Source organism: Medicago sativa, chromosome 8, assembly GCF_051527215.1.
Source record: "Medicago sativa cultivar Bolivia chromosome 8, Bolivia_mono, whole genome shotgun sequence".
Taxonomy (NCBI): domain Eukaryota; kingdom Viridiplantae; phylum Streptophyta; class Magnoliopsida; order Fabales; family Fabaceae; genus Medicago; species Medicago sativa.
Window position 1 is genome coordinate 86,599,893 of NC_140756.1, and position 121,896 is coordinate 86,721,788.

At 33.2% G+C, this 121,896-nt stretch overlaps 18 protein-coding genes and 7 pseudogenes across 22 annotated transcripts; 11 read left to right on the plus strand and 14 right to left on the minus strand.

Moving 5' to 3' along the window:
- Positions 1 to 6,958: 6,958 nt before the first annotated feature.
- Positions 6,959 to 8,138, plus strand: LOC146902724 (uncharacterized). Its single transcript, XM_085737161.1, has 2 exons — positions 6,959 to 7,775; positions 7,885 to 8,138. Exons 1-2 carry the CDS (start codon positions 6,959 to 6,961, stop codon positions 8,136 to 8,138), a joined length of 1,071 nt encoding a protein of 356 aa, XP_085593287.1.
- A 98-nt stretch (positions 8,139 to 8,236) lies between these two features.
- LOC146902725 (uncharacterized) lies at positions 8,237 to 11,596 on the plus strand. The gene is made up of 2 exons (XM_085737162.1): positions 8,237 to 10,052; positions 10,116 to 11,596. Exons 1-2 carry the CDS (start codon positions 8,237 to 8,239, stop codon positions 11,594 to 11,596), a joined length of 3,297 nt encoding a protein of 1,098 aa, XP_085593288.1.
- Positions 11,597 to 14,158: 2,562 nt separating this feature from the next.
- On the plus strand, positions 14,159 to 14,987 carry LOC146902726 (cell wall / vacuolar inhibitor of fructosidase 1-like; annotated as a pseudogene).
- A 3,381-nt stretch (positions 14,988 to 18,368) lies between these two features.
- On the plus strand, positions 18,369 to 24,917 carry GALK (Mevalonate/galactokinase family protein). The gene is made up of 13 exons (XM_085732302.1): positions 18,369 to 18,742; positions 18,844 to 19,022; positions 19,520 to 19,566; positions 19,753 to 19,847; positions 19,999 to 20,081; positions 20,711 to 20,779; positions 21,633 to 21,818; positions 22,316 to 22,450; positions 22,626 to 22,760; positions 22,931 to 23,001; positions 24,129 to 24,206; positions 24,414 to 24,555; positions 24,646 to 24,917. The coding sequence occupies exons 1-13, from the start codon at positions 18,580 to 18,582 to the stop codon at positions 24,754 to 24,756; spliced, it is 1,494 nt and encodes a 497-aa protein (XP_085588428.1). The 5' UTR covers positions 18,369 to 18,579; the 3' UTR covers positions 24,757 to 24,917.
- Positions 24,918 to 35,036: 10,119 nt separating this feature from the next.
- On the plus strand, positions 35,037 to 37,455 carry LOC146902728 (uncharacterized). Its single transcript, XM_085732303.1, has 4 exons — positions 35,037 to 35,192; positions 35,674 to 36,360; positions 36,885 to 37,038; positions 37,172 to 37,455. The coding sequence occupies exons 2-4, from the start codon at positions 35,829 to 35,831 to the stop codon at positions 37,209 to 37,211; spliced, it is 726 nt and encodes a 241-aa protein (XP_085588429.1). The 5' UTR covers positions 35,037 to 35,192; positions 35,674 to 35,828; the 3' UTR covers positions 37,212 to 37,455.
- Positions 37,456 to 40,153: 2,698 nt separating this feature from the next.
- LOC146902729 (uncharacterized) lies at positions 40,154 to 44,224 on the plus strand. 5 transcript variants are annotated; one of them, XM_085732307.1, is made up of 7 exons: positions 40,159 to 40,864; positions 41,000 to 41,135; positions 41,249 to 41,276; positions 41,381 to 41,463; positions 42,491 to 42,576; positions 43,035 to 43,201; positions 43,766 to 43,938. In XM_085732307.1, the coding sequence occupies exons 2-6, from the start codon at positions 41,086 to 41,088 to the stop codon at positions 43,088 to 43,090; spliced, it is 303 nt and encodes a 100-aa protein (XP_085588433.1). In that variant the 5' UTR covers positions 40,159 to 40,864; positions 41,000 to 41,085; the 3' UTR covers positions 43,091 to 43,201; positions 43,766 to 43,938. The 5 variants fall into 5 exon arrangements, 2 of the variants coding, with proteins under 2 accessions (XP_085588433.1, XP_085588432.1); XR_015021378.1 differs by lacking the exon at positions 43,035 to 43,201 and having other exon boundaries at positions 40,154 to 40,864; positions 41,381 to 41,452; positions 43,766 to 44,224; XM_085732306.1 differs by lacking the exon at positions 43,035 to 43,201 and having other exon boundaries at positions 43,766 to 44,224.
- Positions 44,225 to 47,253: 3,029 nt separating this feature from the next.
- LOC146902730 (uncharacterized) lies at positions 47,254 to 48,090 on the plus strand (annotated as a pseudogene).
- Positions 48,091 to 48,622: 532 nt separating this feature from the next.
- On the minus strand, positions 48,623 to 50,118 carry LOC146902731 (uncharacterized). Its single transcript, XM_085737164.1, has 2 exons — positions 49,768 to 50,118; positions 48,623 to 49,090 (listed from the first exon to the last, which is right to left on the minus strand). The coding sequence occupies exons 1-2, from the start codon at positions 50,116 to 50,118 to the stop codon at positions 48,623 to 48,625; spliced, it is 819 nt and encodes a 272-aa protein (XP_085593290.1).
- A 4,511-nt stretch (positions 50,119 to 54,629) lies between these two features.
- LOC146902732 (cell wall / vacuolar inhibitor of fructosidase 1-like) lies at positions 54,630 to 55,193 on the minus strand. The gene has a single exon (XM_085732304.1). It carries the CDS (start codon positions 55,191 to 55,193, stop codon positions 54,630 to 54,632), a length of 564 nt encoding a protein of 187 aa, XP_085588430.1.
- Positions 55,194 to 59,752: 4,559 nt separating this feature from the next.
- LOC146902733 (cell wall / vacuolar inhibitor of fructosidase 1-like) lies at positions 59,753 to 60,464 on the minus strand. The gene has a single exon (XM_085732308.1). It carries the CDS (start codon positions 60,378 to 60,380, stop codon positions 59,817 to 59,819), a length of 564 nt encoding a protein of 187 aa, XP_085588434.1. The 5' UTR covers positions 60,381 to 60,464; the 3' UTR covers positions 59,753 to 59,816.
- Positions 60,465 to 63,483: 3,019 nt separating this feature from the next.
- On the minus strand, positions 63,484 to 64,159 carry LOC146902734 (cell wall / vacuolar inhibitor of fructosidase 1-like). The gene has a single exon (XM_085732309.1). The coding sequence runs from the start codon at positions 64,085 to 64,087 to the stop codon at positions 63,533 to 63,535; it is 555 nt and encodes a 184-aa protein (XP_085588435.1). The 5' UTR covers positions 64,088 to 64,159; the 3' UTR covers positions 63,484 to 63,532.
- Positions 64,160 to 66,528: 2,369 nt separating this feature from the next.
- LOC146902735 (cell wall / vacuolar inhibitor of fructosidase 1-like) lies at positions 66,529 to 67,283 on the minus strand. Its single transcript, XM_085732310.1, has one exon. The coding sequence runs from the start codon at positions 67,185 to 67,187 to the stop codon at positions 66,654 to 66,656; it is 534 nt and encodes a 177-aa protein (XP_085588436.1). The 5' UTR covers positions 67,188 to 67,283; the 3' UTR covers positions 66,529 to 66,653.
- A 2,504-nt stretch (positions 67,284 to 69,787) lies between these two features.
- Positions 69,788 to 70,584, minus strand: LOC146902736 (cell wall / vacuolar inhibitor of fructosidase 1-like). The gene has a single exon (XM_085732311.1). It carries the CDS (start codon positions 70,524 to 70,526, stop codon positions 69,999 to 70,001), a length of 528 nt encoding a protein of 175 aa, XP_085588437.1. The 5' UTR covers positions 70,527 to 70,584; the 3' UTR covers positions 69,788 to 69,998.
- Positions 70,585 to 72,373: 1,789 nt separating this feature from the next.
- Positions 72,374 to 72,715, minus strand: LOC146902737 (uncharacterized). The gene has a single exon (XM_085737165.1). The coding sequence runs from the start codon at positions 72,713 to 72,715 to the stop codon at positions 72,374 to 72,376; it is 342 nt and encodes a 113-aa protein (XP_085593291.1).
- Positions 72,716 to 73,607: 892 nt separating this feature from the next.
- Positions 73,608 to 74,403, minus strand: LOC146902738 (protein FAR1-RELATED SEQUENCE 3-like; annotated as a pseudogene).
- A 541-nt stretch (positions 74,404 to 74,944) lies between these two features.
- LOC146902739 (protein FAR1-RELATED SEQUENCE 11 pseudogene) lies at positions 74,945 to 75,544 on the minus strand (annotated as a pseudogene).
- Positions 75,545 to 78,187: 2,643 nt separating this feature from the next.
- LOC146902740 (uncharacterized) lies at positions 78,188 to 78,838 on the plus strand. Its single transcript, XM_085737166.1, has 2 exons — positions 78,188 to 78,334; positions 78,416 to 78,838. The coding sequence occupies exons 1-2, from the start codon at positions 78,188 to 78,190 to the stop codon at positions 78,836 to 78,838; spliced, it is 570 nt and encodes a 189-aa protein (XP_085593292.1).
- Positions 78,839 to 79,332: 494 nt separating this feature from the next.
- Positions 79,333 to 82,989, minus strand: LOC146902741 (uncharacterized; annotated as a pseudogene).
- A 2,335-nt stretch (positions 82,990 to 85,324) lies between these two features.
- On the minus strand, positions 85,325 to 86,376 carry LOC146902742 (L-type lectin-domain containing receptor kinase S.4-like; annotated as a pseudogene).
- Positions 86,377 to 90,379: 4,003 nt separating this feature from the next.
- LOC146902743 (cell wall / vacuolar inhibitor of fructosidase 1 pseudogene) lies at positions 90,380 to 91,300 on the minus strand (annotated as a pseudogene).
- A 923-nt stretch (positions 91,301 to 92,223) lies between these two features.
- Positions 92,224 to 93,667, plus strand: LOC146902744 (uncharacterized). Its single transcript, XM_085733212.1, has 4 exons — positions 92,224 to 92,700; positions 92,755 to 92,830; positions 92,936 to 93,149; positions 93,230 to 93,667. Exons 2-4 carry the CDS (start codon positions 92,814 to 92,816, stop codon positions 93,497 to 93,499), a joined length of 501 nt encoding a protein of 166 aa, XP_085589338.1. The 5' UTR covers positions 92,224 to 92,700; positions 92,755 to 92,813; the 3' UTR covers positions 93,500 to 93,667.
- Positions 93,668 to 95,724: 2,057 nt separating this feature from the next.
- Positions 95,725 to 100,432, minus strand: LOC146902745 (uncharacterized). The gene is made up of 6 exons (XM_085732312.1): positions 100,020 to 100,432; positions 98,994 to 99,910; positions 97,683 to 98,906; positions 97,356 to 97,574; positions 96,395 to 97,243; positions 95,725 to 96,302 (listed from the first exon to the last, which is right to left on the minus strand). Exons 1-6 carry the CDS (start codon positions 100,406 to 100,408, stop codon positions 95,725 to 95,727), a joined length of 4,176 nt encoding a protein of 1,391 aa, XP_085588438.1. The 5' UTR covers positions 100,409 to 100,432.
- Positions 100,433 to 103,895: 3,463 nt separating this feature from the next.
- Positions 103,896 to 107,367, minus strand: LOC146902746 (uncharacterized). The gene is made up of 12 exons (XM_085732313.1): positions 106,949 to 107,367; positions 106,679 to 106,842; positions 106,322 to 106,589; positions 106,133 to 106,226; positions 105,927 to 106,051; positions 105,740 to 105,830; positions 105,508 to 105,649; positions 105,258 to 105,415; positions 105,043 to 105,163; positions 104,782 to 104,952; positions 104,569 to 104,667; positions 103,896 to 104,461 (listed from the first exon to the last, which is right to left on the minus strand). Exons 2-12 carry the CDS (start codon positions 106,832 to 106,834, stop codon positions 104,168 to 104,170), a joined length of 1,719 nt encoding a protein of 572 aa, XP_085588439.1. The 5' UTR covers positions 106,835 to 106,842; positions 106,949 to 107,367; the 3' UTR covers positions 103,896 to 104,167.
- Positions 107,368 to 111,613: 4,246 nt separating this feature from the next.
- On the plus strand, positions 111,614 to 112,060 carry LOC146902747 (uncharacterized). Its single transcript, XM_085737167.1, has one exon. It carries the CDS (start codon positions 111,614 to 111,616, stop codon positions 112,058 to 112,060), a length of 447 nt encoding a protein of 148 aa, XP_085593293.1.
- Positions 112,061 to 113,521: 1,461 nt separating this feature from the next.
- LOC146902748 (uncharacterized) lies at positions 113,522 to 115,613 on the plus strand. Its single transcript, XM_085732315.1, has 2 exons — positions 113,522 to 113,964; positions 115,060 to 115,613. The coding sequence occupies exons 1-2, from the start codon at positions 113,608 to 113,610 to the stop codon at positions 115,312 to 115,314; spliced, it is 612 nt and encodes a 203-aa protein (XP_085588441.1). The 5' UTR covers positions 113,522 to 113,607; the 3' UTR covers positions 115,315 to 115,613.
- Positions 115,614 to 121,896: the final 6,283 nt, after the last annotated feature.

Here is a 121,896-nt window from a genome sequence, read left to right on the forward strand (position 1 = left end):
AACTAGAAGTGTTGCTGCATGAATGCTATAATGATGTTTTATGATATTTATATTGATGTAATTAATTCTTTATGTGAATGTTAACACATTCAAGCGTTGTTAATTGTTGTATGTTGCTGCTGTTTTCTGTTGTTGACTGTTAGTGTCTTGAGGTTGCATGAGTCGGTCTATGTTGTTGGAATTTAAGAAGTCGTCCGTGATTATGAGTCGTATGAGTTGTACACGTCGTTGTCTAAGTTGTTGGAAGTTGAGTTCATTGCATACTCATTAAAGTTGGGGGCTTTAGGCCCGGCAGCCTTTGTGCTCATTAAAGTTGGGGGCTTTAGGCCCGGCAGCCTTTGTGCTCATTAAAGTTGGGGGCTTTAGGCCCGGCAGCCTTTGTGCTCATTAAAGTTGGGGGCTTTAGGCCCGGCAGCCTTTGTGCTCATTAAAGTTGGGGGCTTTAGGCCCGGCAGCCTTTGTGCTCACACGTTGAAGAGCTTATTATGCTCATTTTGTTGTTGAATGGTACCACATGCATTTGCATATCAAGAAGTTTCATGTTGTTTAAGTTGTCAAGTTGATAAAGTTGCATGGTCTAGATGAGTTGTGTTGTCAAGTTGTTGTCAAGTTGATAAAGTTGCATGGTCAAAGATGAGTTGTGTCGTCAAGTTGAGTGTTAAGTTGATTATGATTTGTGATGAAAATTAGTAATGATATTTGATGATTGTATTTGTTATGACATGAAAAATATACTGATTGTTAATTGTTGACATGTTATTAATGTTTAAGTTGTTAAATGCATTTTATTGGATTATATGCTTAATGTATTGATTATGAAATCTCACCCCTTCTGCGTATATGTTGCCTCGACCGTGGGTAATGTGCAGGTAATAAAGATTAGAGGCGTTCATGAGTGGACTCTCAGTTGGTGTCTAGGTGCTCTGATACGTAACGGGATGGGGGCTTGCATTTACTTCTATTCCTTACGTGTCTCTTTCATGAACTAATTTATGAGATTTTTCAATAAGGCCTGCGTGCCAAGACTTTTAAACGTTGAACTAATTTCCGCTGCAATAGTTTAAGATTTTTCATGATGTTGAATTTGAAGGATTATTACTATTATCCATTTTATGATTTAAATGAAGTATGTGACATTCCGTTGTGATCAAAATACTCTGATTTTAAATGAAATTTTTATGTTGGGAAAACGGGGTGTTACAATTGGTATCAGAGCAGGTCGGTCCGTCCGGCCAAGTAGTTGAGTCGCGTAGTGTCATTTTACAGTTTTGTACTGTATTTAAGTTGTCCTGTTTGTTGTTTGTTGTTTAACCCTTAGTATGAACTGGTTGGAGTACAACCATGTTCGTATTAATTGTTTTAGTAAGTCGGTGTACTCTTCTTCAGCCGAAGAAGAAAGTGGAGCAGAGTTTTTGTCTACTAAGCAGCTGAAGCAGTTAGCACGTGATGGAATTTTGATGTTTTCGTTGATGGCGTCACTATCTATTGAGAATTAAGCAGTGAGTGATAAGTTGCAAATTGTGTGAGGATTTCCCGAAGTTTTCCTGAAGAGATTGTTGGTTGATCTTACCGGCACATTAGGAAGTGTCTGCCGCCGGAGAGAGGTCGAATTTTCTATTGATCTTGTTCCGGGAACAAAGCCTGTGTCAATGACACCTTATCGTATGTCAGCTTCTGAGTTGGCTGAGTTGAAGAAACAGTTGGAAGATTTGATGGATAAAAAGTTTATTAGACCAAGTGTTTCACCTTGGGGAGCGCCAGTGTTGATAGTAAGGAAGAAAGATGATAGTATGAGGTTGTGCAATGATTTCCGACAGTTGAACAAAGTAACTATAAAGAATAGGTATCCACTTCCTAGAATTGATGACTTGATGGATCAGTTAGTGGATGCACGTGTATTCAGCAAGATTGACTTGAGGTCGGGTTATCACCAGATTAAGTAAAAGATGAAGATAAGCAGAAGACGGCTTCTAGGACACGATATGGACATTATGAATATAAGGTGATGCCTTTTGGTGTTAGTAATGTGCCTAGTGTGTTTATGAATCACATTTTTCATGCATTTTTGGATAGCTTCGTGGTTGTGTTCATCGATGATATGTTGATTTACTTTAAGACAGAAGAAGAACATGCGGAACGTTTGAAGATCGTCTTGCTAGTGCTGAAAGAGAAGAAGTTGTATGCTAAATTGTCTAAGTGTGAATTCTGGTTGAATGAAGTAAGTTTTCTTGGCCATGTTATTTCTGGTAGTGGTATTGCGGTCGATCAGTCTAAAGTTGAAGCAGTGTCACAATGGGAGACTCCTAAGTCAGTTACAGAGATTAGAAGTTTTTTGGGTTTAGCAGGTTACTACCGAAGATTTATAGAAGGATTTTCTAAGTTGGCACTTCCGTTAACGCAGTTGACGTGTAAAGGTAAAACCTTTGTGTGGGATGTTCATTGTGAGAACAATTTTAATGAATTGAAGAAGCGTTTGACGACGACTCCAGTTTTGATTTTGCCGAGACCTGATGAACCTTTTGTGGTGTATTGTGATGCGTCCAAGTTGGGCTTAGGCGGTGTGCTTATGCAAGATGGTAAAGGGATTGCTTATGCATCAAGACAGTTGATAATTCATGAACGAAACTATCCTACTCATGATCTTGAATTAGCTGCAGTTGTATTTGTGCTTAAGATTTGGAGACATTACTTGTATGGTTCGAGATTTGAGGTGTTTAGTGATCACAAGAGCTTGAAGTATTTGTTTGATCAGAAGGAATTGAATATGAGACAGCGAAGGTGGCTCGAATTGTTGAAATATTATGACTTTAGTTTGAATTATCATCCGGGTAAAGCTAATGTTGTTGCAGATGCCTTAAGTAGGAAGACTTTACATATGTCCGCTATGATGGTTAAAGAGTTTGAATTGCTGGAACAGTTTAGAGATTTGAGCTTAGTTTGTGAAATGTCATCTCGGAGTGTTAAGCTAGGAATGCTGAAAATTGATAATGATTTCCTGAAGAGTATTACGGAGGCGCAGAAGGTTGATGTTAAGTTTGTAGACTGTTGGTTGCTAGTAATCAAACTGAAGATAGTGACTTTAAGGTCGATGATCAAAGTGTGTTGAGTTTCGAGGTAGGATTTGTATTCCAGACAATGATGAGATAAAGAAGATGATTCTTGAAGAGAGTCATAGGAGTAGCTTAAGTATTCATCCGGGAGCTACAAAGATGTATCATGACTTGAAGAAGTTGTTTTGGTGGTCTGGATTGAAACGTGATGTAGCACAATATGTGTACTCTTGTTTGATTTGTCAGAAGTCGAAGGTAGAACATCAGAAACCTGCTGGATTGATGACACCGTTAGATGTACCAGAATGGAAATGGGATAGTATATCCATGGATTTTGTGACAAGTTTGCCGAATACTCCTAAGGGAAATGACGCTATTTGGGTGATTGTTGACAGATTGACGAAGTCGGCACATTTCCTTCCGATTAATATTAGTTTTCCTGTGGCTCAGTTGGCAGAGATTTATATTCGAGACGTAGTGAAATTGCATGGTGTTCCTTCAAGCATCGTGTCAGATAGAGATCCAAGATTTACTTCTAGATTTTGGAAGAGTTTGCAAGAGGCTTTAGGCTCTAAGTTGAGATTGAGTTCGGCTTATCATCCTCAAACAGATGGTCAGTCGGAAAGAACGATTCAGTCACTCGAAGACTTGTTGAGAGTTTGTGTACTTGAGCAAGGTGGGACTTGGGATAGTAATCTCCCGTTAATAGAGTTCACATATAATAACAGCTATCATTCAAGTATTGGGATGGCACCTTTCGAGGCTTTGTATGGTCGGAAGTGTAGGACTCCGTTGTGTTGGTTTGAAACAGGTGAAAGTGTAGTTTTAGGACCAGAAATTGTTCAGCAGACTACTGAGAAAGTGAAAATGATTCAAGAAAAGATGAAAGTGTCGCAGAGTCGACAAAAGAGTTACCATGATAAGCGTAGGAAAGACATTGAGTTTCAAGAAGGGGACCACGTGTTCTTGAGAGTTACTCCGATGACCGGTGTTGGTCGTGCATTGAAGTCTAAGAAGTTGACTTCGAAGTTTATTGGTCCTTATCAGATATCCGAGAGAATTGGCACGGTGGCTTATAGAGTTGGCTTACCACCTCATTTATCGAATTTGCATGATGTGTTCCATGTGTCGCAATTGAGGAAGTATGTTCCAGACCCGTCCCATGTGATTCAGAGTGATGATGTGCAAGTTAGAGACAACCTTACGGTAGAGACCTTACCCTTGAGGATTGATGATCGCAAGATGAAGACGTTGAGAGGCAAGGAGGTTCCTCTAGTGAGAGTTGTTTGGAGTGGAACGACTGGTGAAAGCCTGACATGGGAGCTAGAGAGTAAGATGATGGAGTCTTATCCAGAGTTGTTTTCTTGAGGTAAATTTTCGAGGACGAAAATTCTATAAGTTGGGGAGAGTTGTAACGCCCGTCTTAACTATTTAATTAATTCAATGAAGTTTAGAATATATTTATAAATATATGCTTATATGATTTATAATTTGAGTAATTTATGTGATTTATGATTTGAGTAAGTTATACGATTTATGAAGAAATTATGTGGAGTATATGATGTTGCGAAGTTGTTATGTTGGTGTGACTTATTTTATTATTAAATAAAATAAGATATTAGAAATAAAATAAAATATATTAGAAGTTGGGCTGTGAGGTGGGAAGAGTAAGTTTATAGGTGAGATGAGTAATAAGAGTAAATAAATAATACAGACATAAGTGGGAAACGTTTTTACGTGAAACGCTTTTGGAGAAAAGGGAGAAAAGTCAGAAGAGGAGAACCAGAGGGAGAGGCTATCGATTCTGCAATTACAAGGTAAGGGTGAGACTAATTTTCATTACTATTAAGGGTATGATTCTATAGGATGAATTTGGCATGATTAGGTTAAGTTTTGGTGAGAATTGGGAATTAGGTTTAAGACCGAATTTGATGATTGAATCATGAAAAGATGTTAGGTTGATGCTAAATTAGTGTACAGAACTTAGTTATACCATAAGATGATAATTAGATGTTAAATTGAGGTTAGAATTAGGAGATTAAGTGAAAAGTTGGAATTTTTAGGTTTCTGGCCGTACTGACATTCATCGCTCGCACCTGCGAGCAAGAACACTCGCCTCTGCGAGCTAGAACCCAGAACTCGCAACTGCGAGCAATGCAACTCGCAACTGCGAGTGACCTGTGAGCCCGCAACTGCGAGCAGAATAACTCGCCACTGCGAGTAAATACGTAGGAACCCAGAATGCACACTTTGCTCGCCATTGCGAGTGAAGTTACTCGCCACTGCGAGTTAGGCTGTTAGTTGCCCAAAATTGTCCCGATGCGATCCTTTCGCACGTGTAGTCTTGAGATGACCTTAGAAGTAAGTTAGAGCGCTGTTTAGGATGCTTTCATAAGCTCCAGAAGTCTGTTATGGTGACTGAAACTAGAAGTGTTGCTGCATGAATGCTATAATGATGTTTTATGATATTTATATTGATGTAATTAATTCTTTATGTGAATGTTAACACATTCAAGCGTTGTTAATTGTTGTATGTTGCTGCTGTTTTCTGTTGTTGACTGTTAGTGTCTTGAGGTTGCATGAGTCGGTCTATGTTGTTGGAATTTAAGAAGTCGTCCGTGATTATGAGTCGTATGAGTTGTACACGTCGTTGTCTAAGTTGTTGGAAGTTGAGTTCATTGCATACTCATTAAAGTTGGGGGCTTTAGGCCCGGCAGCCTTTGTGCTCATTAAAGTTGGGGGCTTTAGGCCCGGCAGCCTTTGTGCTCATTAAAGTTGGGGGCTTTAGGCCCGGCAGCCTTTGTGCTCATTAAAGTTGGGGGCTTTAGGCCCGGCAGCCTTTGTGCTCATTAAAGTTGGGGGCTTTAGGCCCGGCAGCCTTTGTGCTCACACGTTGAAGAGCTTATTATGCTCATTTTGTTGTTGAATGGTACCACATGCATTTGCATATCAAGAAGTTTCATGTTGTTTAAGTTGTCAAGTTGATAAAGTTGCATGGTCTAGATGAGTTGTGTTGTCAAGTTGTTGTCAAGTTGATAAAGTTGCATGGTCAAAGATGAGTTGTGTCGTCAAGTTGAGTGTTAAGTTGATTATGATTTGTGATGAAAATTAGTAATGATATTTGATGATTGTATTTGTTATGACATGAAAAATATACTGATTGTTAATTGTTGACATGTTATTAATGTTTAAGTTGTTAAATGCATTTTATTGGATTATATGCTTAATGTATTGATTATGAAATCTCACCCCTTCTGCGTATATGTTGCCTCGACCGTGGGTAATGTGCAGGTAATAAAGATTAGAGGCGTTCATGAGTGGACTCTCAGTTGGTGTCTAGGTGCTCTGATACGTAACGGGATGGGGGCTTGCATTTACTTCTATTCCTTACGTGTCTCTTTCATGAACTAATTTATGAGATTTTTCAATAAGGCCTGCGTGCCAAGACTTTTAAACGTTGAACTAATTTCCGCTGCAATAGTTTAAGATTTTTCATGATGTTGAATTTGAAGGATTATTACTATTATCCATTTTATGATTTAAATGAAGTATGTGACATTCCGTTGTGATCAAAATACTCTGATTTTAAATGAAATTTTTATGTTGGGAAAACGGGGTGTTACACTTTTCACTATAGACAAAGTGTTGTTTCACCTTGTTTCTATCTATTGAAGTTGTTCATAAACATAAAAAACTTTTTCCCCCAACCTGAGCTCTGCTAGGGTTACGTGGTGGCTGCCCCCAGGTCCTCCTGGATCTCTCCCCAGTTTTAGATCTGGTCCTCCCCATCACGTTTTGGCTCTTCCCCTAGTGGACCTACTAGTTTCCCCCAGATCTCTGCTGGTTTTCTTTCATTCTCTCTTGTTCTAATAACTTCTTACAGATCGTGAACACTATCCCACCGAGCCATGGAGAGACAAAAATCGAAGCAACCTATTGATGAAGAAGATGAAACAATTACGGTGGAAGCTGATGAGATGTGCAATGATGATGAAAGCTTCTCTCGCACCCTTGTGGGGAAGCTCTGGACAGAGGGACCTTTCAACATAAGAGCCTTCAAACAAACCATGATTCAAGCATGGAGAGTAAGGAACCCGATAGAAATACAGGATTTAAACAAGAACATGTTCCTGTTCAAGTTTACATCGAAGAGGGAGGCAGAACAGGTATGGAAAAATGGCCCATGGAGTTTTGACAGGAACTTACTCATTCTCAATCGAATCTCTGGGAATGAACAACCATCTGAGTTAGCAATGGACAGAGCCTCCTGCTGGGTTCGTGTCTATGATCTCCCGTTGAAGCTCCGATCTGAGGGCATAGCGAAGAAACTGGGTAACAGTATTGGTATGTTTGAGGAGATGGACTTGAAGGAAATTAACAGGATGGGAAAATTTCTACGACTCAGAGCCTCTATAAACCTCACTAAGCCTTTAAAGAGGGGTTCAAAGCTTCACTTTCAAGGGAAGGACATATGGGTTGACTACAAGTATGAAAGATTGCCAAATTTTTGTTTTGCTTGTGGGAGGATAGGACACCAGATGCGTGATTGTGAAGAGGGTGAAAACCCTGATACTGATGGCTTCAGCGAACTCGAGGAAAAAGACCAAGCTTATGGCCCCTGGCTTAGGGCGTCACCTCTCCCAAAAGTTACATATGAGGCGAGTAAGGAATCAAGTTCTAGTGCCTGCAGCAAAAACCTCTTTCCCTCACACAGCAATAGCAAAGGTCAGAATTCTGGAACTGCAATGAAAAGGGAGGAAGAATGAAGTTGAAGGTGTTGCAGAGTCTTTAGGAGCAGTGTCCATATCTTCTCTCTCAAAAAAAGCTGATGCAGGAAAGAAAGGCAAGGAAGGCAATGGTAAGAAGTGGGTGAGACAGAAATCTACAAAGCCTCAGAACCGTAAAGCTGCAAAAACTGTTGTTAAGGAGTTGGGTAAGCGCTCACTTGTGGAGGTAGTGGTGACTGAAGGGAAGTTTGAGGTTGGTTGGGGAATGGACAAAAGAAACAGAAGGGATGTGACAATGGAGGACCCAATTGAATCATCAGGAACGGTGGTGTTGGATGACCAACACCGCCAAGAACAATGAAAATCCTAAGTTGGAACTGTCGGGGGTTAGGGAGTCCCCAGGCAGTTTGAGCCTTGTTAAGGCTCACCCGTATTGAAAACCCCCAAATAGTCTTCTTAATGGAGACAAGATTAAAAGCTACTGAAGTTGAAAGTGTTAGAATAAAGATGGGTTTCAAAAATTGTTTGTCTGTTGACTGTAGAGGCACAGGGCGTGAAAGAGCAGGGGGCTTATCTCTAATGTGGATGGAGCACATTCATATTGCTGTCAACTCTTACTCTTTAAACCATATCCATGGTATGTGTGATGATGAGGAAACTGGTGTGCCTTGGGGGCTGTCCTGTATTTATGGTTTTCCGGAGGAACAACACAAAAGGAAAACGTGGCTCTTAATTGACTCTTTGGCAAGACAAGTTGCGGGGAAGTGGCTGTGTTGTGGGGATCTTAATGATATACTAGATTCTCATGAGAAAAAAGGGGGTAATGTTAGAAGTCAAACTCAACTAGCTTTGGGAAGACAAGTAGTGGCAGATTGGAACCTATTTGATCTTGGTTTTGAAGGCTACCAATTCACATGGTCAAATGGGCGTGAAGAAGAGGACAATATTCAGTGCCGACTCGACAGGGCTCTTGGGAACGAGGAATTTGTGAACCGGTTTTCTCCTGTCAAAGTGTGCCATCTGCCTAGGTTTGGGTCGGATCATGCAGCCATTCTCATCTGTCTAGAGCACGCTCCTCAACAAAACAATGGAAGAAAGAGAGTATTCCGCTTTGAAGAGAGTTGGACCAAAGAGACTAAGTGTGAAGATCTGGTGAGACAGAATTGGGGGCGCACTCCTACTCATTGCATTCAGAAACTTGACAACATTAAATACTTGGGGAGTGCTTTTGGTGACCACAACCTGGGGGAGATAAAGAAAGACATTATCAGGATAGAGGAGAGATTAAAGGATCAAGCTCTGTGGTCTGAATCTGTTGAAGACCAGAGGAGGTACAAAGCACTGCAAAAGGATTACGAGGAACTACTCAAGAAACAAGAAACTATGTGGAGACAAAGGAGTAGGGCCGTGTGGTTGAAAGATGGAGACCGTAACACAAAATTCTTCCACAACAAAGCAAACCAAAGGGCTAAGGTGAACAACATTAAGAAGATTAAGCATGAGAATGGAGTCTGGTGGAAGGGAGAAGAACAAGTTGAAAGAGTGCTCATTAATTACTTTGATGAACTTTTCTCCTCTTCAAACCCATCAAACATCGAAGAAACATGTGAGGTGGTAAAAGGAAAGCTCTCTGATGCCCACAGACACTGGTGCGAAAGGGACTTTACCCGGGAGGAGATTACCGAAGCCATTAACCAGATGCATCCCTTGAAGGCTCCTGGCCCTGATGGGCTACCTGCTCTTTTCTTCCAAAAGTACTGGCATATTGTGGGGAGGGAGGTCCAGGATTTAGCTCTCAGCATTCTGAATAACGGTGAACAGCCCCATGACATAAACAAGACTTTCTTGGTTCTGATTCCGAAGGGTAAAAATCCGTCAACTCCAAAAGACTTCAGACCAATAAGTCTCTGTAATGTGGTGATGAAGATTGTGACGAAAGCTATTGCAAATAGGCTGAAACACACTTTAGGAGATGTCATTGATATAGAGCAAAGTGCATTTGTTCAAGGAAGGTTGATAACTGATAATGCTCTTATAGCTATGGAGTGTTTTCACTGGTTGAAGAAGAAGCGGAAGGGGAAAAAGGGTGTTATGGCTCTCAAGCTCGATATGTCAAAGGCTTATGATCGGGTAGAATGGCAATTCGTGTACCAAGCTCTCATCTCTATGGGGTACCATGTGAAGATTGTGGATCTTATTTGGAGATGCATTTCATCTGTTTCTTACCAGATATTGATTAATGGTCAGCCTAGCAAATCTTTTACGCCTGAAAGGGGTTTGTGACAAGGCGACCCACTCTCACCTTATTTATTTATTGTGTGTGCTGATGTGCTTTCAGGTTTAATTCACAAAGCAGCTTCCACAAAGGAGATTCATGGGATTAAGGTGGCGAGATCAGCCCCCCAGCTGTCCCATTTGTTCTTTGCAGATGACAACCTCCTTTTCTCTAGAGCAAATTCCCATGAAGCATCCAAAATTCTGAACATCCTTGCAACTTATCAACAAGCATCGGGACAGGTTGTTAACCTTGACAAGTCTGAAGCCTCCTTTAGCCGAAACGTGCATTCAGAAGATAAAAATATGATCTGCAATATGATGGGAGCAAAGGCAGTAGAGGCTCAGTCGAGATACCTTGGTTTTCCTATTCCTTTTGGAAGATCAAAGAAGGTAATCTTTTCCGCTGTCATGGACCGAGTTTGGAAGAAGGTTAAGGGATGGAAGGAGAGGTTCTTATCTAGAGCTAGCAAGGAAACTCTCATTAAGGCAGTAGCACAAGCAATCCCAAATTACATCCTCAGTTGTTATCGGCTGCCTGTCGGATGCTGTAAGGATATTGACTCTATGCTTGCAAAATTCTGGTGGGGATCAAACGTGGAGCAGAGAAAGATTCATTGGATGAGTTGGGAGCGGCTCTCCAAAGCCAAGGTGGATGGTGGCATGGGATTCAGAGGCATGGGTGAGTTCAATAAAGCTCTGTTAGGGAAACATTGCTGGAGACTAGTTTCTGGTGAAACATCCTTGCTGGAAAAAATCTTTAAGAGCAGATACTATCCAAACGGCGATTTTATGACAGCAAAGGAAGGATATCAACCGAGTTTTGCATGGAGAAGTATTCTGAGTGCCCGTGAGTTGGTTGATAAAGGGGGCCTTTGGAAGATTGGAAACGGCAGGAAAGTGAGGATTTGGAGGGACAAGTGGATTCCGGACCAACACCGTCTTGAATTTGACAACCCACACACTCCACTAAATGCAAATGCCCTTGTGTCAGATTTAATTGATGAGGATACAAAGCAATGGAACATGGATCTAATATTCTCTTGTTTTGAAAGGGATGTAGCTCAACAGATTGTAAGTATTCCCCTGTCCTTGAGACTCCCTTCAGATTCTCTGGTTTGGAAGTGTGAGAAAGATGAAATGTACTCGGTCCGTTCGGCATACCATATCCTTTGTGATGAAAAGTCCAGAATGCTACCAGGGCCTTCTTATCCACAAAGAAATCAGCTTTGGAAAGAGATTTGGCGTGCACCTATCCCCAACAAAATCAAAAACTTCATGTGGCGCCTTGCAAAAGACATCCTGCCAACCAGAACAAATCTCCAAAAGAAAGGTATCACTCTTGATCTTCAATGCCCACTGTGCCACAGAGAAGCTGAATCTGTGAAGCATTTGTTCCTTAACTGTGATCTCTTTCAACTGTCTTTGTTTGCATCCCATCTTGGTTCCCATATTCCGGGGCAGATTGAGTTACATGACTGGCTGTTGAAATGGTTCACATGCAAAGACCCTTTAGGTGTTCAGTTTTTCTGCACTCTTTTGTGAAAATTCTGGACTGCAAGAAATTCATCAGTTTTCAAAGGGCTTCCTCTGAATCCTTCTCGGCTGGCTGCTGAGGCCATGAGCTATGTCCATGAATACAATGAGGCCAATCCTAGAAGATGTGCTACAAGAGCAGAGGTTAACCCCTCCAATCCAACAAATTCAACTTTGTTCTCTATCTTTGTGGACGCTGGTTGCGGTAATGGGGGAACAACGGGATGGGGCCTGATTGTAAAAAATCAGGTGGGTGAAACTGTGCTGAGCATGTGTAAAAGAGATAACATATCTGTGGATCCTCTTACGGCTGAAGCGTTGGGGGTGAGATGGGCCATTCAAGTCGCTAGCGCACAAGGCATTACCTCTGCTACCTTTTTCTCTGATGCAAGCAACGTTGTCAATGCTGTCAATGGAAGATCAACGTTTGCAGCCATTAACTTCATAGTCCAGGATTGTAGGGACCTTATGTCTACTATGTTAGATGTTTCTGTTATGTTTGTTAGTAGGAATCACAACTGTGATGCCCATAATTTGGCTTCTTTGGCTAAGATTGTGGGTGATAGAACTTGGCATGGGGTAGCTCTTAATAACCTTTTGTCCTCTGTTAATTTGGCTGTTAATGTCGTGCCTTGTAATCATGATGGTTGTGTTCCAGCTTTTGTTTAATGAAAGTTGTTTTCACTTCAAAAAAAAAAAAGTTGTATATAAGTGGTTTAATATTGTGTACTACAACAATAGTTACACATTAAGTTGTATAAACCCCCCCTAATTTTCCAAAAATACTAAGTGGTTTAATATTGTGTACTACAACAATAGTTACACAGTCCAATTTGTATATAATTTTATATAAACAAATTAATTTACGACACCCATATTTAATGTCAACAACATTTTTTTTAAAGAACAAAATTAATTTTATGTCACATAGAATAGTACACGTGATTTAATTTTATGCCACACATTATATATATTTTTAATCAAATTTAGAAAATTTATCACTACCTTTCATTCTCTAATTCAATTTAATGTGGCAGCATTCTAATACCATATGGGGTCTATATTTAGTCGCGAAATTTTGAGTTATAAACAATATGTTCAAACCAAATTGCTAATGCCCATTAATTTTTTTTTTTAAAAAAAGAAAAAACAAGACAACAAACAAATGCTATAATATATTAATATTATTTAATTAATTAGTGGGGCCGGATTTTTTCTTACACAATGTCCAACAACAAGTTGCAACAATTTACAAGTCTTTCATCTCAACCATCCAAATAAAATAATATTAAATCAATGGCTGTTGTGCAACTTTCCCATCATGGGAAAAAACTCCACTTTCCCATACTAAATCCCACCGATATACACATATAAATATAAACTTGTGACCTTGGTGGCATTTAGGGTGGGTAGGGGAAAGATTTTCCCACCATGAGAAAGTTGATTCTAACCATTAGATGTAATTAAGAACACAGTCTTACCTTGGTCTCTCAGTATCATATCTTGCTCATTTTCTCTCTCACTTCCTCCTCTCTGTACCCTCAAGAACAGTACCACTATGACTACCGCTAATCCGTTGTTCCTCAAGAAACCCAAGTCATATTGATTCACCACCACTAGTATGAATTTATTTCTTCTTCCATTTCATTTATTTTCACGAAACGAAAATCACGGATTATAACAGTCATACCTAGATTCACAAAACAATTCTTCCAAATCTGAAAAATCAACACTGTTTTTTTCTTACTGGCTTCAAGGTTCCTCAACAATAGTTTATGGTTTTAAATGCAATTCAAGTCAACTTGTAATGGCTTCAAGGTTCCTCAACAACAATCGAGATATCCATTTTCATAATTCATCATACAAATTTTAATTGGGTTTTTTTATTTTATTTTACCATGCTTCATTGGATCTTTCAGGTTTTCTTCTTTCCGAGTTCTACTTTTTTGTCGTATTGAAAAAATGAAAGAAAATTAGTTTATGGGTTCTAATATTGATAAATGAAAAATCTTGAAAATTTGGGATTTTTGTAAGAAACCCAATTGAAAATTCTTAAGATGAATGATTCATTGAAAGAAAACTAGAAAATTAGTAATTCCAGCCTACTAGTACTAGTGAAGATGAACACAATATACCTAAATGATTCTAAAGATTAAAAATTGAACCCAATTATTACGTTAATTGATGTAAATATCTTCTTGTTGGTTCTTCATTGAAATTGGTTTGTTTGAAGGAGGTTGATGCTAGTGGTGGAGTGGGTGAGACTGAGAGACACGAAGGTGAGAGAATGGTTGGGGAAGAAAATAATGTAATATGGTTAGACCATGATAAAAACAATGCACCTCTTTAATCTAATGACTAAAATCAACTTTCCTGTAGTGGGAAAATCTTTCCCTTACCCACCCTAAATGCCACCTGTGACCTTTTTTACCTCAAAGATTTCACCTCATTAGCGACTACAAGGGAAAGCGTCATGATATTTTTTCTAAAAATGGTACAAAAATCATTGGTGTCATTCCACCATATAAAACCCATTGCATCCAACTTTGTGTAATTATTGAATCAATTTAATTACCCTTCCAGATTCTTAAAAGAAACATATGAAGAAAATGAAGCACACGATTTTTTCAACAACAATTTTTCTTCAGATGGTCACATTCATCGTACAGATCCCATCGGTTCAATCTACTCTATCACACACTAGCTTGTTAGAGCAAATATGTCGCCAATCACATCATTACCACCTTTGCACAATGACTTTACGATCATCAATTAACCATAGATCTAAAGAAGATATTGCTGGATTTGCTCGTCTTACCCTTGAGATTGTCAAGGCTAATGCCTCTTTAACATTGGAGCATGCACAAAAGGGTTATATACAAACAAATGGACTAGAACAAAAAAGGGCCATGAAGGATTGTATTGCTTTATACAACATGATAGTGAATGTACATCTGCGAGAGGCTTTAAATGCTTTGGAAAAATGTGATTATAAGATTGTTAAACAAAGGGTTTATGCTGCTAGCATACAAGCTCATACATGTGAAAATAAATTCAAAAATTCGTCTACGAAGCCCTTAAAGGATACAAACCGATACGTACAAACCTATGTATTATTGCTACATCCATTGTTAACAAATTGATTTTACAAAACCACCTACCCTCTGCTTATTAAAATTACTAATTCAAAGGTTTTGTATTATATGCATATTTAGATTGTATAATCATAAGCCATAGACCTCCAAATGAATGTGTTTTTATGTTTTTTTTCTCCCCCCTACAATGGTGATCAAGCCTTTTAGACAATGATGTATATATTTTGTGTTTGTTGTAACAATGATGTACATAGTATTATTAAATGATTTTTTTTTTGGAGCTATTGTTCAAATTGTTGCATAAATTGAAAAATTGCAAACATCTTGTCAAGTTATTTTCTATTTGACACAATTCCCTTTTTGATCCCTTAAGCATCGTGATTTGATGATTACGATTTTCACTTTAAATGTTTGGCAATGTATTACTCTTACATCAATCTCATTTTCCCGTCTTCAAAGTTAATAAGAACCTCTCAGTGAGAAGGGTGTGATGGTGCACATTACTCTTATGTCCAACTTTTTTTTTTTTTTTTGAGCAAACTCTTATGTCCAACTTGATGCATCTTATTTGTTCATTTTTAGATGAATGAAGGATAAAAGTGAATTTTAAATATAACCAGGTTCTTGTGTTTATAAGGAGGAAGAAATGATAATTGGGAAGAATAAGGGGTTTATGCAATTAAAATAAGAGAAATGATATTTTGACAACCATTTTTTGACAACTTTTGGACAACTTTCTCTCTCATACTCACATGATATTGTTTCCTCTCTCTTCCTTTTTCTCCAGGGGCGTAGCCCTTCATATGGGAGGGGTAGCCTTGGCTACCCCAAAAAAAATATTATTCTTGAATTAGTCGGTATGTATTTATATCCGGCTACCCCAAATAATAAATATTGAGCTACCCCAAACAAAATTAGTTGCAAAAGTTAGCATAAATAATAAAGTAAAAAAACTACTACCAAATTGATAGATTTATTTGTATTCGTTTGATACTTTCGGTCTCAATAACAACAATAGAGAAACCTTTTTCAACAATAAAAACTATCAATGACAATAGTCATAGACAAATTAAATGGACAATGAGTTTCTTGCAAATAACTTATTTATTTATATTTGAAAAGACATTATTAATCTATTATTAAGCAGACAGTTGATGAAATTGGGTTCTTCAAATGCATTTTGCCCAACATTTTAAAATAGCGATTTTTATGTTAAGTTTCTAAGATTTGTTAATTTTAGTCCTTAGTTTTTTGTTAGAGATTAAATTCAAGACTAAAAACACTTTTTTTGTAAAATTTTAAAAAACTGAGAAAAAATTGAATAATTTTTTTAAGGACTAAACCTAAAAAATTATAATTTATGGGACTAAAAATATGTTTTATCCTTAAATTTAATACGTCTGTTTTCAAAAAAATCCTTCTTTATAGTTGGCCCCTGCATAAATTTTTTGCGAGCTTCGCCGCTGTTTTTCTCTCTCCATTGTTTTTGACCAATAAAAAGTGAGAAAAACAAGGTTGTCAACAAAGTTGTCATCAAATGAATGTCAAAATATCATTACTCTTAAAATAAGGGGTTTATTGTATCTTAGTTTAATTATTGTCATTTGATCGGTTACTTATTTTTTGATCGATTTATGCACGATGAGCCGTATGAGACGAAAATCTAATGTGCAGTTCGTAATAGAGATTTTTTTTTTGAGAGAGTTCGTAATAGAGATGGAATTGATAAACAACCACCACAAAGAACCAGACCCAATAAACAACATCAAGGAAAAATCAAAAGAAAAGCCTTTCAAGATAGTAAAACTAGCTTAAAAAATGAATTATAAGTCGCTAGTTGTGACATTAAGTACGAGACATGACTGAGTTTTTTTTTAGAGCAATGATATTCTAACAACCAAAAATCAACAACTTTTGTGACAACCACCAATTTTCAAAAGAAAAGTAGATAGTGACACGGAAACCAAAACAATAGAGAGAGAAAGTAAAAAGATAATGTGAGTATGAGAGATAAAGTTGTCACATAAGTTGTCACAAAATAGTTGTTAGAATATCATTTCTCTTTTTTTTATGGTTTAAGGGTACTTTTTCCCCTTAACTTTTAAAAAGTTGTGATTTTGACCTCCTAATAAAAAATAACATTTTAGTCTCCTAACTTTACAAAATGGTGCAAGACTGCGAGAAGACGACACATATCTTAAAATAGGAGACCAAAATTGCTATTTTTTTAAAGATAACGGGTCAAAAGTGCTTTCTTTTTAAAAGATAGAGAGTCAAAATTGTTATTTTTTTTTGCGCTTCGCAACGTGTTGTGAAGTTAGGGGGTTAAATTGATATTTTTTTATTAGGGAGACAAAAATACACTTAAACCTTTTTAATTTATTATGTTATGATGTCTTGTTGCATTTTTCTCAAAACTATAACATTAGACTTTTTTTTGTCAAATATTCTAGTGACTAAAATTTATCATTTAAGTTGCTCAAAAAAAAAAAAATTTATCATTTAAGGCAAATAAGTTACGTGTATCCAAACTCCAGCCCGGACATATTATAATGCACTGTTTCTGCCAACATAGTTATACTCACAAAGACAACTATAACATTAGTTTTATAACCAAACAAGTAAATCATGTTGGAGCAATTATTGTGTGGTTGTCACAACCACAAATATAATTGGTTTAGACACACATGCAAATGAAAATAAGTAAAAAGAAAAAAAATCAATTCATTGTTATTATTGTTGAAAACATTGGTTAATGTGTATTATTGTGTTTATGACTATCTAAGAATTATTCATCTTGTTGATGATACGCTTGCGAAACGTCATGATTTTAGAATCGGATTTGACGCAGTAGCTACATCACACGATTACTCATCGTAGTTGTCTGATCTAAAATTGTGTGTTATTTCTACACTCCCATAATTTTATAATAAGTTGATTTCTTTGATTTGAGTCTAACCTATTTTACTCGGTTTTTTCTACATTACCCTTTAATGATTTGGAGATAATTTACCTCTATCAAAGAAAATTCCCTTTTTTCGTCTTTTTTCTTACAATTAAATACCATTTTCATATCCATAACATCAAACTTCTTCATCTGCTTCATTTAACATATGATCTCCATCTCTTTCGTTCCATAATCGATTCCCACATGTTTTTTTTTAGGAAATCGATTCCTGCATGTTATTAAAGGGTAAACTACCCTCAATTCATCAAGAGGTAACGTAAACTTCCGCATTTTGATTTTTTTTTTTTACAATCAATTACCATTTTCATCTCAAGAATATTAAACTTACTCATCTCCTTCATTCTACATGTAATCTTCATTTTCTTCAATCCAAAATCAAATCATACTTATCTTGAGGAGTAAATTACCTCCAATTTATGAAGGGATAACATAGACTTCACCATTTTACTCACATCATTATTGTCAATAAAATGGATTGTTTTTGTAAAAAAAAAAAAAAATGGGTCAAATAAGAAACAAAACTAAAATAAAATAGTGCAAAATTGATTAATCTAAATCCTTAAATTTATTTACTACTAGTATTTATTTTTGTCATAAAAATAAAAAATTGGAGGTGAAAAAAAAGGAGCAGTCACAATCACAATGATTAATGAACTGAATTCACGTGAGCAATGTCACTGCCACGTACCTAAAATCATCTTCACACTCTTCACCGTTTACATTGATTTCGATTCCAAACCATCACCGATACATACAATTATTCCATCACTATCCTAAATCCTATAATTATCCATTCACAGTCCTACAATTTTTCCGATTTCCAAAATTATTCAACGCTATAAATTAAATTAAATATATCTGTTTCACTAGCACACACACAGAGAAAGAGAAAGCGATTTATAAAGTGAAAACCGAGAAACCCGACGATAATGGCGACGCACGACGAGCTTCCGATCCCGATTTACGATAATCTAGAGCCTGTCTACGGCGGAGGTTCATCTCTCGAAGAAGCTCAGCTTCGTTTCGATATTCTCAAATCCAAATTCGTTGAAAATTTCGGTCACTCTCCTCAATTATTCGCTCGTTCACCTGGTTCGAAATCATCTTCGATCATTCAAATTCATTATGCAATTGATTTGTGGATTTTTTTTTTTTTTATAGTAATTGATTAATTGTTGTTTTATGATGTGTAGGAAGAGTGAATTTGATTGGGGAACATATTGATTATGAAGGATATTCGGTTTTACCTATGGCTATTCGTCAAGATACGATTATCGCTATTAGGAAAAATGAATCTCAAAAAGTTCTTAGAATCGCTAATGTTAATGATCAGAAATATTCCATTTGTACTTATCCTGCTGATCCTCTTCAGGTTCATATTCTCTTTCTCTCTTTATCTTCACTTTTATCGTATAATAATCATAGTAACTAATCATTATTTCTTCAAAAAATCGTAGTAACTAGCTAATAACATAGTAGTAGTAGTAATAATAATAATAATAACCACAATAGCAATAATAATAATGATGATGATGGTAATAATAATAATAAGTGTGTGTTTGCTTCCACCTTTGAAAGAGCCAGAAGTGATAAGTAGAATTGATTTTGACATGTTTCGACTATAATTTTTTAAGCTTTTGACTTTACTGTTTATATTTAGCCTTGCTTTTATTGTTCAACCCAATTTTACGTGATTGTATCAAAATATAAATCATTTTATATTCAACTCACTTTTATAGAAACAATACATTTGGAATAAATTTTTGTCAACCTAGAACCAAACACACGCTAAACGTTCTAAGGATGTATTTTGCTGTTCTTTATGATGCAACTTGTTAAATAATCGTGTTTTTGTATGTGTGTGTGTAGGAATTGGACTTGAAGAATCACAAATGGGGCCATTATTTTATTTGTGGGTGAGTTTATCTTATATTTTTATGTGATGTGATATATTTACTATTTATAGAGTGAAATGCCAAATGATATGTGGTGTATATGGATGGGATGAAGCAGAAGAACAATCAACTTAGTCAGTGAATGAGAAAAAAACGGAGCATTTTTTTTTTTTGATTCAGTATTAATTGATGATAGGATTTCTATAGGTACAAAGGTTTTTATGACTATGCGAAATTGAAGGGAGTGGATGTTGGCGAACCTGTTGGACTTGACGTTCTTGTTGATGGGACCGTGCCGACAGGTGAGTTGATTTGTTTTAAATTAATTTTTCTACCAAGTGTATTGAAATTTACTTGGTGAGTATTGGCCTTTATATTTGTTTAGTTAAAGGGACTCATGTCTTTGGTTTGTTGGCCGGGTTATATTAAGAGGACAATATTTATGTTTTACAGGTTCGGGACTATCAAGCTCTGCGGCATTTGTTTGCTCTTCCACAATTGCTATTATGGCTGCTTTTGATGTGAACTTCCCAAAGGTCTGCTTTCTGGGCTGTATATGATATTTTCTGCTTTTAAGAGCAAATTTAGACAGCTCTTGCTGAAGCATGGATACATTATTTTATTTTTTTGCCAAATGCATGGATACATTATTATATATATATATATATATATATATATATATATATATATATATCTTGTTATATTTTAATTTTTTTTCTTATAATTTATTGAGAATTCCAATAACCAACATTACTGTAGTTTTTGTATAGTTCTGGTAACAGAAGAATACAATATTGAAATTGTTTTAGATGTAAGATAATTTAGCAGTATATGAAAATTTTGATATCATTTCACAACTGACATGATAGTGTACAACTGGAATTTCATGTGTTCGCCCTTTGAAGATCTAACCTGGTCCCTATTTCAAACTATTTGTAACAGTTGAAATGGATATTTTGTAAATCTTTATGCCTCCATGATTTATTTATTATCATGATTTTTAGTTCTATCCTATTTACTTGAACAAGCTAAAGTTCTATAGTGTGGTAGGATAACTGTTGTTTTTAAAAATCAGATATCACTAAGAAGTTTTTATTGAAAGCTTGTCTTTGAAACTATCTCTTTTATTTTGTTTCTAACACAGATTATCGTACATTGTTGACAGAAAGAACTCGCACAAGTTACATGTGATTGTGAACGACATATTGGGACACAATCTGGTGGGATGGATCAGGTTGTGCACATCTTTCAGTACAGAGATTTTATATTAATTTTAATGTGAATGTCTCCGAAATTCCAAGTTGTGTAGTTTTTTCTTCTAAACCACCGTTCCTTAGAAGCTTTACAGCTTCCTGATAATTGGCTCTGATTGGTTAATGATGGTTGTAACTAAAACTCAAATCATAGCATCTTATGTGACCTATGCGGCTATGTGTATACGGGCTTCTTGTATTTCATCATTTAGTATGAAACTATGTTAAAAATATTCTACTATCTCTTACTTGGTTTCATTTACATTTCTATAAAATATGAATTTTGAAAAACAAGCTCTGAAGTTTAAAATGATAGTTTACTAATTTACAGAGTTTCTATCTATGTCGGTGGCCTCAAGTTTAAAATGATAGTCAGTTCACTGCAGAAGTCTTTTGATTTAGGGAGTGATTTGAAAAAATATATTTTAGCATATCTCTTATGACAAACACTTTGTAAGTGTTGGGAGAAGTCTATGAAAATATCATTTGATATGCCCTACGGTGATTTTCACCTTATTTTCATAAGTTGCTCGGTATACCTCATAAAAACAGCTTATACAGAACTTATTTAAAGTTTCCCATCACTCCCTCTTTGTTGCTACTGAATAAGTGCTTAATTGAACTATATACCCTACCGCCCCCTTATACCATCAGTGCATTGTGCATTACACTACTTCCAACCAGGTCGTATCGTAAGTATTTTATGAATACTCTTGTTACATGGTATAAAGAACTTTATTCAGTATGCATAAATGCTATCTTTTGCTGTTCTTCTTGGGACCTTCTGACATTTTACCTGGTCTTACATTTTGTCCTTCTTATTTTACTCGACAGGCAATCTCTGTTATGGCCAAGAATGGGTTTGCAGAACTGATTGATTTCAACCCAATTCGTGCGACGGATGTGCAACTGCCTGCTGGTGGGACTTTTGTGATAGCCAATTCTTTGGCAGAGTCTCAGAAGGCTGTTACTGCTGCCACAAATTATAATAACAGGGTTGTTGAATGTCGTTTAGCTGCTGTAAGTGCATTTTAAGCTGATTATGATTATAATTAGTTGTTGCACATACTCCCTAAATACTATTCTGGAACAGAGCATTTATATCAACCTAGTTTTTAGCCTGTTAGTACAATATTATTTTCCTTCCTTGTGTTTTGGCACAATGCAATCACAGTGACTTAAACCCATGACCTGTTAATTACCAAAACCACTCACCACTAGTCCACATTAAGTAACTTTGACCGATCAATTCAATTTAACTCATTCAAAATTGTTCATATCGTCAGATGACTAAAACCTAATAAGACATTTCTTTACCTATTTCTGTATTGAACAAAGCAAAAACTTGTTCATTTCAGATACTCGTAGTCATTTCATGTTGTAGTTAATCGTTGTTCACATATGTATGCCTGCAAACATTGAAAGCTAGTTTGCTTAGATGGACCGGAAACTTGCTAATCCTTTCATTACTATTTTATATATATATTAACACACAAGTGCTATTGTGAAATTTCCAGATTGTGCTCGCTATAAAGCTAGGAATGGCACCAACTGAGGCAATTTCAAAAGTGACAACACTATCCGATGTTGAAGGGTTATGTGTATCATTTGCTGGTACTCGAAACTCATCTGATCCTGTACTCGCTGTGAAGGTAATTTAACCTGGTGTGATGCCACTCTTAAAATTAACTCTGTGAAACTTCCTTCTTTTACTATTTAAATTTTATATGGAGAATATTTCTGTTACAACTGATGTGGACATATGTTTTTTACCTTCATAAAAATTTCAAATCTTTTTCTGTTTATAAAAACGTTCCTTCGCTATAGGAATATTTGAAAGAAGAACCATATACAGCTGAAGAAATCGAAGAAGTTACCGGGGAAAAGCTGACTACATTTTTGAATATTAATGCATCTTACTTGGAAGTCATAAAAGCTGCAAAGAAATACAAGTTGCATCAGGTTTGTTTTTTTTAATCCCATTAGTGAAGATTTCATGTATGGCGTACCACAGTTAGGAAATGGCTAAAAATTTATTGTGGTTTTTGAGTTTTACCATTGCCAACGTACCATTACCATTGGTTTTAGCAGCTAATGTATTGTTTCACTTTATGCTTTATTCGTGTTTGTAGAGAGCTGCTCACGTGTATTCAGAAGCCAAGAGGGTATATGCTTTCAAGGACGTTGTATCATCAAATCTAAGGTATGTCTGTTGGATCTATCATAGTATCATCATGTGTGCTCTGTTCAGTGTGATTTTTCTAAGCATTTCTGTATTGCTCAAAAGCTTGAAGTTTATAGCTTCTAGAACAATTGGTTTTGATAATTCGCATGTAAAAGGATAAGAAGCAATTATTGAGAAGTAGTTGTAACCCTAGAAAATTCTGGTTACAGATGGTTTAAATTTGAAACAGGCGGATTGAACATTGTTTTGACCCTAACAAAATTAGCTTGTAAGGAGATGACTCCAAACCTTAATAAGGAAGGACCACATTGGCCATATCTCTTCTAGTCAATGCGGGATTCCTAGTCAAACCGGCTTGATAGAAATTTCTGGCTTTTACTACTATGTGCCTTGAGATATATAGATAGGGTTAGATTTGTTTTGGATCTCTAGCTACAATGAAGGAATATCACTCCTAACCTTATAAAGGATGGACCACATTGGCCATATCTCTAGTCAATGTGGGATCCCTAGTCAAACCAATTTTTGGCTTTACTACTATGCGTCTTGTAATATATAGAAAGGATTATAATTGTTTTGCATCTCTATAAAATTGGCTACAATAAACAAGGAGCAAAATTTAGGTGAATTATTTTAGAAGAAACTAAAACCAAAAGTGGCCAATTTTGTTTGAAACGAGAAACATATTTATAGCTCATATATGTGCTTGGTTTTTCTACTTTTCATTAATAGGTGGATGATAAGACATCCAGGCAAACCTTTTGAAATGCTTCACATCTGCTACTACTCTACGTGCCTGATCTAGCTTGTGGTTATTACTGATGTGTGCGTTTTTACCCAATATTCATTTAGTCTGTCTGGTATATAAATGGGATGAGGACTAATGTGAATTACTTCTAAATGATTCTTGGCTTATGATGGGGATGAAAGAACTAGTGGATATATTCTCTCCAATATTCATTTAGTCTGTCTGGTATATAAATTGGATGAGGACTAGTGTGAATTTCTTCTAAATGAGTCTTAGCTTATATTGGGAATGAAAGAACTAGTGGATATATTTTCTCTAATCACATTAGTTTGCATAATTTGTTTTGATTTTGTAATTGGATCATGTTTCTTGCATTTTGACAACCCAAAATTTTCAGCGACGAGGAGACGCTAAAGAAACTTGGTGACCTTATGAACGAGAGTCATTATAGCTGCAGTAATTTATACGAATGCAGGTATTGACATACAATATTTTAATTGTTTTTGGAAAGTTGTGTGCACTGTCAATTAGTGGATTTTCCCCAGAAGGATTCTCTTTACAATACATGGTTTGTGATGTGAAATTTACAATAAAAAATATGAAGAATAATCATTTAGAATTTAGTTTCTTTTTTCAGCACATAAAATTGATATTTTTTTCTCTCTCATAATTATGAAATCAGCTGTCCAGAGTTGGAAGAACTTACAAAGATTTCTCGTGACAATGGTGCTTTTGGAGCAAGGCTTACTGGAGCTGGATGGGGTGGTTGTGCTGTTGCTTTGGTGAAAGAGAGCATAGTCCCACAATTCATCCTTAATTTGAAGGTTTGTGATCAAATAATAGTACTTAGCAACCTTAAACACTAAAATTTTGTATCTAACAAGTTGTCATTGATTGATTCTACATCATTGCAGGAACATTACTACCAATCTAGGATAGACAAGCGTGTCATTAAGAAGAACGATCTTGGTCTTTATGTATTTGCTTCCAAGCCATCGAGTGGTTCTGCCATCTTCAAGTTTTAGAATATTTCCTTCACCCACTTCTCTGTTGATATTTATGTTTTTTTAATGATCTTAATGTAGTACCAAACACAATTTCTGGTGGATTAATAAGAAAAGGTACCCCCCATTTTAAAAAATAGGCTTAAATGTTATTCGTCCCTGCAAATAGGGGTCGCTTAAAATTTCGTCCCTGCAATCGCTAATCTTTTTTTTTTTGCCCCTGCAAAGTTTAATCAGTTAAAATTTCGTCCCTTGACCCAGTTAATTACTGCCATGTCATGTGATTAACTTCTGATAACGCAAAATGACAAAACTACCCTCAATCCTATGCAAAAATTCCACCTTCCTATGCGACCTCTTCACTCTATTCCTTTCTTCTTCTCAAAATTACCATTGCAGCAACCCACCAGAGCTTAATGTTCAAAATTTCAATCCCCAAACTATTCCTTTCTTCATTCTATTCCTTTCTTCTTGCACAGGTGTTCTCGGCATCAAACACCATTCCGGCAATAATCTCCGGCGACGTTGCAACAATCATAAGCACCAACATATCAGTCTCTTCATTCGTCTTACGAGAAACCAGCATATCAGTTTCTCTTTCACTCTCTTCATTCGTCTTTGCTCTCTCTCTCTGGCTACCAATTTGAACCCTACAAATCGATTCTCTTCTAGTTCCCGTTCTCTATCCTCCTTGGTCCTTCTTCTCCAGCCTCCATCACTGGCTGTGATTTCTGCATCGGTTGTGGCCATGGCGCTAACTTCCCTTCTCTCTGCGAAGATTGTTGAAATGGTGAAGAATTGTTTGGATTCATGTTTTTTTTTGTCACGGCAATTGATTGGATTCATGTTTTTTTTGAAAAATTGAAGAAGATGAACAGTGCATTGTTCACCCAACCACCACCTTTAACCTCTCTTCGTCCTCTGTCATTCATCTCAAACGCGGTGTTTGCTCCATCGTTTTCACCGTTTCTGTTGTACCATGAACCGTTTAATTCGGAAGCTTTTGATTGTGAATTCGGAGAGTTGAATCGATTTTGTTCATTCAGATTTGAGATTTTGGATTTGTGATTTTGGGTTGTGATCCATTTTGTTAATTCGAATGGGGGAAGAATTGAATGGTTTGAACCTGTTTGTGTTTGATGTGTTTGCAGCAAGAAGAAGAGGGAATGAGAAGGAAGAAGATGAAGACAGGGGTAAAATTGTCATTTTACGTGTGGGTTTGTCAATTAACAGAGCCACGTCAGCAAATCAGTGACGTGGCAGTAATTAACTGGGTCAAGGGACGAAATTTTAACTGATTAAACTTTGCAGGGGCAAAAAAAAAGGATTAGCGATTGCAGGGACGAAATTTTAAGCGACCCCTATTTGCAGGGACGAATAACATATTTAAGCCTAAAAAATAAACAAGAAAAGGTACCGTGTTTTTATTGTGAAGTTGTTTTTCATGTTGGTCAATACAACCAAAAACGAAAAATAGCATTGCAGTTATATTTCGCAACGGGAAAACATAGTATTTTTTAATGTTTTGAACTATGTAGATTTACCCGTTTGGATTTAGCTTATTTTAGAGCTTATATAAAACAGCTTATGTAAATAAATAAGTTTTTATGTATTATTTATAATTTTTTAAGATAGTTTATGAAAAAACAGTTTATGAACTCTTAACGTCATGCATTATTTGAACTCTTCATTATTAAGTTGCTCTGATTTTTTTCTTTTTCGTTACTGGATTAGTTGCTCTGGTTGGATAATACTTAAGAACAAGTTGCTCTGGTTGGATAATACTTCAGAACAATTTAGTATTGCAATATGGATCAGATCAGATGATATAAAGTTTTGCATAAATAAATTATTGAAATTAGAAAAATAAAATGCAACGACGTCGACGTGCCAATTGTATAGAGTTTAAAAGAAAATTAAACTCTTTAAATCGAAGAGTAAATTTAGCATTGCATAACCTGGTTGGATTCATGGTAAATTTGGGATGAACGATTTCAACTATTACGATACAAGTTACCAAAGAGATACTAAGCCTCCTGTTAAACGTACTTTGTATTTTTTTTTTCTTCTATGAAATGTACTTTGTATTGTACCATATAAATCTAATTTAGTAACAAAACAAAAAAATATAAATCTAATTTTGATTCATCGTAAATTTGGGATGAACGATTTCAACTATAACGAAATTTTCACAGTTTGTGATGTGTTTTGCTGTACTAGTTACCAAAGAGATATCAAGCCTCCTGTTAATCGTACTTTGTATTTTTTTCTTCTTCTATGAAATGTACTTTTTTTTTTTTGAAATGTTCTATGAAATGTACTTTGTATTGTATTGTACCATATAAATCTAATTTTGATTCATGGTAAATTTGGGATGAACGATTTCAACTATAACGAAATTTTCACAGTTTGTGATGTGTTTTGCTGTACCAAAGAGATATCAAGCCTCCTGTTAAAAGTACTTTGTGTTTTTTTTCTATGAAATGTACTTTGTATTGCACCATATAAATCAATTTTTTATGAGCTATATGTTTGATCTCTTAAATTTATTTTGATTTCAAGTTTTTTTTTTTTTGAAGAATTTGATTTCAAGTTGGTATGTTAATTTTTTTTAAGTTGATAAATTATGTTACTTTTTAGTCAAATTTTCGTCTAAACATCCACGACTAGACTAATAGAGACACACGTGAAAGTTAGGGACCAATTGATTCTATTATTAATTATACGTGAATAACTTGAAACCTAAAAAATAAATTTAAGGAACAAAACATACAATTAAATCAAAATTTTAAAAATTATATTTTACCAATACCTTTATAAGTGGAAAAAAGGTTTTTTTTTTTTTTTTTGAAGTAGTAGACTGAAAAGAAGTTAACGTTGATATTTGAAACATCAAATTTTTAATAAACAGTTCTACAATTTAAAATGGTTTTCTTTTGACAAAATTAAAAATGGATTTGAAATCTTATATTGCGTACGAAGAAAATGTAAGATTTCATATATTAGATAAAGAGCAATGATATATCTCTAGAAAAATAACATTAAGAATTCTTCAAAAATAAAGAGCAGCCAATCACAATCAGTGGCGGAGGCAGGTCCGTCCCTATGAAATAGGAGGCTCGGCTCTCTATTTAAAATCAGAATAAGAACGGATTCTAAACATGAAACGAAATACAAAAAAATTAAGCGAAAGAGAGGTAGAATTTACTAACGGCGTCGTTTGGATTTTTCACTTATCCGTTGTGGGAAAGGGAAAAACGAATGGTTTATGTGAAAATGAAATGATTGTTTTGATTCTTTCAGTGAAATAGGTTTTCAAATTGTCTGCTTAAGTGATTATACAAATTGGGGGTGGTTTGATAGTACCAGATTTATGTCCAGATAGGAGAACTAAAGTCTAGAAAAAAATAAACTTTGCAAAGAAGTAACACATATATTTTTTATTTAAGTGGAGGTGGGTATTAGAGTTAATTTTTTTGAGGCCCATAGCTTTTGGAGGCCCGGCTTGATTGAGCACCTTGCACTCCCTCAAGGTCGGGACTGGGCGGAGGCATGTAGAAGGGTACGGGGCACCAGCCTTCACAAATTTTTTAGAATTTTTATTTTCAATTGTACTCATACATGTTGATACAATGACTAAGCCACTTCCTCCAATCACCCAATAGAAATTCAACAAACTAAGAAGATAGAAAGATTATTTCCTATAAGTTGTCATAATGGATGTTGTTCTTCCAATGGGTTCCCTATTTCATCGTTTTCCCCTTATCGGTGTAATGTAAAACTAAGGAAAAAAAAGTTGTTTTTTGTCAATGTAATAGTACATGTGAGTATTTTTTTTTTCCTTCTAAATTTATAGCCAAGTTGGGAATTAGGTTTATTGCATATGATATGAGTTATATAGTGTATGAATATGATTTGAACATAGTTTTAATTGTAGTTTAATTTATTTCTAGCAATAAACAATGGAAACATTTTTTTTTTAAAGAGAGTCAAGTTTAAATCAATCATCAGTTTTTAATCCTCAAGCAATTGATGAATGTGGAAGTATAAAATTGGGTTCATCTACAAAAAAGGCAAAATTGAAATTTGATTTGATGCCCCAACGGTTGAAAATTCCTGGCTACGCCATCGATCACATTGCACTATTTGTCACAATTCAAGGAGGTGTGGCTGGAAAATAGGAAGTGAACAAATAAATCATGCAATTAAAATTCGTCAGCTGTGTCTTGAAAAATTCTTGATGCTATTTTTCTAGAGAAATAACATTTTCCTTAGATAAAATACTCCATCCGTCCCTATATCTAAACACGTTTTGCATTTTTCAAAATTTTTAAGCAAAGTTGTTAGTGCAATTAACATGTCTATGTTGTTTGTTGATATTACCAAATTGTCCTTTGTTTGTATGTGTATTAAATTTGACTTTTCATATTTGAAAAATAGGAAGTGAACAAATAAATCATGCAATTAAAACTTGTCAGTTGTGTCTTGAAAAATAAAAATTCTTGATGCTATTTTTCTAGAGAAATAACATTTTCCTTAGATAAAATACTCCATCTGTCCCTATATCCAAACACCTTTTGCATTTTTCACATTTTTTAAGCAAAGTTGTTAATGCAATTAATGTGTCTATGTTGTGTGTTGATATTACCAAATTGTCCTTTGTTTGTATGTGTATTAAATTTTACTTTTCATATTTCAAGACAAGTTAATAATATTAATTAGGGATATGTTTAGGGAAAAAATAAATAAATACATCTAGTAATTTGAAAAGGGGTTTACATTTAGGGACAAAAATAAAGTCAAATGGGTGGTTAGATATAGGGACGGAGGGAGTACTTCATGATGAAGAGTTCAAATAATAGATTTTTTTGAGGGGTTGAGTTAGTTTAAATAATATAATTGTAAGATAAAATGGATTTGATAAAATACTTCCTAAAATTTATTCATTTAAAAAAATTCTCTAAATCTATCATCAAAAGAAAAATCTGAATTACCTATTTATTACGTTAAAATTTTAAAAATTCATTTTTTTTTTTTACGAATAGAAAAATCATTCATTCTTAAACTTTCATAAAATACTATTTAGTCTAAATTGTTTGTATGCAAAAATTAGATCAGACCCGACTAGTTTGACTTTGACTGTTGAGAGTCAAAAAGCAGAGAAGATAAAGTTTTTACCAATTGAAAATTGGTAATGTTAAAAATATGTTACATGCGGTGACTCTATTCGCCATAACCGACAAATCTTCGTTAATGATTTTTTTGGGCAAAGACTTCGTTAATGTTATAGTGAGGGGGACCTGGCAAATATTGTAATATCTGAAACCACGTGCTCTTGTATCGTAGTAGGTCCTTGAAAATACTAGTATCTAACCAATATTTTTTAATTTCGATTAAAATGGTTTCTATTATTTGTCACTCATGTATCGTCTAGGTGCAGGGACACATATGCAGCAATGTTAATGAAATGATCAAATTGTTTGACATGAGGTCCCTGCTATAAATCTGTCATAATTGAGCCTTTAAAAAATGCATGGTTGCTTTATAAGTATTTAAAGCCTAATACAATTGTTTATTTGAAACAAACCAACTATAATTTACAGCTACGACATCATTCAATCCTAAAACTTATAAAAATAATAATATGAACGTACAAAAATTCATAGGTAAGACCTAGCTAAAGTAACGTGATTTCTCATAGTGAACAAAATATGAAAAATGAAATAAATATCACGTGTGTGTGTGCATATTTTGTTGGTTTCTTATAGGTTCTCTTTGTTATAGATAATCTTATAATTTATGATGTGTCGAACATTAACTAAACTACGAGATAATCGATATATAAACATTAATTTGCTATGTTGTGAGAGTTTAATCCCTTCCGTTAGATTCAATCTATAATGTTAGTTAACTTGTTTAAATTTTATTAAGAATTAAAATTAAAATGAAAGCGGGTCTAAAATTAATGAGTTTATGTAGATAAATAAATCTGAATGGGATGAATTGGGGGAGCTTAATAAATGGGTTGTGTAACCTTTCCTAAGTTGGGATTGTTCTGCATATTTTACATACTTTTGTGATGGTGAAAGTCATAAAGAATAAAGAATATGTGTATACTCTCACATAAATTAATGCTTAGATACATAGCAAAACAAATATTCATATTTAATGTCCGATACATTCAAATAAAACAAATTTAAATGTATAAACCTATGAGAGAAGGAAAAAAAACCATATTCTCAGTCTCATTTTGCTTCCCATGCTTGATGTCGTTTCCTTCTCATACATGCCAGATAGAAATTAGCCCTTAGAAGAGCTCTTGACATGGATTAACACTGGTCACTAATATTTTGAGGAGAGGAATCATCTTTGAGATACTCAGCATATCTCTCACTTGGTTTGGAGGACTAGGCCTACCCACCTCTACTTTTTTTTTTTCCATGTGGGTTCGGTTCATGAATTTTCTAAAGCAATTTTCGTAACAAAACAATTTTAAAGTATTTGAAAAAGTAGTTAATTAAAAACTTTTTTTTATATACACGTATTAATTGATTACATTAAACTTTTTGAATAAGTGGGGTGTGCATAAAACAACTTATATTATACCCGATTGTCCAACCAAAAAGAGTAGAGACACACTGTTGGTCTGTTATGCCATTTCTTGCGGTTGCCGGAAACAACTATAAATATAGTTCTAAAAAAAATTATAAAAATGGATTATCCATATAAAATGCTTTAAGAATTTAATTTAAATTTTTGTTTTGGATCAAGTAGTCAGGCTAAAATTTCACCTCTTAAGTTGAAAAAAATGAAAAATTTGGAGTTCAGAATTCAACACTGTATATATGATACAATTAAACACATTAATTAGTCCTCGTAAGCTCAGTTGGTATGGACAATGTATAAAATATGCAAGGTCCGGGGTTCGAATCCCGGCCACCACAATCCGGAGCTCGAATCCCGGCCACCACAAAAAAAAATGCAAGGTCCAGGGTTCGAATCCCGGCCACCACAATCCGGGGTTCGAATCCCGGCCACCACAAAAAAAAAAAACATTAATTAAGAATTTAATTTCTACACACTAAAAAAAACACATTAATTTCTACACACTAAAAATGTAATTTTTTTTTTGTACTTAGCATCCAATCAAATCAATGTCATTCGTTACGGCCGTGAAGCGCCGACGAACAAAAAAAAAACAGAAATTTTGTAGGGAATCTCATTTTAAAATTGAAAATTAGAAGAAAAAGATAAAATTGACACTTAATCTAGGTCGATATCTCCTTTAAGGTAAATTAAAATTGACACATAATCTCTTAATTTGGGTCGTAAAGATTAGATGAGATTTTAGAAAAAAATTGGGACTTTGCACACTAAAAATGTAATTTTTTTTTTTACTTAGCATCCAATCAAATCAATGTCATTCATTACGGCCGTGAAGCGCCGACGAACAAAAAAAACAGAAATTTTGTAGGGAATCTCATTTTAAAATTGAAAATTAGAAGAAAAAGATAAAATTGACACTTAATCTAGGTCGATATCTCCTTTAAGGTAAATTAAAATTGACACATAATCTCTTAATTTGGGTCGTAAAGATTAGATGAGATTTTAGAAAAAAAATTGGGACTTTGATTGTATCGTGACTGTTGGTGATGAAAAATAAAAACAGAGAATAATGACAGAGACGTAGAGCTAGAAATATCGCAAAAATCTTTCAGAGAGCCATGTATACTCTTCAAATATTTTGTATATTTTTAAGTCAACTCGTGTCAAATTTTTGAATTAGTTTTGCATATATGTTCATAATATTAAAAGAATCCCTCACATAAAATTTTAGATTTTTTTATAAAATGAATTAAATATAATTTTTTAAGCACCGAAAACTTAAATATTCATATCTAATTCATATATATGTTGCAATTTTTTTTATACGAGTCAATTGTATACAAGTCCCGTGAGCATAGCTCAGTTGGTAGGACAATGCATTATTATATGCAGTGTCCGGGGTTCGAACCCCGGACACCCCACTTATTCACCTTATAAGGTGAATTCTAGCCACTAGGTTACCTGACAAAAAAAAAAAATATGACTATACAAAATTTAAATTTTGAAGAGTTTGCATGAGTTGACTTTAAAACAAGGAAAAAAAAAATACTGATGGAAATTATTTTATGGGTCTTTGTTGAATTTTTTTAGAGAGAATAGAATAATTTTTTTTATATAATTATAAAGATTAAAAACTTATTTAACTCTTTAATATTTAACAGTTTATTTCACCAATAAAATAAAACAACATTTCATCGAATATATAATTGTATTTAAATGTACAACAAATAAATAAATATAATTTTTATAATAATGCATATACAAATTTTTAATTATCTTAAATATGATATGTATCGGTAGTAAAATAATTTAACTAATAAAATTAATTTATAAAACCTTCAAAAAGAAATTAATTTATAGAAGTGAATAGAATTTCTTTAAAAAAAAGGTGACGAAAATATATTAAAGACTTTTTTTGGTATAAAATATACAATTGACTCGTAATGGTTTCAATCAAGCCAGTTCATTTTAAGGATCACATTATTCAATTCTGATCGTTAGGTGGTTTCTCTAAGAACATTTGTTATGCTTTTTATTTGATTTGACTTTCTTGTGTTTGGATTATTTGGCGTTACATAAACGCTAGGGTCTTCACCCAAAAGGGAGAATCTATCAATAAACTTATAGATGAAAGGCAAATCACCCTAATTTTGCTTTTAATTACCACATGTTGTGGATGAATCCTCTTTTATGTTTGGGAGTTCATTTTTAATTTCCAGTCTCTTTTTGTGCTTTTAGCGTGCCTCTTTGTGACAGTAACGTTTAGTTTCTTTTTGGTAACATCTTGTAACAAATACTCTTTTTAGCCCTTCCTTGACACCTTTTGTGATTAAGAGACTAAGTTTTTGGTTAGTATATTCCATTTTAGCTTCTTAAAAAAAATAAAAAACTTGAAAGTAAAATTTTATTTATATCACGTGTGTAAACTCATTTCTTTTGTTTTTCTTATGATTATTACAATATTGATATTGATAACTCTACAAAAGCGCACCTCAGAACATAAGTGTCGGTGAGGTATTCACAATTTTTTTTTACAAGAATTATTCTTAACTTAAAATCCAGTGGTGTCTAAAGTAGCACTAATATCTAAAAAAAAAAAAAAACAAGAAATGTATCACTATTATAGTTAAGGAAAAGTGTAAATAAATAAACTATTAAAAGAAATTATTCACTACAAATCTTGTTTATTTAATTTAATGAAAGTTTTTCTTGTAATAACATACGACATAATTTCACACATATATTTTCTATTATACTACTACTTCCCACATCTGCACAATTTTGACAAATTATTATTCTTGGTTAAACCAAACAATAAAGCTAAAGTGGAAAATGAGCTCCACCAAAAGATGAATCATATAAGAAAACTTGAGTTCAATTCATGGGTAACAATTATTGATAAGACTTTACATACATTTTAGCTGAACTTTGTATTATCAGATCACTTTTCCTATAAAAATTGAAGGATTAACATAAAAAATAATTTATTTCCTTAGTTAACAATTAAAAAGGAAAACTAGTTAAGAGACTCATAAATAAATTAATAAAAGAGAGATTAATAATCAATAAATTTGCATCAATGATGATTGATTCTAAAAAAAGATTATTTTCCTGGTTGACAATGAAAAAGGAAACCTAGTTAAGAAAGTCATAAATAAATTAATAAAAGAGAGAACATTAATTAATAAATGTGCATTAATGATGATTGATTCAATTAATAAGAACTTGACTAATAGTATTTTGTAAAAGTCTAATTTAAGGTGGAAAATCTTTAAATATCATGTCAATGGTTTTTTATAATTGAATAATTAATGTATCTGGTATGTAATATGAACCAAAAACATTAATTATTCAATAAATTAAAAAATGAAATGAATTATTTGATAAAACAAAGAATAAAGAGGTAAAATTATGAGCATTGGATTACTTTAATAAAAAAGTAAAACTAAAAAATAAAGATAAAGATGCATAATTGAAAAGAAAAGGGCAATGTATTAACGATGGAAACACAAACACATGAGAAAATATGAAAAAGATAGAAAAAAGAAAATGATTAATAAAGAATGAAAACAACAATAGAAAATGACAGAAAGTGTGTGAAGTGCAGCAGTGTTGCCAACTGTCGGTGGTTCTCTTCTCTCCTTCCTAGCATCTTCTCTCTCCAGCTATATAAATCCCATTTTTTGAAGAATCACAGATAGAGAGAGAGAGAGAGAGAGAGAGAGAGAGAGATTTGAATGCAACAGGTGAAATTGTAGTGAGTGTAGCAGCAGTTTCCTGTGAGTGAGTGTCCGTCTCTTATGCTCTTTGTCCCCTCATCGGATCTTGGGTTTCTTCTCTTTTCGTCAAAGGTACCTTCTTTCATTTACAATAAAACCCCTCTTTCTTTCATTCATTTCATATCACCCTTCAATGTCATTCATTTTTTCTATCATGTGATTCAAGTGAGCTATTTTTTTACTTCACTTTTAATTCATTCATATTGCTATGTTTAATTCATTGGTTTAGCTCGCCAATTTGCTGTGGTCGGACATTTACACCCCTGAAATTTGCGAATAGACGCCAATTTTAAATGATATCAGACAACTCGGTCCTTCTGTTAACTTGGGCAGGGCAACTGTCAAACCAGTAACCAGTTCTTACAAGTTAACAGAAGGACTGAGTTGCCCAACGTCATTCATAATTGGAGTATTTTTTTTCTACAATTTCAGGGGGAATTGGCGATTTACTAATTAACTTATGTTCCCTAGTTACCCCCTCAATTTGTAGAAAACCATTTTTTTGTCATTTGCAATTGATTGAATTTGAATTCTGTCTTTTGTTTTGATGCAGGGTGATTTCATTCCTAACCTAATTTTGTAGTTTAGGTTAACAATCAGGGTGAGGAAAAAAATTGCCTCTTTGTGAGAGGAACATTTAAAAAAATTACTTACATTAGTGTATGTAAGTTTACTCCAAAGTTTAATTATTAGTTTTGTGAGTTTGGGATGGATGATAAAAATATGAAAGGGGAGGATGGTGAAGTTGATATTGAAAGTGGGTTGGCAGTAACTAAAGATGATTCGGGTAATACTAAACAAGAAAGGACATTATTTGCTAAGATTTATTGTGGTATTGTTGGAGATTCTATAAAAGTTGAAGAAAGAAATAGTATATTATACTTGAAAGATTCAAATTTGAGTGGAGATTCTGTGAATGTGGCGAAAGAGTCTAACAAGTTGTTGACGGGGCAGGACTTGGTGAAAAGTGTAGAGAATAGTCCGGTTAAGGAGAAACGGAAAAAATCTGGTAACAAAAAGGCTGCTAAACCTCCTAGAGCTCCACGAGGGCCGTCGTTGGATGCTGCTGATCAAAAGCTAATTAGGGAGATTACTCAACTTGCCATGTTGAAGCGTGCGAGGGTGGAGCGTATGAAAGCTTTGAAAAAGATGAAAGCTGCTAAAGCATCTTCGTCTCCAAGCAGCAGCATGTTTGCCATGGTTTGCACTGTTGTCTTCTGTATTGTGATCTTATTTCAAGGTAAAATATGTAATTAAAGTAGTATCTGTCATGGATATGTACTTTTTGAGCAGTATTCTGTATTGTCACATGATATAGGTTTAGGTTTGAGCTAACAATTGACAAATGATATAATGGTAACATAATGATATTACTGTTGCAAGTTGTTGAGTTGGGTATTGTTTTGTTACCTATTGGTCCATTTCCACCTATTCCTATTGGTTCTGTTTTCAAAGTTTGGCCATTCCAAATTTCAGGATTGTTACTTCTGTCCTTTGTTTGGTGGTTCCATCAAAATTTATTATTATTTTGGTAGAACTCACTCACATGTCATGGTGTTGAATTTCTGTTCATAAGCCGAATTTCATATTGATTGAGTATTTTCAGAAGGTTGAATTTCTGTTCATAAACTTAGAGATAGTTATGGTCTACACTATCCATCAATCATACAATTTTTGCCCAGTAAAAGTACGCAAAATTGGAATCAAATTCATGAGAATAATGCACTCCTAGTGGTATTCATTTATAAGGTGTTAAATTTGCAGGCATGTCATCATCTGGAAAGAGTTCAGTGACAAGTTTCCAGGGGTCTCCTGTATCTGCAGGAGGAGCTGAAAGTGATCTGATTGCAGTTCAACTTCAACACCAATTGAATAAAATTTCAAGTCAACAACATGCACCTTCTTCAGAGTCTCACAAGTAAGTAGAGATGCAAGGACTCCTTTCATTGCAAGCATATTTTCATTTTTTATCTACCTCAATTTCATAAAGAACAATCTCGATGTGATAACCGGTAGTAATATTCTTATTGTTACTTGATTCTACCTTACAGAATTGTACGTGGTTCATATTTGTCGAGAAAACTGAGATGAGATGAAGGTTAGTGCAGATTTACTGACAATAAAGATGGTTTTACGGCCTTGTGCATCTCACACAAGCCCCTTTTTTTGTCTTCCAATGTATTTCTTTACATTGTGATTTAAGGTGTTGGGTAATTTATCCCCTGATGAGGGTGAAGTTTAGACTTGTAGGAAATTTTGCTTTTGAAGTTTCATGTGACCATCTGTAATCACCTAATTATTTTATATCAATGTCTTTCTATCTGTTATCACCTAATTATTTTATATCAATGTCTCTCAATAGAATCACAACATGACTTGTTTATCAATGTCTCTTTTATATGAAACTTTCAAGTTTCTAGTTTTTGAAACTCAGTTAGTTAAATAGATATAGTTTTTGGGACAAAAGATTATCAATCTAGACATGGACACACGATGGTTCTTAAAACCAAACCTCACTCACATTTCAATGGTTCAACGTTTTCACCAATTCAATTACTAGTCCGGTTTTAAAAGTGAACCAAATAAAGAGACAAGAAAGGAAGGTTAATTTGCACGAATTACCGCTGCTAGAGCAGTAACTTGTATCCCATACAAAATGAATTATTGATTTAATTTATTGAATAAGAATAAGAGTAAATAAACAAATGAAATGAGCCAATTTACAATTGTTTAACTATGGCTACAGCAATATCTATGAACCTCTGTAGTTTTTTATTTAAAATACCTAAAGTTATTGAACCACGTCCAGTTGAGTTTGATAATTGCTTGTTGCAACGGCCAATTTCCCTTTTAATAACTATCAATTTATTACCGACCAACTCATATCTTTTTTGGTTTGTAAAATCAATTACTAATTTAATATAGTAATCCACTATAGAACCGTAAGTCTTAGCACAACTATTGTATTTTCGCTGCAATTCAATATCTTTGGTTTCAATGGCAAAACGTTGAGCATAAATCAATCTTTTAGTGGCTCTTGCTAGAATGTCATTGACCATTTTGACAAATATATCATATTTGGTGGCTTGAGGATTGGAAAGTACGATTGCACGGCATTCACCCAAATTGGGAGACTTTTTGCATATGTCATCCACCAAATCATTAGTCGAGGTTCTCTTCATTTGTGTGAGTGGTGCCGTTTATGATGGGAAAGCCATTTAATTTTCCCATGATGGGAAAACCCCCTATCCCACCATTGATAAACTATTTTTATGTTGAATGGTTTAGATTCATGAGGGCTACTATTACTTTACTGAAACCAAACAGGAGGGGTAGTACTTTGACTACTTGTACAGTGGCAAACTGACACCAACTTCTATGTTCATTTATAAATTCTTCAGATTCCCAGCATAAAAAACCTGATAATACAACAACAAAATAAAAAAAAACTATTACATCTTTTCTATCACTTTAACAATCACCTAAACTCCTTTGGCTATCTTTGATAAAAATAGCGGATAGCTAATAAACTAGCTTTTAGCTGATAGCTGATGACTGATAGCTTATAGCTGATGACCGATAACTAATAAGCTAATTAAAGTGTTTGGTAAAATTAGCGGTTCAACTAACTAATAACGGTAAAATGACTTCAAAGGACAATTGATAATTTAATTGTTTTAATTTAGTACATATTTTATATATTATTAAATTAGCGTTTTTTAAGCTTTATTTTAAATTTATTCTTTTTCAGTTTTTATAATTTATAAAAAATTATTTTTAAAATAAAATAAAAAACAATCGTATATTTCTTATCAAAAAGAAAAAAATTACAATCTTATATATACGTAGCACATTCAATTGTATTTTATTTTTAGCAAAATCTAACACGATTGTATAAAAATCCTGTAGTCATGACAAAAGATTAAAAAACACAAATGTTACATTCTATGATGCAATTTTTTTTTAACCAAAGGTTACATTCGTTTAAATGTACAGTATAAATTATAAATTAAAGATAAATGGAATGCAAAGGCAATGGTTAAGGTTAACGAGACTTTTTTTTTTTTTTAAGGCATGGTATTTATTACAATAATTAATGTGTTATTTTTAATTATAAGAGTGATAAATTATAATGGGTAAAATTGGTTTTTAGATAAAATAATAAGGGTATGAATGGAAGAAAAGATGATAAGTTATAAGCTATAAGCTCAAAAGCTGCTCGGAATAGCGTCTGAAAAATAGCTTATAGCTTATTTCACGAGCTTATTTTTCAGATTGTGAATAGCGTCTTGGGAGCAGAGTGTTCCTATTAAGCTCGTGAGCTTATAGCTTATAGCTTATAGCTCGTGAAATAAGCTATAAGCTATAAGCTCACGAGCTTAATGCGAACACTCTGCTCCCAAGACATTATTCCAAGCTATTTTTCAGGCGTTATTCCAAGTAGCGTTTGAGCTTATAGCTTATAGCTTATCAGCTATCCGCTATTTTTACCAAAGATAGCCAAATGAGTTTAGGTGATTGTTAAAGTGATAGAAAAGATGTAATAGTTTTTTTTATTTTGTTGTTGTATTATCAGGTTTTTTATGCTGGGAATCCGAAGAATTTATAAATGAACATAGAAGTTGGTTGGTGTCAGTTTGCCACTGTACAAGTAGTCAAAGTACTACCCCTCCTGTTCGGTTTCAGTAAAGTAATAGTAGCCCTCATGAATCTAAACCATTCAACATAAAAATAGTTTATCAATGGTGGGATAGGGGGTTTTCCCATCATGGGAAAATTAAATGGCTTTCCCATTATAAACGGCACCTGTGTGAGTTGGAGAAAAGAACAACAAGAAAGAAGGAGAAAGGACACAAAAATTGAGGTTCTCTTCATTTTCTCTTTGAACTAGGGAATCAAGAGTGTGTTGTTTTTGTGGAATGAATGAATGACAGATTATAAAGATTACAAAAATATTGTAATTTCACGTGTTTTGTTTACACGTAAGGCAATATATATGTACATGGTATAATGCAATTATCAATCCTTAAATTAATCTGATCATGCTCATAAAATAAAGAAACGGATACTATCCTTAATATATAAATGGAAAATAGTTCTGCACATAAACCCTAGCCAAAACCTAATGAAGCTCCTTCCATTTTGTACTGAATTAATGCCTGGCGGTAAAATCCTAGGGTTTTTGACTGTGGTAATGACTGTTTAACCCTTGGTGTGTGTTTGGTCAGCAATGTGAATTGGTTTGAAAACTGCAAAATACAATTAGCCAATAGACGGTTTCAGAACAGAGGAAACTTGAACCAAATACTGTACACATTTAAAAGGCAGTCATGGTGGAGATTTGAAATGAGAGCCCTGGTTTTACACGTTAACATCAAGAGTCATGATTACAACCCCATGTGATTCACTTTCTTCAATAAGTTGGCAGAGGAAAGATGAACCAATTTGACTTTCAAACAAGTGACTTGGGTCTCCTATTTCAAATCACAATTCCACATGCCAAACCTCCTCCTCCATTCCTTCACCATCTGGTTCTTTATCTTCTTTCTCAGTCTCCTCTCAAACCATCCACCCTCTCCTCCACCGCCACCAGCCCACCGTCCTTCCATCACCACCATCACCATCACCATCGTCCTCTTCCTCACCACCCTTCATCAACAAAGCTTCTTCCCTCGCTGAATTTCAAACATCAACTCTGCTCAATTATGCTTTTCCATCGCAAGTCATCGCGTCGGCAATTACAGGTCAGCTCTTCTTCTTCTTCTTCTTCTTCTTCTTCTTCACTAATCTTACTCTGAATCAATTCTGAAACTAAAATCAATTCCAATCCCGGTTTCAATTGTGATGCCTTTTTCGTTTTCCATTTTATGATTGAGAAGCCGACGTGGAAGATCCACGAGAGAAGACGAAGCAGTGGGAGGCAACAATTTATCTCAACAACCAATCTCCGTTGATTGGCTATGGAATGATACAAAAAATTTCTACCATCAATTTGGGAAATAGAGTTTTGATTGGGTATTTTTTATCATTGTTCTTTCGCTTCAGCTATGCTATTGTTGTTCACTGTTTGAGGATTGAATTTTATTGAGTTTTTCATTTTAATTTTTTGATGATTTTGGTTCAACAAGGTCAGATCCACATATCTTTCCTTTTGAGGTATTCTAAACCAACCTTTTATATATTACTCTCCAACTTTAACGCAACTTTGCTTTATGTTATTAACATTGTAAGGTTTTTTTTTTGTTGTGTTTGTTTTGTAGGTTTCTCTTGGTTGCTGCTTGGTGCTGAGTGTAAAAGAGAAGAAATTATTACTCTATGTTATTTGCTTCAAAGTAATGATTTGGTACTTAATTTTGTGTTTAAGATATTGTTATTAAATCAACTAGAATGATTTACATCAAATTTTCATGTTCCTTATGTTGGTGAATTATCTTTTGTTTTCTTGAAATTTCATTGAGTTTCTTATCCTTTGTGCTTACTTTCATTTATTTATTTAGAAAGTCCTGAAAAATGATGTGTTTTGAATTGTTTGTATTGGCTTCTTGAGAGTCTTGATGAATGTGTATGAAAGAGTATGCTTTCTCTTTCGCTCTCTCGAAGACAGAAAAAATATTGGATGATACACAAAACATTTTACATGCTTTGATACATCAGTGTTGGAAGATACACAAAATAACCATTGTTCTGTTCTTAATCTATCAATATTAAATACAGTTGGTCTGCAAAATTAACAAAATGTTTCATCTGTTTTTTTGTTTTTGTTTTATGGAATAACCTTCTAACATACATGTTTATATCACACTGTAAATCTCTTTATGTTTATAATAAGTTGTTTTGTGTCTGTTTATGCACTCATGGCTGCCTTTTTATAACTCTGTTATACTATTTGTGGGACACATATCCATTATTCTATAAAATCTTATTATGAACTCTTTGTGGGACACATAACGAAGTTTGCATTTCATGTTTGTATTTTGTTGATGCTTTCAAATGTTTATGATTTTATCAGGTATCGATAGTTTGTAAAAGAGTGAATATCCATGTTTGTTCTGTACTAAATCATGATTAGGATGCTTGATTACATTGCAAAATCATTTTGAATGCCTCAAGGTTATCTTAACAATAGAGACTAGCATGCCGAGCGTATTTTGAGTGGCTCAAGGTTATCCCATGAAACAAAAATATCTTATTTATAGCGCATGAATGCCACCTTTATCATCTTTAAAAACTTCTGCTAAAGAATCTCATTATTTACTGTTAAAAAAATCTACAAACTAAGAACCTATGCCGCCTATTTCAGAATATTCTATATTACATCTTTGGGTTCAATTTACAGATTTTATATCAACAAACTAATTTTGTATGTGTAGGCCATTATCAAGCAATGAGTGCATTAGTTTACATGAAGATACTGCTGAAGGAAGTAACAGAACGCCACTTTGTGATATTACCAACTGTAAGCAATGTTTGCTTCTTAGTTTTATCAGTTTTATTTTTAAAATTTGAATCAGCCTTATGTCTAAGATCACATCATTGGTGTCTAAGTCCGTCGCCTTTTCGTTTTGTTCTGATTTTTAATCGTTATGTTGAACTTTTGAGTTGCGTTTTGTATTTAGCTTTATGGTGTTTTCCTGTATGGCATTATGAACTATCGTCTTTTGTTTGTGTTAATCACTGTGTTGAACATAGCTTTCGAGCACGGAAAGTTCTGAATCAATTTAATTAGCATTTAACTGTTTTAAGATTACTATACTTGAGTGTTTTGTTTTAATTTCTAATGCTCAATTGCAAGTTTCTTTCCATAGTGTCAACACAGTAGAGAGACTTCAACACCTTATGCGCAATCTGTTATCATTCGGTTTGTGGTTTTTTTTTTTGGCAATGAGTATGTATGCTTATGTTGCCGCAATTTAGGTGAAATCACCATTTTGAGTGAAACAACAGTTCAGACTTCATGTATCGCTGTCTAAATTACGGCTGGCCAATGTGAATGGATGGATAGAAAAGCACATATAGCAGTATCATAATTGCTTATATTTTGATCAATGTGAATATCTACTACAATTTATGCACTAAATATGGTATGTTTGGTTTTTTGTTTTACATTTTTCCTGTTCAAAAATATGATTCAATCCCTCACCAAACTACTATGAAGCATTGTTTTACCTTTAATTTCTTAACTTGCTTATAAATTTAAAACTTATTTATTTAGACAGGTTGTAAAAGTCGTCTTTGGTATTGATTTTGATTTATAGAACAAAGTCTAAATCTATGCTTATGTTTATGATTTTGGAAGTAATTTATTTAGATTTCTTTAGTTTGATTTAGAGATAGATATGAAACTCTATAATATCTCATTTTGTATTTGCAATACACCAAGTTGTGTGACTGTAGAATATCCATCAGTAACAATTCTCTGCACATGATTTCTTCACTTCCTCCAAGAAAAATCACTACATCGATCCTCTCATTCCAGCAATTTCTAGATGTTGGTTGTATATGTATTCTTTCACATGAAAGTGTCACAACTTTAACTTGGTGAATTTGGTTACTATAAGTGACACCACTAATTTTCTTTCGCTTGCAATTTTTGTTTTATGATTTTGGCATGTATTTCTTTTTCTAATTTTTTGCATTCATTCAAGGTATTCTGGTGGCCATGAAATTGTTAGTCCTTGAAAAATTTAAGGTCAACCATTCAAGGTATATTAGTGATATCTTCGATTTGAGCTGCTACAATGTTATGGAGTGCACATTCACATTTTTAGGAGTAAAGTTTGGAATGCCCATGGAAACTTCAATGAAAGATTTAATCACCAATGTCTATTTTCTTTTTTAAACCTCTAGCTGTAATCAAACCGAATTCATAACAGTTTATGTTTAACCCAAATGGTTCATTGACATTTAAGTGAAAATTAAGAGCCGGACATGAGTCTGAGTAATTACATATTTTGTTATTAAATGTCTGGTATAGTTCATGAGCATATTCTAAAGCCACTTATAGTACAGTTAGCCGTAGAAATACATTTTAATAATTAGTATTACACCGATTAGTAATCACATGCTATTGTAGAAATTGAAACGGTTAAAGTTTCAAATTCTTTATGCTCTTATGTTGTAATGAAATTGATATATATTTAATGCTGTTTTTATTGAATGTACTCCCTCCGGTCACTATTATAAGCAAAAGTTGACTTTTTAGATTCATTCAGTAAATGATGTATGTAGTCTATATCCTGATCCTCGGCAGCAGCTGTCTCTACAGCTGCCTCTCCTGCAATTTCTCGGACACTTGGATTGATCATGCGGCTTCAAATATAAGAGAAAAGTTAACAGAAAAAGTAGATGAAAAAAATCCAGCCATATTCTTTTCTTTAACCAACCACTATTTATTCAGGATAGTCATCTTTCTTTTTCTTTCTTTTATTTTAATTTTGTTAAACACACAATGAATTTTCAACACATGCAACCATTTGTTTGCAAATCCCGTTTGTGTTTTGTTTTCATCCTCTCCTCATTCTGCAGATTAAAATAAATAGGGGGCAATAGATCAAAACATCTTGACAAATTTGGTAATTTTTTTTAGGCTTAATTGCACTTTTGGCCTCCTATCTTTCCAAAACTTGCGGTTACAGCCCCCTAACTAATTTAAATACAAAACAGCCCCCTAAGTATTGAATCTTTGGCAGTTTTGGCCCCCAACGCTGACGTGACACCCTAAATGAGGTGCCACGTGTCATTTTTTTTTTTAATTTTTTTTGGCCTTGGGGGGCCAAAACTGCCAAAGATTCAATACCTAGGGGCTGTTTTGTATTTAAATTAGTTAGGGGGCTGTAACCGCAAGTTTTGGAAAGATAGGGGGCCAAAAGTACAATTAAGCCTTTTTTTTTTAAGCATAATCAACAAAGATATTAAAACCAAGATTTATAATCATACACAACAACGATATGAAACATGAAATTTTGAGCACAATAAAGTCACTACTTTCGCCGCTGCTGTTGTATAGGGGCCTTCTTCGTAGCCTCTTCCCCTCCCTCTCTCTCTCAGTCGTTCATGTTGTGCTTGTCTACAGGTTGCAGAAAGAAAAGGGATGTTTGTTTTTTAACAAAAAAGAAAAATGGGGAGGTTGATATTCTGTTTTTAAGTGTTTTAATTATGTTAATATTTGAAGCCGCACGATCAATCAAATGGCCAACAATAATGCAGGAGAGGCAGCGGTAGAGGCACTTGCTGCCGAGGATCCGTTTCCGTTGGTATACCACATATGTTCATACCTACAACATTGAGGGCAATGATAGAGGCAGCAGAGTGCAAAAGAGAGCCATGACAACCCCACTTAAAAATTAAATAAATTTATACACCGGAGATTACCATATCCATATCCTTTAGTTAATAAATTTATACACAGGAGATTACCATATCCATATCCTTTAGTTAATAAATTTATACACAGGAGATTACCATATCCATATCCTTTAGTTACTATGCAATCCCTTTTCATTTCCTTTTCTTTTCTCCTTTTTGACTGCGCGATCCATTTTTTTCCCGGAGAACACCTTTTCTTTTCTCCTTTTTGACTGCGCGATCCATTTTTTCCCCGGAGAACAAATGTTGTAGTCCTCCACCATCCATCCACCACCACCACCGCGAAACCACCGCGAACACTCCTCCTCCTCCTCCATCCATCACGGCCGCATCCTCCATCATTCTTAGAAATGGTGGTTGGGTCTAACACAACCCCACAAAACCGGCTTGTGAGGTGAAGATTGCCCCCACTTATAAACAAATTGTTTGGCCAACTCCTAACCGACGTGGGACTCTTAACACACCCCCTCACGCTCAGGATTAGACATCTGAAGTGTGAATCTTAGAAATGGTGGTTGGGTCTAACACAACCCCACAAAACCGGCTTGTGAGGTGAAGATTGCCCCCACTTATAAACAAATTGTTAGGCCAACTCCTAACCGACGTGGGACTCTTAACACACCCCCTCACGCTCAGGATTAGACATCTGAAAGTGTGAATCTTAGAAATGGTGGTTGGGTCTAACACAACCCCACAAAACCGGCTTGTGAGGTGAAGATTGCCCCCACTTATAAACAAATTGTTAGGCCAACTCCTAACCGACGTGGGACTCTTAACACACCCCCTCACGCTCAGGATTAGACATCTGAAGTGTGAACATAAATGACGGGTAGCCCGATAACGGAAACCTGACAACAAGTGGCCTAGAATCGTGAAGAGGTTCTGATACCATCTTAGAAATGGTGATTGGGCCTAACACAACCCCACAAAACCGGCTTGTGAGGGCCCCCACTTATAAACAAATTGTTGGGCCAACTCCTAACCGATGTGGGACTCTTAACAATCATCTTTCACTAGTTGGTAGCCACAGTCAGAGATATCTTCATCTCTCTCCACAAACCCTAACTGTTGTAATTGTAAGGTACTGATTCATTCAATTTCCTTTTGTGTTGGTACTGATTCTGATTTGATTTCCTTCTATTTGTTCATGAATTTAGTTTTTAATTTGCTTTCACCTTCAATTTTTACCTAACCCTAATCAAAACAAAAGGGAAATAGAAAGTGAAATTAGTGTGAAAATTGAAATTAAATGTAATTTCCTTCTATTCTGATTTGATTTCCATTCTATACTGTGTTTATGATAAAAACTTTAAGTTGTTAGTCTCTGAGATATGTTCATATTTTTTTAATGTGTTCATGATAAAAACCTTAAGTTGCTATTCTGTCATTGTTAAGTATTGATGTTTATGATAAAAACCTTAAGTTGTTAGTCTCTGAGATATGTTCATATTTTTTTAATGTGTTCATGATAAAAACCTTAAGTTGCTATTCTGTCATTGTTAAGTATTGATGTTGATTAAATAAGTTTACGTGATATTATTTGTGTGACCGTACAATTTACAAATATTCTACAAGTATTACAAATGTTCTATCCATGCTATTATTTTGATTATTTCTTTCATGAATTTTTAAAATATGAAATATAGGGAAAGCAAGATGGTTGAACCATTGTCTTAACATCCAGATTTCACATTTACACATTGTTAAATTGAAATCGAAACTTGTTGAAATTGATAAATTTGTTTCTTTGCAACATAGAAAAGTTAAGATGAAGAGTCGAAAAATTGATTCGCTTTTCAAGAGGAAGGCCGATGATATTGAAAGAGATGAAGAAGTTATAATTTCTTCATCCGAACCTGAACAAGTTCATGAGAGTCCAAGAATTGAAGAAAATGAGCCTCATCCTTCAAAGGTTAATAGAGTTAATTCAGATGGAATTGAGATTTCTTTAGAAAGGGATCCTGGAAAACATATTCCAATTTGGCAATATCCACCAAATCAAAAGGATACAATACGAAGAGCGTATCTAACATGTGATCCTTATAAAATGAAATCAGAAAACTATCCCTTGTCCTATATCGGGGATCATCCAAGGCGGTTTCAAAACACTTGGTTTAACATGTTTTCTTCATGGCTAGAATATTCACCGTCAGAAGATGCTGCATATTGCCTACAATGTTATCTCTTTAACAAAAAACCAAGTGGACGTCCCAGATCACAAGTATTCTTTTCTACGAGCTTTAGAAGTTGGAGGAAAGTTAGGAATTGAAAACTTTGTTCCTTTCTTAGACATATAGGGAAGGATCCTTGATCACCACACAACAATGCAATGAAAGCTTGTCAAGACTTCTTGAATCATGATGGGAATCTTAGGAATATTATTGAATTGCAAAGTTCAAGTCAAATTTTAAATAATCGACCATCTCTCAAGGCTTTAATTGACACTGTTCGTTGGTTAACAATTCAAGCTTGTGCTTTTAGGGGTCACCGTAAAGGAAGCAAATCGAGAAATCAAGATAATTTTCTTAAATTGTTAAAACTTTTAGCTCATGTTTGGCTGCTACTAGACAAACCAAAAAATTTTGGTCATGTTTATCAACTTTGAAGAATTTATAAATCATATTGCACACAACATATTTAAGTTGTAATAAACCAAAAATCGATCGTCCTCGTGAGCTTAGCTGAGCTGAGTTGGTATGAACAATGCATAATATATGCAAGGTCAGGGGTTCAAACCCCGACCACCACAAAAAAAAACTAAAAATCGACCTTTGAAAATTTAAACTACATAATACATAAAGTCGATCATTAAATACTTAAACCATGTCCCATCTTGTTTCTCAACTTAGACTTGATAATTTTCATTGCTGAAAAAGATCTTTCAGTTGTGGCTGTAGAAACTGGAAGAGTCATAATAAGGCGCAACAACTTATCAATCAAAAAGTATTTTTTCGTTTGTTTAGTGGCAGCCAAACATGAGCAGAATTCTTGAATAGTTGATAAATTCTTCAAAGTTGATAAACATGAGCTCTTTTTTTTTTTGATTTGTCTAGTGGCAGCCAAACATGAGCACAATTCTTGAATAGTTGATAAATTCTTCAAAGTTGATAAACATGAGCACAATTTTTTCGGTTTGTCTAGTGGCAGCCAACCATGAGCCAAAGTTTTAACAATTCAAAAAAATTACCTTGATTTCTCAATTTGTTTCCTTCACGGTGACCCCTAAAAGAACAAGCTTGAATTGTTAACCAACGAACAATGTCAATTGAAGCCTTGAGACATGGTGGATTATTCATAATTTTACTAGACTTTTGCACTTCAATAACATTCCTATGATACCCATCTTGATTCAAGAAGTCTTGACAAGCTTTCATTGCATTGTTGTGTGGTGAGCAAGGATCCTTCCCTATATGTTTAAGAAATGAATAAATTTTTCCATTACTAACTTTCCTCCAACTTCTAAAGACTGTATGAATGAATACTTGTGATCCGGGATGTCCACTTGGTTTTGTGCTAGAGAGATAACATTGTATGTGATATGTATAATCTTCTGACGGTGAATATTCTAGCCATGAAGAAAACATGCTAAACCAAGTGTGATGAAACTAGGGGTGTTCGTGGGTGAGTTTGGGTTGGATTTGACCAAACCCAAACCCAAACCAAATAGGATATTCCGGTTTGGGTGAGGTAAAATAACCACCCGTTATACTATTGGGTGGGTTTGGGCAAACCCATTAATTTTTGGGTTGGGTTGGATTGGGTAATGGGTTACCCAACTTATTTTTCTATTTTTTTAATATTAAATGACAAGTCATCATAATTTTGTTTTTAAATAGTACTCCACTTTTTAATTTTCTTAAAAAAAAATGTTTAACTTATTTTATGCATCATAGAATATCAAATAATAAACTCCATCATAAAATACTTACAACAAACCAAAGTTGCATGACATAAAATTGCATTAGTATCAAAATAACAAAAAAAATGCAACATATTAATTTGTAATTCTAATATGTTTTGATTTTCAATATATATGGTACAATGTGTATGTTTTGAAAATATAACTTTCTTCTACCCTATGAAAATAAAGATAAAAGATATTAACATTATTTGATAAGTGGGTTTTTTGGGTTTGGGTCTGATTTTACCCGAAACCCATTTATTTTTATGGGTTTTACATTTTTAGAAACCATATCCACTCAATTACCCAACCCAACCCATTTTTTTGGGGTTTTTGGGTGGGTTTGACCGCGTTTTCTGGGTTGACCCAACCCATGAACACCCCTAGTTGACACCGAATTGGATGATCCTCGATACAGGACAAGGGATAGTTTTCTAATTTTGTTTGATAAGGACCCCATTTTAGATACGTTCTTCGTATTACATCCTTTTGATTTGGTGGATATTGCCAAATTTGAATACATTTTTCAGGATGAAGATATCTCTGACTGAGGCAGTGAATTGGTGGAAGATGCAGGAGGATGCGACCGTGATGGATGGAAGAGGAGGAGGAGTGGTCGCGGTGGTGGATGGATGGTGGAAGACAGCAACATTTGTTCTCTAAAAAAAAGGATTGCGCAGTCAAAATGAAGAAGAAGAGAAGAGGAAATGAAAAGGGTATGATAATTTTCATAGTAACTAAAGGTCATTATGGTAATTTCCAATGTATAATTCTTTTTTTTTTAAGTGTGGTTGCCATAGCTCCCCCTACACCCTGCTGCCACCGCGTGTTAGTGGCATTTTGTAGAATGTCATTGACCATTATGACGGCTATATCCTTTGATCATTTGTGATGGCTTGAGGATTGGAAACGTAGGACTGAACTGCATAGGTCAAAGTTTGGTGTCTTTTTGCATGTGTCATCCACCAAAATACCAAATCATCAACTTCAGCGTTCATTTGAGTAAAGGATTGAGTGAGTTGGAGAAAAAAACAAGAGAAGGAGAAAGGACACAAAAGTTGAGGTTTTCTTCATATTCTCATTGGACTAGGAATCAAGAGTGTGTTGTTTTTGGGACTGCACTTGAGTGACATAATGTCACCGTGACATTAAATCTGGGCCACACAACACACATTGCCATTTGCATCTGGGCTACACAACACATCCATGAGTACATTTGTGTGGCCCAGATTTAATGTCACGGTGACATTATGTCACCCAAGTATTTTCCATTGTTTTTGAGGAATGAATGACAATGTTCTTACTTGGGGTGCAATTTAATGTTAGTTTGGTCGGTGGATAGTTCAAAATTTGCGATTTCTTTGGTAAAAGTATTTAAAATTTGTGAATTTTTCCTAATGTCTTCAAAATTTCAAAAAGGAAAATATATTCCACCCTTTATATTACTTGTTCTTTTCCAATCCATTTTCTTAATTTAAAATTTTGTAGCCATTTCTTAGGAAAACAAATTTTATAGCCTTTTTCATTTTACTTTAGTTTTTTCATATTATTATAATTGTCCCATGTAAGTTGTTTATTTGCATTTTGTAACGATGAGTTTTGTATCTGGATATTGATTTTATGGTTAAAACCTGACAAACGGTTAAATCTTGTTTTTGCATGTTATATTACCTCTAAAATATTTTTTTGACTTTTAGTTTATTAAAGTTTTTTCATCACTATTTTTGGTCTCTGTTTTTAAGTGTATCATTCGAAATCTTGATTTTTTATGACAAAACATAAATTAAAAATGAATGTTTATATTAACGCTTAAAAATTTATATTTAATCATGTTTTATTAAAACATTCTATTTCTTTTGTAGAGATTCTTATAATATTCCAAACATTTTTACAAAACTCATTCAAAAATATGATGGACAACATGAACTAACTTAAAAACAGAGACCAAAAGTGTGGACGAAAAACTTTTCAGGGACTAAAATTCGATGAAAAAATTTAGGGTGACAAAAACAAAAAGTTGAATTATAAAAAAAATGTAAATGATTTTTTAATTATTTATGATTTGTGGGATAATTTATATATTTTGATAAAAGTTTATGAACATTTTTTTAGGTCAAATTTATGAGCATGACACTTTATTACAGTGATTTAATATATTTTGACTTTACAATCAATAGTATATATATAAAGTAAGGTTTTTTATGCCACGTGTCTCTTCCACGTTTATCCTCAATATTTTTATATTTTTTATATTTTATTTGACATCTTATTTGACAAAAATCTCAGCAAACTTTTGATCTTATCCACTAAATATTTTATTTAGTTTTATATTTAATTCCTAATATTTTGTGTAGCCAAAATATCTCAACAAACTGTATATAATACTTTCAATACTATCCATTAAATCTTCCTTTATTTTTTTCTTTCTTTTTTTTAGGAAAAGAAGTTTCAATTAGTTTTTTTCATTGAGGAAAAAAAGGCTTCGATTTGTTTTTTTTTTTAACTATAAATAAAGGAGAATTGTTTAATCACGTAAACACATATTTTGAGCAGAAACTGAAACTCAAACCTTCTTTTGATCTAAGCTTTTTCTTTCTTCAGGTTTGACAAACACATATACTATTGTTTCTTTTACTTTCTTCAGGTTTGACAAACACCTATACTATTGTTTCTTTTACTTATGCTTATATTTTTTTTTATATATAATATGAGAGGGAACTAACACCTACGAGTGAGTTTACCGATTGTTTTTTTTTCTTTCTTTCAGGTCCTTGAACTATTGTTGCTGGCATCCATTACAAACACCTACGAGTTTCAGGTCCTTGAACTAACACCTATACTATTGTTTCAGTTTCAGGTCCTTGAACTAACACCTATACTATTTTTTTTTCCTTTTCATTTCAACAGTAGCGTTTTAATATTATTAATCACCTATACTATTATCACCTATACTATTTTTTCAGGTCCTTTTCGTTTTAATATTATTAATCAGTAGAGTTTTGATTTTAATAATAATATTTTAGGACCTGAAATATTTTTATTTAATTTTATATTTAATTCCTAATATTTTATGTAGCCAAAATGTCTCAACAAACTATATACAATACTTTCAATACTATCCATTAAATATTTCTTTTTTTAGGAAAAGAAGTATCTCCTTAGTTACTATCTCTTTTAGCACCATATTATTCAATTAGTTTTTTTCATTGAGGAAAAAAAGGCTTCGGTTTGTTTTTTTTTAACTATAAATAAAGGAGAATTTTTTAATCACGTAATCACATATTTTGAGCAGAAACTGAAACTGAAACTTCTTTTGATCTAAGCTTTTTCTTTCTTCAGGTTTGTCAAACACCAATACTATTGTTTCTTTTACTTTTACTTATGCTTAAATTTTTATTTTTATATACAATATAAGAGGGAACTAACACCTACGATTGAGTTTACTGATTGTTTTTTTTCTTCAGGTCCTAGAACTATTGTTGTTGGCATCCATTACAAACACCTACGAGTTTCAGGTGCTTGAACTAACACCTATACTATTGTTTCTGTTTCGCGTCCTTGAACTAACACCTATGCTATTTTTTTTCTCTTTTCGATTCAACCATAGCGTTTTAATATTATTAATCACCTATACTATTATCACATATACTATTTTTTCAGTTTCTTTTCGTTTCAATATTATTAATAAGTAGCGTTTAGATTTTATTAATAATATTTCAGGTCCTAAAATATTATTATTTCACCAGTAGCGTTTTAATATTATTAATCACCTATACTATCATTTTATGATAACACCTATACTATTATTTCAGGTCCTTATTTCTAAATAATTATTATATACATATATCAACCACTTTTTAATCCTGCTTTTTAATATAACATGTTTTCATCTTTTTGTTATTTTTATTTTTTGATTTTTGTAGACGAATTTTTAAATAGCATTTTAAAAATTTCTAATCATGTTTACACACACTTGCAATACCTTCATTCAAATTTGATTCCTATTTAACCAATAAATTTCATCAGTTTGGTTTCTAATTATCTTTTTTCAGAAATTATGGCTGCAAAATTTGACCTCATTGATAGCATAACAATCAATAATAAGTACAGATTATGGAGATTCAAGATTAGGATCATTAGAATGTGGAGAATGCCAAACTTTAAAGATAGAGACCAGGTTGATTTAATCGATATGGTTTTCATGGATGAAAAAGTATGCATCGGTTCTTTTTCCTTATTAACTTTTACAAACTAACATGATTTTACATTATTTAAAGTTATTTTTTATATTAACATTAATCTTTACCGGTTTTATTTGTTTTTATTATTGTTTTATTATTCACAATTTTTGTTGACTTTTGTTCTTTCTAATATTTCAGGAGCAAGATTCAATGTACTGTGTGGAGTGACAAAGTTGCAAAATATCAATCTATGTTGGTTGAGGGAATGTTTTACGAGATAACAAATATCTCAGTTTCTAAGAACAACTATAAATTTAAACCAACTTGCCATGACTATAGACTATTTTTTAAGGATATGACCACCATCGAGCCGGTTGATGACTCAATTGTTCCTTTTTATGCATTCAAGTTCATATCATATGATGAAATTTTTGGGGCTAGGAATGAAGATTGACAACTAATTGGTATTTTTTAATGATTTAATTCTTATATTTATTGCCTATTAATTTGTTATAGTTTTGTTTTTTTATTGCGTTGGATATTAACTTCACCTTTCACATTTTTGTAAGATATTATTGGAGTATTAGCTGCAAAGGGGGAACTCACATAATACAAAAGTGGTGTTCAATCAACCAATTTTTTGCCTCTGGAGTTGGATGATCTTGAGTAAATATTATTTAATTTATTTGCAGAGGAGGGGAGAAACTCAGGTGCACTTATTCTATTTTATTTTTGCATATTACACTTATTAATTACTACTTTTGTATTCCAAGATTAGATAGCTTATTTTATGTTCGTAAATAATTTTTATTTCTAAATTTAAATCATTTCAATTTTTTCATGTATGTGTCCATGAACATAACCTTATTTAATATTTTCTATGACTATCCCGGGCAACGCCGGGTCACTACACTAGTTAAGTTAATATTTTGAATAAGGATATTTTGATATATTTTGACTTTATAGGGAATAAAACATATTTAACCCTATTAATAATTCTTAGCCAAAATCAACTACTAGTATTTATTTATTATTTAATAAGAATAAGGGTAAATAAACAAATCAGCCACTTGTTAATTGCTTAAGTATGGCTGCAGCAATATCAAGCAACTTATGTAGAAAGCTAGTCCTATCACCTAAAGGAGAACTAGTTGAGCCTGATAATTGCTTGTTGCATGAGTCAATTTCCTTTCCAATATAGACCATTGAGTAAGCAGCCAAACCATATTTTTTTTGGTTTATAGAATCAATTGCTTGTGGAAGTACGGTTTTCACTAATGGAATGTATGTCTCTGCACAAATAGAAAATTTTCTTTGCAATTGAATATCTTTGGTTTGGTTGACAAGAACTTGAATATAATTTAATGTGTTAGTGGCATTTTGTAGAATGTCACTAACCATTATGGTGGCTATACCCTTTGCATCAATTGTTTTGGCTTGAGGATTGGAATGTAGGATTGAACTGCATAGATCAGAATTTGGTGTCTTTTTGCATATATCATCCACCAAATCATCAACTTCAGCGTTTGGTATAGTAAAAGATTGAGTGTGTTGGAGAAAAAAACAAGAAAGAAGAAGAGTATAAAGAGGGAAAAAAGACATAAAATTAGTTGAGGCTCTCTTCATTTTTTCTCTCTTGTTACTAGAAATCAAGTACTATAAATGAAGGGATATAATAATATTTGTTTTTGATATATTACTGTGTGACAGATACATGTATATATACAAAAGGAAGAAAGTAACGTGTGATTGCATCATTGATGCAGTATCAACGCAATAATGAGGGAATAATTACATAACGGTAATAAAGCTATGACTAAGAACTATAATTAAGGGAGGCTAATTATTGTAAATTTCAAATTCAACTTTGCTAAGTGTTGACTTGTGTATCTCCAATACGCCCCCTCAAGATGTGAGATCATGAAAACGGCTGGTTGGAAGTGGCTTTGTGAGAATGTCGGCGAGTTGGTCTTTTGTTGAGACATATGATATCACCAGCTTGGACTTGTTCTCTTACAAAGTGATAGTCCATAGAGATATGCTTTATACGAGAGTGGAAAACTGGAATAGAACACACATATGTAGAACCCACATTGTCACAAAGAAGTTTAGGTTTGTGTTGAATGGGTATCTTGAGTTCTAAGAGAAGATTGGTGAGCCACATTAGTTCAGCTGTGTGCAGTAGCCACTGCACGATATTCTGCCTCGGTAGATGATCTTGCTACTGTACGTTGTTTCTTTGAAAGCCAAGATATTGGGTTGCCACCAAAAAATATTAAATATGCTGAGGTAGAAGTGCGGTCATCTAGATTGCCTCCCCAGTCTGCATCAGTGTATGCTAGTAATTGAAAAGAGGATGACTTCTTAAGCATGAGACCAAAATTAGTTGTGGATTTGATATTCTCTTCATTTTCTCTTTGAACTAGGGAATCAAGAGTGTGTTGTTTTTGTGGAATGAATGAATGACAAATTATAAAGACTTGTAATTTCACGTGTTTTGTTTACACAAGGCAATATATATATGTACATGGTATAATGCAATTATATCAACCCTTAAATTAAGCTGATCATGCTCATAAAATAAAGAAACGGATACTAATGTAACTATTAGACAATTATACCCGTAAAAAATAAAAAAAACTATTAGACAATTATGGCTATTTTAATATGCTCTCAGTTATGGTAATAGTAACAACTCCTAACATCAAAACCGATACACAATTATCGTGAGAGTGTAACCACTGTATAATTATGGCTAAAGTAATATGCGCCTAATTAATAGCTTCTAATATCAAAATGGATACACAATAAAAATGTGTGATGATAATTTTACCGATAACAGTGAGATAATTAGGAGGGGAGAGAATCATGCACTTGCAGGTTTAATACATGTTCATACCGATAGAACAAACACCTACAGCATTTAGGGAAAGATCATAGTGTCATGGAGATCAGAATGATCTACACACACTTACACCTTTGCAAACAATGAGTTTGGCCAACTGATTTTATTGAAGCACTCTTCATTTCTTTTTTTTTGAGGGACACTCTTCATTTCTCAACTTTGGCTCATTAGCTGTAGCGAAAAACATTTTGCTCCAATCCTTATTTTTGAAACTTTAGAATGCTCTCTTGGTGGTGATCATAGAACCTCTCTTTTTGGATTCTTTAATCTCCTTGGCGCAAACATCACAACCAATACCAAGTTTTCAAGTAAACAACAACGAAACTTGATAACACAAATTCATCGTTTAACACCGCGGCACCATCACAATACTTCATAAAACTGAAAAAGATGAAAATAAATATGAACAAAAATAACTACTAGAAACTTGTTCTTCATGATCAGTTTCGATCTTGATCAATTTCTTGACTTTCATTTTGTTAACTTGTCACATGTGTTAATAGCATTAAAAAGGCATCCTAAATTCCCATTCATTGTTGTGTGACTCTTGCCAGTTTCAGGTGGGATACGTACCAATCATGTGAGTTGGACTCTATTGATACGTGTTTAGCTTTTTTTAGTATTAAAAAATATTGATTGAAAATTTTATAGAGACTAAAAATGTAGATGTAATATTTTACAGATACTAAAAATGCTGATTAAATTTTTTAAAAAATCTATTATTTTTAACCAAAGGTTATGAGTTCGAATTCTGCCACAAAAATCAACAATGTTAAATCCAAAAAAGTTTTGCTACCCATTACAGTTTGACGGGATACCCAATTCATAATTTTTTTATAGGGAGTAACATATATGATTTTTTTGGTGGTGTTAGAGTAACATATATGATTATCATACGCATACGTATATCACTACCAAAAATACGTATACGTATATGATTCATATAAAAATAATTAAAAAACTTAATTGGTCTTTTGGATGAAATTAAATTTAAGAGAGGGAGTAAGGTATATGACCACGTCATAATGGCAGGGTGGAAAATGTTCAAGCGTTTGTGACTACAAACGTGTCGTGCACCTGAGCATTTCTCATCTTTTAATACTTTTTATTTTTATTTTTAAGGATCATCTTTTGATACTTGTAAACTGAACATTTGCCAGTTCTATATTTCATAATATTTTAAAGAAAATGCTAACAAAAAGACACTTAAAAAATATTTAAAGTGAAAATTTTATCTTCCGAATTGTGCATTCAACATGTTGAAACAACAAAAAGTTAGTTGAGTCAGAAATTCTTGTTGCAAATGCCAATTTCCCTTCCTTAAAAAAAAAAGAAACGAAATACTCACTGACCAACTCATATTTTTCTTGGGTTGTCCAATAAATTGCTTGTGGAATATAGTATGCCACTAATGCATCGTAAGGTTGGGCGCAAATAGGGATGGGAATAGGCTAGGTCGAGCTAGGCTTTGCAAGGCCTAAGCCTGGCCTGCCAAATTTTTTTGAGGCCTAAGCTTGGCCTGCGGCCTGTCATATGCTTACTTTTTAGGCCTGAGTCTGGCCTTCTGAAAGCCTGATACGGCCTGCTAGCCTGTTTAAAAGCCTATTTCATATGAACATCTTTAAATAAGCAATATGATTGAAGTTTAAATAGACTAGCGAATTAATAAACCAATTAGATTAAACTCTCTTTTGATAATCAACATGAGTTTTTAAGGAATTTGACTATATATTGTATCATATTTCAATTCTAGTTTATAATAATGCATTTAAATATGCAAAAAATTAATGTATACTAATAAGCTTAAATTACTGTAAAAGTTAACAAATTTTTATTTTTATTTAAAGTATAAAATATAATATCATAATAAATAATATTATTAAATTTACTTAAATAGGCCGGTCTGATAGGCATAAGAGGCTTCTTGAACAGCCTATGGCCTGACCATTTAAATTAAATAGGCTTCTAAAAAAGCCTAGGCCTTCTCTATTTAAGAAAAAAAATCTGACCTGACCTGGCCTGTCGTAGGCTAGGCCATATGCCCCTGTAGGCCGGCCTGGCCTATTCCCATCCCTAGGCGCAAATTGAAAAATTTCGCTCCAATTCAATATCTTTGATTTGATTCACAAGAACTTGAATATAATTCAATATGTTAGTGGTATTTTATAGAATGTCATTGACCATTATGATGGGCATGGCTATATCCTACTCCTTCTGTTTCAAAATATAAGCAAAATTCACTTTTTAGGTTCATTCATTTAATGATGTATGTGGTCCATATTATGAACCACATACATCATTAAATGAATGAACCTAAAAAGTGAATTTTGCTTATATTTTGAAATAGAGGGAGTATGCATCATTTGTGTTTTGAGGATTGGAAACGTAGGACTGAACTGCATAGGTCAAAGTTTGGTGTCTTTTTGCATATGTCATCCGCCAAATCATCAACTTCAGCGTTCATTTGAGTAAAGGATTGAGTGAGTTGGGAAAAAAACTAGAAAGAAGGAGAAAGGACGCAAAAGTTGAGGTTCTCTTCATTTTCTCTTTGAACTAGGAATCAAGAGTGTGTTGTTATTGTCCCATGTAAGTAGTTTATTTATTTATTTTTTTTTTGAGCATGTAAGTAGTTTATTTGAATTTTGTAACCATGGGTTTTGTATCTGCATGTTGATTTTAAGGTTAAATCCTTTGACAAGCTGTATTATCATGTTATATTCCCTCTAAAATATTTCTTCAGGCTTTTAGTCTCTTAAAAAAATTATAAGACTCTTAATAAAAAAATTATATTTTTTGACGAAACATAAACAAAATATGAATTTTTATATTTTTAACGCTTAAAAATTCATATTTAATTTCTTTCAAAAAAATATTCATATTTAATTCATGTTTTGTTAAAACATTTTTTTTATAGAGATTCTTATAATATTCCAAACATTCTTACAAAAACTCATTCAAAAATATGAAGGGCAGCATGACTTGACTAAAATTCGAAGAAAAATGCTAGGAGGACAAAAACGAATTTTTTTTAGAGGAACTAAAATGAAAAAATTGGATTATTCAAAAAAAAATGTTAATGTTTTTTTTTTTTTTTTTTATGATCTGGTGGGATAATTTATATATTTTGATACAAGCTTATGAACATTTTTTGAGATGAAGTTTATGAGCATGACACTTTATTGCTGTGATTTGATATATTTTGACTTTATAATTAAGTTAATATTTTGAATAGGGATATTTTGACTTTATAGAGACAAAAACATTTCAACCCTATTAATAATTCTTAACCAAAATCAACTATTTATTTATTTATTATTTAATAAGAATAAGGATAAATAAACAAATCAGCCACTTATTAATTGCTTAAGTATAGCTGCAGCAATATCAAGCAACTTATGTAGAATGCTAGTCCTATCACCTAAAGGTGAACTAGATGAGCCTGAGAATTTCTTGTTGCAAGAGTCAATTTCCTTTCCAATATAAACCATTGAGTAAGCAGCCAAACCATATTTATTTTGATTTATAGAATCAATTGCTTGTGGAAGTACGTATTTCACTAATGGAATGTATGTCTCAGCACAAATAGAAAATTTTCTTTGCAATTCAATATCTTTGGTTTGGTTGACAAGAACTTGAATATAATTCAATGTGTTAGTGGCATTTTCTAGAATGTCATTAACCATTATTGCGGCTATACCCTTTGCATCAGTTGTGTTGGCTTGAGGATTGGAATGTAGGATTGAACTGCACAGATCAGAATTTGGTGTTTTTTTGCATATATCATCCACCAAATCATCAACTTCAGCGTTTGGTATAGTAAAAGATTGAGTGTTTTGGAGGAAAAAACAAGAAAGAAGAAGAGTATAAAGAGGGAAAAATGACACAAAATTAGTGGAGGTTCTCTTCATTTTTTTTCACTTGTTACTAGAAAATCAAGAGTGTGTTGTTTTTGTGGAATGAAGCTTTGGGTGTTATTTAAGGTTTGTTTGGTCGGTGTGCTAGTTCAAAATTTGTGAATTTTTTGCTAATGTATTCAAAATTTTGTAATGTATTCAAACATTTCAAGAAGGAAAATTTATTTTGCCCTTTTACTTTGTTCTTTTCCAATCCATTTTTTAAAGTAAATATTACAATATATGTAGTTTATTCATATAAAATTACTATAATAATTTATAGTCTTTCTTATATTATAATTGTAGCATGTAAGTGGTTTATTTGCTTTTTGTAACATTGGATTTTTTTGCTTACATGTTGATGTTAAGGTTAAATCCTCTTCTGTTATGTTGTGCTCCTACTTCCATATGGTTGTTATAAGATGCCAAATTATAGATTCTTCCGGATGATGTTTTGTCTGTTCAATTAACCGTTACTATGGAAATACACAGAAAGAACAGCTAGGAACAAACATGCAAAAAAAAAAAAAAAAAAAAAGCATAACAATGTAGTACTACATAACAATCTCAATTATTTGTAAAAAAAAATCTCAATTAAATAAAAGCATTATAAAACAATCTAACTATCCTGCAAAATTAGTATGTTGAGATGTAGATGTCTTATGTCATATTTAAAAACAAAAATGTTACATATTTAAATTAAAAAAAGTAGTAAATAATGATATTATGTTTCTTAACATATGTGCAACTACATACTATAGTGGCCTCGTTAATGGCTTCTATATATTGTTAAGTATTCTTATAGGACTTGTGTTTGAATCTTACTATTCATGAAGATAACTCCCAAACTAGTGGCAATTACGTGGTTGCCTCCTCAACAGAATTACCTCGCAGAAACGTGGTATTCCTTGCCAAACTGAATGTGATATGCGTAGCAGAGCCATTGATGATTAGACACACACCTTTCTTGAGTGTCCACACTCCATTAATTGTTGGAAGAAATTGAACTTCTGGAGTACAATCGAGCATCACATACCTGCAGAAAACAATTTTTCTGCTATCATTTTCTCTATATTTTTAGGTCTCGATAATGTACTAAACTTTACTTTTCAGCCATCCTATAGAGCATATGCATGATCTGGTATAGCTGCGATGCTTATCTTTGGGACCAAAAGCAAATCAATGTTTCTGCCACTTGCAACATTGCTTTGGACACCTTCCGTGACTATTATATGGTATAACCGTGCTCTTGAAGGACTTCCTGAACCCCCGAATACTTTATCTTGGAGAGTCCAAGCAATGGATGATGGTTGTAGTCTTGTAGAGCTTATGTATTTCGGTCTAACTCCACTACCTTTTATTCTCCTCTTATGATTGATACTATTATCTTGGATGAAATGAGTTACCTTTTGCATAAAAAAATAAACAAAAGGAAGAGTTGAATATGTTATTTGTCCCTTAGGTTTTTTGTTAGTGTTATGTTTGTGACCCTATAATTTTTTATGTACGCGTAGTTACCTTTTGAGAGCGCCAACAAGCTTTAGGCATGGACGAAAAGTGTTTCATATAGGCTCTCCTTTTTTATTTGAACGTGTCCTCCCTAACATTTAGGTGTTTTTTAGGAGTTAGGAGGATAGGGTTTTAAAGGGAAAATGAGGATAATATTCACCACTCTACATGTATGAAGGTTTAGTTTTCTTAGATTCAAATCCTCCAATTTGGGATAACTCCAAAATTAAATCGAGGGATGACTTTGGAGGCCTTAGAAAAATTCTCCAAATTCTTTACCTATTTGGCTATTTTATAATACTTTCAAAAAAAAAGTTATAGTAAGTCTATATTTGGTTAATTATGTTTTGTATATCTTTCTCTAAACTTCGGATTATCAAGATCCTTTCTCTTAAAAATCAAAGAGTTAAGACAAAAAAAAAATAACATATTTGACTATGACATGCATTTAATGTAAGGATAAAACTTTTTACAATATGTGCTTACTATTTAAATTCTTTTGATTGACTTTTGTTCCAATAGTATTTTAATATCAACGATGGTGGAGTGTAATGAATTAAGATAGGTTCAATAGAATATAATAAACCCAAGTTAAATTAGATATTTAGGCGATGAGTCATGTTTTCTAGAAGGATCTAGAGAGATTCTTTGTGATGAGCGGTTTGTTTAGTTTGTTATGGAATATGCCAATTTCTAGTTTGTATAAATAGGGAATTGATAAATGTATTGACCATATAAAAGAAATGAGTAATGACATTAGTATGTTAGGATAGTCCATTGATGAACAACTCAAAAGTTGTTCATGACAATGAGCCTAAGGGAAAGAGTTATAACCCACAACTTGGCAAATCAAGGTTCTCTTGAACAATCCATGTTAACATTAATGACATACGACCATTACATGAGATATGAATATCTGTATTTACAATTAAAGTGTGTAATTATTAACCCCGAAATCTAATTTTTTTAATTTTTTTTGACTAAAAATGAAAGTTTTAAAAAAAATGCACATTGTTGGGTTTCATTTCATTCCTCCTTCCATTTTAAAATATTCAATGAATATTAACTATAGATAAGTTGGTGTGACTCTTGCCAGTTTCAGTTGGGATACAATCATGCCAATTTGGACTCTATAGATAAGTGCTATGGAATAGCTATAGACATGTGATTTCACATGTGATTCTTCTTCTCACTATCTATATGACCCGACGAAGAAATTTAATTGAAGTTGACAAAACAATCATTTTCACTTAGGAAATGGACACCAACAACAGTTTCCATTCTGCAGCAAATGAGAAAAAAAGTTGTACTAGTGAAAACTAAGTTTAATGTCTGCAGGTCCAAATCCAATTTTGAGACTAATTTATAATATGGTTGGAGGACAAAGGCTACATATATGATACCTAAGAAAAACTAAGCCTAATTGGTGAAACCATAGTTCTTAAAACCTTACCTCTTCAATATATCTATGTCTTCACGAGCTCAATCACTGTTCTTGTTTTAAAGGTGAACCAAGGTCATTGTAAAGAGATAAGAAAGAATAGTGGTTAGAAACTAGTGGTGTACATACAAACAGCTGCTACAAATTATATAATTTGTATAAACTCAATTTAATCATCCAAAATCAACTATTTATTTATTGAATAACAAAAAATAATTCAACCATTTAATAATAGTTTTACAATGGCTGCAGCCACATCCACCAATTTTTGCATAATGCTATTCCTATCACCTAAGAGTGAACTTGAGCCTGGGAATTTCTTGTTGCAAGCACCGATTTCCTTCTCAGCATCAACTATGGAGTAACTGGCAAACCCATATCTACCTTGGCTTATAGCTTCAGCTGCTTGTGGAAGAATGTATTTCACAACAGGTATGTATGACTCAGCACAAAAAGCCAATTGTTGCTCCAAGTCTTTGTCTGTTGTTTGTTTGATAAGCTCTTCAATGTAACTTAGTGTGTCAGTAGCATTTGCTAAAATATCATTGACCATTATGAGGGCCATACCCTTAGGATCAGATTTTGGAGCTAGAGGATTGGCATGTAAGATGGAGCTACATAAGTCATAAAAGGGTGTTTGTTTGCATATTTGGTCCACCAAATCATCCTTCATTAGAGAAAAGGATTTTGTGAGATGGAATTGGAAAAGAATACAAGACAGAAGAAGAATATGAAGAGGGAAAAAGGACACACAAGTTGATGTTTTCTTCATTTTCTCTTGAGACTAGAATTCAAGAGTGTGTTTGTTTGTTTTTGTGGAATGAATGAATGACCAATGTTTTCACTTGGCTGCTATTTAAGGTAGTTTGGTCGGTGAGGGAGCTAGTTCAAATTTTTTTATTTGTTTCCTACCAATTGAAAAAAAAAAAAGGGGAAAATTTCTTTGGGCCCTTTATTACTTAATTTGTTGTTCTTTTTCAATTCTTTTTTTATTATAAATTTTTGTCTTTTCATATATTATTTTACTTTATAATTTTTTTATATATCATTATGAGTGTCACATGTAAGTTGTTTGTTGCTTTTTGTAACCATGGGCTTTGAGTCGACATAGTGATTTTAAGGTTAAACCCCCTTCATGTCACGGATGGCTTGTTTATTGTTGACAGTGTCCCACACAGCTTCTGTTCTGTTCTGTTCCTACTTCCACGTACGTAGCTGTAAGATGTCAAACTATAGATGCTTCTAGATAATGTTTTTTGTGTTCAATTAACTGTTTTCTCACTGAGATTAATAAATACCAAAATATGTATGATTACATGTAGTTTTCTTACTATATAATGACAATCTTATTTTTCAAAGATCAAAACATATTCATCAAATCTTGAACGAAGACACTATCATGTTATAAGTTAGTCACACTTTATTCTCTAGACAGTATTTTGAGTTTTATCTAATGCTCTTGCTCGAACATTAACACTTAGAACCCTCTCTACTATGGGGATGACAATGAAGTACTCTGAGGGTTGATGGAGAGGTCGCCAGCGTCGAGCCAATAGTTGGGGTGATTTTATGCTAACTCGATAAAGAGGATTCCCGGTCCTACGTAATTAGTGGCTTAGGGAATCAAAACTATGTAGTTTTCTATGTAATTAGTAAAGTGGGAGATCCATCTAGAGCGTATGAGCATTCTCTTATTATTGGCTACCGAACCCTAGCGATTATACAAAAGGTTGTTAGCTTTGTTCCTATCCGTTATATGAGGGGGATCTGGTAGGGCTCGACTTATATCCCGCCATGTCAGTATAGAGAGGTCAGAATTGTTATTAGGACTTACCCTTAGTCCAAAAAATATCATGGACGTAATTATAATTTATATGTATGATGGTTGATTTGATATTTAATTCTTGGAAAATGCTAGACAAAGCAAAGGAATTTATCAAGAATGAATCACGAAGCAATACAATAGTTATTTAACACCACTGCCGGCTAAATTCCACAAAATCCGGAACAAATTCAATGCAGCGGTTTTGCCTCTTTCACTCATAAAAGTACACTTCGCGATATTTCAAGAAAAGAAATTTCGCTAGATATAACATTACTCTTAATTCATTCGACTACCCTTGAAAAAAAAAACGTTAGACTGTTTTAATATATTTTTTGATAGACAATAACATTTGAACTAAAATGACAAAATAATTATAATGTTAGCGATGTTTTTGTTTATTTCATAATTTTGAGATCAACTTGTTTAGGGGCAGAGTCATACTAAATAGCCTACAACTACAAGGGCCAAATTTTAAACATATCTTTATACAATTAAATTATAATCTTAAGATTTAATTATAAAATAGCATGCCTCAAGGTTGATTGAATATTTACTCATTCAACAGTACTAGTATTACATGTTTAGTTTATAAAATATAATTTATTTATGACTTCACATTCTTCACTCAACCCTCCAGAACCAAGCAATTTTATAGTTGAGTGTTTCAGTTCTTGTGGTTGGAATCAGAAGAAGCCAAAGGAAAGAAAAGTTCTGGAGCCAGGGGTCCCCTATTCTGAAATAGAAACAGAACCAGACATCTTTAAACTCAATTAGGTAACTCCAAACCGAAACGTCGGATAGAAAAGGACGAAAAATATTTTATCTATAAATAAACACTTTTGGTTCTCTGTCAAAAAATGTAAACAATTTTGGTTCACTGAACCTTACTAGTTCTAGTAGCTTCAACACACCTAATTTATAAACCCAAGATTAATAGGCTGTTTGTTCCAATTTTTTACATGAAAAAAATAACTGTTATAGTCGAAATAATCACTTTTAAAAGTCAATTTTGTTATCAATTTGAAAAAATAAATCAAGAAGATCCTTACAATAAGAAAGTATTTTGAGTAGTTTGCCCATAAAATTATTTTTATTAAACGGTCCTAAATATGATTAAGACAGATTACTAAACAAAACCAATTATATGAAAGGACATAGCATTCCTATGTGCTGGCAACAATTTTGAAAGAAAAAAAAATTGGCAAAAAGTAATTATTGTTTTTTTTTTTTTGAGGTAAGTAATTATTGTTTATTAAAATTAAAATTAAAATTATACTAATGTCTACATTTTGCAAATGTTAAATCCATACCACTAAGCAAACACCTTATATATGCCGACAATAATTGAACAATAAGAAATAATTAATGAATATTGTGGAAGGAGCAAATGCGAAGTTCATAGCAGCAATTTGATTAAACAAATATCATATTGTACAATAAGATATAATAATATTATTAAATTGCATGATGACGATGATGATATAATTTGAGTAAATTACTAGCAATAGAGAGTCTAGAGCAATTGTTTAACAATAGCTGCTGTTATGACTGCTACATCATGCATAGCAATATTCTCATCAGAGATTGGTGATTTCCCTTTGAATCCATTCTCACAAGTAGTGGCTTCAATTGCAACATCATTTGCACCATCTTCTGCAAATTTAGGATCTCCTTGTTTGAGAGCTGCAACAGATTTTGGCACATCAGCTACCAAAATTGCTTTGTATCTACCAGCACATGAATTCAAAGCTTCCTTTTGATCATGGCTCCCCTTAATCAACTGATTGATTTTGTTTAAGGCAGTGTTTGCTTTGGATTTGATTATGTCCACCATGATTAGTGCTAGACCTGTTACATCTGCATCAGAGCTTCTTGGATCAGATTTGAGATAGTGAATGCAATTTGCATAATTTGGAGTTTGTTTGCAAGTTTGCTGTATCAAATTAGCATTGGATTTTGGATGGATAATTATGCAGTGACTTGAAACAATAGTGCACAAGATGATAGCTAATGCTAATGCTAATGCTAATGGATTCATCTTTGTCATGTCTTTTAGAACTCAAAGGAAACTGAAATGAAAATTTTGCAAATGATAAAGTGTTTATAGATTGTGATGAGCAATAAATAACGTAGATATTTTTATACAATTATTGATTATTGATATTTTGGGTATACCGGTTATTTAGTAATTTTATTGTTTTTTTAAATTACTAAAAATACAATAGTTTACACACATTTAGATGTTAAGGTTGAGTGCATGTTTCTTATAACGATTAAATTGTTAAAATCACGGTAAACAACTTTGATTAAGTGAACTTAAGTGATATCAAACATGCACTAGCTAATAATATGATGCACACTAGAAAAAAAATGGTGGAATAGAAATGTGTACGTTCATCCATAATGGTGAGTGCTTTTCTAATTAACATCACACTAAATAGACACATTTATTGTGTAGTATAACATTTAGTTGCTTACGATGAAGGGTGACTATGAAAGCACATTTTCTCTTCACTTTTGTGGGTTCCGTTTAATAAATTTTAATTAAAGAAACAAATTTTGTTTAATATAATGATATAAAATTATTTGGAGACCAATTTAATAATGTCTTTTGAGATGTTAGATTGGAGAAAATGGATGTTTAATAGGTATGAGTCTTGTTAACAACTACCCAACAATTGATAAATTTTATGTTGAAAAAGTTCTTTTTAATATTTTTATGTGTTGAATATAACTTCTTATCTAGTATTTTAAAGGCATCTATTAACATTTCCTATTAAGTATTACCATAAAATGAACGATGTAGACATTTTTTTTAGAAAATGAATGATGTAGATATAAGAGGTCTATTTAAACACCTAATATGAAGTGCTAAATTGTTGATGGTCGAAGAAACACCTATGAAGGTTGGATCTACTCGAAATGGCTAGCATCATTACGAACCAAGATTTGAATCTCAATTAAAAAGATAATATTTACTGTCTAACACCCATCAAAATATGATTACATAACTATGAAAGGAAAAATACTGGAATGGAAAACCGACAACAAAAGAAAGGTGGGAAAAAGATAATTAACGAAGAGCGTTACAGAAACAAAACGTGTCAGCATATGAATGGTTGATCGTCATGTTTGGACCCATACATCATGAAAAGGCAGCACATATTGTAGAATATCAAAATATCGTTACAAATTCAAAATAAAAAACATTTGTTCCTTTTTATTCATGGCAAGCTTCATCTACAACGGTATAAAATTTGGAATCATCAAATTTTTCACATGAGTTTTTCCAATATTAAAACTAATTAAAAAGAATTTGCAAGATCTCCTTTTAAATTTGATGTGAAAAATGCTTAGAATTTTAGAGTGTTTTTCAATCGAAATGCTACATCTAACGAAATTATTTACTCGAAAACATCACGATAAGTGATTTTTAGTTATAGGGGATCCCTTTTCATTTTGCCTCCAACATGTGTTCCACTACTACAAAATTTGTTATGTGTTCGATATAACAATGGTCGCCGTAAATAACATTCCTCATTTTTTAATGCAACTCTTACAACTTCATTATTAAAAGATGTAAGAGTTTTATCAACTTAAGAAAATTACCTTTTTTTATTTGGTGGTGGCCGGGATTTGAACCCCGGACCTTGCATATATTATGATTATGCATTGTCCATACCAGCTGAGCTAAGTTCACAAGGACTTGAGAAAATTACCTTATTTGCGCACATAATGCTAGCTGCTTTTATCCATTTTATTTAGGGAGTTTTTAAAGGGGAAATAGAGAGGGATGTTTTTATTTTTTATTTTGTTGAGAAAAGTGAGGGAATTGTTTTTTTGACAAAAGTGAGGGAATTGTTATTTACATCCATAATTACTTATACACACTTCCTTTTCCAAAATATCAATTTGGGAAATAAGAAAATATGAAATTCATAATGTTTATTTTTTAAAAAGTTAATGATCTAGATATACCGAGAAGGTGGGTCGGACTACAAGTGTTCCGTTAAGGTTAATTGTGGAGGATAGCACCTGCACTCTGGTGCTCAAGTTGGTGAGAGAGCTAAGAGTGAGAGGCTCAGAGTACATAGTGTGTGTATCTGGTGTTATAGTGATGGGAGGAGACACTTATACTGCGTGATACATGAGTTGTTGAGGAATAAAGAATGATGATTACAAACGAAAGCCTTCAATGGCTTGGCTCCGTAACTGTTGGAGGTCATTGAAACCGTCGAGAAGCATTATTTTAGGCTATTTTATCGTTCTCTAAAAAATTATTCTTTCGAAAAATGAGAAAGATTTTTTCATTTTTCTACATATTTCCAACCCCCCAAAACCCTTCCTTCCCCAATAAACAAGAAAATGATAATCGAATATGTAAACCAGAAAAAAAATTCAATGAATTTTTTTTTCTGCGAGTTGAGCTGAATTTTACCGAGTTACCGAGTTCATTAGAAATCTAGCCATGTAAATTCAATCTATTTCTGAATTTACTAAAATTCAAGTGTTCTACTAAATCATTGGAAGTTGATAACTAAACTCGTGGAATTGTACAAATTCACGAGTTAACTCGCGATTTTGACGATACATACTGCTGAGCAGACACAGCTAACAATATTGAAAAACAATAAGAAACAAAGAGACTATGAATGAATATTATGGAGAGAGCTGATAATTGAATTGAACACCCTTAGGTGGCAAATACAAAGTTCATAGCAGCATTTGATTAGACAAATATCATATTGTACAATATGATATCATATTATTTTTTTGAAAGGAATATGATATAATATTACTAAATTGCATGATGACGATGATGATATTATTTAAGTAAATTACTAGCAATAGAGAGAGTCTAGAGCAATTGTTTAACAATAGCTGCTGTTATGACTGCTACATCATGCATATCAATATTCTCATCAGAGATTGGTGATTTTCCTTTGAAGCTATTCTCACAAGTAGTGGCTTCATTTGCAGTATCATTTGCACCATCTTCTGCAACTTTTGGATCCCCTTGCTTCAAAGCTGCAATGGATTTTGGCACAACATCTACCAAAATTGATCTATATCTACCAGCACATGAACTCAAAGCTTCAGTTTGATAAGGTTCATGTCCTCCCTTAAGCAGTTGAGTGAGTTTATTGTAGGCGGTGATTGTTGTGGTTTTGATTCTGTCCATCATGTCTAATGCATAATTTACTACACTTATATCAGAGCTTCTTGGATCAGATTTGAGGTACTTAATGCAAAGTGCATAATTTGGAGTTTGCTTGCAAGTTTGTTGTATCAAAGTTGCATTGTTTTTTGGATTGATATTTGTGCAGTGACATGAAACAATAGTGCACAATAAGATAGCTAATGCTAATGCATTCATCTTCATCATGTCTTTTAGAAATCAAAGAAAACTGAAATGAAAATTGTGCAAATGATAATGTGCTTATAAATTGTGCTGTGAAATAAATAATGTAAAGATTTTCATTGAATTATTGATAGTGTAATGAGTATACTAGTCGTTATTAAATTTTTATTGTACTAGTATCAAATGATTAAGTTCCATAGATTACACAAGTTTAAGATGGTGAGGTACTAAGGTTGATTTAAAAGTGTGACACACAAAGAGAGAAATAATAATGCTCGTAAATCATTCCACTCTCCTCTCTTATTGCTAACACCTTCATTCCCTTACCACAAATACTAGAAACATCAAGTTAAAGTATAACGCATAATTCTTTCTTAAGAGATAATGTTGTACTGCCTTTAACATGTGCAATATCAACCAATCTCAAAACAATTAGAGTATTTTGTTCATTTTTTTTAATTCATCATGGCTTCATCTACAACTATACAAAATCTAGAATCACAAATTTTCTCATGGATATGTTTTTCATACCACTAGAAAGAATTTGCAAAATACATCATTTAGAGTTTGATGTGAAATATACTTAGAATATTATATAGAGCCTTTTCAAGTGTACCGTATAAGTTGTCGTTTTTTTTTTTTATTACGAAATTTTCATATTTCTATACTGCATAAGTTTGTTTCTCAAACTATATCTCGGAGTTCCTCTGTCATCTTTCAACGTTTCTAGGTACTACAACATTTTTTTTTAAAGGAGGTACTACAACATTTTTATTTTATAACATTTAGAATCGTATCAAAATTAAATCTTGTTTCAAAACCTAGTTTTCGTAATGCATGTATTTTTTAAAGAAAAATAATCATAAAAGTGAAGTCTCATTATCGGTGGAGCATGACTAAAAAGTTTAGATGAACCAATAGAATAAACTATAATATATAAATTAAGTTGTAATAAACACAAAGTTGATCATAAAAATAATTAAATTACATACCTTAAAATAATGTTCTACGCTCACCGAATGAATTGAAATCATAGTTGTCAATCTCGAATAGCAGAGCGGCCAACCCAAAAATAGAACGGAACGGAAGTGTAACACGCTGTCATATTGGTTCCCGACTGTTACTAACACAAAAACATAAATAAATCTTCCACATTTCAACTTGTTAGTCATTTGAGTCCCTTATGTTAAATAAAAACATTAACTCGTCAAAATCGCAGACATGCCATTTGAAAATGATCAAAAAACATGATGATGTGTTGTGTACATGAGACTAATCTAAAAGAAAATCTTCACCCTTCTTCATCATAGTCCAATATTTTTCTCTCTCACTCTATATCCCATCATCATTTCCTATATCTCGCCCTCACTCTTAGTAATTTTTTGTCCGTTGATAAATTTCGTTGTTCTTTTCTCAGATTTTGGCTGCAGATATGCAGGAACTTGCTTATATACAAGATTTTTTTTATTAAAGATTGCTTACATACAACATTGGCATCTGTCATCGTGACATATCAAAGTAATTCAAGTTTTTATCCTTTTCAAAATTAAAAGAAAATTTAGCGATTGACGAACAAAGTTCGCAAAAAAAACAAAAAAACAAAAAAGTAATATAGCAATTGAAGAGCACACATGACGTTGAAAAAGCAACTAAAGCACAAGAAACAATGTCAGAAATAATAAAATAAAACATAAAATGAATGTTCAAGGGAATTCGAAGAGAGGACCATGGAATTTAAGCTCCGTGAGCTTTTTAAAAGTTAATTTTCATCACCTTATTCTAAAAGCACATTTTTCTTCTTCATAAAAAAATCACTTTTGACTTCCTCCGTTACAAATTATATGTCACTTTAACAAACCCTAATAAAATGTTTAGAGTAAACTAGCTGGTATTAATTGACAAATAGCTGCTGTAATTTTTCCTATATCATTCATAACATTGTTTTCATCAGTGACTGGTGTTCCACCATCCAATCTCCCATTGAAGTGAACCTCACATTCATTGGCTTTATCTATAGCCTGATTTGCATAATATTCTGCTCTTTTGGGGTCTCTTTGCAAAGCACTTATGCCATTCCTAGCAATAAATACCTCAATTGATTTGTATAAGTCAACACATTCAAGAAGTGCAACGTGTACATGAGTGTTACGAGGAGGAATCGTTGGAAGAAGTTGATTGATTTTGTTTAAGGTAGTCACTGATTTGTTTCCCATTACACGAAACATGATTATTGCTAACTGAAGGACACTTGCATCAGAATTCAGAGCTGCTAGGATCAGATTTTAGGTATTGAATGCAAAGGCGGTAGAATTTGGAGTCTTGTTGCAAGTTTCTTCTATTATATTATTGGCATTGTTTGGTTGGACAACTAGAGAAGTGTACAAGATGAGAACGAATAATGCAATTGGCTTCAATATTGTCATGTCTAGCTAGGTTTTGGAAGGAAAAAAAAACAGAGAAGTTAGACTGCTAAACTAGTTTGCAAGATCAAGAAGGGGTGGATGAAATGAATGGTTACAAAGAACCGAGTTATATATTGTGTCATTAACTTGGCCTCGAATTTATGCATTCATTTTGGTCAACCCTCTCAATAATTTTTTCTAACTAACCATTAATTATTCATTAAAAAACCATTAAGTAATTACAGTAATACAAAATTTTCTTTAAAAAGATAAACGTGATATCCTCAGTCAATGGAATATTTAAATTATTTTAATCTCTTTTATCATAGTCAAATATATATTTCCTATTAGGGTTTTTCTAACCTATGCAACATTGCATAGGATAAGGTGCAATAAATGTACCTCTTTTTTCAACAAAAACTATCATATTAATTATCCTTTTCTTGAAAAATGATAATTTTCTCTATCATATTAATCATTCACTATTTTATTTTTATAACTATTTTTTTAAGTGCATGGAAATTATCCATGAATTAAATGGAACGCTAACTGCATAGATAAAATTTATTTAGATATAGAAGCCAGAAAAAAAAAAACGCAGAAGATTATGAAAGCAACAAATTATGGAAGGACTTAGATAGCAAAGACCAAATTTAACTCTGAAAATTTAGATAGTAGCAACAAATTCAAGGACTAACCATTCCTTAAAAAAAAAAAAAAATTCAAGGACTAACCATGACCACTATTTTTTGTTGTAGTTTCATGATACAACTCCAAAACTAAGACTTTAAATATAAAATAGGATTTAAATTTTGTTGTGCTTGAGCTTCATTCTTCCTCTTTTTGATGGTTGATGACGGAACATAACCTTCTTTGTCCGGACAAGTTGTAACATTGTGACCACTTCTATTGCAAAAGCTACAACTTCTTGCTTTCCTTGACAATTCGATTCCACCTTTTGATCGTTTTGTTTTGGGACGACCTTTTGTTATTGAACGCGGAGGATTGCTAATAAACTCTACTGCATTCTCCACATTCTCAATATATGGACCCTTGCCTTTATGTCCTACTTCACTAAGCATGACATTTACTTCGACTGGTCTTTGAAATTCATCACGACACCAACGTAATGGCAGATACCTTGTTGGAATTTAAAAGCAATCTTTATGAAGAAATATTGTCAACACATGACGACAAAGAATACCCCAAAACTCAAAATGCTTACAACTACAACCAACAACATCACCATCCCATAAGACTTTATGCTTTTGTGAATGTTGCTCCTTGTAATATTTCACAGTAAATTCTACATGCTTTTCTTCACAAATCTTGTATTGAGTTGCCCTCTCAAACTCCTCCTGGAACTTCTTAAACGCAAAATTTGTGAAAATACTTTGAACTTGATCCTCTATAGGGGATAATGATCGAAGTGAAGATCCCCTATATGTATCCAACATGGTGTGATGTAGTTGTTGTTGCCCAATGTCCTCAATGGCAAGATCAACCTAAAATATTAGATAAAAAAATTAAACATGCCATTAGTTATTAAAGTATCATTTTCTATACATTTTTTTAATCAACAAAATTTTATTCATGCATAGCTTGAAGATGATGCACCTAACAGATGCATAAACCACACTTGTGAAGAGCAAAATATCTAACAGAGACATAAAACATGCTAGCCAACTCCTAACAGATGCATACTACACGTGCTCCTATTGTCCAAAACTATCCTCCAAAACATAGTATAAACACAGGGAGGTTTTTACTCTACTCAAACACCAAGGTGAAAACATTAACAAGGTGACTAAGCTAAATTAGCATATAAATACTTACTTGTTTGAAAAGTTGAAATAAACTTGAACGAGGTGAAGTAAAGCGTTTCACAAACCCATTTATACTCTCTGATCTTCCTGTTGTTGTCATACTCCCAAAGAAATGTCCACGAAGATAAGCCGGTACCCAATTTTGCTTAAGTTCATGCAAGCCTATTATGTGTTTGTTTGCTTCTAGATTGTACTTGGAAACAATTATAAATAATTATAACCATCGAAATGTAGATGCAGTTTCATTTCGAATGAGCGCGCAACCAAACAATATTGTCCTTCCGTGATTGTCGATTCCAACAAAAATGCCAAAAGGCATATTATAAGAATTCACCTTGTAGGTAGTATCAAATGCAACGACCTCTCCATACTCTTGGTACAACTCAAAGCAATGAGGTGGAGACCAAAATATATTCTCTAGTCTTTTTTCTTTATCAACAGTGAATGCAAATTGGAAGCAAGAGTTTTCATCCTTGGCACACTTACAAAATTGTAAAAGATCATCAGCATCACCATCCAATTTACCTTGGTGAATCTTATTGAAGAAATTATGAATATCTTTCCGAAGAAATGGAAGATCACCATACTTAACATTTTTCTCAAGCTCCATAACACGCATTATTTGCTTGACTGAAAGATCAGCTTCTTTTAATAACGAAATTCGCTTCTCATCTTCCTCAGAAATGTTGTGGTAAGATGCAAGGAAGCGCACTTGATCTGGAGGTAGTAAATCATGATTATGGTTGGATATAAGTTCAATAACTTGCCATTCTTTTGGAAAAATCTCAAAGGATTTCTTCAATTTGATTGTCATGCCCGCTTTGCATTCACACCTTGAAGATTGTCTATTTCGTTGTTCTTTAGATGGATCATGATATTTTTTTTCTGGAAATCCTTCTCGGTGACAGAAAAAATCCCTCCTATGTATCATCCCATTTTTTTTTAAAGAAATCGACCTTTCCGGATTGAGAACCCACTCCTTTTGGCATAATTCTCATAAAATCCGAAAGCTTCTTCCTCACTTAGAAAACATTGTCCAATAAAAGGTTCAAAACAATTTTCGATAGTAATTGTTTCCTGCTCGTCGTTGCTCAAATCAATTACTTCATTTTCTGAATTATCACATGGTTCATTATTTGGAACATTGTTCAAATCAATTAAATCTGTGACTCCTAACCTACACAAATAAATTCATATTACTACTACATAGCTAAAAAGTAAAATGATAACACTATTATTTATCCACAAAATATTATTGTTGAATTCGTATATAAGGAATTAGGGGTGAAATAATTACAGAGCAATAATATGCATTTGTGACATAAAGAATTAGTTGAGAACAATATAAGAAAAAGGTGAAAAAAATTGAACGAAAGTAATTATACTACTTACTGTGCTATAGCTGCCACATGAGAACAATTGATTGAGTTCTGAGCACTTGCCATATCCATGAGAAAAAATGTAACGCTGAAGGAGGGAATAGTGGAGGGAAAAAATGTAACAATTGAGGAGGGAATACCGTAAATTAAGGAGGGAATACACATTCAGTGGTATTTAGAATGTGACTATTTAGTTTTTCACAAATTACAATAAATAGAGTGGTTAATAGTGGAGAGAGATGGAGGGAAAATAAAATTATCATTTTTCAAGAAAAGGATAATTAATATGATAGTTTTTGTTGAAAAAAAAGGTACATTTATTGCACCTTATCCTATGCAATGTTGCATAGGTTAGAAAAACCCTTCCTATTATAGTGGTGTTGTTCCTATTTTAATGAAATGAATGTTTTTTTAATTAATTTAGTTAAAAAAATATTCTTAATTGATAATTTAAATATAAAAGTAAATGGGATAAAATTGAAACGTTATAGTTTAAATGACAAATATTTTGGAAGTGAAATAGTCACTCAGAATCATGTGTCCCCTTTAATTATAGGTATAAATGATTATAAATTTTGATCCCTAAAAAAAGAGATTATAAATTTTATTAGTGTTTAGTTTTTTTTTGACAAGGATTAGTGTTTTGTTGAAATTTAAATTTTTATTAATTAAGAAAATAAATTTAATATTTTTGAAATTATATATATTTTTTTTGAAGAAAGTAATCGAAATATATTAAAGAAACAAACAGTCGCTCAAGCACAAGGCGTGCCTAAAGGAACTGAAAAAGTGTTGTTACAATACAGAAAGGCTATAAACAGCCTAAAAAACCAGACACTACAAAATAGTCTGTAAGCAAACTAAAAGATTTTTTCTCCAAAAGGGATAGTCAAAATCGAACATGATGTAATTCGCTTTCAACCACCAATACGTTTGGATGTTATCCAATACGTTTTTTTACTTATAGTCAAATTTGAATTTCAAATATTTTTATTTACATTATTGAATACAGGCATGTATGTTGTTGAATTGTGACGAGAGAATAGTAAAAATAACTATTCTCCATTATTATTTTTTTGAATAAACTATTCACCATTATACTTATTTTTATAAAAATCGTGGATGGAATTTTTTTTATTAATCATAGTGATAATACATGCATGAAGGAATTTGAATCTTGTACTTTGAACCTCAAGTGTATTATTCCTTATATCTATACTATATTTCTATCTATACTGTATATAAAGAAAACACCTCATTTTAGCTTTTTTGGGCTGACTTTTTCTTTCAATTCCTTTATCATTTAAAAAGTGTAACAAACTATATGAGCATATTTATACATACTTTTTCATTATCTCAATTATACCATTAAACAACTTTTTCTACAATAAAGATCGTTGTTGGTGTCATTAAAAAAAAGAATTTAGATTATATTTTTTTGTTATATTGTTGGTGCCATTGAAATAAATAATCATGATTAGTTTGGTTTGTTATAATTTGAAAGCAACAAACATTTATATTTTTAGTTTTAATCCAAATCAAAATTTCATAAAAAAAAGGGTTAATAGTGTTTTTCACCCCTGTAATATACGTCATTTCCGGTTTTCGCCACTGTAAAAATTCTGGTTTGATTTATGCCCTTGTAAAAAAAAATTTTTTTTCGGGAATACCACCCTCTTCACTCCAACTCAGCAAATCAGCCTATGTGGCGCTGACATGGAATTTTATTTTCTTTTTTCTTTTTTTTTCACTTGCCACGTCTATAATTCGTTTTTTTTTTAAAAAAATGTGAAATTTAATTTCGTTTTTTTTTATTCGTTTTTTTATATTAATTTTAAAAACTCATTTTTAATTTTAATTTTAAAAAACTTAAAACTATAAAAAGTAATATACAAAATCATCCCACTCCACTTTCTCTTTCATCCTCTTCTTCTCCATCGATCTTGCTCTTCACCATTTTCACCCTCTTTCGCCACTCATTCAATTTCACCATTTTCTTCCTCTTATGCGTATTGTACTTAAGATTGAAGTGGGTATTTCGTATTCCTCATCCTTTTCGTATTATTAGGGTTCCTGAAATGGGAGGTAGCAAAGCTTCAGCTGTTGGGTATCCAATTGGAGGAAATTTACCAAAGTGTGGTTGTAATCAGATGATGAAATTGTGGGTATCAAATACAGATGAAAATCCAAAGAGGAAATTTTGGAGATGTCGAAACTTTTGGGAGGTAAGTGATTTGAAATCTGATTTGTATGTATTTGGTCAAAAATATATTGTAATGTAAAAATTTGATTTGTTTTTTGTGTAGAACGATTACCATTGTAATTTGTTCATATGGGATGATGAGCTTGAAACACCTAGAGTTAGAGCAATGCTTAAAAAAATTGCTGCAAAGAACAGTGAAGGTGATGGTGGTTTTAGCAACATTGGTTCCAGTACCTTTCAAAATGTGGCCTCAAATAATGATGTGTCCTCAAAGAAGGCTGTAGTTGGGTGTGAAAACTGTTTAGTGATATCTGATTACTTAAAGCAATTTGGCAAAGAGATTGGGAAGGAAATTGGAATTGAATTTGGAAAAGAATTGGGCAAGGATTATGTGCGTGAAAGTGTCTCTGGCAAGCATCTAAAAACTAAGCAGAAGTTGCAGAATGAAAGAAAGAAAAATTCTATCCTACTGTTTGCACTTGTGTTGTCATGGTTTTTTTTTGTTGTTGTATTGAAGTTTATGTGAAACATCATAAGATGTTCAAGTGTATCAGTTGATGTAATATGTTCAAGTGTTCACAATCTAGTTGTTGTATTGTTCCATGAATTGTAGAAATTAGATTTCAGTTTAATGAAAGTTTGGTTTGGTTACATATTACATAGCACATAATTGAAGTGATAATAGATAACACATAATAATGAGGATAAGTTACATTACATAATCATGCACATAAAGTGCTTCAAGTCATTACAACATAATAAACCATAAAGTGATTAAACCTGTCTTAGTCCTAAACCAAAAGATTGCACATTAAGTGCATAATCTTCTAAAAGTCAGAAGCCCAAAATATAGCACATAAAAGTGCTTAAAGTCATTACAGCATAATAATAACATAAAGTGCAGTTACTGGTCTTAGTCATAAACCAAAATATTGCACATTAAGTGCATAAACATGCATCAGCATAAACCAAAATAAAGTGATAACAGTAGCTTAAAGATTTGACAACAACAGATTCCATTCAATTCTCCTTTTCCTGAGGTAAAACAAGACATGGCATCTTCCTGACATAAGGCAGGACAATTCCATCTTTGGAAGTAACTGGACCATCCTCTTGTGTCAGCACTCCTTCTTCAGCTTCATCCAACACAAATGGCTCATCAGCACTAGCACCTGGTCCCTGAATTGCTTTTGTCTTCAACTTCCTTAACCTGTTACTGGTTCTCTTCTGCACCTTAGGTACATTCATCATCCTTGGTCCATTCCTCATTCTGGGTCCATTCATCATCCTTGGCCCATTCATCATTATGAGTCCACTCATCATCATCTTTGGTCCATTAACAACAGGTACTTCACTTTGTTTGACAGCATGAACTTCACTTTCAGAGTTATTGCCAACATCAGTAGATTGGATGTCAGGCATAGAAGCAAAAACTTCATCTGGTATATCACCAAACAAATTGTTGCCTGCAGCTTCAGTCTCAGTGTTGCCTGCAGCTTCATCATGACTAGTGGTTGCACCACCAGTATTCTTGGCAGGTTTCCTCTGTGTCATTCAATCCAAGAGTTAGATTAAATAAAAAATTGAAACACATATTACAAGTTAAACTCAATACAAATTTACCTGTCTCTTGGCAACTTCTGGGTGTTGGACATCACTTTTGCATTTCCTTTTGTTATGACCTATTTTGTCACATTTGGTACATCTACTCCACGCCTTCTCATCCTTCCTCCATTTTCATCAAATTCCCTAATCCTAAGCCTTTTAGGCCTTCCTGGACCTCTTTTGTAGTTAGGTGGCAGGATTTCCTCTGATTCAACTTCAGGCCACATCTCTTGACCATTAATTGCACTAATAGCATTTTCATAACACAGTTCATATGATCTTCTTGAGTAACATGGATCCACAAAGTGTTCAGGGTTTTGCTGCCTATATCCTAATGCTGCAACTGCATGCCTACATGGGATCCCAACCAACTCCCAAAAGCCACATGCACATGTCCTCTTAGCAGTGTTCACAATGAACTGTTGGCCATTATAACTATGGGTTACTTGCCACTCATCACCTATTGACCAGATTGGTGTCCAATGCCCACTCATAAAAACTTCCTTATCTAATCTCTTCCTAGGCATGGGCATAATGTTATGATGCCATCTCTCAAGCTTAACCCTACATGTTGACATCCTATTCATCAAGTAATTCCTAATCCACTCACACATGGTCAGAAAAGGTTTATCCCTAGCAACTAAGATTGTAGCATTAAATGACTCAGACAGGTTATTCATAAGGACATCACATTTAGAGTAATAGCTAAAGGCATGCTTACACCAGCTTTTAGTTGGTTGGCCCATCAACCATTCCCAAGCACCTACATCAAGTTTCTTAATCTCTTCCATCATTGCCTTCCAACCTTGATAATATGTAGCTTTAGCAGCTCCCATCATCAAGTCCCTTATCAGAGTACCTCCACCAAATTTCTTCTTGAAGTTAGCATACAAATGTCTTAGGCAGAACATGTGCTCAACACTCTCAAACATCTCTTCAAACATACTCATTAGTCCCTGGAAAAATATAACAGTAATAATGTTAACATAAAACAAATTGAAATTTCACATAAATGAATGATAACATGAAATGACAGAGAACCACTTACCTTCTGTTGATCTGATATAAATACATATCTCTTGTCCTTCCCAATGTCATCCAACAACAACTCCATGAACCACTTCCAGCTTGCCCTGCACTCAGTTTCAACAATACCAAATGCAAGAGGAAAGTACTGGTCATTTGGGTCTCTGCCAACAGCAATGAGTAGTTGACCCCCATACTTTGTCTTTAGGTGACAACCATCAACCCCAACAAATGGCCTACATCCATTTGTAAACCCTTTTTTGCAGCCATCAAAACAAAAGTAAAAAGAGCCAAACCTGGGTTGTAATCCTAGATCTGGCCTATCAACATTGATTTTCACATTGTTCGAAGAACATACTCTTTTAAGCTCAGCAGCATATCTCCAGATCATTGAGTACTGACCATCAGCATTACCCTCAACAATTTTCTGTGCTATCTGTTTTGCTTTCCATGCCCTACCTTTGGTGATCTCCACTGCATGATTCTTCCTCATGTCATCCATGTTGTCCTCTATGGTCACCTTCTTATTTGTTTGGAGCTTCTTAACTACAGCAAACTCAGCCACCCACCTAGAACAAGCAGATTTGTTTTTTCTGTTTCCTTGCACAAGTGTGGTCTTTATGTAAAGTCTTTATCTGATAAGTGTGGCTGGACCCCACCTTAGAGCAAAAGACCAAATAACCACATTCTTCCTTGCAAACTACCCTTACCCTTCCTGGCTCATTTTTTGGCATCTTTATTTGATGCCCTTTCAGCACATTCCACTTAATTATTGCATCCTTGAACTCTTTCATTGAATTAAACTCCATACCTAACTTAAACTGATATTGTGCATTTAATTGTTCCTTTCTAAACTTTTCATATTTGGGCCCACTCTCATGGTCAGAGTTATCAGGATCTGAGCTATCTAGTTCATCACTATGATACTCTTCTTCTTCATCATCAACTTTCTTCCCTTTCCCTTTAAGTGTAGGCATTTTCACTTTCAGCTTTCCCTTAGGAGTGTTACTCTTCAATGGTGATTTTGAAGCACAAGTCTTAATCCTCACAGACTTCCCATCAACATCTACTCTATTAGTTCCATTCACAGGTGCATCCACTTCAACAGGTGCATCCACTTCAACATATGTAAACCCATCATTAAGTGCAGTAGCCCTCTCATCCTCACTGTCATCAAACTTCACACCTTTGGCACCACCATCATCACTTGAATACATGTACAAATTGTCTTCATCTTCCTCACTAGATCCATTCAAATCCAGAAATCTAGGTAGATCAGTCTTGACAAACATATCAGTAACATTATGTTCTACATAAATGTGTCCATTAACTTCACTACCTACAACATGTATGGCAATCTCATCTGCTATATGGTCCTGGTCAACGTGAACAAACTCATTCAATACCTCATCCATTTTACACCAAAGCCTAAACTCATGTTCTTGATAACCCCAGCTACACACAAGTTTCCTAATTACACCTACTTTCCAAGCATCTGGAACTAAGTCAGACACAATGGTTTGAATCCCACCTCTGTAGTATATGGTTTCCTCCCTAACAAACTCTCCACAATGGTGAAAAATGCAGGTGAACTTACTGTTGCTCTGTACACAAAAAAATTGACCAATACCAGTAAGACACGTGTCTTATAAGACCCCACGCAGCACAATAGACAAACAACAACAATAAACATGTTCAAAACGAATAAAAAACCCTAAAAAATAACATGTTGTTTAACGTTTTCCTCCTTTCCCTCATTTACAGGACCACAACGACAATAAACATAGAAGAAACGATTCCTACTCAAACAAAAACACTAGAAAGTAAAGGGATTTAAAAAACTTCGCAAAGTATACAACTTACATCAGTAACCGGAGCTCCACCGTTGTTCTTCACCGCAGATTGTCCTTCGTCCGTTACATGCATCTTCTTGTCATGCTTCGTATTCATCTTCTCTCCTTGGTTCGTCACCTTCGTTACTTTCGCAGCAACCGTCTTCTTCTTCTTTCCTGGGTTTTTCGTTTTCTTCTTCGCAACTTTGTTCATCGTTTTCAATGGATTCTCTGGGTTTCGATTTCTTCTTTTCTGGGTTTCGATTTCTGTACGATTTGGGTTAGAGTACTTAGGGTTTCTGAGAATTTAGAATGGCAAGGGTCTAAACAGGAAAAAATCTGTATATTACTTTTTATAGTTTTAAGTTTTTTAAAATTAAAATTAATAATGAGTTTTTAAAATTAATATAAAAAAACGAAATTAAATTTCACATTTTTAAAAAAAAAAAAAAACGAATTATAGACGTGGCAAGTGAAAAAAAAAGAAAAAAAATAAAATTCCATGTCAGCTCCACATAGGCTGATTTTCTGAGTTGGAGGGAAGAGGGTGGTATTCCGGGAATTTTTTTTTTTACAAGGGCATAAATCAAACCGGAATTTTTACAGGGGCGAAAACCGGAAATGGCCTATATTACAGGGGTGAAAAACACTATTAACCCTAAAAAAAACACGCTTAATAATTTTCAAACATTAACGCAATAAAAAGAGAAAAAAATTGTCAATTCTTTTTAAATAAAAATTGTCAAGATTATAACGGAGCCTCCAAATTGTCGGAGACAACCCTGCTCATGCAGAAAATAAGAGAAAAAAAACTAGCAAAACAAACTAATTTTGCTCAAAATCAACCCAAAACACTAACTAACAAAATCATCTATCAAATCCTAGAAATGGAACTCAGAATTGCAACCAAAAAAATAAAACATAAAATGAAGGTTTATGCATATTCCCACATTTGAAACGAAAGAAAGCTTGCTTTATCGAGATGAGGAAAAATATTCAAGATCATCCTTGAAATTTTGAATGCCTTATGTAAAACATGAAGACATTACATTTTTTTTATTACACGCAACACACATGCATGCATGCACGCACGCACACACAAACAATGTACCCACTCATGGGTGCACACAAACTACGTCAAAACATTATGTGCTATGTATGGTACACCTTCTACTTCTGCATATGTTGTTTTTTCCTTCTCTAATGTACGTGCTAACCTAAAATCACTTAAACATGCATTGATACCGGAGTCCAACATTATTTTGCATGCTTTCAGGTCTCTATGAACTAGATTATTAAAAAAAAAAGTATTTGTGAACTAGAGTTTGATCAAATTCATTGTGTGTGTAATTTAATGTTGATGGTAAATTGGATAAGATTTTGTATCTTAAATGTCCCTTAATGGAGTTTTGCTTATTATTTCTTTACAAAATATATGGTTGTCTAAACTTTCATTTGGCTTGTAGGCGCAAACTTAGAGTAATACGCCATTTTTGTGTCAACATCCTGCATTTTATTTTCAAATTATTAAATTTAACAAACAAACTAAAATATTTTATATAGTTTTTTAATTAATAATATGTTTGTATATAGTTTAATAAACTAATGGTTCCAAAATGGAACCATTAGCTAGTAAAAAAATATCAAATTTGAGTAGCTAATGGTTTAATGAATTAGTTTCTCATAATCTAATTTCACAACATTCATCATCAATTACTAACTAATGGTTTTATACATCGAATTTATTGTTGCCACCATGTAGTGCAGTGAACGCCCTCACCAACCGTTAGAGTTGTTTTTTACTCGAAAGATAAAGAGGTATTGAATGAAGCGTTTTTTTCAGCATCATCCCAGAGTTTAAATGGGTTTTTTAGAAAGATTGTGTTAGACTTGTTAAGCAGGGAGATGACGGTTTCACTTCCAGTGTTGTTTGAAGTGATCGGGAAGGTTCTATGGTAAATAGATGTCCTAGGTATGACATCAAAAAGGTTGGCGTTGGTGAAATTGAAGGGTCCGTAAAAGTGAGTTTTGGTTTTAAGGTTTAGAGCTAAAGAGGTTGTTGCTGGGAAGAGGTGAAGAATACCGATGAGGGGAGTGAGGTAAGCAATGGGAAGCATTGTAGCTGGGAGTGTGTGGTTAATTATGGATCGATATATATATATATATATATATATATATATATATATATATATATTAATGGTTGCCTTCGTCTGAGGAAAAACAAAATTTGAAGGTGATAGGTTTGCGTTGTTTTACTTTCTACCATGTTTCCTTCAAATTTGAATCTGGTGTATTTGGTCATTAATGAAGAATGTGGATACTTATGCAGATTGTATGTATGTGCAGGGAAGGGGCCATTGAAAAAAGTAAAAAAAAAATTGTTCTATCTATACTTGTTAGAGGTGTGCTAGATCATAAAACTGCATCTATGCCTGAAACAACAACTATAAATGTGCAGCCTAATCCAGAAGTTGATTAGCAAGCCTCCCAAGACTTCCACCGTCTCCAAATCCTTCTAAAATTGTGAGGAGAAAGAGTACAAAGATCTTCTAACCTAGAGACAAAAAGAACCCAACAAAACTAATTATATTCAAGATAAGAGGAAAGCCAACACCTAAACCAATATTCAACAATTTTATGTTTTTACCCTTTTCACCAAAAACCTCAATTGAAATACTCCATTTAAGTACACAATTTAAATCATCGGTGCTTTTCATCTTATCTCTACAAAACACCTTGATAGAAACTTCCAATTTCTTGTCATGTTCCTTTATAAACTACACCAAATCCACCTTGTCCAAGCTTCAATTTGTCATCAAAGTTATTGGTAGCTTTATTCAATTCTTTAAATTGAAATCATTTGGTTGTTCCCGATAAACTCTACAATCTCACTTATATCTTGGAATCAAAACGATTTTCACTATTCTTCTTCTTATAAACATAACAACGCCCAAATTCAGTACCAATAAAAATCAACACCGAGATAGGAACACCAACGGCTAAACCAATACTCAATGAATTTCCCTTTTCTTTAAAAACCTCAATCGAAATATTCTATTTCAACACACAATTTAACTCAGCAGTATTTCCCGTTGAAGCAGATAATCCAAAATAAGATTTTTGATAATTAACCACCTTTTTTTAGATCAAGATCCAAACTTAAAACTGGTTTAGAGGGTTTTGCAACTATAGGTAAATCCATTGTATGTTGCGCCGCCATGTAAACATCGATTATTTTATGGTTTCCATTGTCTTATATCCATAAAACACATAACCGAGTTCTGTTTGTAGCGATTTTCAAATCGAGATGAAATGTAAAATGGAAATGAATGTCATTTATGGCGAGCCCCGTGTGGTTGTTGTTAGAGTCAAAGTATTGTTTAACTGTGTCAAGATCGATGACAACAAAACACTTGGTGGAGTTATCGTCTGTGGAGGCGTTTGTTAAACTAAGGTATCCGCCGGAGTTATTAAGAGGGATAGAGAGAGCAAAGTCATTTGTAAGATTCTCAGCCCTGTGTGGAACATGAAGTCGGCGGTGTCCTACCTTTTTTGTGCATGACACACATGCACGCACACACGCATGCGTGCACGCGCGCATGCGCACACTCACTAATTTAAACATTTGGTGCCCTTGAAAAATGGATCCCTATGCAACCTCACCTCCAACACACCCTTAGTGTCACCTTTGAAAATATTTCTACACAAATGGAGGTGGAATGGTTTTGCGAAAATAATGATAAATAGAGGAAAAGGAAAGGAAGATGAGAGAAAGAGGATGTGATAGAATGAAGAAGGTGGAGATGAATAGTTTGATTTGGAAATTAAATTTCAAATAAGGGATGGTTAGATCTTTTCGAGGGGTGTATACTCAGATAAAACAAGTTTGATGTGCACCCTGATGGTTGTAAGATCACTAGATGCGAACAAAGATAAATTTATAAATTGAGAAAACGATGAGGAATTAATTGGTCCCAAAGTACTATATTGGCAAAATTACACAATTAGTCCCTTAACTTAATTTTAGGTAACACTTTCGTCCTTTGTCATTTTTTTTGTCACGATTAAGTCCTTTATGTTATAAAATATCAACATAGTTATCCTTTTTTATGAAAAAAATAATCAAAAACTCCAAAAAAAATTCATCAAATTCATAGACAAACGCAAATCTTCATCATACAAACCTAGAAAATAAAACTTCTTTGAAAAAAATCTCATAGAAAATGATAAGATATTGTCATTTTATAACATAAAGGACTAAATCGTGACAAAAAAAAGATAAAGACGAAAAAGAATAACGGCAGTGGTGGAATCTGGTGGTGGTGGTTGGAAGTGAGTGGTGGTGTTTGAGGAGAGAAGAAGAGCTTTTTTGGTGTTGTCGTCGTGAGAGAGAAGAACAATTTTTATTTTTTTTTGAAAATGCGAAAAATGGAATTTGACGGAAAAGAATAACGGCAGTTACTAATTTGACGGAAAAGACTTTTTTGAAAACTGAAGCAAAAATTGAGGGACCAAAATGATGATTTTAAGACTTATGAGACCAAAATGAAAACTGGTAATTAGTTGAGGGACCATTGGATTAATTTAGCCTTTGACATAACTTATAAACATACCTACAAACCTCAGTCCTTTGAATCGATTATTCCATTTAGTCTTTATTATAAGAAAACATTTATGGGAGCTCCTAATATGAACCCCTAAATTAAAGGACCATGGGTGAACCTCAACAAATGACCTGCTGTAGTCTCTCACCGTTATTTGGGATAAAAAGCTACTTGCAAAAAAAAAATCCTTTCATCTTCTTTAAACACTCAAAACCCAACCCATATTTCATATGCTTTGACTTCCACAACCACGACACTATCCTTATTCCACTGAAATGAGAGTGTGCTAGATTTCAGTACTAGTTAATCTCTGTCATACAAGAGGATTGAAGGCCCTCTTTCTCTCCTCCAAAAATGTTCAAACTTTTCACTTTCTGCTACTTGTCCCTAATTTTCCTTGATTGATCAGAATCTGAACCAATTCTTGTGGCCCACTAACATAACAACTCTGTTGGATATTTGGATCTGTGATAAGTTTTAGGAACAAAAGGTTCCTTTTTTGGATTCAACAACGTTGAACAATAATTCTAATTTTCGGCTAAGTTTCAATGGATGATTTGACACCTTTTCTGAACAAAATAGCTCTAATAAAATCAACTCAATATTATAGAAAGAGTAAAGATAAGATGTTCTCGGTCTGTTCAAGTTCAACTCTAATGGTTTTTCAAGCTCCAGTTTCATTTCAACACTAGCTAAATTTTAAGTAATTGTTTTTCTAATGGTTGTCGTTCTCCTGGCATATTTTATGAAAGATCAGCAAATCACCTCCTACATTACAGTTTATGAAGATTATTCGTTAAGATTTACAGTTTACTTTAATGGAAAAAAAAAATCAAATATTTTGAAATTTCCTATCAACAAGATTTCGATAGATGAAATGAGTTTTACTTTTTTAGTTGAGGAAGACAAAATAAGTATTTTTTCCCCTAAAAGATATGACTGGCTACAGCAGGTCATTTGTTTAGGTTCACCCATGGTCCTTTAATTTAGGGGTCCATATTAGGGGCTCCGAACATTTATTTATTTTATTAAAAAAATTTGGTCATGTTTATAAGAAAATGTTACAACTTTTAAGATGTAATTATTACCTAAAAGATTTTTCTACATCTCATTTGATGATTTTTTTTAATATTAGTGAATATATTTAATGTTTCACAACTTTTTATAAGGATAAACTCTCTCGAGTCTCAATTATAATTTATAAGTAACTTTTTACTTTTATGTTCATTCATTATTTATTTAATGAACCTAAAAAATAAGAAGTTACTTATAATTAAGATCAGATGAAGTCTTTTGCAAAAATATTTAAAAAAACTACAACAATTAATGATTACATTGGTTTTAAGGTTTTTATTCTTATAACAAGAATCAGGTGTAACCAACTCCACCGCGAGTCTTCATTCTGTAGTCCATTTGTCCTTTATTCGGCAGAACCACGAAACACAAATCTTTCAACATTCGGTAGGTTCATTTGGCAAACAAAGTTCTCACAAACATCGTCAACCTACTCCAGGAATAGAACGTGTGACTCGCTCGAGTAAAAGAAAATAAAGATAAATTCATACGGTAATCGCAACTCAAATCAAAGTGGCTCCACAAATTCAACAAACGACTTCAGTGAATTCTTTTCTAACGGGGTAAATTACCAAACAGTCTATTGAAATTATACAAACTAATGTTCGACATCAACATATTGTTATACTGGTTACATCCCCTAACAACAATTTTCCCCAAATTAAACTTCTTCAGGTGCAATTGTCACTTTATAATGAATCCTATACCTATAATAATAAATATAACCTTCAGTTCAGCCTAAACATATGCAACAATCATCAAAGAAAGACAAGCCAATCAACAGACTATTTGGTTCACTCAACCTTATCGTTATGCCCCACATTTAGTAAAGAAGAAAGAGACAGCCATTACTGAAGTGGGATAAAAAGAAGGCAAAGATAGAGATTATCAACAATTATACGGCTCATACCTATCCACAGTTGGCTATTCCTCTAATAATTGAAAAATATGACATATATTTGTATGTCTGGATACAATACAAGTAATCTAAATAATGATGGTTTTCTTGTTTGTAAACATGAATTTGGTAAACTTAGTTACTCTAAATGAGAGAACTAAAGTAATCTTTAAACCTCTTCCATTGACTATAAATGATAAAAAAACATTGTATGTACTGAATTATAATAAGTTTTACATCAATAAATGTTCAACAATTTTATTAACCGACAATAGATTGATCTACGATAAGGAACGTTGACCCTTTGAGCAAGTGGTTACGAGTTTAATCTATAATCGTGCTGAAAAAATTCAGTTGAAAGGAAAGAACACACATGTTCTCTGACAGAGATTAGTCACTGTTAAACAGTGTCGGAATCTTCGTTACTATATCATGGTAAACAAATATATAATTTTTTTGTTATAAAATCGGTTTCATTCAAAATCGCTCAAACATGTTATGTATATCTCAGTTTAACTGGATATAAAAAAATAATACCTAAATGTCATGTTTCTAAAATAAAGAAATAAAAATGAAATATGTTTGGAAACCAAACACAAATTTAAATCCTTTTACAAACACCAGTAGAGGAATGAATTTTACATTTAACATTTATGTGCATTTTTGGAATGATAATAGATTTGTGGTAATCACCGTGGTAATGCGATTTTGTTGAAGTTATAGAGTGTAGTTTTTACAAATTTATGATGAGTTGATGACCCACCCTAATTGTGTTAAACTCATTGTGAATATAATATTGTGGTTTATTTGACATTGAAAACAAAGATGGTACACATCAAGTCCAAAATTATATTTTGTAGTTTAGACTTGTTTCAATCAGAAACTCCTAAGACCATCTCCAATAAAACTATTTTTAATTGTGTTTTAAATGATTCTCGAATGTACATATTCTTCATTTTATATTTTTAATTGCATATCTAATAAACATCCAATCTCTTCATTTCAAAGTCTAAAAAAATATATGAATCTCACAAATAACTCTAGATCCTTATATTTCAACACTGATTTATTTATTCCATGTAAAAAATACACTAATTTAAGAAAGAGAGGGACCATTATTATACAAGATACTCTCCCAAATAGACACACCTTTAAACGAGCCCCCATATAAGTATTTGATACCAAAAGCTTATAGGATAAGCTCCTTCCATCGGAGAAGCTCTAACTGCATTATATTAGAAGACATTTACATAATTATTGCTAATATATTCCATAGACAACATATAATTATTAACTAATAGAAGCATATATAGGTTTAAGGATTTAAGCAACCAAGTATCTAGAGTAATTGTCTAACAATAGATGATGTAACAGCTGAAACATCATGCATAGCATTGTTCTGTTTTGTGAGTGGAGATTTCCCATTGAACTCACTCTCACAATAAGTAGCCTCATTAGCAGCATCATTTGCACCATCTTCTGCAAACTTAGGGTCCCCTTTCTCCAAAGCTTCAATAGCTTGAGGTATATCAGCTATCAAAATTGCTCTGTATTTGTCACCACAAGAACTCAAAGCTTTCCTAGCTCCATTTCTCAACCTTTGTAGCTGGTGGATTCTATTTAATCCATCGTTTGCTTTTGCTTTCATCACTTTCACCATGATTTGTGCTAGCCCTGTTACATCACCAGCAGAGGTACCAGAATATGCCTTCAAAGACTGAAGGCAAACATTGTAATTTGGTGTTTTTTTGCAAGTGTTTTCTATGAGTGATAGTTTTTCATCCTTTGAATGGAAATTAGTACTTCTGCTTTGGATTGTTGGTATTGAAATTATGATAACAATAGCTTGAAGGAATAAGCAAAGAGTTAGAGGCTTAAAATTTGTCATTGTTAATTTTCAAAAAGAGAATGATTGATTGATTGTACCTAGAAGCAATGTGCTAGGCCATTTTATAGTGTAGGAAAAAAGTTATTAGGGATTGATTGTTGTACGCATTTTTCCACATATGTAACGTTTTTCTAAGGGGAAATAGTCACTTTGGTCCTTGAATGAGTGACGAGTGGTCATAATAGTCCCTCAATGTATCGAAATAGCAAAATAGTCCCTGATTGTGCACTTTGTTAGTCAAAATAGTCTTTGATATTAAAATATTTCGTTAATATTGTCATATTAGTTCTTCAATAGACTTACTTATTGTCATATTAGTTCTTATACGTACTTACTTATTGTCATTTTAGTCCTTATATCAAAAGAGTTATTGTGAGTATTAAGGGGTTATTTAAGCTTTAGGAACTATTTTGACTAACAAAGTGGACAATCAGATACTATTTTGGAATTTTGATACATTGAAGGACTATTGTGACTACTTGCTACACATTGAGGGACCAAAGTGACTATTACCCCTTTTTCTAAATCAACTTTGTCTATAAAAATATTAAAGTACAACTTTTCTTAAAAAAAATGTACAATTACATATCATCTTTAAGGATTCATATCCCTTATTATATTTTTGAACAAATATCCCTTATTATATTATATGATATCTACCATATTGAACCGTATTTTGCTTTATATACGATAAATTGAGTGGGTAAAAAATTATAAAGCTACTTTGTACATCCTATTGGATCAAAAAGAAAAAAGACTTGGTACATCCAGGTCTTACAGCATAATTAGTGGTTTGATTGTGATAGCATTTTATGTGAAATCTTAGATTTAGATCCGAATTACTATACCCCCCCATCATACGTGTTTTGTAAGTATGCATCAACTATTAGGTCAAAAACAAAAACAAAAATGAAAAGTAGTATATTTAACATGCATATGAAGAAAATGAAAAGTAGTATATTTAACTTTTCAACATGCACTAGTGGTATACCCGTGCTGACGCACGGGTACAGTAATTGTTTAATATTTAAATTATTGTAATAAAAATTTAGATAGTCATGGATTAATTAGAAAATGACATGAAATTATTTATGGTTTATAATGTAAAAATAAGAAGTTGGTATGATTATTGAATGTATATCAAATATTTTATTGATAAACTATCAAAATTTGAGAGAGAAATTGTATTTTTTTAAAATTCATATGTAAATAGAAAAAAGGAAAATAAATTATGGTTATAGTAGGACAAAAATAATGTAAATAGAAAATGGATTTAAGAAATTTAAAATATTGATTGTCTTATTTAATGAATCCATGGTAAAGTGAATGAGTGAATAAGTAGGGTGTAAAAGCAAAAAAGTGTGTTGGGCCGCCGAAAATATATAAGTTAGGATGGCTTAGCCCAAAAACATACATGGACCACCTGTTATATAAAAATATGCAGTAGGTGTGCAATTGCAGGCATAGTGCTGTTTTCATCACATAACAAAATTGGTTGCAGTTTGCTTATTCCAGGCATAGTGCTGTTTTCATCACATAACAAAATTGGTTGCAGTTTGCTTATTCCTGTCATCATGTCTTGTTCAAAGAGGTAAAAATCATATGTAAAGTAACATCTCTTCGATATCTTTACTTGTGTATTAAAGATTTTTTTGTTCAAGTATTATATTACAAATGGAATGGTTGTTCTTAACAGCGGGGGTTCCAAAAACCATGATTCAGAAGAAGAATGCTACCAGTCATTTACCAAGGAAGGTTACTATGTTCCTGGTTCTGATCCAGTTCCAAAATTTGACATGCAATATGATGACTATAAGGAACCAGAGCCGGTACCTCCATGTCTAAGAGTTACAAACAATTCATGGGAGATTTTAGTTAGTTCTGCACATCTTCGTCCAACTTATGCTGTTGTAAGTGTTTTATGGTTGTTTTAATATTTGTTAAATTTGTTGTGTTATTTATAAACACTGGATTGGTGTATGTTTTACAGCGTATTCCTATACACATAGGAGTCGAAATTCTAAAGGCAGATCAGAAGCAAATCACACTGACCTTGGTTGATTCAGATGAAGATGGTATTGAAGATATCAACTGTGATGTTTTTTTTGAAGATGGTGATAAGATGAAGAGGTACATAGGGCAAGGGTGGAATGATTTTGTTAAGAAATGTAATGTGGAAGTTGATGATAGGCTTTTGTTTCAAATTTACAACAATAATCCTTTCAATTGCTATGTGAAATTTCTGGAGAGGGATGTTTGAATCTTTATGTATAGTTGGAGTTTTTTATCTTGTTTGGGATGTGTTTGTAGCAGTTGTTGTTGAATAAGTATTGTTGTACTTGTAGTATTTTAGGTATATTTATAATTATTTGTAATTGTAACGTGATGTACTATGTGTGATTTAATAATGTTTTGTTTTGTATTGTAATATTATTGTGATAGTTTTGGTTAGTGATGTTTATATTCGACAGTTAATGAAAACCACGAAATCTATGACTATAATTATAACAAAACCATTTTGTTTATACCTGGCCTAATATTCTTGCAGCACACATAGTTCCAATAGGAATCTGTTGAATGATAGTTTGATGAGATTCCATAATTTGAGTTAGCCAATTTTGTAGTTGAATAGTGGAGAAAATAAGTGATGTAGATAATTATGATTGTCATTGGGTATATATAATATGAGATTACTAATAACATTGATCTGTACAATATTAATTATCAAATTAGTGACAACATTAAATATAAAATGTTAAAATATGTTGGAAATGAAAAAAGGTTGATGAAGGAAGATATGGTAAGGCATCTTGGCAGATTTGGTTTGCTGCACTGCCACGAAAAAACCAAAAATATTAGCTGGATAGCATGCATGTTATGAGGAAGTATTGGTTTTTTTGAATTTGAAAGAATCTACACTATCTGATTGCAGTAAGTTTGCATTGATGTGTTAAATCTAGACTGAGGGAAAAGACTTATGAAAAAGAATAAATGCATGTGAAGTAGGAGGTAGAAATAATGCAGTAAATAGCTCGACCAACACTGCTGTCATATTAAAGGTTACAATGAGAAAGTGAGTTAGATAATGAAACATATCAATAGTGAACAGACCTAACATATTAACTCACTAACAATTTAAGTGTGCTTATTAAGAAAAATGTGGGCTTGAAAAAGTGTCAATTACCCGATATCCAAGCCCATTAAGGTTGGTGACAACTTGGTTGTGCTTTATAAATTATAGGACGTCTGTAATAAGTACAACAACAATAAGAAGATGTAACTGTGCAAACATATATTAGAATTATATGCGGTCCTTATACGCCCCAAAAAGTGTCAAACAAAAAGTAATAGTTAAATTCAACCTTCAATAATGCACATTGAAGTAATATTATGTGTCTGTAAAGTAGCACGTTGTCCAAAAAATGGGTCTTGTTTGATTCTTAAAGCAATATTCTGTAAGTGATAGGATATATGAGGGAAAGTAATAGTTAAATTCAACCTTCAATGATGCACATGCATGACTGTTTGTTTTTTGTTTGTATCTCCATTCTACCTCCCATGGTATGGTGTATGAAAATATACAATTAATTGGACTGAAAAAGCTTGAGTATTATGGTTGGGAAGTTCATTAATTGACTTTGGTGTGAAATAGATCGCCTTAAAATCTATAGTTTGTTGGGAAAACATTTGAAGATATATTTATGATATAGCCTCCACAGCTGCAACATCTCATCATCTTGCTGCTATGGCCAACAATGTAAGTAGTTAATTTTCATAATTGTTGTTGTATCATTTTCTTCTGTTATTGATGCAGATATTTTACCATAATACAATTAATAAAAAGCTTCAATGAAGTTGTTTGTTGGTTTTGACAGAACTGAAGACATCATAAAAGGAGATATGCATCCAATCAATCTATATGTAATTATAAATTAGCACTTTCTAACTTGAATTAACCTGGGAACTTATAGATCCTGAGTATGGAAGTGATATTGCACTGGTCTAAAGTAAGTTTATTTTAAATTAAATCAATTTTGAAAGCTTCATAACTATTGAAGGAGTCCTCCTATATGAAGTCAAAGTTGGGCCAATTATCTTGGCCTCATTATATTCTCATATATTAATGAAGATAGTTATAATTGATGATGAAACAGTTTTGAATCCAGTAAAGTCAGAAGGTCATAAAATAATCATGAGAAAGATGAACCAACAATGAAATAGCAATAGTATATAGTGAAGTAGGACAAGTTGATTTTATCACTTTACAACTTAAGTATTGGAAAAACTGAAGCTTGAACAACAAAAAATGGCAGAGTCTATTTTAGAGGAGGATGCAGCAAAACATGGCTTCTGCAATCATGGCACCTGTATTGTAAGTTAACATATTTATTAAGCATGAGCATGATTATTATGATATAGTATTATACGAAAAGATATTGAATCTGCATAATTAGATTCAAAAATAATTAGGAGAGTACTTACTTGTCAAACATTTTCAAATATTTCTTTGTAAACAACGTTTGTGGTAGTGTCTTTTGGGAGTTTATGTTCATCATGTATGAGTATCTTGATACCCTTTTGGCTGGTTACTCTTGAGATTGCAACATAGATTTGGCCATGACTAAAGACATCTTTAGGTAAATAAAGGCCAACCCAATCAAGAGACTGACCTTGAGATTTGTTGATCGTCATTGAGTAAGAAACTACAATCGGAAATTGTCTCCTACATAACTTGAATGGCCAAGGAGATTGAGATGGTGACATATCCATACGTGGTATATAGATAATATTCCCATGATGTTTGCCACCCATTATCTTAGCTTCCAAAACGTGAGTAGCCATCTTTGTTACTATCAATCTTGTCCCATTGCAAAGTCCTTCAGCTTGATCTATGTTCCTCAATAACATAATGGGACACCCTACTTTTAGTTTGATGCTATGATTTGGTAGTCCAGAAGTTCGCAATGTACTTAAGAATTCAGGTGTTAAAACATCTGTAACAGTACTATCATGCATTTCTGATCTATCAATAGAGTTGGCACTGAAATAGACTCGCTCTTCTCCTGCACAGTTTCAAAGGAAGCTCGATTGTTATTCTTTAAACCAGCAAAATAGAAATAATGATGTTTGATATAGAAGGGTTACATTATAATACCTGGCATTAGACCTAAAACATAGTCATTTATTTGATCAACAACTTCAATAGTTGAAGCCAAAATGGCTCTGCTCTTCAAGTAATCGTAAGATTTGTAATTATCCAAGAAGTTAGGATATGTACTTTGAACAATAGCAAGGATAGGATCTTCATACTCAGTTAGCAACATATCTTTGGGAATAGGGATCTCAGCATAACCATCATTAGGCTCGTTAATTCTTCCCTCTCCAAGACGTAAAAGCCAGTTTGAAAATTCTTCAATTTCTTCGTTTTCTTTAGGATCTGAACCATGCTTCAATCTCATATTTTTTGTCAATTCAAGAACTTGACAATGATCCCAAATATATGAAGAATTGATTGAGGCATGGACAATATCAGAACGGTTGGCTCTTGGTATAACTGGTAATATCTGTCTAAAATCCCCACCAAATACTACAACCTTCCCCCCAAAGATGAGCTCACTTTTCTTAATCCCATCACCCATAATATCTTTAAGCGTTCTGTCCAAGCACTCAAAAGTATATCTATGGGACATCGGTGCTTCGTCCCATATTATAAGCTTGGTTTGACGAAGAAGGTCTGCCATATCACTATCATGATCAATGTTGCACATGGAGTTATCTAATGTAGGCACAGGCATTTTAAACTTAGAATGTGCAGTTCGGCCTCCGGGTAGAAGTAGCGATGCAATTCCGCTTGAGGCAACAGTCAACACAATTTCATGCTTTGATCGTAATGCACTTGCAAGTGTGCGCCACATGAAAGTTTTACCTGTCCCACCATAACCATGCAAGAAGAAAACACCTCCTTTTTGATTAGTAACAGCCAACATGATCTTGTCAAAAATAACTCTCTGCTCATCTGTTGAATAACAAAGGGAAACAGCATGGTCATTAATTTTATAGTGTATATATAAAATAATGGTAGTTTGTAGTGATAAATCTACAAAGTAGTATAATACCTGTAAGGGATGAAAATAATTCTTGAAACTCTGTTTGGAGGGTTCCAATATCATAACTACGTTCATCGTAGATTAATCTATTGCCCAGCTGCTCAAGTACATATCCATTTGGATAAGGCAAGGAAGCAAAATCCTTCAAAGTCCTTCTACTTGATTGTAATAATTTCTCAATTTCGATCAAAGTTAGATTTTGAATTTGTTCCTCACTGAGCATCAATTCTGCGAAACATAAAGATATTTTAAAATAGATGAAGAGGAGGAAAAGTGATTTGAAAATAAAGACATTTTAAAAATAAACATATTTTGTTCTGCATTATATGAACAAACCTTGATTGTTTGCCAAGTTTCGCTGTTCACGTAGGATTCCATCAGACAACCAATGAATAGTCTTATTCCATACGTGACGTGGTCTATTCATTGCTCCAGAAAGTAGCATAATCACAAACAATCTTCTCAAAAAATAACCGGAACCCCATTGGTATGCTTCTCTAATGGCGCCAATGAACTCCATATCATCATTTAGGAATCCCATAGCAAAGCAAGCCTCTCTGAATGATAGAAACTGTATATCTCCAACTTTGCGAATTTCTTCATATGTTTTTGGTCCTTTGACAACGGTTAACATCATCCGCAAATAGAACAATTCTCCGGTTGTAGGTGGAACCCATATTAATCTACCAATAGTATAACCCCTCTTTCTAGGAGTCCAAATTCTATCTTTTTTGCTGAAAACAAATTTAGAAACAAATTGACCATATGTCAATTGTCTTGCAGCCTCATATTCTTGATTTGCCTGTAGCCATGCTGTGAACATAGATTCGGTGACACTTGCCTTTTCTAGCACATTTTCCATGGTGGAATGATCAGTAAAGTATATGCATTTCTCACCAACTAAATGAAAGAACATGCGTTCAACCGCTGGTTTTCTTCCATGAATTGAAAATGACAGAATTCTCCAACATGCTTCAGCCGGTGATATATACCTACAATCTAGATAATGCTTGATTTCATCAACTGGTTGTCCCTGAGATGTCACATTATGTTCGGTTGGCACAATCCGGGCTGTGATGCGATCATATCCTTTGTGTATGTATTTGAAAAGATATTTAATCGAAGCACTTTGGTTACACCATTCCATGTTGATGTGGGCTTGATATTTCATCAACAATTTTTTGTTGTATGGAACAACATGTCTGTTGTCTAGGGTAATACCATTCTTGATTATGGTGTGAGTGTTTGAGCTTCTCTTGTATACAGGATAGCCATCTTGATCAACAATAGTACGTTCAATGTACTTTTTGGGAAAGAATTTGGAACATTTATTGTTTTTCCCCATGCATGGTGATGAGAGTCTTGCAAGCCCACATGGTCCATGAATCATGTGACTCTTGACCAAGTTGTATAAATCATTGTGCTTCTTTGGATCAGGTATTTCAGCTGAAATGATCTTGTCAATGTCTGCAGGGGTTGGATACTTGCTTGAAGGATGCAAAAATATAAGAATGTGAGCATGTGGTAAGCCTCTTTTCTGGAATTCAATTGTGTACATATCTGTGAAATGCAATAGTAATAATTAGCACAAATCATTCTAATTAAAGTGTACAGCATATTTAAGGCAATATGGCAATGTTTACTTACATGCAAGGACCTTGCCAAGTGTGTGGTTTTTGGTCAAGTCTTTCATTAGTTCATCAAACTTGATTTTGAAAACTCTTGCAATGATATCTGGACGATCTTGCGGTTTCAAATTGAATTTTGCTAGTTCTCTTGTTATTTCAGGCCAGTTTGGATTACATGTGAAGGTAATAAAGATATCTGGAAAACCAACAACACTTGATATTGCCATACCATCAAAGTATAGTTGATCCATGTATCTTTTACTTCCTACAAAAGTTGATGGAAGAACTACTCTCTTGCCTTGTAGTTTTTGCTGACTTTGGTTTTGACCTGCAGTGTTCTCGCTTAGTTGCCTGTATTTCCCAACTCTAAGCTTTGACTGATTTTTCCTCAACCAATTCAGCCTTTCAGCCTCCATCATTGCGTAGCCATCGACCAAAAATTGTTGGAAAAGTCTTCTAGAACAATACAAAGTATTTGCCTCAAATTTTCTTGATTGTATCCTAAAACAAAACCATGCTTTGATAGTCAACCGATTCCTGCTGTTCACAACAGTATCATCCTTATATCTCAACAAAATCCCAGGTCGATAACCATCTTCTCCATATGGGAAAAGAAGTGGATATTGAAACCCAAGATAACTCGCATGAAATTCATCAATTCGTTGTAAATTGCCTGTTTGCCCTTGCAATATAATATCTCTATGTTTGGCAGAATCAATATCCCCTGCAATGAGTGCCGCAACTTCTGAAACTGTTGGCTTATTGTACACCCTGCCATCAGTGTTTCTGTCTGCAATTAACTTCAACCTTACATTCTGAACAGGGCCACTCTTGAAGAGATCCCTGGCCATTCTAAACGCTTTAGCATGCACATTATTGGCATCAAGCATTGACCTTAAGTCTTTCACCAATTGTTCATCGATATCCTTGTTGTCCCTGTATGGGAAAAAGCAACGAAACAATAACATCATATATAAGACACTATAGAAAAATGCAACATATATAATACTGATTTGAAACCATACAAGTATATAATTGTATATACCTAAAAGAACCAATTCTGTTAGAAATCTCATTGTCAGTGTCATGGATATATAGCTGAGCAAACTTAGGTCGTTGTCCGGCTAAGGGCAACATGCTTCCAATTCTATGACATGTCTGACCTTGCATTCGTAGTACAGGTGGACCTTTTCCTCTGTTTGTGTATGAATCCATTTTCATACCAGGTGAAGTAAATGAGAACATGGCATTGTACGTTCTAGCATTGTTCTGATAATTCTTGCTGGTTTTGCTTTGGTTATCAAATAAAAGATGTTGAAGAAGCTGTGGAGGCTGTTCCAGTAAAGGCAATTGAACCTTCCCATGTTGACAACATAGTTGAAACTTAGGTTTTGTAGTATTTTTTGACTTCTGCCTCCTTTCTTGATACCACATTAACGCTCCACAAAATTCACACTCCCAATTGGGTTGCCCTATATCACCATATCCTGTGACAACGTTCAAAACATTACACATGATTACTAAGGACAATGATGATACTAATTAAGATTTGATGATATAATGGTGCCCTAATAAGACGATGCATTATGTATAAACTTTGTAATGAAGATCAAACAGGATTTAATCTGAATATACCTTGTGCTTCATTATCATCATTGATTTCAAGATCTGCATCACTACTGGTATCTGATTGAGTTTGATCAGTTGCATTCGAATCAGCATCAGAATCAACATCAGAAGATGCATGACCACTATCATCTTGTGTTCCATGTGGTAATCTATCAGACATTGTTTCAAAATACTCAGCATCAGTTTCAATATGTTTGCGTTTGTTTGACACTCTACTTGTTGATCCAGAGGTTTGGGCAGAGGGATGGGGATTGACATTGGAATGTGATGGTTCAGGTGGACTTGTATGAATTGATGCAACACCATTGTTATATGACCTTTGATAGTTATGAGCAGCCCTTCTCTTTTTAACATTAATATTTTGTGCAGTATCAGTGTGATCAGAAGGACGTTTTTCTCCAACATTAAGAGATGGAGAAGGCAGTACAGGAACTTGAACAGTAGCATCCAAATGTGGCAGTAGATTTTGGCCATGTACATACTTCCTAACATTATCATTAGAATGACATGATTTAGAATTTGAATGTGGAAGTTGAGTAGGTTTGCTGAATTGTGTTTGTGACCTGAAATGGTTGTTAAGTGCGGATGCAGGAAGGTGAGTGTGCTGCGTTGGTGTTGGCTGAACCTTGAATGTTTGGACATTAGCTGGAACTGTAGATTGAGCCTCTTTTTGTGAAGTACACCCTCTATTGAATGTCTGAGGAACAAACCCATTAAGCTGAAGAACATTGTTGGTACTTTGATGTCTTGTTTGGAGTTGGCAAAGTAAGTCATTATATATTTCAGATACAGGTTTTGACATACATTGTATTCGTGATTGCTTTGGCTTCCTGTTTTTTATATTGAGATTTCCTGCAGCCTCAGAATCATTGACTGGGAAAGCACGTTTTGTTCCCACCTTTGGACATGGAGAATATTTAGAAGTGTGTGGAATAGTTGCAGAAAACTTGTTGAGGAGATTTTGACCAGGTACATACTTCCTAACATTATAATTAGAATGTATTAAATTAGAATTTAAATTTGTTGGTTGAGTGCAATTGGTTTTCAGAGTTTGAGATTGGTGGATTGTGTCAAAGTTGGATGTTTGAACCTTTGCCTTATTCTTAATAGAATAATTCGGACTTGGAAAAGAATGAACATTGATATTGGATCCAATGGGAGTAGATGTGGTAAAAGGTTTGAAGTTTTTAGAAGAACCTTGTTGAGAAACAACCTTAGTTGGTTTTGAAGTAGTTGGATTACGTGGAGAAGGCAACTTTGAAAGGTTTGAAAAAGTATAGGGAGGTGAAGGATAGGTTATAGCTGATTTTGTATGTGAATTTTGCTTGGTGTTTAAGGTAGATTTGGTAATATCTGAAAGAGGTGTTGCATTACTCTTTTTCTGTTCAGGATATTTGCCATTTTTAAGATATGAAGTCCTTCTTTTCCTTCTAGCTGCACCATTAGATTCAACATAAGGTCTATGGTTCTCCATTTTTTTTCAATTTACATAAGAACAGGAAGTGCTAAGTTGAGATCGTGGTAAATTGCCTTGTGTTTCAGATGACTTATGAAATGTTAATGGTTGGATATGTGAACGTAACATGAGACATTGTGTCTTCTGGAAATAAGGACCATGTGGAATAAGAAATGAAAATTAAATAAATATGTGTGGAAGATAATGGGTATATTCAATAGATAGGTTCTTTAAAAAATAAAATATAGATGTTTAGCATAAAATATTGATTTTGTGTAAAATAAGTGATGTAAATGTAGAACTGGGAAGAGTAACATAGTTAGACATGATAAATTATATTAGGAAAAAAAGTAAGAATTAATTGGAAAGTAACTCTAGTCATACTAATTGTATAAGTACAAATTAAAGAAGGTTTGTGGTTCTAGCATAGACAAAGTGATGTATTAGTTGAAGATCAGTTTGCCTGGAAAAAAGGAGTTCCAGGCCATGATGGTATGACAAAGACTATACTGTTCACAAAAAAGTGGATAGCTTTTTTAAAAGCACTGTTTTTCATTAAATGCATGGCAGAGATGATGGTTATTTGTATTTGCATATGTCTCATCGAAGGGTAGCATGCAGTAATATACAATATCTTATTCCATACTTGTGTATAGTTGAATTAAAAACCATGGGCAAAAACATTGGAAACAGGTTATTGTCTGATGGTAGTAATATACAATGATTATCTTAGTAACAGCTGGAAAACAATATATCAAAGGGAGTAGTAAAGAACAATTATTTCCCTAAAGTGAATAAGTTATTGTATTGTAGGTATCATATTTATTTAATTGATGTAAGGATTAGATTTAGATCAGTAATTAATCATATTTATTCAAAATTGTATACATACAACTTCTATAGTTATAATAATTAATGATCAAGAAAAAAATGAACAATTCTGTGATCTTTCTCTATTGAATACTCCCTCCGGTCCTTAATAAAAGAAGAAAAACCAAAAAACATCAAAACCAATACACTTATTTATTAGTGTAACTTTTTGAATAATTTTACAAATATACCCTCATAAAAAATTGTGTAGCATTAAATACACTCACAAATATTAAAAAGACAAACATTAAATAAGGGGTAGAATAGTCTTTTAAACAATAACTACACCTTAAAAGTTGTGATATTTTCTTATAAATAGGACCAACAATTTTTTTGAAAATTTTCTTATATATAGGACGAGAGGGAGTATAAATTTGCCAACTTCTAAAGTTATAATAATTAATGATCAAGATAAAAATCCCTTATTGAAATATAACTTGATGTATTGTAGCTTTTGAAAGCTTGAAGGTTGATTTTATACGGATTAGATTTGTAATAAGAACCTGAAAGCCATACTGGTGGCCATATACTTTGCAGCTGATATGAACAAAAAATGATAAAGATACATATCCCTTAATAAGCTGATTTATGTTTCTAATCATGGAGCTTTCAGGTAAATATGGAAGTGAAAGTTGTTTAACTTAAGGTACAGTTCTACAATACAACAAAATAGAAATACTATAGAAATGTATTGGAATGCATGAGTTTCCCATCAAATAGTATGTCTTGGCATCTTATTCAATGACACTGTTACTAATCTTGATGTATATGGGTCGTGTAGGATAAGATAGTTGGTTTGAAAATCTAACTTGAAAAAAGAGTCTATTTGATGTATATAAGGGCTGAATTACAAATTTGAGGCCCAAAAAAATTACCACTATCTTCAATGTTACATACCAAAGAGAGAATCTAAGATGTTTATCTGCTTCAAATGTATGTAGTTTGTGGCAAAGATCATAAAAGAACTTCAGAATTAAAGAAAGATACCATTAACATAGTAAATTAACACAACACAATAGTCATAGATGTAGCATAACATAAAAGGTTCAAAGTGAATAACATAGTAGAAGTCTGGATTCTCTTGGAATCAGTGCTTGAACCAAGCTGAGTTGAAGTAAAAAGTTAAGATAGATTACACAAAAGGGTACGTAGGACCAAAAAGATCATACAGGAAACAGTGAGAACATCATCAAGGCTAAATTTGAAACATCTGTATGATTGGCATCATGGTTTTGAAATCACTTTTTCTCTTTTTTGATAAGCTTCACCCTCTTTGATGAAGTCTGTTTTGCAGGTGTGATCTCATTATGGCCACCAGCATTGCAAAAATCATCAGTTGCAGCCATCTTATGAGGAGTAATTTCAACAGTAGGACGAGCATTTCCTTTTTCAGCAACAGAATTGAAAGAACCTGGTGTGAGTTGAGAAAGACTCTCGCAACTCATGGGTTGTCCAGCATTCTTTAAGCCACTGATTGGTGTAATCTGGGTCAAACCATCAGGGTCATATTCAGAAGATGCAGAGAGGTCGTGCTGTCAAAACATAGTTGACAATAATTCAGGTTAGTAAAAGGCCATGATATTACATGACATTAAACACATAAGTTAGATATAATTAGCAAAACAAACAAACTACTTACAGTTGAAATGGTAACATCTTCATTAGAAGCGGTTGGATTAGGATTTGTGTTGTCCATCATCACATCAGCAGCTAGATTCTCAATCTCTGGTTCAGCCTCCTGAAATATGATGGACAAATTAAATCAATTAGTGAATTAAATGAAGGAGGCATAAAAGACACACATTAAAGATTCAGCCATACTACCAAGGTTTGTGACATATAATAATCATACCACAAGGTTGGGGAACTTAGCCCTGACTCGGTCAATGAAAGCTTCTCCTTCTTTGTAACATACAACAGAGCAAGATTTCCACCTTGGTTGCCATTTGACCTTAAAGACCATAGTTTTTTCAGCCAAGTCATCCATTATGGGAGGAAATTCAAAGCGATTGGTAATACCAGCCTGATAAGACAGTTGAAACATTAGTGTAGGTTGTCTTAATTTACCTAAACCCAATAGTTTGTGAAAATGTGTGAGGACTTTAGAGCAAACCTGTATCATGTTACTGCGGAGTTGGGCAGCGGATATCCCTAACATCTGAGTCACCTCGCGGTCCCAGACGACAAAAACAGTTCTGTCCATGTCATAGGAAACATCCATCTCAAGCTTGTACCTAAAATAAGGGTATCAATAAGATAGATCAAGATAGATAACACCAAGAGTCATTCCATACTTAATACGCATATAGGGTAACATATATAACATACCTGACAATCTCGGTCTCAGTATTATGCCCATCGTCACATGTGTAAGGAGGCTTGTCCCCTTTAGCAATCTTTGGACACTTGTGACAAGCAAAGTAGTACCAACCATTTTTGGTCGAGTTCACTTTCTCAATCTGAGCAACTGTCACACAGTAACTTATCTGCATAGTTGTATCCAGTTTGATATGTGAGATGGTTGATGAATATAGTGAATCTGAGAGTATGTGGTGAGTGGAACTTGTAAAATTCATACCACGTCAAGCTGGATAACCTGAGACAGGGGCAGAATCTGGGAATTAGATAGAAGGTCCTCTTCAGTAGCAACTTGGGTGTTTCCATAAGACTGTGTACACTGGATCTGGCTAGATGACATCAGCTGCTCATCTTTAGGTAAACTGAAAACAAATATAAAGACATAGAAGTTAGGACTGGTTCTGAATATATATGTTATAGGGAAATAACAGAAGTGTGTTCTAAAAAAATACCTTTCCCGAAAGAGATTGATCTCAGGGATGTTCTCATTGATGGACAACTTAGTGAATGAGTAAGTATTTGATACACTTAATGGGAACCGCCCTACGTTTTCATTAAAAGCTCTAAGTGTTATTTCGCAAAATAATATCGTGATATTAGCCAAAGACAATGTAAACTTACAAAATCAAAAAATAATACCTTCTTCTTTGATCTTGCAGTAGTTAAGCATAACTATGACAGGACCACCTTCTTTCCTATCCTTGTTAAACTTAATGAACTTTGCAGCATAGTCCTCCCACAAAGTGCAGTTTACAGAAATGTCACTATAATATAGACAAACCACAATTAGTATAGGGATATGACATTGAATAAGTTAGACTCATCCTAAAATATAAGTTGTTCACCTCAAGTCTTTCAAACCAAAGTTAACTTGTAGCTTTTTCCCATTCCCTTCATTCAGCTGACAGTAGCGCATATCATGTACAACTCCAATAACATCTATTAAAATGACAAAAACATTATAACAATACATGTACAGAAATTTAGGAAAAGTATAAAAATTAAGAAAAAGTTGTACGAAGATGTGTACTCACGAACTAAGAGATCAGCACGCCATTTTCCCGACACAATCTCAGAAAATGGCTTGAACTTAATGCTAGGGTTAGGGATGTCGTGGACATTGACATTATCAGCATTAGTTCCACCAGTCCATATCAATTTATACTTGTGATCAGAGGCTTTGAATGCTAAATCATTCTTTTGTACTTGAAAGTTAGATAATGTGTATGTGGTGTTTTCTAGAAGGACTTTGTCACAAACAGCCTTGTAACCAGTTGGAATAACAACTTGAATGTCATTTCCCTATAATAAAACAAATAGCATTGACAATAAACTGAAGACTTAAAAAGAATATAAATATAAATAAATCACATAGTGAAAAGTGGCCTCACCTTAGCATCAACTATGATCAACTCCAAATGCTCCTTGCCATCCTTAACAACAGTCCATTTGTCCTTAACTCGAACATTTAGTTTCCAGAAATCTTTCTTGTTTGTGATTGCAGCAATGAACTCGACGGGTCTTACTTTTGGTCTTTCCATTTCCATTTTGGCGCCTTAAAAAATCAATATGTAACATGTGAATAAAGATTTTGAATGGAAGTTACGAAAAGAAACTGAAAGTTATGTTGTTTGAACAAAGTAGAAGGAGAGAATGAGTACCTTGAAATTTTGAGAGAGAGGATAGTTTGAGGGTAATGAAATGAAAGTAATGAAATGAAAAATATTTAGAGATAGTAAGTAAGTATTTAGAGGCTACAGCAACAGTGTTGAGAAGAGTGAAAAACGTGATTGATTTGTGTACTGACAAATACAAATTTGATTTCAAAAGCACTTTTGTGTTTCCCTCTCAAAGACAAGTAAGTTTATTTAGTTGGGTTAGAATTCAATTATGTTTATCATGTGCAAACAAACCAAACTATTGTGTACTTTTGATTACATGACATCACTTTGGTTAACCGAAGTCATCTAGTTGCATAAAGTAATTTTAAGACATGTTTTACCCCTAAAAGAGTGAGTTGGCAGTCAATGAGCATAGGTCATTAAGGAGTTTTCCACAGCATAATGTTTTCTTATATTAAGGGAGATATGAAATGAAGAAAATGAAAAGTAGTATATTTAACTTTTCAACATGCATATGAAGAAAATGAAAAGTAGTATATTTAACTTTTCACTTTACATGTGTATCTACTATCTTCTTACATGTATCTACTATCTTTTTTTTGTGGTGTCCGGGGTTCGAACCCTAGACCTTGCATATGTTATGCATTGTCCCTACCAACTGAGTCAAGCTCACGAGAACACATATATCTACTATCTAATATAATTTGAAACTATACTCATATCTTTTTAATAATCATATTATTGGTGTAAAATATTCACTAATTTTTATCAATGACTAATTTTTACCAAAGAATGTAGTTGATCACTTTTAAAAAAGTCTTTTTTTTTTACCATATTTTTCTGCTTGCAAGGTTCAAATCTGAGATTTCTAAGAGATCCAAATTTTGAAGTGAATTTGGATCATTAACGGTAGGTCATTAAGGTCCAAATTTTTTTATGATAGATCCAAATTTGGATCTAATATAAGTAGATCCAAGTTTACTAATTTTTATGATAACGGTAGGTCATTAAGGTCCAAAATTTTTTTTACCATATTTTTCTGCTTGCAAGGTTCAAATTAATAATATTTAGGAACAAAAAGTAGATCCAAATTTTGAAGCACGTCAGTTGCATTCACACTTGCACTTTTAATGGTAGGTAAACCCGTTTTCTTCTTTTGAAATTATTATCATTATCATCGAAGGTTGCTTTATGTACTTAATGACCTACCATTCTAAGAGGGTCTTGAAATATCTTTCTTGTTATTTTAAAATAATAGTAATAAGTACCAAACTTCTTTTTACTTTATGAAAAATATTATTAATTTGTATTTGTGTTCATTTGACATTTTTTTAATCAAATAGTTTAATCAAGTTTCATTTTTTTAAGATGAATAAGTAGAAAATTTGGAGATCAAATTCTAACACATATATATTACAATGCATTATTTCTACCGACTGAATTATGTCAACATGAATGTGTTTATTTTACTTTATTAATGAGAATATGTGATAAGTGAAACTCTTGAAGTGAATTATTGTGATAGAGACAATATAAAATAATGCATTCTCCAAATCTCATTTAGAGGAACCTATTCCATGGAAATAAAATGTCGTTATAAAATAAAACAATATAAAATTTAAGTTCTTTAACTGGGCACAAGTTAGCATAACTCGGACAAAATCAATTTGAATCCATCCAAAGAAAGAACAAGTGTAGGGTCCATATTAGCTCCATCCAAAGAAAGAACAAGTGCAAGTGCAAGAGAAAGTGTAGCTAACACTCCTCTAAAACATATATTCCCTTTTTTAGACATAAAAAACATATTCTTAGAAAAATGATCTGAGAGTTAAGTTTATATGTCAGTGTCCTACAAAGTACTAGTAATTTTTAAAATATCTGCACCTAATATTTTTATTTTATTTTTGTAAAATATCTTCAATAAATTAGGTAAAATATCACTAATCGAAGAAGGGTCTTTTATGGGTCAAAAACTGTGAAGCCCAGATACGAGATACGATACGGATACGATACTGCATCGATACGCCGATACGGAAAAATTTCAAAAATCAAGATACGATACGGCTGGGATACGTTAATAAAAAAAATTATATAATTAAATGTACAATATAATTATAACCATTTTTTTTAATATGCAAATATATTAACAAACACAAGAAACCAGGCTCGTAGCACATTAACATAAATATAAATAATATTGACGATTAAGAGAGTGGTCATTAGTCAATTACATACGCAATATATACCAAAAAGAGCACCATCAGTGCTATACATCAATGCTACACTATATCCAAAAGGAACATTGTTAGTGCTATACTATATCGATCCAAAAAAGAAGCACTATATCCAAAAAAGAACACATCAGTGCTAAGAGTTAACACTAACATGTAACTAACTTTTACATCTCCTCCCCTCCATTCCCATCATCAAGATACAAATCAGCTTCCAAATCCGGTTCTTCCAAAGACAACTGCTAACTTAATTCCAACATCATCAAGCGGTTCATGCGCATCTCTACTAATGTCCCACATTCTTGATTGTCCTTTCTTATATCCATCTTCTTTCCTTGACAAGAAAATGGCCGAGCAATTCAACGGTAGCCAAAGTGGACGGCGACCACTTTGGAAGAAAAAGTTGAAACCCTAATTTTTTAGAAAGGGAAAGATGCAATTGTTTGTGTGGTGTGGTGTGGGTCGTACTGACACCAAAGAAAGATAAATGAAATGTATATATAGTATAGTAATATAATGTTTTTATTCTTATTTTTTTTTTAAAAAAAACAGAAATCAAAATAATATAAAAAACACAAGTATACGTGCATATCGGGATGTATCGGGAAGTATCGGATAATTATTTTTTTTAAAAATAAAATTTAATATTTGGATACTCTCCGGATACGTATCGGGAAGTATCGGGCAGGTATCGGTGCAGGATACGCAGGGGATACGGTACGTCATCCATTTTGAAGTATCGGGGCTTCACAGGTCAAAAACAATGTCTTTTTTTTATGGAGAAACTCCATGTCATCTCATTTTTGTTTTTAAGTTCCACATGTCTCTGTCTATTAGTCCAAAAAAGGGTCTCTATTTATTTTACTGTAAAAAGATAAGTTTTTTTTTTTAATTAAGAGCTTCTCAAAAATATGTTGGGCTCCCAATTCTCCTTCTAATGAGTTGAGAAACCCAAAAAAAGTTGGACTTATTCTCATCCCTGAATAGAAGTGAAGTTTTAAAAAATAATTTTATTTTAATTAAAAAGTAGGGTTAATTAAGTTTTTAGTCCCTATAAATATTCACAGTTTTTTTTTAGTCCCTATAAAATAAAATCACACTTTTTAGTCCTTGTGACATTTTTCTTAAGCATTTTAGGGACTAAAAATGCTGATGGAAAATTTTTGTAGGGACTAAAAATGCTGACGAAAATTTTTATAGGGACTTAAAATGATAATGAAAAAATTTATAGGGACTAAAAAGTGGGGTTTTATTTTGTAGGGACTAAAAACAAAATTCTGAATATTCATAGGGACTATTTACTTAATTAACCCTAAAAAGTATAAACTAGTATATTTTTGTAATGACCCAAGCTAGGCCCAATAGAATAGAATAGGTCCAAGTTACATTAAGTGATGAGTCATGCATTCTAGAAGGATCTAGAGGGATCTATTAGGGTGAGTCATAGGTGAAATTGTTAGAATGCAAATGCTATAAATAAGAGAGTGGTCATTGTAATCATTATCAAAATGAATGAATGAAGAATTAGTTTGTTAGAATAGTGTAGTTGTTATTTTTAGTCCTTTTTAGATAATTTATCCTTTCTTGTAGGTACCACCAAAAGTGGTACCTTACAATTTTTGTCATTGAAATTTAAGAAGATAAATGAATAAAATTTTAGTTTGATTTTTGAGTGGAAATAATTCTTAAACAAATTTTATTTTTCAACTGAGTTTCGAATTACTATGACCCCTAGAAACCATATGATTAATACAAACAAAAATAAACTACATTCATCATTAAAATTTATGCAAAATTACACTTTTAGTCCCTTAACTTTATTTTAGGTAACAATTTAGTGCTTTATCTTTTTTTTCATTTCAATTTTGTCCTTTTGATCCATTTTCATATGAATTTTTAAGCTTAAAATTCATGATTTTATTTTCTTGTGGTCTTTCATTCTTCAAATCTATTATCCTTGTCTATGTTTGCATAAGAATATTAAATTTGAAGCTTGAAAATGTATATGAAAATGGACAAAAATGACCAAATTGAAATGAAAAAAAGATAAAGGACCAAACTGTTACCTGAAATTAAGTTAAGGGACTAAAAGTGTAATTTTGTCTAAAATTTATTTAGAAGATAAATGAATATCTAAATATCAGCTGCTGGCAGTGATCAGGTTTGTGGAATGATATCTTGCAATCTATTCATCCTTCCGCGTCATTTGCAGATAATATTTTCTCAATTCTGCAGTAGTACGATAACTACCAAAAGCAAGTTTTTGGAGTCACCCTATGGAGCATTTGGAAACATAGAACAATAAAGTTTGGAATGATGTGGAGGAATTAACTCAAGACATATGTGATCGAGCTGGATCATTGCTCACCAGTTGGAAGAATGAGCAAATTTATTCGGCAAGTCCAAGCAAATTCTTCAGCAATGTCTGCGTGTGTGCAATGGAATAAACCGAGCCCAGGACGGTATAAATGCAATGTGGGTACATCTTTTTCTAGCTCTCAGCAAGGTTGGCATTGGTGTTTGCATAAGAGATGATGAGGGGCGATTTGTCCATGCAAAGACAGAGTGGTTTTCACCGATTGTTGATGTTGATTTAGGGGAAGCGATGAGACTCTTGACAACTATGCAATGGATTATAGACTTACAACTGCTGAATATGGATTTTGAAATGGATTCCAAAACGGTGGTAGATAGTGTTTATGGAGGAAGCAACAGTGTCTCAAATTATATGGTCGTCATTAATGATTGTAGACACATGTTAGCAATTGATTTAACGAACTCGGACTTGAAGTTCATCCGGAGACAAGCAAACGAGGCTGCCCATAGCTTAGCTATGGAAACTCTGTTTAATCCTAGTTTCCATATTTACTCTAACATTCCATCTTGTATTTCTGATATTCTATTTAATGAAATGCAATAAGCTCTTTTCTGTCAATTTTTTATTTTTTTTTACTTTTTTTATGTTCTGTCTCAAGTAGGTCATTTATGCTTCAGAACGTTAACTTAACCTTGTTTTAACATGGTCCGTTACAGTGATTATGTATTTGTCTTACGCGGTTGTAATACTCTTGTAAAACTTGTGCCTCAATATTTGTCTTATGAGTCGTTTCCTTTTGCCTAGAGGTACATGTGATGAGCTTGAAAGGTTTTTTTTTTTTTTGAGAGCAGCTTGAAAGTTTATTATGTAATTTTTGGTGCAGTAGCTAGCAAAGGAGAATGCACTTGTATAAGTGGGAGTCTCTCTTCAATGAAGCTCTTTTTAGCAAGCAAGCAGTCTTAGCTACACCCGGTGGAGTATGTACAATGCTATCTGGAATTTCAAGAAAGGTTGTTTATAGAGGGTAGTGAATGATAACAATATAAAAGTTTGGGAAGACAACATATTAAGGGTCTTGTTAACCAGTGCCCCCGGGACACTGGTTAAGAAATCCAAAAATAGAATTTTCTGTCTTGGAACTATAAACTATCACTTTTGATCAAGTAATAATTACATTACTTTTTAACAAAAACTTCATTCTTTTGGTGCTTAACCAATGCCTCGGGGGCACTGGTTAACATTCTCCATATATTAATCATAGAGCCATATACTACCTAGCATTAGCAACACTGTTAGTCCGTATAAAGATTTGAACATTAATGAGTAATATTTTAGTTGGATGAAAGCATCACATGTCACCAAAAATAATCATAGAAGGTTTAATTAAGGACCAAATGTCCTGTTTATTTTTGTGAGGATTAAAAGTCACATTTTTATCTTGAAAGGGACTCAAAGAGTTCTCAATATTTTGTCATCTCCAAAACGAGTTTTTACTCTTAAAAGTCGCATTTTTATCTTGAAAGGGATTCAAAGAGTTCTCAATATTTTGTCATCTCCAAAACGAGTTTTTACTCTTTATTAAAAAAAAATGGTATAACCTTGCTGAGGTAAAAATATCTAATTGTTTTTCTTTTGATAGAAAAAATATCTAATTACTAATTACCTCATTTTAAAATTCAAATAAATTTTATTATTTTTTCAAACGAAAATACTAATATTTTTTTAACTTTTCAATCAAGAAAAACTAAAAACTAAATATTCTATAAAAAAAAAACTAAATCAAGAAAAACTAAATTTAGTAACAGAATCAATATTCGAATATTCGATGAAGTAAACGCAAAACCCTAATACCCTAACTCTAGATGCACGTGACACACGTGACTACGAAAATACAGAGCGAGCGCCGCAACGCTCAACCACACTATCCTCGTTGAAACACAAATCTTTTCATATCAACCGTCCGATACATTTCCACGTCATCGATCCGCGTGAATTCTCGTTTCAACGGTTCAGATCTGTTTCAGAGCTACTGTGTTAGCGAAGAGAAGAGGCGCTGTTTTCTCTATTCTTCCTTGCTCGATTTCAACACCGAATTCGAATTTCGAAATCTTACAGAAATTTTTTGCTTCAGTTTTTGAAAGATTTGAAAGATGAAGTTAACAGAGGAATTGAATTTGAAGAAGCAAGTGGAGGAAAGTGAGGTTATTGTTTTGAGTGAGGATGATGAAGAAATTGAGTCAGTTGAAGAAGTAGTTGATGGAGAAGACAGTGAAGATGATGAAGGTGATGAGTATGATGATGAAGACAATGAGGAGGATGAGGATGACGACGATGAAGGTACTGGCGGTGGTGATGAAGATGAGGAGGATGAAGATGAAGAAGGTGGAACAGCTGAAGGTGCACGTGGTGGTGATCCTGATGACGATGATGATGACAGTGACAATGATGAGGATGACGATGAAGACGACGAGGACGATGATGAGGAGGAGAACGAGGAAGAGGAACAGGTAGATAACTAATTTTTGTAAATCTGGTTTCTGGATTATTTTTTTCCTCCTTTTTGTTTGTTAATTTTTCTTGATTTGTTCCATTTTTTTTGAATTTGGTTTTAATTTTCTAATTTTGAAAATATGTTCAAAGTTAGGGTTTATTTGTTTAATTTCCTTTTGAATTTGTATTTATTTTTCTGATTTTGAAAAGCTGATTTAAGTTAGGACTTAGGGTATCATTGCTGAAACATGTGAATTTTTCATTAGTTGATTTTTTTTCTTCTATGGATCTGTCATCAATCGAGACCAGTTGTTTGTGAATTGTGATATAAGAGAGTTCTAGATTCAGTTCATATGTATTTCTTTTCTTCTGGAATTTCATATGTTTGATTTGTGTAATATGTTTATGTTTATGTTTATGTTTATAGATTTCAATTTACTTATTTTTTTGCTAATATATATATATATATATATATAGATTTCAATTTTTGTGAGAACTTAAAGCTAGTTTAGAAATATGGAATTGATTTTGATTATTATTTGATATTTATGGCAATAGAATTTCTTTTGACCCAAAGTTAGAATTTGATTTTTACCTAATTTGTAATTTTAAGTAAATCCTACTACAATCAGTCTACTTTTAACTCAAATCAATTTTACAAAAATCAGTTATATCCATTGTATGTTTAATACGACGAATTGCCAAAATATTTTTATTGATCAAGGACACTGTTTATTTGAACTTCTATAATTCCTTCTTTTGAATTTTGATTTGCGCATTGATTGGTTCTTGCTGTCTCAATGATGCTAACAGTTGCTAATATTGGAGAGAAAAATTAAATCCTTTTCACGTTCCTTTGTTGGGATAGTTTGGATTACTTGATTTTGGAAGTTTAGTTTCTGCTATAAGAACTCCAACACATAAATTCCCTCAAAAAAAAAAAAAAAAAAAACTCCAACACATAAATGGCCATCTTTGTGTAGCCAGTCACACAAATTTTGGTTATCTAAATCAATTTTGTTGCTTAACTAGTATTATATTATCAACTTTATTTCAATTTTGCTGTATGTCCTTTTGCATTTGAGTACTTCTTCTTACACAAACTTTTTTAGGAGGATTTGGGAACAGAGTATCTTGTCCGCCCTCTAGGTGCTGCTGAGGAGGAGGAAGCATCTAGTGACTTTGAACCTGTGGAAAATGGTGTGGACGAAGATGAAGTGGAGGAAGATGAAGGTGAGGAAGATGAAGGTGGCAGTGATGATGATGGTGAGAAGGCTGAGGTTCCACCAAAGAGAAAGAGGTCAGACAAAGATGATTCCGATGACGATGATGGAGGAGAGGATGATGTAAGACCCTCTAAACGATAGAGTTAGTCCATTCTTTGCTGGAGAACTAGTCAACTATCAACACATTTCAGAGAAGGGATACATTAGTTCATGGAAGTGTTTGTTGCTATATATTGTATTTGTTATGGTGCAGGATTTTTAGGTTTATTACTATATTTATCAGGCAAGTGCATAGTCAATAGTTGGCTAAATTATGTGGTAGGACAAATTTTACAAACTTGATTTTTATCTTTCACCCACTCCCTAGGATGGTAGATGATGTTCATTACTATTTCTGCTGCTATGAAAATGTTGGTAAATTTCTTTTGTTTTATACAAAAGTTTTTGATTGTGTATAACTATTTTTATATATGCATTTAATGACACCTGATTATGTAGATAATTTTTTAAACGTTTTAAAAATTGACATAGTTAAGTAACATTATCAGTATGTTTACTCCTCCAAAGGTTGAACCAAACATACAGTTAGTATAAAAGGAAGGAGAATGATGCATTTAGAGTAAACTACTATAGTTGTGATGATAAAAGGTTGTAAACTGGTAATAATATTTGATATATTGAGGGGTAAGTTTGACACTTAATTTCTGTGATCTTTTCCACTAGGTTCTTTAAAAGGAAAAAATTACCAATGCGTTAACTTTGATATAGTTTATCGTTGTTCTAAGTCGCACTAGGTTTTTTTAAAAGAAAAAAATTGCCTCGATTGGCTGGACGCATGGACTGTTAAGGTAGTACCAAATTCCAAGTCTTTTACGAACTATCTTTGACCATACTAGTGTAAAAGTGATTAAAAACGCAAAAATTTGTCAATTTTAAAGTATTTGAAAGCTTCCTTAAAAAAGCATATAAAATATCACATGATTAACATATCAACCTTAGAATAATTTGAGTAAATTTAACGAATAAAATCTCAAATAGTTTGTCATATTGAACATAGCTGACTTTTTAAACTAGAATGTAAAAGCAAACATTTATCTAATGTGATGTCGGCATGTTGATTACTTTGACCCTTCAACCTCAATTGTGCAAATAGAGTGTAGCATATTAGTCTCTACGAGTTGTAGCATATTAGTCTCTACGAGTTTAACTCGGTTGCTAGAGATATTGCATTATATATAAAAGTTATGAGTTCAAACTCTAGACACCACACTTATTCACCTTAAGATATGAATGTTTAACCACTAGATTATTTGACAATAAATATAGGAAAAATGCTTTTCTTCCAACAAAAAATGTTCACTCCCAACCAAACTTTCCAAAATAACCATGCGTGAGTTAACTCACGCTGGGTATACCACACACTTGAGTTAACTCACGCAGGAATTAAACATGAAAAAACATTCGCTTGAGTTAACTCACGCAGGTGTTAAACATGAAAAAACAACCCGCTTGAGTTAACTCATGTTGCGTGAGTTAATTCACGTTGAATATAACACATGTGTGAGTTAGCTCACACAAGGGTATTTTGGAAAATCTGGTTAGGAGCGAGCAAAATATGATGGGAGAAGAGCAGAATTCTAAATATAGCTTATTAAATACACAAAATAACATATCAACAATCATACTTATTCCTAATCCTAATTAACATTCCAATTACCACTCCAAACCCTAAACCTACTTTTTTGGGCGCCAAACAATCCTAGCCCTTGGATCTACACCTTTGGGCGCCACTTATTTATCAACCGTAGATCTGATCTTGCTGCTGGCTCAATACACACTTCAATTTCAAATTTTCCCTCCTTGCCTTACGTCACTTAATGCTTTGTGTGCTTGCTTTCCACCTCCCTTATCACATTAAATTGGCTTATACTTTCCCATGCATCTGTGTTTTACCAATGCAAGGTGCTTTTATGGCATATTACAAAAAACAACGGGCATTGAAACCTTCAGACTTCAAATCACATTTGGCTTGGATTCCTTCAATTGAATATCATCTCTTTTCTTTTCTTTCTAAAATGTATTTCTCTCTCTATCTTCTTAGTTTTTTGAGGTGCAGGTGCTCTCCCTTCTTTGTTCTTCCCTCATGAATCCCACCCTTCTCTTTCAACATGCAATTTTTCCACCCAACACCTGCCACTCCTTCACCGTTGGTTGCCACACTCATACTCTTCTACGTCATCCTTTTCAACTCCGCCGACACTGAACTAAGTGGCAGATCCATAACTCCGAGTTGCGTTGGCCAATCCATTTCGGTGACAATTCGATTTTGACCGGCTTGGATTTGTGGTTTCTACAAACTCGCTAACTTGGCGAGTTGAATAATGACATCGTCGCACGAGGAGCAAGTCACGGAGGAGTTAATTGCAGAACTTGGTATTTTTTGGCACCTCTGGATAGGATTTCGGTGACGATTTGATTTCGACCATTCAGGTATAATGCATCTGTTTCTCTTATGTTTTCTCTTATGGTATCCGATCATTTATTGGGAAATTATGAGAATACATGATTCGAACATTTTTTTTGGTTCAAAAATGAATCGAAGGACAAATAATAGCTTGCTTCGTATATAAACATTGTTGTCTGTGAGAGTTATATGTTGTTCATGTATCAATCGGACATAATAATTAGAATGTTTATTAACAATCTGATATCGTTCAAGAATGCCGCAATTTAGAGTTTTTTCTGTTTATGGTTTGTTTTTTCTGTTTATTGTTTGTTGTTTGATATCAGTAATGTAGTTGAGTAGAGTTCTCAATAATCATAATTTTACAAAATAAAAGGACTGATTTTGGTCTTCATTTAAGAATGCAGCAATTTATATTTTTTTTCTTTTTATGAATATTGATCGTTATTTATAGTTCTCAATATTCATAATGTTACAGAATAAAAGGACTGATTTTGTTACCAAAAAAAAAAAGGACTGATTTTGGTCTTCATTCAAGAATGCCGCAATTTAGAGTTTTTTTTCTATTTCTTTTTCTGAATAATTATTGTTATTTAGTGTTAAATAATATATGATTGGGCCGTTTTTTTTATAAACAGCAATGCAATGTGATTGTACTTGCAACAATTTGCGGTATCGAGTCCGAGTATGGTTGGTATTATGATTCATGCACCAAATGTGTGGCAAGGGTTAAGATTGTGGCTGGAAAAATGTATTGTTCGAGATGTAAGCGGGGAAGGAATGTTGTGCCAAGGCCAGCTAACTGATGATTTTTAAATTTTCTTAATTGCTTCTTTGGATTTTTTTTCCTGACGTGCAATATAACTGTTAATTGATGTGGTTCTTAATTGTCTGTCAACAAAAATTAGGTACAAAGTCCATGTTCAGGTGATGGATGCTACCGGATCAACAACTTTCATTTTGTTTGATCGTAATGTCCAAACATATGTTGGCAGGAGTGTACATGATCTGATTGATGCACCCAGCTGTCAGGTGATACTAAGTGTCCACACTATGTAGCACCTAATTTGATGAACATTGTTGATTTCTGCAGACGAGCGACAATTGTGATTATTCATCTGATCTACAAATTTTTGTTGGAAAGCAAATGTTGTTTAAGGTTGAAATTACGGATGGGAACTTGATGCAGAGCTTGGCGCAATTATTCTGTCAAAAGGACCACTAATGATGTCAAACTCATTGAGCAATTTGTCACTCTCCACAAAATTAAGGTTTGAAATGAAAATGCTGAAGCTGATACCATGGCGACCAATTTGATGATCGTTTATGAAACAGCTCCGACTGAGGTATTTCAATATCATTCAATTCGCATCCGTTGTTACTCTTAACCCAGATAGTTTTTTTTTTTTTTCTGATTTACTGAACGCAATTCCTTTTATTACCGTGACAGAACCAGTTGATCGAGTGCGGTGATTCAACAAAAAGTGATTGCAATCAAAAGGATGATGAAATTACCCCAAACAACAAGGTCGTTGGGAAAAGACTCATGGACAGTGTGGATTCGACCATGTTTGAGACGGAGGCTGGGGAAGGATCGACAAACAAACCTTTGAAATTGAAGTGCATCAAAACTGAAAAGGATTGATGGGAGCAGCTGACTTTGCATTTGTTTAAGTTTTAGTGTCTTGCTTTGATAAAAAAGATGAACTCAGATGTTGTTTAGTTCTTATTAATTATTATTTATTATGTATTTTGTATTGTGTCTTTGTTTTCTTTTGTTCGCTTTCTTTTCAGTGTACCAGATGTTGGGTTCTATTTTAATGTCAGTATGTTTTCCTTAAGTTTGCATCTATTTTAATGTCAGTTGCGTTCTATTTCTATTGAGTCTCTCTGTGATGGTTTTATCCTGATTTACAGATAATGCAGCTGCAACCCATATATGTAAGTAGATATCTTGATGTTGTAGTTAGTTAGTCTAACTAAAATATTTGAAATTACGGTTTTTCAAAGTTACGGCAGTATCAATGCGTTTCAACTATTATAATGATGGGTAACCAAGACAGTTAAGAAAAAAATACACCTTCACCGTGCTTGGTCATCTCCGCTATAAATATTGAGGTATATTGATAATTTATCTCTATTAATATTGAATAAACGTCACTGCTACCAAATAAGAGTTCCGTCTTAAAGTTACTAAGTCAACGTCTTTGTCAAATTCATATTTATGTCTGAATTTAGTGATTACAACAACTTTTCGGTCATGGCCGATACCTAATGAAAATCTCACATCTAGAGAATATGGTCCCCCAATTCAGATGATTTCAAAATTATTAGACAACAAAAAAAATGGTGGAGAATTAACACCACATGAGGGGAAACAAACAAAGATGTAAGAATAGTTCTATTGGGAAATCGAATCATTAATGAAGTAACTTCTTTGATGCGGTGCCCAAGATACAAAGTAGGCATGCTTGGTATAGTTACAAAATAAATCACTTAAGCAAGTAGGCATATATCTTCCACAGTCGGTATTCTCTCATGGTCAACTATATGTTGCAGTCTCAAGAGTTACATCAAGAAACAGACTCAAAATTATTTTGTTGACCGATGAAAATGGTGATTGCATTAATACGACTACAAATGTAGTGTATAAAGAAGTCTTCCAAAATGTGTAAACATTGTACACTAATTTCATGCTACTACCATTACTTTATTATCCATTAAAACAGATTAGTTTTGTAATTGAAGTTTACTACTGCATTATACAATTATTCAAAATGTTTATGACCCGTGCGGCAGCACGGGTACACGATCTAGTAACTATATAAATCAAGTAATCACACAATACTTGCATCACAAAAAAAAAAAAAAAGTAATCAAGCAAGGCAACGCATAATAACAATCAACACATCATGCGAGACCTAGACTTGTGCAACATTGACATCAACTATTTCAACACATGAATCCAACTACTTTGGGTTAGTATAAGGAGATGAGCTACCTCTAATTAGAGATGTCAATGTGTATCCATGAGTGCGGATAATATGATATATGTTTTCGCTCCGTTGAATAAATATGACACCCGTGATTGTCCCGTATTCGTGTGGGTATCCATTATACAGATAGCTCACAAGTATTGAGGTATCCATGGGTACCCATGAATTTCTGAATTTATTTATTTTTTGGTAGAGAAAATAACTTTTTTTTAATTATCAAAAAACTTCAACTTTTAAACATCCATACATAATCCATTGAAATTTCATAAATCTTACATCGTGCGTTTCAATTTACGAAGGAACGAAATACATGACATAAAAGAAAAGTAACCAAGACATAGATATAAAATTACTGAACAGAGAAGTGATGAATTTAAAAAAAAAAAAAATCTCAGTTTCACACAAAAAGATTAAATTAATTCTCGCATAGAAATTAGAAACAAATTGAAATATTCATTTTAAATTAGAGAGCTCTAAAATCTAAAATAAAAAACAAATATTCATGCTAAGAAGAAGAAGAAAAATAAATGAGAAGAAGAAAACCTAGGTGCACCAAAAGGGATGAGAAAACTGTGACTTAAGAGAAAAGTTGTTGTAGATAAACTAAACTAGGGTTTTTTGTGACCTCAAACTCTTATATATACACACACACACACAAAGATATTTTAGTAATGTACTTAATTTATTATGGGATACGTTTATCTGTGGACACGAGTATCATCAAATCTGTGTCCATATCCATAAAATAATGGGTAGTCAAATACCCGTTTAGCTATCCGACCCATACCCACGACAGATTTTACCTACGAGTATATTCGGACATATATTTTTGCCACCCCTACCTCTAATCCAACAAATTAGAGTCTAGTCAATGAGACATCTATGTCTTCAAATCCTCGTCGATAGTCTGTTCTAATTCTATCAAAACATCTTCCCCCATCATACCCTCTATAGCAATAACATCAATAACACAAACATTTATCAATAACACCATTAACTAGTTTAAGATGAAAAATATTATACACAAACATTTATCACATTTATCAATAACATCATTGTTCAATCTTAGTTAGTCCATATTAGTTTTTGTTTGAGGAACAGTTAGTCCATATTAGTGATTTGAGTAATTCGGCACATATCAGCTTATCAACAAATATTATCTCATCTTAAAATTACTCATGAAGTCAATGTAACTAATTAATTATTGATATAAAACAAAAATCTATATTTCCTCTATGCATATTTTGGGCTTTTGAGCATTGA

Excerpts from the sequence above, each read along its gene's own strand:
- LOC146902724 (XM_085737161.1), top strand. The coding sequence starts at position 6,959 with ATGGAGAGACAAAAATCGAAGCAACCTATTGATGAAGAAGATGAAACA. Across the intron at positions 7,776-7,884 it reads CTCACACAGCAATAGCAAAG|GAAAGAAAGGCAAGGAAGGC; the intron begins GTCAGAATTCTG and ends AAGCTGATGCAG.
- LOC146902725 (XM_085737162.1), top strand. The coding sequence starts at position 8,237 with ATGGAGACAAGATTAAAAGCTACTGAAGTTGAAAGTGTTAGAATAAAG. Across the intron at positions 10,053-10,115 it reads ATCTTTTACGCCTGAAAGGG|GTTTAATTCACAAAGCAGCT; the intron begins GTTTGTGACAAG and ends ATGTGCTTTCAG.
- GALK (XM_085732302.1), top strand. The coding sequence starts at position 18,580 with ATGGCGACGCACGACGAGCTTCCGATCCCGATTTACGATAATCTAGAG. Across the intron at positions 18,743-18,843 it reads ATTATTCGCTCGTTCACCTG|GAAGAGTGAATTTGATTGGG; the intron begins GTTCGAAATCAT and ends TATGATGTGTAG. Across the intron at positions 19,567-19,752 it reads GGCCATTATTTTATTTGTGG|GTACAAAGGTTTTTATGACT; the intron begins GTGAGTTTATCT and ends GGATTTCTATAG.
- LOC146902728 (XM_085732303.1), top strand. The coding sequence starts at position 35,829 with ATGGATGATAAAAATATGAAAGGGGAGGATGGTGAAGTTGATATTGAA. Across the intron at positions 36,361-36,884 it reads TATTGTGATCTTATTTCAAG|GCATGTCATCATCTGGAAAG; the intron begins GTAAAATATGTA and ends TTAAATTTGCAG. Across the intron at positions 37,039-37,171 it reads CCTTCTTCAGAGTCTCACAA|AATTGTACGTGGTTCATATT; the intron begins GTAAGTAGAGAT and ends TCTACCTTACAG.
- LOC146902729 (XM_085732306.1), top strand. The coding sequence starts at position 41,086 with ATGATACAAAAAATTTCTACCATCAATTTGGGAAATAGAGTTTTGATT. Across the intron at positions 41,464-42,490 it reads TGCTTCAAAGTAATGATTTG|GCCATTATCAAGCAATGAGT; the intron begins GTACTTAATTTT and ends TTGTATGTGTAG. Across the intron at positions 42,577-43,765 it reads ACTTTGTGATATTACCAACT|GTATTCTGGTGGCCATGAAA; the intron begins GTAAGCAATGTT and ends CATTCATTCAAG.
- LOC146902731 (XM_085737164.1), bottom strand. The coding sequence starts at position 50,118 with ATGAAAATTATCATACCCTTTTCATTTCCTCTTCTCTTCTTCTTCATT. Across the intron at positions 49,091-49,767 it reads CAATTCGGTGTCAACTAGGG|TTTCATCACACTTGGTTTAG; the intron begins GTGTTCATGGGT and ends GAACACCCCTAG.
- LOC146902732 (XM_085732304.1), bottom strand. The coding sequence starts at position 55,193 with ATGAAGAGAGCCTCAACTAATTTTATGTCTTTTTTCCCTCTTTATACT.
- LOC146902733 (XM_085732308.1), bottom strand. The coding sequence starts at position 60,380 with ATGAAGAGAACCTCCACTAATTTTGTGTCATTTTTCCCTCTTTATACT.
- LOC146902734 (XM_085732309.1), bottom strand. The coding sequence starts at position 64,087 with ATGAAGAAAACATCAACTTGTGTGTCCTTTTTCCCTCTTCATATTCTT.
- LOC146902735 (XM_085732310.1), bottom strand. The coding sequence starts at position 67,187 with ATGACAAAGATGAATCCATTAGCATTAGCATTAGCATTAGCTATCATC.
- LOC146902736 (XM_085732311.1), bottom strand. The coding sequence starts at position 70,526 with ATGATGAAGATGAATGCATTAGCATTAGCTATCTTATTGTGCACTATT.
- LOC146902737 (XM_085737165.1), bottom strand. The coding sequence starts at position 72,715 with ATGGGAAACAAATCAGTGACTACCTTAAACAAAATCAATCAACTTCTT.
- LOC146902740 (XM_085737166.1), top strand. The coding sequence starts at position 78,188 with ATGGGAGGTAGCAAAGCTTCAGCTGTTGGGTATCCAATTGGAGGAAAT. Across the intron at positions 78,335-78,415 it reads GATGTCGAAACTTTTGGGAG|AACGATTACCATTGTAATTT; the intron begins GTAAGTGATTTG and ends TTTTTTGTGTAG.
- LOC146902744 (XM_085733212.1), top strand. Across the intron at positions 93,150-93,229 it reads TTCGTCCAACTTATGCTGTT|CGTATTCCTATACACATAGG; the intron begins GTAAGTGTTTTA and ends TATGTTTTACAG.
- LOC146902745 (XM_085732312.1), bottom strand. The coding sequence starts at position 100,408 with ATGTGGTATCAAGAAAGGAGGCAGAAGTCAAAAAATACTACAAAACCT. Across the intron at positions 99,911-100,019 it reads AACAGAATTGGTTCTTTTAG|GGACAACAAGGATATCGATG; the intron begins GTATATACAATT and ends TTTCCCATACAG. Across the intron at positions 96,303-96,394 it reads TGTTTTAGGTCTAATGCCAG|GAGAAGAGCGAGTCTATTTC; the intron begins GTATTATAATGT and ends GAAACTGTGCAG.
- LOC146902746 (XM_085732313.1), bottom strand. The coding sequence starts at position 106,834 with ATGGAAATGGAAAGACCAAAAGTAAGACCCGTCGAGTTCATTGCTGCA. Across the intron at positions 105,831-105,926 it reads CTGCAAGATCAAAGAAGAAG|GGCGGTTCCCATTAAGTGTA; the intron begins GTATTATTTTTT and ends ATGAAAACGTAG. Across the intron at positions 104,462-104,568 it reads AAGATGTTACCATTTCAACT|CACGACCTCTCTGCATCTTC; the intron begins GTAAGTAGTTTG and ends ATGTTTTGACAG.
- LOC146902747 (XM_085737167.1), top strand. The coding sequence starts at position 111,614 with ATGTGGGTACATCTTTTTCTAGCTCTCAGCAAGGTTGGCATTGGTGTT.
- LOC146902748 (XM_085732315.1), top strand. The coding sequence starts at position 113,608 with ATGAAGTTAACAGAGGAATTGAATTTGAAGAAGCAAGTGGAGGAAAGT. Across the intron at positions 113,965-115,059 it reads AGAACGAGGAAGAGGAACAG|GAGGATTTGGGAACAGAGTA; the intron begins GTAGATAACTAA and ends AAACTTTTTTAG.